The sequence below is a fragment of the Rhodamnia argentea genome, chromosome 5, assembly GCF_020921035.1.
Source record: "Rhodamnia argentea isolate NSW1041297 chromosome 5, ASM2092103v1, whole genome shotgun sequence".
In the NCBI taxonomy this organism is placed as follows: Eukaryota; Viridiplantae; Streptophyta; class Magnoliopsida; order Myrtales; family Myrtaceae; genus Rhodamnia; species Rhodamnia argentea.
Window position 1 is genome coordinate 2,512,361 of NC_063154.1, and position 118,903 is coordinate 2,631,263.

A 118,903-nucleotide genomic window follows, 5' to 3' on the forward strand; every position below is an offset into this window, starting at 1 on the left:
ACCCATAAAATTAAATCATGAATTCTAAACATATTCTGTCAATTCTTACGTTGCGCATTGCTTTGACACACGTTACCGTTCATAAAAAAAAACGTCCAATGACCACTGTTGAAGGTGATACCGAGCTTGGGACTCGTCCCGTTGGATTAGACAACCCGCTTCGTAGACGTTGGAGTTTAGGCAAGCATACGTACACAACACAACACAGCCGCGAATCGGATGAGAGCAATCCGTCGAGGCACGAACTCGACCAGGAATTAAAACAATAAAGCAAAGACAAAACCTTCGTTGGATGCTAAACGCAACTGGAAAAAGGGGTCCGAGAAACCTAAGGACCAATCTCCGCCGCGATTGGTGGGTGGGATAAAGTTGCCATGTCTGACTCGGTTTCCATCCATGTCTATCTTGTGATAAAGCCTTCCAAGTCATCGAACCTCGCGTGCCAGGTCATTCCCGCGAACCACATCATCCCCTTTCGCGCCGCCGGCAAGCCTCTCATGCTTCCAAAAGAACGAGACGAAAAATACTTGACACCACCGTCCATTAGCGACGATTAGGCTGTATATGGTAACGTTTCTGTTCCCAAAATAACTTTTGGAACGGAAATATTTTTTTCTATTTTCGTTACCAGCAACGATTTTTGGGAACGAAAGCGCGTTTGGTGATCGCAAAAAAATTACGTTCCCGAAACAAAAAGGAAACGTAAACGCATTCGGTAATCGCATAAAGTTTATGTTCCCGGACAAAAAATGCTTTTGGCAACTACAAAAAAATTATTCCTAATTTTTTCATTTAATTAAGGAGACTATATATATTAAAATTAAGGAGTCTTTATCTTTTTAACTTATTAAATCAAATTAAATCTCATTTGTTCAATTTACTAAATCAAATTAGACCAATATATGTATAAGTAATTTATGTACGATTTATCAAATTATAATACAAGATCAACTAAAAAAAACTAAAAGAGAAGACGAATTGGAATTAGACAACGAGAACATCAAATATGCTTTATATAGATAGGAAAAATTACAATTATGAGTTACGCGTAAATGTTCTCAAGTAGTTAAAAATATTATTACCTTTAGACAGGGACCCTTAGAAAAATATTAATTGCATTTTAAATGAAACCGGGGACTAAAATGAAAAATATTTGTGCATTTAGGTTCTTTTAGTCCAATTGTGCAATTTTTCCAAACATGAAGACTAAAATGAAATGCAGGGTATAAAAGTCTCGGTCATGACTCTAAAAGGAAAAAAATTTGGTTAAAATGATTTAAAATGAATTTTTAGTCAATTTAGGATTGTGATCAATGAAGAGACATGTTGTCCCAAACTGAATTTTTAAAACTTTAAGAGGCCAAGACGAAAAGGAAATTAAAATAAAATATGGACTATTTTTGCGTACTTTTTTACCATGAATACTATTTTTCCTATTTTTGGCTATTTTATAATTAAAATAAATCCGAAACATGTCAAAAATTACAAAAAATATTTTTGTTTAAAATTGGTTCTTAAGGCTAGGCCAAAGCTTCTAATATTGATTTTTGTAATTTTATGAATTATTTTTCTTTTTTAATTAATTTTCTAAAATAAAATGATCAAAAATCGGGTGTTAACATCTTGCAAGAACAAAAGAGAAGAGAGTGTATTCAAAATAAAATTATTCCTAATTTTTTCTAAAAAAATGTTTCAAATGTATTTCTAAAAAGTATTTCAGAAACACAGAAGCAATTTTTTTTTTGTTTCTTATTTCTGCTCCAAAAGTGTTTATATTTCTCAAAAGTGTTCTCGTAACACTTTGGGAATATTTTTTTACCATACGTGTTTATGTTCCCAAAGTGTTCTGTTTCTGGGGCATTATAATCTGTCCTCAAATTTTAGAAGGATCTTTCCTTTTTAAGGAAGAGTCAATTTTCCACGCCCAACTCCAAAAAGAAATTGATTGTCCGTATACGCCCCACGATTTCGAATTTGGGTACTCCAATACCATGGGTTTGATGAGACGAAATTTGTCCAGAGGAACGCCGAGTAAATTACTGGTGATCTGCGTGGAAGGGTCGGCCTCGAGCCGGTACAAACCCATGACTCCCAATTCTAGATTTTTTGATCCATTTTTAACCTTCGGTTCCCTGATAGAACCAAGAACCAACCCACATTTTTTTTTTAATAAGAAACCAAACTTTTTATGCACATATAGTCAAGTGGTTATGTTGCTGCTCGTTCATATTGAAGACCGACTTTTGTTTTTCTGAAAGAAACTTAAAATCGGTCCACTCCCAAGAACCAAACCAGGTCGATCAGTTTGGATCGGGTTTATGTCGGTTCCGGGGTAGAACAGACGTCCTACATCAGTCCTAGGTTCAGAGGAACCGAGAACCGGACAAATTTCCCCTGAAACTAGCCTTGAATCGACATTTTGTCCAAATGGGTTCCATCCGGTTCCCAAGCGGAGTCGAATCCGATGCTCGACCCTATCCCAAAAAAAGTTATGGAGGCGGACCATACGTAGAAACCCAAAAAAGGGGGGTTCCAACTTCAAAGATTCCAAATCCGAAACCCGAACTAAATTCCAAAGAAAAGGGCGCCTCCGGACACTTCCCCCAAACGTTAGGTGATTCGGATAAGCTTCCATGTGTCCACCCCCCCTGGCCTCATCCATAACACAGCACGACTCCCCCCCCCCCCCGCGTCCTCCACTAAGAATTCAATTCAAACCACCTCCCTCCTATTCAATTCTCGTCTTACAATTATTATGATTATTCAAACCAAATCACGACGCGACTTTGCGAAATCCTCCCCCCTCGTTTCCCATGCGCGCCCCCCGCGGCCAACCCTCGGTCAATGTTCCGTCTCCATTTCACACGCATCTCTTTCTCCATCATATCCTCCTTCCTCTTTATATACAAACGCCCCCGGCTCCTCTCTCGCCAACCCCATCTCAATCGAAACTTCGAATTCAGCCGGAACCCGACCCGACCCGGTTGTCTCGATTCTATTACCCATCGACGAGTTCCTTCCTTTGATCGATCCGGCGACCGCAAAGATGGTGGATTTCGACTGCAAGACGAATGTGGTCTCCCCCGACGCGCCCCTCAACTCCCCCAAGGTCCCCAGCGACAAGCTTCCTTTCTTGCTCCCCTCGACGCCGTTCCGATCCCCCGCGGCCTTGACGTCCGCCTCCGCTCCGGCCGTCGCCGCTTACGAGCAGTACCTGAGGCTGCCGGAGCTGAGGAGGCTCTGGGGCGCCCGGGAATTCCCGGGCTGGAAGGCCGAGTCGCTGCTCAGGCCCGCCCTGCAGGCCCTGGAGATCACCTTCCGGCTCGTCTCGACGGCGCTCTCCGACCCGAGGCCGTACGCCAACCGCCTCGAGTGGAGGCGGCGGCTGGAGTCCCTCGCCGCCAGCCAGATCCAGCTCATCGCCGACCTAGTGGAGGACGAGGGCGAGGAGGAGGGCGGCGCGGGCGGGGCTCCCCTCGTCGGCTTAAGCTCGGCCGGCTGCGAGCTGGCGCGGGGCGGCAGCTGGGCCGAGGTGTGGAGGATCCCCGGGGGTGTCGCCGCGGCGGTGAGCCGAGCGAGCGAGGCGAGCCTCCTGCCCCGGCTCGCTACGTGGCACACTTCGGAGGACGTGGCGCAGAGGATCCTGTACACCATCGAGTGCGAGATGAGGGGTTGCCCGTACTCTCTTGGGCTCGGCGAGCCGAACCTGACCGGGAAGCCGGCCTTGCGATACGACGACGTGTGCAGGCCTAGCGAGCTTCACTCTCTGAAGCGAAACGCTTCCAGCGATCAAATCGAGAGCAATCACGAGAACCAGTCGCTTCACACGACGCACCAGATTCTCGAATCGTGGATCTACGCCACGAACGAGCTCCTGAAACGGATCTCGGAGAGGATCGAAGAGAAGCAATTCAAGAAAGCCGCGAGTTATTGCTACTTGCTGGAGAGATTCTGGAAGCTTCTGGCGGAGATCGAAGACCTCCACCTCCTGCTGGACCCGGAGGACTTCCTGAGGTTGAAGAGGGACCTGGCGATCAGGGCCGAGACGGCGTCCTTCTGCTTCCGGTCGAAGGGCCTCGTCGAGATCACCGGCAAGTGCAAGGACTTGAAGCACAACGTGCCGCGCATCCTGGGCGTGGAGGCGGACCCCAACGGCGGGCCGAGGCTGCAGGAGGCGGCGATGAGGCTGTACTGCGAGAAGGGGGAGGCCGAGAGGATCCACCTGTTGCAGGCGCTGCAGGCGGTGGAGGGGGCGGTGAAGAGGTTCTTCTTCGCGTACAAGCAGGTGGTGGCGGCGGTGATGGGGAGCTTGGAGGCGAGGGGGGACAGGGCGGTGGCGAGCTCGGAGACGAGCGACTCGCTGAGTCAGGTGTTCCTGGAGAGCACCTACTTCCCGAGCTTGGACGCTGCTAAGACGTTTCTGGGGCGGATGTTGAGCGGCGGCGAGAACGCCAAAGGTGGTCGGAGTTCGGAGCGGGGCGACTCTGGAAGGACTCGGAGTTTGGGAAAAGGAGCATAACAAAGTTGGAATGTGACGACATTGATTCTTCGAACTTAATTTTGGCGATTAATCTTTTCTCTTGTAAATTTTCACGACATGAAGATTGAACCGTACAGAAATTGTGAATGTTCATTCTTGTTTTGTCACTAAATCAAGCTAACGACCTTTAGAAAGAAACACAAATTTAGTCCATATGATTGCCAAAGACAATAAGAAAACTCATTGAAATTCGTAATAATTGAGATGATATTGACCAAGTTAATCTCAAATAAGAGTCTAAACTCAGCAGTAGGATATTTCTGTAGACTATAATGGAGGCAATTCTTTCCAATTTTTTATGATTTTACTTAAAGTGAAGTTAGGGTTTGTGTTAACCAATTTAAGAATGGCCTAACCCTACAAAACAAAAAGCCTCAAACTTGAATTCTTTTATTTACGTTTTCTCTCTCCAACAACCGACAACGAATTGAATAGCCACAATCTCTTCAATTTCTTTAGATAGAATCGACGATATGCGATTAGGCGACTGATATGACCGATTTACTATTAGCAATTGCATGTGAATAGATAGAAAGAAAACTCCATTCGAACGACGATTCAATATCCGGCTACAGGATTTATAAAGTGCATGTTGCGAAGGGATATAATCGAATCTAAAGTGACTATTTAAGCAAATTGGTTATGTTCGTTCTTTCACATCAAGTCAGATGCATTCATGAGCATATCTAACTCTTGGAACATATTAATTCTTGTCCCCGATCTACTGCTCCAATGTGGGGAATTATTAAGAGAGTTGCCTCGCAAAATTCATATCATGAAATCGGAAGTCTATCTTATCGCAGATTTTATAATTGATTTCAGGATCTACCCGGATTCTACTTATATTATTAATTAAACGATTGTAGTGTATTATCAATTCTAATGATCATTATTTGCTGATATAATTTATTGACCGCAATTCATATTTAAACATATGAAAAATATAAAATATCAACAAAGTAAAAAAAATTCAGTCATGAATATTATTGAAAATGGAAATTCAGATCAATGGTTTTTCAAGATTTCAAGTTTCAAGTTTTATCTAGAATTCATATATCGAAATCAGTTCAAAATATTTTTGAAACCTAAAAATTACCCTCTATGATCAGAGCGGTTCAACCGATTCAATTCTCCAATTCTCGATTTTATTCTACAAAGAACGGCGGTAGCCGGTAGGTTGTCAACACCCACTTTACGAGCGCTCTGGCCACGGGATTACCGCCCGTAAAAGCCTTACGAATCGTGGCCAGTTTGAGGGACAAGTGTTGGCGTTTCCTAGCAGTTCCAGCACTGCGGGACGCCTAAACCACGCCCCCTCTTTCTTCTTCTGAAGAATCGCCACGTGTCGTAGCAGTCCCTGTCCGAACCCATGCGCGGTAATAACAAGATATTTTCTTGAGTCTGATATACGGCGGTGATTCGAGTCGAGTCGTCGGGCTCCGTGGGGTGGCAAATGCTGTGATTTTTCTTCCGCAGTGTATCGGAACAAAACCATCGTCCCGGTAGATTTACGCGGAGGGAAAGCAGAAGCGATTTTCTTGTTTGAACGTGGAGCGGGAGCGATTTTGACCTTTTCTACAGGGGCAATAATTATGGAAGAAGGGCCACTTTTGGCGGGTTAACGAGGTAGAAAAAGAAGGGTCTAGTCACGGCAAAAGGGGTTCTTGTTCCTCTTCATTAAGATCGGCGTTATCCCCTTCGACTGAACCGACTTCTGGTGAGTGTTCTTCATGTTTTCTTTCTTTTTTATGGATTATCATCGAGACCCACTTTCAAGAAACTTGATAAAGCTTTGAATTTTGCTCTTCATTTTGTGAATCCTTGACGAAAGCCTCGAGATTTCCTGTTGTTTGATCTTTGCTCCTTCTTCCCTTTCAAATGTAGGGTAGGATAGGAGCAAGAACTGTAAAGACGGTGACTTTTGACTCTGATTAATGGGGGTTTTTCCTCTCTGCCTTATCTAAATTCCAGGTTGATTGCAGACTTGCAGTTGAAAGCAAAGGCAACTTCTAGACCTTCTCTTTCTTTGATTGATATCGTGTGGATTATGCCAAAAAAGTAACCTTTATTTCTAAAAAGAATTGCAAAGTCATCCTATCCCGCTCGCCAGTGCACACGGGATTCCTGGGACTTTTGACTGTTAGTTCTTGGTTTGGTTTGTCATCCATCCTCTCTTCCTTTGATCATCCTTGAAGGGTTCTCTCAGACTGCATCAATTCCGAGCTCTTTTTGGCCACTTGGGGGCTTCATGGAGTTGAAGGTGGCTGCAAATGGCTTGAAATCCTCACACCCTATAACCCCCTACTCATTATTTCATACACAGAAAAGGGTCCCAGTTTCTTCCTTGTTAGGGCTTAACAGTGCCAGAAATCCTAATGTGCCCTGTAGATTAGTGCACAGAACAGCTCCTTTTGGCTTCCATAAATCAAGAAATGGCTGGCTCAAACGGTTTTGCTGCCGAAGTTCCGAGATGTTTTCGGGCGGAGAAGTGTCTAATCAGACTTCGGAATTAGCCCTAGGAACCAGTGTGTCCATGTGGGGAGATGGGGATTGCAGTGATACAATGGACGTTGCTTGTGCAGTGGCAGATGTTTCTGGGCATTTTCTGAACATGGAGGCGGAAGGTAGTGGAAATAGGGGTTTTTTGGATCGATCATCGTGCTTGAAGATGGATTTCCTGGAGCCATCGCTGCTCGGTATCTGGCCAACGCCACCGGAGTGGCCTGAGAGGAACAAAATCGTTGGAATCGGCATTGAGATGAAAGCGAAGAGCATCGAGATCCCCCTGTCTCTTAGGATGATAAAGAGAAAGAAGCAACAGGATATGAGGACCATTGCAGCAAGGGAATATGAATGCTCTTCAGTCGAGAAGGCTTTCGCTTCGATGGTGCTTATTATGAGAGAGATTCAGAGCTATGCCATGCACACGAGGGAGAATCTCTACAGTGAAGACTTGGGGGAGATAGTGAATAAGGTGCACAGAGAGATAAATGCATCTTCTGTGTGGATTTTCCAACAGGTGTTTTCACAAGCGCCAACTCTTATGGTGCACGTGATGATACTATCTGCTGATTTCAGCGCTTATTCTGTGACTCATAACATGTCGAATATGTCCTCTGAAGTATCTCTGGAAACTTGGATGCTGGTGGAGGATAAAGGTCAAGAAAACTCAAAATTTAGTTTGACAAATGGGACTATTCGAGCAAGTGGTCATCTCGATAAATCCGCCGCTCCAGAAGAAAAGCCTAGCATTGTTCCTGGCGAGAAACTGGGAGTTTCTCCATCATGGACTGAAACTTTGAACGTCGAGGAGACAAATCTGTGGAGCTCTATAGCGGATGAAGCAGCAAAGATGGAGGCATTGTTAAGGGGAGGCGAAATTTTCGATCTTGAAGGGATGAGGAAGTTCCTTTCACCAGTGTCTGTGGAAATTGAAACCGATGATTACGAGGAATATTGGAGAACAGATCTTCTGTACCAACTTAACTTGTCTCAGGATCCTTACAATCCCCTGCTGCTCTCTAACTATGCGCATTTTCTCTGCCTTGTATACCAAGACTACCGCAGGTGAGCTTTAAACGCAATTGGGTCTTGACCTCTCAATTTGTTACAGAATGTGTTCGATGCTTGCGGACTATCTTTTTGTTGTGGCTCAAGAATCTGCCTGAACTTATCGGATAATTGACATTTTATTTACTTGGCCATCTTGATAGTCGAATGGTTTTCCCGTGTCTCAATAATTGATAATGCATGATTGTCTTTTTCCTGGATAACCTGGAAAAACTTGTCGTATAACTTCTGAATTCTTTTCTCTTTATCAAATATACTAGGAATAAGATCATATAAAGAATGTATGAACTATGTGCACATCCGTGCTTTGGTAGAGCTTGTTCACATTTGCATTTCAAAATGCTTAAGGTTAAGATGATGTTCGAAGTAGTGCAGCGTACTTCAGTTCTCGAAACATTACGGCAGTCTTCCTCTTTAAATCATTATCCTGGGTGGAGAAATGAGAGAAGAGTTGGACTTTCATATCTTCAATAACTTGTGCATTTTTTATTTTGTCACATTGGTGCATCGATGATCGCAGCACTGAGATTTTTTGTGGGGGTTTGCGATTGGTTTTGCAGGGCGGAGGAGTGCTTTAAGCGCGCTGTGCAGGTTGAGCCCCTGGACGCCGAGTCGTTGAGTCGGTATGCGGATTTCTTGTGGATGGTGAAGAAAGATGCGTGGGGAGCGGAGGAGAGATATCAGCAAGCAATCGCAGCTGAACCAGAGAATCCTTATCATGCGTCCAGGTACGCCAGCTTCCTCTGGAGTTCCGGAGGCGAAGAGACGTGTTACCCTCTTAACTACTCCTCGGGCGACGAGACTAGACTGTCGGAAGCAGATGATGCATTATAAGGTAATCAACCTCCGATTTTGGCTGCAAAAATGTAGGCCTTGGCTCGTGTTTCTTTTCGATAGGTTATTTTGGCTCCAGGAAATGTGAGCAGGATGGACGTACCGTTCGGGTTATGGTTAGGATGTACAGATTAAGTGAAGAGGGTGGAAATGGCGGTCTTAAAAAGGAACAGAACAGGTCATTTCATCTTCATGTAATCTTAAGTTAATAATGAGAGATCTTTTACCTGCTTTGGGTTCTTTCCTTTGGTCATCCCTTCGGTTATATTCTGCTTCTACTCATGCTTCTACTAAGTGTCCATTCCAATCATGGGCTGCTCATGCTTACATAAAGAAATTTCCAGTTTTGACATATTTTATTCGATAGGTAGAAAAAAGAAGCTTCATGGATTACCAAAAAATATCTGGACAAATCATTATAATGAAACTTCTTCTCTATAACATCAGGTGCGCGATTAAGCTCGACTAATTCTTATTGATGCGTACAAAATCTGCCCGTTCATGTGCGATATGGTTTACGCTGAGTGTGACAAATTCCGGCTTGCAATTGTAGCAATGGGGCGTCTCTCCTACTTTCCAAATCAGAAACACATGAAGTACGATGGTAAATGCACATGAGAAGCAGCAAGTATCTTTGACACAGAACAACAAAATTGTCATTTTGAGCTACATGGCATGCTCCGATAAGAATTTAAAACGTCAAAATGCTCTGCAAACCGGTTTTTTTTAATGACAACTAGCATTATTCTATTTATAGCATCTAAAAGAGAGAATCCAGTGTTTGCAAGTTGCCAATATAACTTGCAAGAATTAAGATACCCCAAGAATTTCCCAAGATGGCTCTTTCACTTTCTTCCCCTGGCAAACGAATGCTGGGATATCTTTTTAGTAATTTCAGTCTATACCTGTCCGAGATGGCTCTGTTCCTTGAAAGATCATTTATTGTGCAAAAACAGAAGCACATAAGCAAGTGGCGAACTAATATGTACATATGTTTGGAGCTGGAAGCTACACACATTAAGGCAGATGCTTCTTCACAAAAAGAATCTTCAAATTATGGAGAACAGATCAATTTTCTCCCGAGCAAAAACATGTAAGTACACAAATGGATAAATCACCGGTCAGAGAGACAGAATGAAACAGCAATTCCACTACTAATGCTGGAGTGTCATTACAAAAATAAAAAGCCATTCCAGGCTTCATCCTTCTCTAACATGATCCCGTACAACAACCCATATCTGAAGAGCGTGATAGCTTCAATGACAAAAAAAATATCTAGCTAAGTAATGTCGAATTTCATATATTATACACCTAGTGAACAAATGGTTGAATCAGAACAACATGACTAAATCAGCAAAAACGTGGAAATACTGATCGGTGGTGTATGAGAAAATATAGCATCACCAGAACCAGATATCCCTGCTGTCAACAGCCTTCACAGTAGTCGATACTAAAGGCATTCGCCTGTATTCTGCTGCAAACCTGTTGACACACACAGTTCTCTTCTCACTGTGACCTCCCAAACTACTAATTCCTGTGGAACCAATCTCAAATATCTTTCCTGCAGGAAGCAATGGCAAAACGCAAAGGAAACATTAGCAGAGGGACGGGACATGTGGCAGACGAGCTACGTTCTGTCTGGAAAGAAATGCTGAAGAGAATTATAAGATAACGATAACAAAACACCCGATCAGAACATACTGACACTTGATACCAGCAAATTCCAAAGTTGCAAAACTGAGTATATGAATGGCATAAAAGAAAACACCATGTACTGGATCCAGCTTATTTTCCCAGAATACTTTTGCACCCTACCGCAGTGTTTCATTTATTGAGTGACATTTGGTCAACAGTTAACCCTTCTTCCACTAAGTAGGTAGGTTACAAGGATCTCTTTGAGCCAATTAAATATAAAAAAATATCACGTGTCATCCATAAAATTCCCAAATTCACCTTCTTTAAAAAGAAAAAAGAAAAAGAAAGCCACAAGCATTTCCTCACCTATTTCCATCCTTAAACCTCAATGTACTTATTACAGGAGCCCCGAGTAAATTAAGATATAGGGGTCCCCATTTAGGCGAAAAAATCATCAGCTGCTTATTTGATGCATCCCACAATTGCAACAAAGCACTAAAACTACTCAGTATGCCATCTATGTCCATGTCATGTGCAATAATCCAATATTGCATAAAATTGCAGAAAGATTCCATATGTAACCTAATTACCTTTAACCCAAATAGGAGGAGCACCAGTAACATTCGCTACAAGGAATGACATTGCAATGTCTTCACAGTTCCTGAAGCCCATTAATAGATAGAGTCAGAAAGAAGGGGATAGAAGAGAACAGAATGTCTGCCAAATCAGAGAAAAGCCACATACTCATGATGCATAATTACCTGTTTCTCGTAACATATTCTCTGATTGATGCCGGCATCTGGTTTGTATATATATCCAGATATTTCTTGTGAAAAAATGCAGCCTTTGAGAGCACCATACTGTACGTACCCGTCCACCATACGGACCACCATCCACCATAGACATAGCGATCGGCACTACCTTTCTGCAAAAACATTTATAACAGAGAAAACATGTAACTGGTGTAAATAATCTCCATGCAAGTCAATTCTGACTCAAAAAGCAAGCTCCTAGCAACCAGCGATGGTAGATGGAAAAAGCAAATCCAAAACCAAACTTCATTAGACAAGTTACACCTAATTAGGATCCCCAAGCTCTGGGTAACAGAGAACAGAGAACAGAAAAAGGAAGCATCCACAGTGATTCATCTACATAGCTAAAGAAAGGAAATTCCATGCAGCCTTAAGCATTACAGTATCTATGTCACATAACGAAATATCTTCAAGAATTAGGAAGCTTTGAGAACTCTAATGACAAATCAAATAGTTTTCAGATTCCCCATATCCTGAAAAATAATTAGTGTACCACCATAGTCCTGGACCCAGCAAAATAGGTGCGTTCCAGTAATCAATTAGTTCATTTGCATGACAGCTACAAGGAAAATGCTATTACCTGATCAATCCAATGAACTCGAGGCACAAATCCAACCATTGTATCCGGTGCACTTCTCCAAACATCAAAAGCAAACTCTACTGATGAACAAGGAAATATAATGTCATCATCGATTGAGAAAACAGCATCTGTTTTCAGATCACCAATGGGCTTAAATCTGTTGTTCAAACTATCTTCCTTATTGATATCAAACTTTAGTTCGACTCTCCGACCACTTTTAGAGTTCAACTGGATGACATGATTCAAAAATTTCTTAAGAGACTCTGATGGAGGATCTGGTTCACTCCAGACAATATGAATAGAATCCAAAGATGAACATCTGGCATAGTGGGAAATGGACTGCTTCAAAAGATCATTTCTCTTCCACGTGTTGATCAGGATGGCATATCCTTTCCTGTGAGAAGCAGAGAACACAATAAGATGAATGTCCTCCTTGACAAGGAATTACTACAAACTTGGCATAATTAAAAGATATATAATGTTGCTCCAATTGAACAATCACGATAGCACGAGCGCTCGTGATCTCTCTTACATTCTTATTTGTGCAGAATGGAAAGAAAGAACTAACACTAGAGAATCATCACATTGATGATTTGTATCTATATATTTCCTGACTACCCATTTGCCGATAACTATTATATCCATGGAATGAATCAGCAGACCGGTCCGTTAGTCCCACATAAATAAACATACACCAGCGGTAACAATCCCATCATTGCGATACCACTAGAATTTCCATTTTCTTCAAATGGATAAGACATGATGTTTCGCCTGCAAGAACTCTAACCAACCACTGTCCAGTATGTTTAATTTCCTCCCTAAAAGAGGTAATATAAGAGCTGCACCGCTAATTCAGGTAAAACTGTTTCCGCAGCCAGTAAAAGGCATTTCCAGACACTGATGTCATTCATTATCACCCACGCACACACTACAAAATCTAAGTCCAGATCATATAGTTAATTCTATGTTTGTGAGGGCAACTATTTCAGATTCATTAAAGTAAGAGGCAGCAGGAGGAACAATCCCTTCGAGTCTGTTAAAACCACAGATGCATATCATTACATGGCTTTCACAAGAATGACAAGCAAGAGATGCCATTCTTTTGTAAAGAGAAAGAGAATATGGATAGTCAAGTGTCCCAAGCAGCAAAGCAACAAAATCAGCAGATAATCTAACGTTCATGCGAAAAATGGCAAGCAAGGGACACGATTATAACGTTGAGAGACCCAGAAATGATGAAAGATACCGAATAGGCAAGATAAACAAATTCCTAGCGGAATAACTTTTCTGATTAATGAAATAGACTTTCCAGAAGATAATCAACTGAAATTAATGATCTGAATCTTATCAATAAGCAGTCCAACAATTCGGAAATTTGGTAACGTGATAATGAACCGTACTGTACGGGCCGAGAATCGGAGAACTGATTCGAGGAAGTGCCGATAGCGTCCTCTCCGTTGAAAACCGAAGCACGGCCGGCGAGCAGGAACAGAACGAAAGCGATGCAGCACAGGAGAAGAAGCTTGATCTTCACCGATCCCACGGACACCATCGCAAGTTGCTTGAATCTCTGCGCCGTCCTGCGGTTCAGGTTGAACAAGCTCCTTCTCATCGCAATCCGACCTCAGAGAAGCAAAGAAACGAGCTCAGCAACTCGCGCATCAAGAGAGATTCCCGTCGACGCGATCCGCCACCGAGTCGAAGAATCAGCCTATCGAATCATTGGTCTCGGAGTCAATCCCGACGGCGAACTCGCTAGTCTCCGGCGGCTGTCCCCCTCGCCGGCGCGACGCTCTTCTAGAGGAGGGAGAGAGAGGGGATTGAACTTACTTCGCAGTTCGTGGTGAGTCAGACGAATGTACGAATCGGAAACCAAAAGGAAGGCCACCGAGGGAGGATGATGGATAGACGGCCACGACGGAGCAAGTGTTGATGATTAAGCCACAGACATTATCGTAATAGTCAAATGGTCCCTTCTCGCACTCGTCGAAGCAAGAATGTCGAAACAAGCATCTTCAGCATCAGCAGAGAGAGAGAGAGGGGGGGAGGGAGGGGGGGAGTATTCGGGTTTTCGGGTTGCCTCCATTGATTTTTGTGGAGGAGGATTCTCTCAGGTGTATATCACTCACACCAATTACATGGGCTGGTTTGGTAATTTCAACCCTTTGATGAGTTTAAACCGGTCAAACCGGGAAGGCCAACAACCGGCGTAATTACAATCGAGCGGTCACATACAGTTTGTAAGTCACCTCCGCAAACGATGACCGTGCTCGGCGGTGGGCGCCACCCGCAAGGGTTGACTGCCCTCGCCGGTGCAGGTGGGAAGTGACGGTGTGGCCACCCTCGGCTCTCTTTCTCACCTCGCCATGTCATGTCACCTATGCCCTCTTTCTCTCTCTCTCTCTCTCTCTCTTTCTCTGGATACTTACTAACAAAACCAACCAAAAGGACCCAATTAAGTCCAAATCTGAGAGCATAAACCACCGATCTGATCAAAAACCAAAGTTCAAAGATCGATTCGAACATGGACTAAGAGTTCGAGGATGATGAGTTTAACCTCCACGCTGTCCCGTAAATATTAAGTCACCCGGTCCGGCCAAGGTCAATAGCCGCTTTCGTTGAAGGGTAAAACGAGCGCCCGGGTGTTATTTTTCCAATCATGCGGGACCCACCAAAGTGGACATATTTCTGATTTTGCATAGTTTCTGGATGCAGATTGATTTATTGTACCCCGGTTTTGGCGAAGCGGAGAATCCCAAAGATAAAATTGTTTAGTCCCCCCGCATGCGGATGGAATTCTATGATTGCGAGACAAACTGGGGCGGCGGTCTATTCAGAGCGCAGAATTTTTTTTTTGTTCCAAATTAGATTAGGGAAGCTAACTACGTAAGCGGGGACGTATTCCTTCCCATTATGGAACCCATTTGCGTGATCGCGGGGTCAATCGGGCTTGCCTCTCTGTCCGCAAAAGAACTGTTAAGGTTAGGTGAGGAATGCTAGCTTTAATTCTTCACATGGGGTCCACTTTTGGTTAATGCCAAAAGTTCCCTCTCAAAATAACGGGATTAGCGGGATTGTTATGTGTTTTTTTAACAGAAAAATAATGTTGTTTTCACCAAAACTTGACCAAATCCAGCTTATGCGGCCCTCAGTCACATCAGATGAAATTGATCGAATTTGGTGCCTAAGGAAATTGATTAGAACTTATGTGAACGTAAAATTACCAGATTATACAAATTAAGATTAGAAGGACTTGGTTTTTTTTTTTTTAAAAGCGTGACATTATGAGAACTAAAATTTAAAAAGAAAATTCTACTCTCAACCAAGCAGACTCACTTTGACAACCGTCGTGGTACGGAAGGCAAGATCCACATTTTCATGCAACTATGGCTTCCTGGGTTTTGCAGAGTCCATTTCCAATGGGCCTGGACTGGGCCATGACAGAAAGTGTTTTGCTTCGGCCCATCGCATTCATGGTCGAATATTTTGCAAAGACACGGACAAGATGACGTGGCCAGGTCCATAGCCTAGCCTAAATTCCCAAAAATAGGAACTTGCCATCTGGATTGGCTGTGGTGACAAAACGGAGGACTCTCTGGATTGGCTGCGGTGACAAAACGGAGGAGGCAATTGTTAACCCTCCATTTCTCCAAAAGAGACCCTTTTCGTTCTTACAACGGCATTGACAAAGGAAAAAACTCATTATTTTATCTCCGATGTAGACCGGTTCTGAATTGAGTAATAATCCGGATAACCGACTGAACGATAAGACTCGCATGAATCGCGTATTATTTTGACGACTCGCGTGTTATTCAATCCAAAAGTTTGGCTTCGTCATATTAATAACCTTCAACCACGTCCGTCAGTCATATCCCGAATCTATGAAATGTGCAAATCCCTTTATTCTCTCGTTTCACCCAAAGCACGTGGATTTGGAGTCCTGATTATTTTCCTCGGTGCCACATAAATTCATCCGTGCTCTAGCAAACCTCGTGAGCTCCCCCAAGACAAATCACATAGAAAAAGAGTTGTATATTTGGGAATGGCGATCGCACTGGTCCACAGTGGAAGCCGCTCAAATCCCCTGCACGGACCACAAAGTCTCATGATCACCGTCCGCACTGTTAATGCAACTGGGGCGGTGGGCTTTGACGCAGACCGACCTCGCAGGACCAGCCACGTGTGTGGCCACAGTTCCGCCACCCAAGAGCCGCCCAAACGTCGGCCAATCAAAAACGTGTTTTATTTCGCCTCAGTCCCTCGAAGTAGAAGACAAAAAAAAAAAAAATTCCAAGAAAATGATTGGTCGGTTGCAATTATACGACGCCTCTGTCCCCACTAGTCGGTCTCGCTGGTCACCTTCACTCTATAAAGTCCTAGGCAAGAATCATGCAATGTCCTCACCATACTCATTAAGCACTTGGGCCTGTGAAAAAGAAGAAGAAGATGGAGGGAAGAGAAGAGGACGTGAGGGTAGGAGCCAACAAGTTCGGGGAGAGGCAGCCGATCGGGACTGCGGCACAGACCCAGGATGGGAAGGACTACAGGGAGCCGCTGCCCGCGCCGCTGTTCGAGCCCAGTGAGCTCACTTCCTGGTCGTTCTACAGGGCTGGGATCGCGGAGTTCGTGGCCACATTCCTGTTTCTGTACATCACGCTGTTGACGGTGATGGGGGTGGTCAGGTCGCCCACCAAGTGCGCGTCCGTGGGGATTCAGGGGATCGCCTGGGCCTTCGGCGGCATGATCTTCGCGCTCGTCTACTGCACCGCCGGCATTTCGGGTAAGACGGTCTAGGATCCTAACATTATGTGCTTCGTTTTATTCACTTGACATGGTTTCAGGCATTCCCATTCGTCGAATTGTTCCCAACGATTTTCTTTATGGGGTTGGTACAGGAGGCCACATAAACCCCGCGGTGACCTTCGGGCTGCTGCTGGCGAGGAAGCTGTCGTTGACGAGAGCGGTCTTCTACATGGTGATGCAGTGTCTCGGAGCTATTTGCGGCGCCGGCGTGGTCAAGGCATTCCAAAAGACCCAGTACGAGTTGCACAACGGCGGCGCCAATATGGTCAGTGCCGGCTACTCCAAGGGCGATGGCCTCGGTGCCGAGATCGTCGGCACCTTCGTCCTCGTCTACACCGTCTTCTCCGCTACCGACGCCAAGCGAAGTGCCCGAGACTCCCACGTTCCTGTAAGTTTGACACACACACACACACACACATTCCCGTTACATATATCAGCAATTAGTTCGGCCTCAGTAATATCATACCAGACCGAACGAATATTTACTTCTCTTTTCTTTGCGTATAGGTATTGTCATTCTGTAGCGGAAGCAGTGACTCTACCTGAACTTTATAGTTTAAAGAAGTGATTTATCAGTCTTATAAAGTGAACTTACTGACCTTGAATAATTGAATTTACCGCGATGAAACTAGAATGACCGAGATCCACCTAGGGTTAATCAGTGTGGTTTAATGATTCTAGTCCTACTTACACCGACGCGACTGAGCTCGATTACAATTCGGTTGGATCTAACATTGATCCATGTCATCCAGATTTTGGCACCCCTGCCTATCGGGTTCGCGGTGTTCTTGGTGCACTTGGCCACCATCCCCATAACGGGAACCGGCATCAACCCTGCTCGGAGCCTCGGTGCTGCGATCATCTACAACAAAGACCTTGGCTGGGATGACCACGTAAATGCACCTCACTAAGTAGTTACGCAGATTTACATGCGATCAAGTGATCCAATTGTTGATTAAATGACAGTACTTTGCTTGGGTTGGATGCAGTGGATATTCTGGGTCGGACCATTCATCGGAGCGGCGCTGGCGGCTCTGTACCACCAGGTGGTGATAAGGGCCATCCCCTTCAAAGCCAGCTGAACAAAGAGAAACAAGACATGGTTTCCCCGACCGCGAGAGCAAAGAACAACGTGGGAAAAAAAGTTTGATGGTCCCGGATCGTGGGAGATGATGAAAGCATGCATGGTCCAAGTTTTTATGTTATCGCTTCAGTGTTTTTTTTAGCCCTAAAGTTCGAATCTCTCTCTCTGGTTTTTAGTCGGAGAGAAAATGGTGTGGTGCGGAGGGGCCATGGATGTGAAGATGATGATGGGCTTTCGTGCGTATGGTTATGTCTTGTCATGTTTGTCTATGCAAAAGTAGAAGATGATCTTTGCTTTTTGACGCATGTCTGTTCTCAATTATTAGACCCCCATGCCCAATCCCCCCAAGCAGTAAGGCATTGCTCGCCACCCTCAACGAATTAGCCCGCTACTCCACACGACAGCACGCCAAGAACTTCAAATTTGATAAGGAAAGGCCAAAACTTGGGAAAGCTATAAGGTGCTGTTGTTGCCTTTGAAATCGTTTGAGTTGAGGATGTTTGATAGAACAAGTTGTACGAGCAGACGATTTCCGGAGACATCCTGGGGATTTGTTTGGGACTATAGCAGTCTCGTGGAATCATTTCGGAGATGTCTTTTGAACTCGGGAAACTAGTTCATCCATGATTTCTTTTAGCACGAATATCACAACTTTTTCGAGAAATAGAGGATTTTCATCAAATTTCGCATTCTCTTTCTTTCAGTGGTGCTTGCCCATCACCCCAACAATACCATTCCGTGTCGGGCAAATTAAGCTATAGGATCGGCTCGATCATGACAACGTACGATTCATCGTTTGCTCTAATGGAAGAAGATGAGCGTAGAGCAAAGAACTTCGATTGAGAACGAGTTCTAAATTTAAAGATTCAGATAAGATTATTTTTCTTTTGGTCAAAAGATATGATTTCTTCCATTCGCTTAATTGATTCCATAATTAGAAACTAAATGGGTCTCCGGTCGTAAAAGGTCCCATGGTTCTTGAGAAGGGTCAATAATCCAATTACAAGAAAGAATCTTTTGTATATGGATTTTAGTAACCCAATCGGTCACTTGATTCGCTTTTCTATAACAATGGGCTATGTGGAGGCTTGTACATTGGCCCATTAAACACTTGCACTCGGAGATAAGCAGATCCGTTCCCAAGAGGGCGAACCTTAATCTGTGAGAGCCCATATCACACTTAAACTACCTAACTCCAAGAAAAGAGAGAGTTCAATTCCGTCGTGGAAGTGATAGACCGCCTTCAAGGGGTTCACATTGCTCTCTTGTGCTTAACGTAGACTATTTGGATGTACTCTAAATTACTCTCGACATTCCCTGTACTGTCGAAAATCATAAATAGTATGGTCGGTTCCTATACAAATCATTTGCATGGCATTGTAAGATCGAAAGTTCTTGCCCAACTTGCGAAAAAGCATTATTGACCCCCTAACCATTTTCTATTTCTTTTTTCTTGGCTACAGACCTCAAAAGAGATACACCAATAGAGACAATAGGGTTAGGGGTGTCAAAAAAGCCCGCGCAAGCCCGACTCGGCCAGGTTTGAAAATTTACCCAATTTTCGAGCCTTTTCGGGCCGGGCTTGGTACTCGGGCCAAGTGGGTTTGGGCCGGCCCCGGCCGAGCGACTCTAGCTTTTTTTAACACCCATGTTTTCTTTTTAATTTAATTTATTTTTCTTTTTTCTTTTTTATATTCTTTCATCCTGTAGGTTTGTGAAGTGATTTTGATTTTAAAAAAATTAAAAAAATAAAAGAAAAAAGAATCCCACTCAACCCGACCCGACCCAACCCAGCCCGAAGAGTTGGGGCACATGTAATTCGAGCACATGGTGGCTCGGGCCGGGCCGAGAGCCGACCCTTTGACACCCCCGAATAGGGTACATACGATGTCTCGTGACATAAAAACACCACAAATATCATAACTTTCATATGATGCTCGGTTGAGTGTCATAATTTATTTTCGATCACTTGAATGCCATTACTTCTAAAAAAATATTTACTTGAGTGCCATAATTTTCAATAGATCACTTGAGTGTCATAATGTTTAAAATAACGTTCATCCAAGTATCGAAAATTCGATGTGATTGGTAAACATTTTTAAAAAGTTACGACACTCAAATGATTGGTTGAAAAGTTTTATGGCACTTGAATGATCAAAAAAAGGTTGATCCAAGTGTCCTTTTCCCTTTGTCTCATTTGTCAAGTCTTGTCTTCATGAGATTGAACTAGTGCTCTATAACTAGCGTTGGTGGGATGATGTTACAATGTTATTCAACAGTTGCTACTGTCAAGTAGGGGTGATGGGTTTTAGGATGGGTGGTTCCCACCCCGGAATCAAGAACCACCCGTTAAGGACCCGTTTCGCAAAATTCAAACCCCCGAACCGCCCACTCATTCTATAGATCCACCTGAAAACTGAACCACTAGTCCGGTTTGATTCCCAATTGGATCCATGGAACGGATCTTATTGAGCACCAACATCAATTAAAAAATGCACCAACGAAGATCATGGTCTGGATAGGGATTAAATCCACAGCCCCAACAATAATTGAAGTCATGCGGGAACAATTTGCAAGTCTGGATTTAGAAAAATCAGCAAGTGTAAAACAATTTGCACCAAGTTGGTGGCACCAACGAAGATCATAGTACGCCATTTCATGGTGAGGCTGAGGACTGCAAGAGGGGCCAAAGGCAAGGCCATCGCGGATCAAGAGGAAAGAGAGAGCTCAGGCCCACAACAGATAGAGGAGACTGTGGACGTATTTGAGTATTCAGCCGATGCGAGAGGCACAGGTGTTCACAGACTAGCCTTAGAGAGCTCAGCTGGTGTGACTCCAACTCACATCATTACTGTGTGAGGAGCGATGAGCGCCGAGGTTGAGCAAATCTAGAGTCAAGAGGCCGAGCAAAATCGAGACTGAGAGTGAGAGGGAGTAGATCGAGATCAAGAGTGAGAGTGAGAGTGAGAGGTAGTAGAGTGAGGCTGCGGTTTTTTTCTTTTTGGCTCATCCGGCGTGCATGGGTCTGGGTCAGGTGATTGAAAATTTGAGGATTTTAGCTTCAATTGAATATACATATATATATATATATATATATATTATAAATATGTCCGGTCCGGTTGATCTAGTTGGGTGATTCCTACCTGAAATCATGAACTGAATTAGTACCCTCCATTTTCAAAAAATTGGAACTGGGAACCGAATCGGCACCAACCGGTTACCGTCCAAAATCAACCAACTGGGTACGGGCCGATTCAATTGGGTGGATCCCAGTTTTTTCGCTCACCCTTAGTGCTAACTGCCAAGTGCCAAACCTAGTCCCGGTCGCTTCTATTGCTTGTCGGTCCTTTCACATTCACCATTTTCAAGTCCATGTTCGTATGAAATTTATCTTTATATAAGCTACTCCGTAGGCTACTCTATAGAATGGGGTGCCCGTTTCAATTTGTATATTGGGACCGCAATTTCTTATCAAATCCACTTTTTGACCCTTGAACTCCTTCCTAAAACCTACTTTACCCACTTCTTAAAACACCTTTTTTGATTTCTAATCTCAGTTCCCTACTTCGTGCTTCGTCCATCACTCGTTTTTCGCCATTATCTTTTTCTCCCTCCCCTAGGCTCGAGTGGGTTTCGCCTGCACCAACGTGAGGATGGCTTTCCTATTCACATGTTCGATTGCAAGGTACTCCAAGTTCCAGTAAAGTCGATGCGAATGGGACAGGCGTTTAACAAGAGGAATTAATTAACTTATGAACCCTTTTGATGCAAAGATCTTAGTGGCGTGTAATTTTCTTTTTTCACTTGGGTCCGAATTTCGAACTCGAATACCCTACACTTTTTCATTGCCTCAAGAATATGGTCCAATTGTTCATAGGTTAGTCCTTCGAGCTCGGCCTACTTATTTGGATGATCTTTTGTTTTTCGATCACGCGTGGAAGAAAAAAATGAAGGCAAAGTCATGTACGCTCATCATAGCCTATGTGAGAGAATCGGTATATATATCACGAGAAAAGGGAAATTAAAGGGATACTGACTTGGTGTTTCGACTAGTTATTTTTAGGACCCTTAAATGAGCTCGGACACATCACTCTCTAATGCCATCTGTTTAAGGCACTCCATATGTTTTCAATTGACATTAGGATCGCACTGACCAATTCGATCTGTAGTTGGAGATTAGTGTACTCACCTATACAAATTGGGCAAACTCCACAACTCCTATCGAAGGATAAATTACCCAATTTTAAACAGTGACACGAGAAGAAATTATGCGCCACTATTGTTTTCTTTTAGATGTGGTATTAATTACTATTTAATTGGTGGGCCACTAAAAGTTAGGCGCCACAGAAAGATTTCACTAATTGAAAAAATTAATCCACTAATTGCCTTCATTTCAACTGACCATTAAGATTATGGAGTGATGGAGTTTGGGAAAATTCCTCTTTTTCTGGTGGCTGTGGGGTCAATTGGAAGACAGCCTTACCATATGATTGGGGGCATAAAGGTGCTTCGTGTGTCACTGATAATTAAGGTTTGGTCTGTCACTTTGCTCATTATTACTATCAAGTGCCACGCCCACTTCCACTTTCCTTTTGTGGTTGTCAAAAAATTATGTCGTTCGACACCTTTTCGCATTTAAAGAGACACCGACAAACGTGGTCCGGACAAGGAGGAAAAAGTCGAGTTCTAGGGGGAGACCTATTTGCTCACGCGTGCCATATTTTTCCGACTGCATTTCATGCACTTTTCTTTTCCCTTTTCCTCTTCGCATTCAAACCACCAAATTTCTAGGACATCTCCAACGGTTCTATTCACTCTACTATGACCTCCACATATCATGGGATTCATGTTTTATCACGATTTGCAAAAAAAAAAAAAAAATGAAATTTATGCGATTTTGCCGGTGTGATTAGTTGGTAGCAAGCATATCATACAAGAAGGTGCATGTCCCATTATTAGGTCTAGTATGAATATCAACACTAGGTCCCTGAAATTTAGCTCGATGTGTAATTTAATTCCTAGACTTTAAATTTGTTCAATGTGATCTTTGAACTTTAGCCTAACGTTCAATGTGGTCCTCGAACTTTTAATTTGTTCAATGTGGTTTCTGAACTTTTGGTACATGTTTCTGTAATCCTTGACAGATATGAAAGTATTCAATGTAGCACTTTCATTAATTTAAGATCGGGAACAATAATGAACATTTCATATGGTACATGGACTAAACCGAACATGTACAAAAAAATTCAGGACTACATTGAACAAGTTAGAAGTTCCGGGATTACATTGCACATAAGCTAAAGTTCAATGACTGCATGAAGTAAATTAAAAGTTCATGGATCACATTACTCGTTGGGCCAAAGTTCATGGACTATTTGTGTCATTTTTCCACCATAATATGATCTGTTGTATTCTCTAGATAAACAAACCCTGATCGATACATGGCTCATTAGGGTTTTGTTTGAGCGTTAATAAGCTGCATAATACGTGCATGCTCAGACGGCGAGACCCGGTTAACTTGGCTGCTTCTTCTAGGAGTTGAGCTGGTGATGGTTTGAATGCTACGGACAAACGATTCGCTCGCAACAATGAAATACTGATACATTATAATATGAAACATTCTTGGGAATTGTTGTCCCAATTGACCATTTCTTTCCCTCTCTTTTTTCCTCTCTTTTTGCTGAAATTTGAGCCAATTGGCCTCGATATCAATTCGTCTTGACTGGAGATAGAAGAATAAGCATTAAAACTCGGGCAAACTGCTCAGAGGATAATGCAGACAATGCATAGGACGAGCTGAACCAGATGCCTAGGTTAAATTTTGCTCATATATATAATTCTGGTCAAGTCCACAGCCATTTCTTTCTTTCTTGCGTCGTCGTTTACCCCTTTGGGACTCCCCAGATCTTCACCATCTAATTTGTAGTTTTCCCACGATTGTTTTCTGGTCACAGTCTCTTATCCCCTTTTGGTCTGAGTAAAAGTCTCGCAGAGCTGAAGCGTTGATTCCCAATATGCCCTGAAGCTTTCACCGGAAATTCCATGCTGTCCCAATGACTCCTCATCGATCTTAGGTTGAATCTTGTTTAGGGAGGAAAAAAAGAAGAAGAACTGAAATGTATCATAGGAAAATGTTATCATATGCACATCCTGCTAAATTAGGATTGCATTCTTGGAATGAACTTTGAGAGAAGAAACGTCATATTTAGACATAAGGAGTAATAATATTCACGATATTAATCGTTTCACAAAACTTAGCGAGTTTGCAAATCGAGTCGGGGCAAACTATAAGCTCATATTTGAATGGGAGGTTCATATTCGAATATCCATTAAGAGTTCGTCACGTCGCTTTGGAAACAATTTTATAGCAACTTATGTTTCTGTCCTCAATCTTGATATGCAAACGGAGAGGGTCACAAGATTACTTACTTCTCAAAATAATGGCACTATGGCTATGAGTGGGTATTGTTGGTTGTTTGTTCGTAAAAAACAAACTAAGAAGTGTCCTATCCTACGTAGAAAAGATGTGAGTCCGCATGTGAACTACATTTGGCACTACTAAAAAAAACATTATTAATTATAACTATAGAATAACCATTGTGTCCTATTGGAACATTGCACAAAGAGCTCTTACAACCTCTAAAAAAGTGTGTCCGAATTTATAGTTTTTCAGACATGAAAAGTTGTGTCTATTCGGACATAAATGCTTAACTTTTGGAAGGTTGTGTCTGTTCGGACATAACTTCTTAACCTTCGAAAGGTTGTGTCTATTCAAATATTTTCGCTATAAATTAACGGTCGTTTTTGTTCAATTCACAACTTTCATTTTCGTTTCTTTCACATATATATATAGACTTCTTTCCAATTGTTTGCTTTTAAGAGTTCTTGGAGAAATATCGGAATTGTGATATAATGTTCTCATTACGAGACTTTGTTGTATTAGGAGATTTTTTGCGAGTAACCATTAAAAATGTTGTGAAGAAATAATTCCTCAACAAAAAAAAAAAATGTACGCCTTAAAATTTGATTCTATTTCTTGTCTTTTGTCAATCATATTTCCCAACAGGTACCTAAAAGTCAAAATGACAAGCGACTTTTATTCTGATCATTCAAAATCGTGCATCAGAGATCAGCTGAAAGCCCTAGAAAGTTAAAGGAGGGCGTGCAGTTGGTTTGATCATCAAGAAATGCCAAGGGAAAAGCCAAGTTGCTGCTTCTCTTTTGGTTGGTCACGAGGCTCGTGGGTCGTCTCCTAAATCACGATGTAATTTCCGGTGGCTCTGCTGTCCTCTTGTCTGTGTATCCACACCCTTAAAAGATGGGTTTAGCACGACATCATTTGACTGGGACTGTACTGATGGTTAACTTAAACTGGGAGTATCTCTGTCGGATGTGGAGATCACAACCGTCCACGCAAGATCAGACAATGCGAACTTTGACTTTCGTTGCCCCATCGATCTCTCGTTCTAGACTATCAAGGCAATAAAAATTTTCGAGTGAAACCATAGCTTTTGGTCTTTAGCAGACAGCAACAGCTTTAAAAAAACTAGGTTTTGGCCTTTCTCTTATGTCACTACAGGTTTGGACTGACTCGATATGATTAATAAAAGGCATGAAACACACCACAAAACTAGGCAAATTAGCACATATACTATAGCGGCGTTTCAACTTTACTGAAAAGCACAAACCCTAGCTGTATATTCGCAGATCAGTTTCAAAGACATAAGCTTAATAGACTGAATTCTAGAGATAGAGTGATTTCGGTTTACAAAATCGACTTACAAAGTTTTGAGATGAAATTTTTTGAATGCTTGAACTGTTAGGTGTGGTTCATACTCTTTATCGATAGGAAAGCACGATGGTCTATGAATAACTATTGCTATATATTATCTCTTTCACTTGTAAATGGGCGTGTAACAAAGATGTGTGATGCGCTAATTGTAATTGAATTCTTTCCTAGATGTAACCCTAATTTAAAAGTGAATCAAGATAAATGTGTGTTTCGATTTCTTTTTCTCGCTTTTACGGTCTATTTCGTTGTGGTTATGGGTCAAATCCTAACATGAACATAACCCATTTCTCTAAAAACCCGAAGTCATATAATGTGTCACTTCTTTCAAAGATAAGTTTGGCGAAACAATGTTAGCATCACTCAGATTGTCCAATTTAATAATGTCCAGATTTACATAAGGAATGAGAATAATTTATTCGAGGGTTGGAGAACTTCCATCTTGTCTGCTCGCAGACCAAAACGTTGAATGGTGGCAGCTTTTGCGCATGTCTCTCTCTCTACCCAATGTACAAAAAATCAGGGAAAAAAAAAAGTTGAGCCCATGAAAATCCTCATACAGTTCAAGCTCTCACGTTCCCTAAATTCAAAGCACACTGGCATAAAATAAGGGCTTGATTCTGGTGTACTTCAATCCCCAATTCAATAAGGACAAAAGCTTAGGTACCAAAAAACCAAATACACATATAGTTTAATGTTCCCCTTTGCCTCTTTATATAGCGCACACAGTCTAAGAAACTTCATCACTAGAGAGCATTTGCTTGAGGCTGAAAACAATGGAAGAAGGAATGTCAGGGTTTTACATCAAAGCCGCCGGTGTCCGCGGCAATCATGGCGGTGGCAACGGTGGCGGTGGGGGTACAAAGTGCGGGCGGTGGAACCCGACCGCCGAGCAGGTTAAAGTTCTGACCGACCTGTTCAGGTCCGGGCTTCGGACTCCGAGCACTGACCAGATTCAGAAGATCTCCACTCAGCTGAGTTTTTATGGCAAGATCGAGAGCAAGAACGTCTTTTATTGGTTTCAGAACCACAAAGCCAGGGAAAGGCAAAAGCGTCGGAAAGTGTCGGTTGACGATCAAACAAAGGAGGCCATCCGCAGCGAGGAGAAGATTTCTTCAGCCAAACGTACCTAGTTTTACCCACCTTCGAGCATTATCGACCTTTTGTGTTTCTATTCAGCATCATAGTAGGGATATGATCAAGAACTTCCTAAGAACATCATCGTTAGTCATTCTTGCTGTCATTATATTATAATTATGTGAATATACCGTAAATCTGAAGCTTTCGTACATGGAAATTGAGGATCTTCTCTTGCAACCTTTACTTATCTTCTCCTCCTCTTCTTCTTCTTCTTGTGTTTTTTGGTATTCAGATTTCATTCCACATCATGTGGTGGAGTCGGAGAGGGTGATGGAAACTCTCCAGCTTTTCCCTCTCAAGTCCTTCGACGAGTTGGCGGAACCGGAGAAGCTCAGGTTGCATGCAACTGAGTGCCGAGACTTCGCACACGGTTTCGGGGTGACGATGGATCATCCGACACTAGATCTCAGATTAAGCTTCCTCTAGATACCATGAACTAGAACCCCAAAAAGAAAGGAAAAAAAAAAAGCGAAAAAACCAAAGATTGTAATCTTTAGGGAGGTCTAGCTAGGGTTTATCATGAACCAAGGGAAGGAAAAAGAAGGTGGATCCAGGAAATGCATGGTACCTAGCGCTCTTGTAAGGAAGACCAATTATGCGGTGATGATATTTCTAGGGTTTAATACAAACGATGGTTTTTCGACATTCTCCTCTGCATGCTCGTTTTCTAACGTTGTTCTTATCTCTCTGTGCTTACTCTGTTGGATTGATTGCTGTAATCTTCTATATTTTTCTTTTTTTTTTTTGGGCTCTTGGGGAGGCTTTGGAAATTGGGATTCACCTCCTCTCGTCGGGAAATTTGTGTCTTCTTGAAGCGCACGATGAAGATGCAACTTCGCTATTATAAAAATGACAGTCTTCCCAAGCTTTGAATTTCATGCACCGACACGTCCTTGAGCCCAAAACAGAAGACGACGTGGATTTGAACGTGGTCAGCCTTCTCTGGCAGTGTGTTCTGACCTCGATGTACCATTTGTCTTTGTTGATTTAGACCTCGGATTCGAATTTTTACTTGACAGAACCAGAAAAGAGAAGCACAGGCACAGGGTATGAGATATGATGAACCGGAACAACTTAAGACTGACGACGGCGACACTGCACTGCATCATGTGTTAGCATTGAGGCGGGAGGGGCTTCATGAAGTCCTTGTCACGTGTCTGGTGATCAAACGTACGTGTAGAGGCGTCAAACGTGAATATCAGGTCGGGTTAGACTGAGTCGAAAATATTCCGATTCAAATAGAATCACTGAGCCAGTTTTGATACAGGTGCCATATAATAATGACTCATATCCAACCCAATCTATATTCCTAAAACACTTTCATATTTAACACAATATAGGAAAACTCAAGCTAAAATTAAGGTGAGAGCGCGAGGTCAAATGAGAGCGAGAGAGAAAGAAAAAACATTCATCGAATAAAAGTGAGTTGGATCTAAATAAGTTATAAAAATATTTATGATCCATTTAATACTTATATTATATTTAAATCTATCTATGACATGTTTTGTTGAATTTAACTACCGCGTATAATAATTCAGCTCATCATTTATGTATTAAGAAATAAGTTTACACTTATCAACTTGGGCTAAGTATCATGAAACGAGGAAGTTGTCATGAGAATGTTTAGATCTCATTCTCATCGGTACCAATTCCATTATAATTATCGCAAGTTTGGTGCCTCGCGAGGTTGGGAAAGCAAAAGACAGATTGGGTCGATGTTGAGTAAAAGGTATGTGTGTAAGGAATCCGAATTGTCGGAAGAAAAAGTCGCCGCCCCGCCCTGTCCCATCGAACTCTTATGTGGAAAATGGGGTGCGGCACGTCATAAAATAATACCTAGGATCTAACTTTCCCTTGGATAGATTTTGCGTACGGAATAATTTGAGAATGCGCAGCTCAATTTTGAACAATTGTTCAGCCTGTTTCGTTTCCACCATGATTGCACCCCATAACTACGCCAATCCCTTGTGAAGACAAGTGTTTAATCAACTCAAGAAAAAGAGTGACTTAAAAGGCTTTATATGGTTACGTACGCGTGAGAGTTCTTGATAAATAGTTGGATTTTGTGCCTTAGAAAAAGCGTAGCATCTCAGGCTCGACTCCCACGCGACCTAATCATACAAGAGCCACGTATTCTTCTAAGGTACACATACCGAAAACAAAGAAGAAACGGTTAACTTCGGCTCGAGATATAAAATCCGCTTATCATACGGAAAATATTTTTCGAAAGAGCAAATTTTCTCTTCTCTTAATGTTTCAATCGCTTAGGAAAATGAGTCAATGAAAAATATTGTTTTAAACGATGAAAAACTTATGCTTAAATTCAAGAAAATAATTTTCTTTTTAAAAAGTCAGAAATGATTTTTCCAAAGTAAGACTAGATATCAACAACTGGACGTAAAGCTCTAGCTTAAGCGCGGGAACCCTAAAGCTCGTTCACGGATCCCCAATGTTCGGGTCCATTGAAGTCGAACCCACGACCCTACCGTCCATGCTTGTATCAATCGGGGTCCGGCCCGTAGCCCCGACACACAAGCTCATGTCCACAAAGGCAGAGCACAAGACCTTGGTAATCGTGCTCGAGCTCGATTCTCGGCACTTAGGCTTGAGTCCCTAATGCTTATGCCTAGATCCCTCGCTCCCAAGCCTTGGTACATAAAGACCAAGGCCCGAGATCCCATGCACGTGCACGGAGCATTTGAGGCCTACCTAGGATGCCGATGCCCGTGCCATGGTCCCAACACTTGCACCCAAGTCCATTGAGGTTGGCCTAGTTACTTAGTGCCCAAGCCTAGGTCCATCAAGGCTAGCCTCGGGACCCCGGGATCCAAGCACGCGCACTAGGGTCCCAAGCTCGACCTTTGTGGTCTTAGGCCGGGTGTTGGGGACTAAAAAATGAGCACTAGGGTAGAAGGACCGATCTTGATGGACCAAAGCATGAGCATCGGGGTCCAAACCTCGGCCTTGACGGACCCAAGCTCGGCTACGGGATATCCGGGCATAGGAACCCGGGCACCCGGGACTTGGGCACGAGCACCCGGGTCCTTGGCTAGGCTAATCTAGCCTTCTGAGGACCCGAGTCCGAGCACCGAGGACCCAAGTTTGGCTGTCAAAGTCTTGAACGCTTCATCTCTCTGTTCTTTAGTGTTCAAAATAGAGAGATAAAGCACTCACGTTGGTAAATTTCACCAACCACCTTCTCTCTCTAATAGCGACTCTGGCTTGCTTGAAGCCAACGATGTGAGATCCAAACTTAGCGACGTTGAATCTGAAGTCCCGAGCTCAACTCCGACCTCAACGGCGTTGAATTTGACATGAGCACCATCGCCTCGATCGTGATTGATGAAGACTCGGTCATCTTCCTTGACTTGACCGTTGGTTCATAAACTCAATCTTCTTCCAGCGGGGCTTTAGGGTTTAGAACAGAGAGATAATGGGAGAAGAAACGTGGAGAGGGAGAGGGGAGAGTGAAGAGAGATATCCATTTGGGTGTTGGATAGGAAAAGAAGGTTACCCAATACGATGTCGTTTTGCTAACGCATATAAGTTGGGCAAGTATTTTTGCCACGTAGGAAAGAGAAATGATTAAAATATGCCAACATTTTTTGTAAGCCACATTAGACGGACTTAACGGAAGGGCTCGATTGAACCTATTTGATAAGTGTTAGGATTTAGGTGACAAGTTTTAAAATTTTTTAGTGAACGTATCCCTTAAAAGAAAAATCAATGTCTGATCTGGCCTAAGTTGAAAGCCCAAATCGGCAAGATCTATTTCTGGCAATGTCAATGGGCCTTTGAGGCCCATTATAAGCCAATATCAACTACGATTTCGCAAATCACAGAATTCAAGCGAGCGAAGCCTTTCAAAACTTTGGCCTTCCTTGCTCCTCCAGTTCTCATACTCTTTATACCTTTTCTTCCTCGCAAGCAACTCCTACTCAGACGCCTGAACAAGGAGCAAGCGCCGGGAACAATCGCGAAGAAGTCAGGCTCCGGCGATCGCGTTTCGGAGCGAGCGATGGACGTGATAAAGACGCAGCAGATATCAGCAAGGCCGATAGAGAAGGTGATAGTCCATCCTCTGGTCCTTCTCAGCATCGTCGACAATTACAATAGAGTCGCCAAGGACACTCGCAGGCGCGTCGTCGGGGTCTTGCTCGGTAGCACCTTCAAAGGCACCGTCGATGTCACCAACAGCTATGCAGGTTTCGTGTCGGCTCTCTCTTTTTGATTTTCGGCTTCCCTGATTTGATTGGGGATTTTTGCTTTCTCCAGTCGGATTTAGATCTGGATGCATTGGGAATGCTAGTGAGAAACAGTTCATCTCTTGACGTGATTGGTATGGCGTAACTTGACTTGGTATTGGCGAGAGTGCAATAGGTTCTGTTGAAGAATGAGGTTTAGGATCTTGATTGAGCAAATTTTGGAGAGCTCGCAGCTCAATATTTTGCAACGTGGCTTTAGTTTGATCACTAAACGCTTAGGACTATAGTTTCTTTGAGGAAACAAGCTTCAAACTTGTCTACCTTGGCTTTTGGAGGATAAATTAGTTTGCCGAGTTTGAAGCAGAGCATTCAAGTGGACCATCTGTTATCTCTGACCCTTCAGCGGTGGTTTCTTAAGTGAGGATAAAATTAAAACGAAGATGCAAGGTGTTGAGTTATGGAAATCATTGAAGGGAAGGCCATAGGCAACTAGAGAGGCATTTGACTTAGTATTTTCTTCCTGAAATTTCTGCCATTTAATGAGGGGAGCCATCGCAGAAATGGTTTAGTCTGGTGTTTCTATAAAATTGATACCGCTGTTGCTTATTTGAATCTATTAGCTAGCATTTGTCTGGTATTATATGAGTATTGGGCTTAGTTTGGTGGCGATGTAGATATTATGTTGTTATCTACAGTCTGCTCGACATGTGATTCATACGAAGATCTCTGCTTATTGATTTTATCTTTTTTCTGACCTTCAGTACCTTTTGAGGAAGATGAGAAGGATCCGAGCATCTGGTTTCTTGATCACAACTACCATGAATCAATGTTCTCCATGTTCAAGAGAATAAATGGTACTTACTTATGGAGTCACCTTTTTATTTCAGTAACTATTTGAAGTGGTAATTGTCTAGTAACGTGCTCTGTGTATTATTTTACAGCGAAGGAGCATGTTGTTGGATGGTATAGCACTGGTCCCAAGTTGCGAGAAAATGACCTTAATATCCACACATTGTTTGATGAGTAAGACTTTCTGCTGGATTTGTGCATGAGATTGAATTATTGCAGTTTCGTGATCGCCCTCTCTATATGTCCCTAAATGTCTAATTTTGTTTTTATTTATGAGTTAGGTGGTCACTTTGTCATAAGGAAGATAGCGACACAAGTTCCTGTTGCCTTTCTTTTCTTTTAGCATCCTAATTAGGCACATCGTTGTTGAATTCTGTACTGTGCTACGGGTTTCAGATGGGTTCTGTTGTGGGAGAGGCCTTGTTAATCTTATTTATAAAATCTTCGCTGGGGAAGATCACTTACCTTTGGCGTAGAACATGGGCAAATGTTTGCATTTGATAGAATAATGAAATGAGTGTAACCGGTACTCTTAGGATGAAGTTGATCAAAAACTCCTTTTTCTTGCTACTTCTAGCATCTTTATATTCAGTCAAACTAATCTAGTTGTACTTCTATTTCACGGACTGGTCACTCAAACTGCATATGCTACTAATCAAGTTTTACCTCTTGTGTTCAGTTATGTCCTGAACCCTGTGCTGGTTATAATTGATGTTCAACCCAAGGAACTTGGAATACCAACAAAGGCATACTATGCTGTTGAAGAAGTCAAAGAGGTAAGAGTAGGTAGTTTCCCACCATAGCTGCCTCTTGTTGTCAAAATTTAAGCTCAGTGTGCTTTCCATATAACACATATGAGGTTCATTTAAATTTTCTAGGGTTAACCTCTCTTTTTTTTCCCCCAGAATGCAACTCAGAAGAGCCAGAAAGTATTCGTGCACGTTCCTTCAGAAATTGCTGCCCATGAGGTTGAGGAAATAGGTATGTTTTTGAGATGGGAAGATTCCTGTCTTGAAATGGTGATGTCATTATTAATCCCAGTCCTAGAGGTCACTGTGACTACATACTGTACCATGAAATGCGTCAATGATTCACTTATTGACAGGTGTGGAGCACTTGCTACGTGATGTAAAGGATACAACCATTAGCACCCTTGCCACAGAGGTAACATGTCCTGACACTTTTTTCCTCTTTTTCTTTTCTTTTTGATACAGTGTCCCGACACTTTTTTAGGCTAATATCTGTATGAGTTTCAATTGTAGAATGAAGATCCACAGATAAAATCTGATTGCTGGTTCTCCTTAACTCGAGAGTTCATTATTACGTACAGGTCACTGGAAAGCTCACAGCCTTGAAGGGATTGGATGCTCGACTTAAGGAGATAAGAAGTTATCTTGACCTCGTCATTGATGGAAAGCTCCCATTAAATCACGAGATCCTGTATCATCTTCAGGTTCATTATCGTCATCTATGAAGAGTGTGGGGATATTTTTCATCTGTGAGATGCATGCCGACTTCTATGAAATCGATTATTAAAGGACTCATATGGATGATACCTTAAGAATAACTGCATTTGTTGGCAATGAAGTTTATTCTGTTGGATGCAAAATAGAACCTGGCTCTCTGCTTCTGCTGTATCGGCAGTTAATGTTGCTGACCTGCAAAACTTCTATATTAAGAGCTTCAAGCTTTCTAGCCATGTCTTTCTTGTTCATTTAAAGCTTATAGTTTCAGATGGAAATGAAGGAGAGCAGTCTTATTTTTTATTAGCAATTAGGCTGATGGGCTAATGGCCTGTCTTAGAAAATTCTCAGTTCCGTGCTTATTCATTATCAGAGTTGATAGATAACTTCTCATGTATTTGGGATTATTTAATTAGTTGCAGTTATTTTGTTATTCAATCTGTATTGCTTTTGTTGGCCTGTCCTCTCCTTGCTTGCATAATAGTTTAATTAGAAATTACAGATTGCAAACTCATTATAGAATATCAATTATCATTTATTTTGGACCTTACACTTTTTTTCTTCTGTGGATCCTATAGGATGTCTTTAACCTCCTTCCGAACCTGAATGTCAATGAGTTGATAAAGGCTTTTGCAGGTAATGGAAGGATATCTTGGGATTTTAATTTTGCCTACTATGCTTACATATTTCCACTTTATCCTTACTGGATAATTTCCTCTTCACAGTTAAAACGAATGATATGATGCTAGTTATATATCTCTCTTCCCTCATCCGAAGTGTGATCGCTCTCCATAATTTGATCAACAATAAGGTTCGTCAGCTGCCTTCATTCTAGCTTATTCTGCTTCCGGTTATTATTCTCCTTCCGGTTGTTGCATGACCACGCAGTCTTCTAGTACTGATTCTACCAGTTCAACTCCTAAGAAAAATTATTTTTAGGCTTTTAAATGAAGAACCCATGATTACGCTTCCTTTTAGTACAAGATGAGTTACTGACCAGTTTCCTTATTATCAGTACTGAGAGCTTGCTTTTATTGTCCTACTGACCATCAGTTAATGTAATTGTGCGCGCGCCTTGTTCGTGGACCTGACTAAGCTCCTCTCGAAGTTGCATTTGGGTTTTACTTGTTTCATGCGATAATCATGCTTATTTATGCTCTATCATTCTTGGACACTTGGATGATATCACTGATTTCTTTTTACAGATTCTCAACAAAGAACACGAAAAGGCTGAAGACTCAAAACCTGTCGCCGTACCTGCTGCAGCTGGAAGCTAGATGGAAGGATAAAATAACCCTCAAACTCGCCGCAGGTTTTGTTTCAACGATGAATTGTGTCGTGGGTATTTTGTTATCCTAGTTTTGAGATCGACAAGAATGGGGATGAGCGGGACACGGGAATTGGATATTCTTTGGAAAAATTGTCATTTGATCGTTAGTTTGTTATATCCCGTGACTTTTAGTAGGTTAATGATGACAACTCTGCAAGTGCCAAAATTCAAAACAACTCAGGTTACCCTTTAGCGTTCTTGATCATTTTCTTCTTTTGCCCTCTTTTTTTTCTGAGACAATGTTTAATCGAACTTAACGAGAGGCTTGACTGAGCTAAACTCATCCACATCAAGAGCATACGAGTCTTGCTACTTATAACGCGTCCCTTTGATTTATACTGCAGTGTTTTTCTAAGTGTAGGTACCTAATCGAGCAAGGATTGATTTTTTTTTTTTTTTTTTTGAAAGCAAGGATTGAGTTTGGGACCAAGCATTAGAGTTGAATATAATGGACTGATCAAATCGGAAATCGGCTAGATCTGAAATTGGCCAGTTTGGTTCAATTTTCGGCTCCAATGAGAATTGGACCGATCAGACCGGATCAAATAATATTTTTTTTGTAAAAATAAAATTCATCTAAATTTAAGATGTTTAGGATGATTTTCAGATTTAGCGATAACGTGACGTAATTAACGAAAGATAATTTAATAAACATATTGTTAATGAGAAAAATTTAATGAAAAATCATAAAAAAAAATGCGATCGATTTAATTATTATAGCGCTCGAGAGTCGGTCCTTTCAATTCGATTCTTTTAGGGTACGATCGGATCGGGAGCTGCTCCCTTCCAAGCACCGTGCCAAACTATATTTCCATCTTCAATTCCCCTACCAAGACGCCGAAAAAGTTTCGCCAACTCTAAGTAATCCATCACTGTCAAGCTTCAAGAATTCTTAAATGCGCTTTTTTTCTCCTTTTTCGAGGGAAGGGCATATTCCCAACAAAGGCGTCCTCATCAAGGGGCAAATTGGTCATTTCAGCAACTCCATCCGCTTCCTTGAACGGAACGATCACCGAAACCCAAAAGCGAACGTGGGAGATGGATGGTGTGGCGTTTCTGTAACCAATCGCCATCACGCCTACAACACACGTCATTATTCCGCTACAGCCAAACTCACAGATACTCTCTCTCTCTCTCTCTCTCTCTAGAGGGAAAACCTTGACTCCATTTTCCCGAGAAAACCAGTCGGGAAAAGGAGGCGCGATCATTTTCCCGGAAAAAAAGAAAAAGAAAAGGAGGAGCAATGTCGGACGCTCTGATCAACGGCCTCGCGGGAGCTGGCGGGGGCATCATCGCTCAGCTCATCACCTACCCTCTTCAGACTGTAATCACATGCGATCCCTGTCGATTCGTTTCGACTGTTTTTTCTTTTTGGGCCTCCGGGTGCTTCGTGTTTGTTGTACGGTGTAAGTGATCCTGCTAAAAACGTTCGGATCGCCTCCAGGTGAACGCGCGTCAACAGACGGAGCGCGATCTGAAGAAAGAGAGGAGGAAACTTGGGACCGTCGAGCAAATGTATCAGGTGCGCGCTTTTGTTTCGCTTGTTTCCGAGGAAACTATGAACATGCGAGGTGTGAAATTGCATTTTGAGCTGATTTGGGGTGTTGATCTGGGTCAACGCGTGCTCGGTGGTTGAAGTCAATAGAGTCTTAGTCGTTTGGTTGGAACGATCTGTGAGTGGAGTTTTTTTTTTTGTCTCTGTTACGTGTCCATCTGCTAGTGAGCTGATTTTGTTGCTTTGCTTGCTGTTTAGGTGGTCAAGCAAGAGGGATGGGAACGGTTGTATGGAGGCTTAATGCCGTCGCTCGTAGGCACGGCTGCATCTCAGGTGAGCTATTGCAATATTGTTCCTCATTATCAAATACGAGCTGCTCACACCTCTCTTCAACTTACCTTCTCGTTATATCTTTACAAAATTCTCCGAAATTCTTTCGGAGGAGCATTGGAATGAGTGGTTACCGTTTCAACGGGTTTTCTGTTGTTTCATTTGCATAGAAGATAAGGGGGGAAATGCGGGATCTGAGACTTAACTCGAGTGGAATGAGAGCAGTAAGATTAAATGTGCTTTTGATGTCGTGGGACGAAAATGCTGGACAGGAATTATGCCTAGATGTTTGTAGCATGACCTTCATTGCTGCTTTCTTCACATAAATTTGGTTGGGCGTGTATCTAAAATGTGTGCTGGGCCTGCTGAAACAGAGCAGCCGCTATATGAGATTGTGATTTGCAATGCTCTTGCTATGTGGTCCCATGATGGTAAAGTTTGTGCCATTGCTTCACTCATTTTCTTTAGTCTCTTTGCTGACTTTCATTATACTTCATAATCAATGGCAGTCTTCCAAGTTCAAGCAATAAGCCTTTATGTTTGTCCCAAGGTCAAGTTCATTAGATATACCCAAATTGTGTAGGCCTGTCATAGGCAATTCCTCAAGCTTTTAGTTTCTCTGTATGAGATAGGATCAACCCTGTTTAAATGGGAAAAAGGAAAAGGGAAAATTTAACAAGAAGATGATGAATGTCCACCGAGGGATTTTTGTGTTAACCTTAAAAAAGGATAGATGTTGAGTCTTAATATGCGCAATATGCACTGCTCATCTTGTTGGATTGGGTTAGCAAGACGCCTCGAGCTGGGTTACTTGGGTTCTTTTTTTCCTGGAAAAAGAAAAGGGAAAGAATACAGTAGCGTAAATTCTGTAGCTGGGTTACTAGAGTTCATTTCTTTTAAGTACAAGGCAACTCCTTCAAAGAATGTGATCGATGAACTACCAGCGGTGTTGCTAAGTTTTTGCATGTGGCAACTTCATTTGTAAACTTAAAAGGTTCTCCCTCTTCGTTGCCATCAGTTTTCAGAAGTTTATGACAGTTAAATATAATTAAATAATTAGATGTGTCCTCATAGTTTGTCGGATAGTAATTATATCAACACTCACGACTATCATTTTTTCATATCATTGATGAGCTTAACTGTTAAGTTTGCTACTGTTTTGTTAAACTGAAGCCTAACTGGTTAATTTGTCCAACTACATCCCCCCCAACAAGGAAAAGTCAAAAAAATATAAAAGAAAAAGTACAGCTCCAAAGCTGTACTTGGAGATTATTTAAGGTGGGCAAAATCTTAGAAAGGTCATTTTGAGAATCTATTGCATGTGAAACATTTTAATTATAAAGTCTGTTGATTTCTTATGTACCTGCAACTTTCATGCTACAGGGTGTTTACTATTATTTCTATCAAATATTCAGGAAGAAAGCAGAAGTTGCTGCACTTGAACGAAGGAAGAATGGGATGGGTGATGGAACAGTTGGAATGTTCTCATCACTCGTGGTGGCAGCTTTATCTGGGTAATTTACCAAGTATTATATATTTCCTCTACAAAGCATGGGTGAATGCTGTATATTCACCACATCGTCATTTTAACATACCCCGTTGTTTTCTGGAAATTGTGATCCGGTTGTGAGAATACATGTGTGGTAGCGGGTGGTTGTTTGATACTTTGGCTGCTTTTATTGCTAAGACAGGTTTTTTCTGCCCCTATTTTAGTTCTCATTGTAGTATAATGTGCTAAGGAATTGGAGAGGTTATTTTTCCCATTCTTTTGGCCGCGACAGTGTGGACTTTGAACTGAAATTTGAATATTCGTCATTGTTGGGGTCCCAAGCTGGACCTAACTGGGTTTAGACCTGGCACTCCCCACTGATAGTAGTCTACTTCTCCCTTTTCCTTTTCAATTTATGCATTGAATTTTCTGTATAGAATATATTATAATTAACTGGTTGGTTCCCCTTTGCAGGTGCATAAATGTCCTGCTAACAAACCCAATATGGGTAGTTGTGACCCGAATGCAGGTGAGTGGTTTGTCCAGATTATCTGATGGTTCCTTCGTGCACAAAAGCAATGTGTTTTTGTCAAGTTTTCACAGTCATGATGCCTATCCAAGTTATCCTTTTCATCTTCTTTTTGAGAATTCATGTCTTGCACGCCTTGTAATTGGAAAATCCTTTTTTCCATTTGACGGGAAAATATATTTTCCTATGAAGCCATTTGGTTTGTCTCATTGTTGTAACGTAACGATTCAGGAGACATTGCAATAAATTCCTCCAAGATAGTGCTTTTTGTTTTTGGTTTTTTTTTTTTTTTTTTTTTGGGGGGGGGGGGGGAGGGATAGGGATTGTCTGACGTACTATCTTGTATGGTTCAGAACTTTGAATTAATAGAAGTAAATCTAGCTTGTTTTGTGCATGCGAGTACAGGCGTGTGCTATTTTGCAGTCCTTTTGTCATAAAACTTTGTGTGGACCTGCAGACTCACACAAAAATCTCAAAGAAGTCTGAATTGGATACGGTTGCTCCAGATGATGCAATTCTTGCTGCTGTAGAGCCTCCTCCTTATGGAACTGGCCATGTGGTAGGTTCTTCTCCTTTTGGGCCTGAGAGGAATCTGTCACTTAAAATGAGTTCCCTTCTCTGTGTCTCGCCTTCTAACTTCTCTCAGTACATACTATAGTAGCTCATATGCTTTCTCTATCTTTAGCGCATGTATTAAGTGCTAAAATCATTACAGGGGTAAACGTTTTATAGTTTCCTTGTGGGAATTTTGCAACTTTTGCTGTTGTTAAATCGTAGAATATGGCTATTGGCGTTAGTTGGAACAGGACTCTGTGAGAAAATTTTAGCTGCTGCAGGAGCACGATGATCCCATCTATCCAAGCCAATCCCCATGCACCATGGGTTATGAATTTCCTTATTTCAATGCTTGGCACGTAGTGATTCGGTTGGATGAAATGGAATGTCAACTCCAGAAGCAGCTAAATGTCTCTTCCTTTGTGAACGTGGTCTTTGTAGAGTGTGCTTGTGCCCTTAAATGCATTTTTGTTGTTTATATGTTTGGTAGTTTGACTGTATAGAGCAACCTGATGCACAGCGGCATTCTCATGGTTGACTCTCTCCTCCATTGGGTTGTATCTTGCCAAAAGATGACCCTTATGTATAATTTTGCAATGACAGTGCCCATTGACGAGCTCTTCTGTCTGGTGGTCTGGAAGAACTAGTTGAACTTAACCTTTAATGCCGATTATGGCAGACTGAGTGATGAAGCGATCACGAGCTTCTTTTTGGTCTAGTTTAATTATCCATTGGCTGGTTGAAAATCAGATTAACCTTCCTTGGCCCCACCTAATCCATGGACTTGATTTAGGCGGTATTCATATATTTTGGAGAGACATATGTTTCATACAAGACCTGATAACCAAGAAAATTACTATGTAATTTATAGATTTATTTATTTAGAAAGGGAATTGGTGGCATTTTCTTGCCTGTATTTCAATCCGACTTCCTTATCTGAAGATGCGAGGTTTATGCTATAGTTTCTCTTCTGCTTACTTGTCTTCTTTTTCTTATAACATTGAACAGATTCAAGAAGTGTACGATGAAGCTGGATTCTGGGGTTTCTGGAAAGGTGTATTCCCTACATTGATAATGGTATGTGAGAGATGACTTTTGTATTTGCAAAGGTGGTAATATTGATTTTTTCCCTCTGATATGTACAGGTAAGTAATCCTTCCCTTCAGTTCATGCTGTATGAAAATATGTTAAAGAAGTTAAACAAGAGACGCGCGCTGAAGGGCAAGAGTGTTCCAACTGCTCTGGAGGTGACTTTGGTCTCGACTTTCTAGCAATACTATGACTCATAGAAGAGCTTTGTTTCTTTGTATTGCCTTATTTCTTCAAGCACTCTCTCATCCCCAATCAATAAAAATTTCTTCTTGCCAGATCTTCCTCCTAGGAGCCTTGGCTAAACTTGGTGCCACTGTTGTGACATATCCTCTTCTAGTTGTCAAGGTGAGTTACCTGGGATTGTAAAAGAACTGAATGAATTGTGCATCTGCTTTTCTTTCCAACCACGAATAAGTATTGATGTTTCTATTCTGTCTTTAAGATTTGTGGAATGCGGGCCAAGGCTGAAAAAGAAAAGCCATATCGAAAACGACTGGCTGGCTTTTATACACTGGAAGAAGATTTTGATTTTGGGTAGGGGAAAATATGATTTACAAACAAACAAAAATTTAGTAATTATGAACGGAAAGCTGCAGAAGATCAAAGGAGAAGTGGAACTTAGGAAAGCTAGTCTTCTTTTCTGTATTCCTTTAGCTATAAGCATATTGATGAAGTTCAGATACTGCAAAGTAAATACTAACTACCCCATGTTAATGTCTCTAAAATATTATGGGATAAAGCTTGAAATCTCTTGACTGTTCCATTTCCTTAAAGATTTCCCTTGTCTTTGCAGGCGAGGCTTCAAGCTAAACAGGCTACTACTGGAGATAAAAGACATCATTATAGAGGTTATTATTGAGTTATGCTGACATTTCTTGTACTATCCCATTCTTTAATGGGATTGCGAGTTAGTGCATCTGCATGATCCAGATATTGTAATGCATTTTATGATCTATGTCAAGGACTATAATCATTCAATCTTATCATGCCTGTCACTCTTTTTAAACTCCCAGTCCGTGACATGCTATGTGTACTGATGTTGTGCTGTTTCATTTCTCCAATGCAGGCACATCAGATGCCATCTTGAAGATGATACGCTATGAAGGCCTCTATGGGTTTTACAAAGGAATGAGTACAAAAATTGTTCAGAGCGTGCTTGCTGCAGCTGTGTTGTTCATGGTCAAGGAAGAACTTGTGAGAGGTGCTCGGTTCCTGCTAGCTGGAGATGGTGTTGATGCCTTGAGGTCGAAACCTCCATGACAGGACACATGCGCGCGCTCGCGCACTCTCTCTCTCTCTCTCTCTCTCTCTCTCTTTGTTGCAGCATTGCTCATTCCGCAACGCATTTAGGTAAGTTATCAATTACACACGAGTAGGAGGGGGAATGCGGAAATAATTCGTGCCAAAGCAGTCTTATTATTTGTGTTTCACAAGATGCTAACAATTGATTCCGCTGCGGACAATCCGATTGTGGAATCCATGTGCGATTCCCCATTGTTTTCTTAGTATAGCTAGACAGACTTTCCATCCTCTTCTGTTCTCTCTTTTTTTATTTTTTTCCTCGGTTTTCATTCACAAACGAACATGTTGAAGTTCTGGGGTGGTCGACGTTCTCATCTTATCATGGGGTTTTATTGCGTCTTTCTTGTGATGTAACCCGGGGCGCACTGCATGTTTTATCATGCTCATAGGACGCTCCACCCCTCCTCGTTCGTGATTGGGACAGTGCCATATTAGAAATTTGAAGTGAGTGCCATAAACTCGAAAAAGGAAAGACAAGTGAAGGGAACAAGATTGGAACATTACGTGCCTGCTGAATTCACTCCACCATCAACTCCAATAAAAAAGAATAATTTCACTGCTAATCTCAGTTGATTGGTTGTCGTTAAGTTATCCAATTTAGGCTGGAGGGAAAGTATCGTCCTAGAGGAGTGAATGCCCTACACCTATCTGGCACATGCACTGCTGTAGCTATCGTGAAGTATGTCTCCTGGGAAGTATGTTCACAGAATGAAACTTAAAGAACTCACTAGGGGCCACAGGTGTGATGATGTATGTAGTTCTATTGAATGCAAAGCAAAGAATCTTACCCGGGTTTGACATGTAAATCCTCTTGAAAGAGAGGTATGCCTTAAGAACTGTGTACACAAGTGATGCATAGTTATCGTTACCTCATGCTGTAAGGTGTTGGATTGTCACACAACGAGCACAATCCTGCTGTAAGGTGTTGGATTGTCACACAACGAGCACAATCCTTGTGTTTGGTTGCCACAGAGCCTCAAACAACTTGTCGAGTAACTCAACCATTTTCTTTTGGATAAATAATTTCATGTCTCTCCACAAATTGCAGCCACCGTGGTCCAACTATACATCCACCTAATTCATCTTTGAAGAGTAATAATTACTTTAAAAACCCAGTCTATTGAAAAATGACTCAATTTCCTAAAGATTCTCAATTATATCCTGAAATTTTTGTCTTAAAAAAAATCCTAGTTTCTAGTCAAGTCTATTCTATCCCGAATTTTTTTATTGAAATAAACCCTGACTTTATATTAAGTCCAAATATCTAAATTTTGACCCTAATCTCAAATCTGTATCATTAACCTTTTGTTCAAAAAAACATTGTCAGTGGTCCTTAATGGTGATTTTGGCGACTTTTGGATGGAAGGTTAGCGGAGGTTTTTTTGAAATTAGATTGAAAGTTGATTATTCTTTTTAGACAAGAAAAAGTTCCAGCAAATAAGAGATTAGAGTTAAAGTTGGTCATTTAAAAAAAAAAAATGTCGAGGGCGAATTTTGGACTGAATTTATAGTTGGAGATTTTTTTTTTTAGATAATAGGAAGTTCATGGAAGAATTAGGATTGTTATTAAATTCGGGACAGAATTGAGACTTGACGTAAATTTTGGGATTTTTATAAGGGATTAAGCAAAAAAAGGAAATAGCGAAAAGAAGAAAACAAAAGGGTATATTTGCCATTTCGCATGCGTTATATCTTCATCGGACTGTAGAAAGTAGAAACCCCCGCTGACCAGAAAAGAAGAGGTCGCGAGTACGAGTAAGCAAAACCCCTCGGCCCCCCCTCTCCCTCTCTCTCTCTCTCTCTCTGCTCTCTGTTCGGACAAAGCAAACGCTAGGCTCGAAGATGCCGGAAACCAAAGCGGAAAGCCCGAGCAAGAACGCGAAGAAGGCGAATCTCTTGGATCAGCACTCCATCAAACACATTCTCGATGAGTCCGTCTCCGAGGTACAATTGAGACCCGGCCAATTTGCTTTCTCCGTTCGTCCTTTTCCCAGATCCGTCCTTTAGTCGCTCAATTCCTGGAGCAATCGGCTCATTGTTGTGGTTTAATTCTTAAGATCGTCAAGAGCCGGGGGTACGTGGAAGATGTGCGGATGAGCAACGTGAGGCTGTTGATCGGGACGGTCATCATCGTCATCGCTCTCTTCGCTCAGTTCTACAAGAAGAAGTTCCCCGAGAACAGGGACTTCTTGATCGCCTGCATCGTATTATATCCTTTTTTTTTTCTTCTCGCCTTTGTTCTTTCTCGCTCACTTGATGCCCTCTAGCTGTTTGATTTCCGAGAAAGTCGACTAAATATTGCAGATTTTGATGGAACTGCCGCTTTCTTTTACGTGGAGGTGGAGTGTTTACAATTGAGTGTTTTTTTTTTGGGGGGATTCTTCGAATGCACTGAAAATCGGATTTCAAATGTATGATCTTTCAGTTGCTCGTTCAGTAGAAAATTGCGAGGGCGGGGGGGGAGGGGGAGAGGGGGAAGACCGTCATGCTGATTTTCCTCATTCTCTGCCTTCGTTTTTGTGGGAAAAGTTTACTGTTCTGTTTTTATTTCTCTGAATTGGGCAAGGACTTATAGACTGAAATGCCCAAGGGGGGTGTTGCAGGGTACAAAAATATACTCTTCAAAGTCGGGAATCAAAAAAAGATTTTTGCGTGGAAATTGTCGCATTTCATTTGTTTTAGAGATCGTGATCCTTAATTCTGGCAAGTATATTGTTTTCAATGGTATGTTGCAGCTGCTCATATATACCAAGGAGAAGAATGCCATTATGTTTACCTATCCACCTGTGGTGAGTTCATTTGTTCCATAGAATGGACGACTTCTTATACACTGATGTTGCAGACAGTCTACCTTACTCTGCTTTTTTTTTCCCACCCTAGTGTGCTGTGATCTTATTTCTTGACCATGTTTTAAGTTATGAATTTTAAACTGTGGTTCTTGCATATACTTGTTTATTTTCATCTATATTAGCTATTGGCAAACGTGAAGCCTTGTGTGCATATTTTGGGTTGTGCCTTGCATGTCAGGTGCATTATCTTTACTTACGATTTTGAAAGATCTAATTCCAAAGAAATATGAAGATATTTACCCTTAGCGGCCAATTTAGTGCTCCTTTTTTCTTGTTGGTAATGATGGATGAGTAATGCTCGATGATGATGATGAGGAGGCTTTTTAAGTTCAAACTATTTGTTTTTTTTTTTTTATGTTTGGAATTCTTTGGCCCTAAATTATCTTTACTTCTTTCTTAACAGAAAATTTTTTTCAATTTTCCAATGAAGAATATGTAGGTCCATTTTGGTTTATTGGCTAGCATTGAAACCCATGGTATGCATGAGAGAGAAACTTAATTGACCAACATAACAAACCTATAATTCTGTGTGAGAGGATTGTCTTCAATCAACCTTACTACTCAAAAAGTGTTGATGAAATGTCTACCCTTTCATGCTTCTTAATATTTAATTTCTCGTTTTACTCAACGTTTGAGCAATAAATTTTATTGCTCAAATGTTTCTTCTTGTCATACAACTGTATTCCCATTACAACACTTCCTGAACATAAAGAAATTTAAGTTCAAAGATAAATAGTGACAAATTTTCTTTTACATTTCTCTAAACTTTTGAAATTGTTGTTATTGGAAAATTGATTTGGGAATTGTGTAAACTTCTATTCCCTCCTTGCCATTTCTGATTTTAGAGTACATATTATATGATTTACGACATTTCTGTATTTTCCGGAAACTTCTTATTGGTTTATACTTTGATTGTTTTGGATAATTTGTCTTTCCTCTTGTTTTGGACAATATTTTTGGGTTCATTGACCGACGACCCCAACTAGTTTGGGATAAAGGTGATGTTGATGTTGATGTTGAAAAATGTGGGGATGACAGACTCAGCATGTGTTAAATGTCATCTGGAAGGAATGTTGTAGGGGCATATTGCTTTGATATATGAGCTATATTGATGGACATATGGACCTTCATCATTTCAGCGTATGTATCCCTCCTTTTCTTTACATATGCAGAGTCGGGAAAACCCACAGACGTATCTTGGCCAATGGGAGTCTCATTTGATCTATTGATTATTTTAAGACTCTTGCTTTTGCTATGGCAGGCTTTTTTTCTGCACATATCCGATGGCATTCAAAATTCGACTTCCATTTCCTTAATTCCTGTAAATTTTTTGAATTTGGCTATCCACTCTCAGTATTAATATATTATGGATGTTGATCTTGATGGTCGTTACTTGCGTCTTTCTCTTTGGTGAATTGTAGAGATGAAACATGTCTGCTATGCCTATTGTGTTCCATGGTTATCTTTGAATGAGAGTTGTATCTTCTTTTGCATCTCAATTTGCTATTCCAATATTTACTGTCTTTTTTGGTAATCATATACCTGTTAGTTCATCAGCACATCATTCATTTGTTTTGAAATTGTTTGAGTAATGTATCAGATGGGCATTGCATTTAGATGGCGCTAGACTTTTAATGGGCGTCATAGAATTTGCTGTAAACTATGTCATGTATTTTCCAATCCACAGAGCGTTGGCTTGTCTGGTTTACTTGAACTTTTTGTTAGTTGTAGACATCATTATCAGAATTTTGGTGTTTCTGACTTATTTAAATTTAAGGTCCTCTTTTATTTGATGCATCGGCTGGAATATTCTTTGTTCTCCTTTTTTGCTAGGCCTTGGTTGTGAACTTAACCAGAAGAAACCAAAAACTATATATCCTGAGATTATCCATTCATTACTTGGCGACTGAGGGGATTATCTGAGGCAAAGTATTGTTTTCATTTACTCCATGTAGGGCTCCTTTAACAGCACTGGACTGATGGTGTCTTCAAAATTACCAAGATTCTCCGACTTGTACACACTTACCATAGCGAGTGCAGACACGAAGTCAATTTCAGCAAACAAGCCAGTGGAATTAACTAAGAGCGTCACTCAGTGGTCTCTCTCTCTCTCTCTGACATGCACGCTCCTGCACACCTGTATTCACAATGCCCCTCTCACGCACTTTCCCTCCATTATTGGAGCTTGGAGACAGTGCTTGCTCGTGTGTGTGCACTAACAATTCTGTGCATCTCCACACTAAATATTGCTTTTGCTTTCATGTTGTTCCTGCTTCAGATAGATTCCGTGGCTGATTTTCTAGTTCTCTTAATGCTTCAGGTTCACCAAGGACGGGATTCTGGTGGAGGGTCTCTTCTGGAAAGATGTTGAAGCACTAATAAACGAGTACAACAAAGAGCCAAAGAAGAGCAAATGATTGGTAGGCTTGTAGCTTATCACCTCCTTCAACAGGAGAGAGAACTTAGACAGGAATTTGATTACTTGATTATCCGCAAAGTGAACGCAAATGGTCACTTACAGAATGATTTCGACTTCTGATATTTTTTGGGAGCAAAGTGAAGTAGATTTCAAACTTTCCGACTAGTATTAACATGCCAATGCTTTCACCAGTTTGTGAGAACCTGTACATCATGTCTGTCCTGTGGACAGGCGCCGCGTCTTAGTCCGATGCATTCACTTCTGCTGTCTGCATCGATAGATGCCGTCACATGCTTAATATGATGATTGCAGTTCAAAAGGCGATTCTTCTCAGGATGCTGTCGAGACTGTGTCTCACACACGGTGCATTCGCCCAAAGGTCTCCATGATCTGTTGAAGTGGGCACGGATGGAGAGGTAGTGTTGACAGTCATTTTGACCTGGTGATGGGTTCACTGTCATTCTGGTTTCGCATTGTTCCCGATCTATGATGCTGTCGTTACCCCCACATTTGCGGAGTTTTGATAGAATGGTTGAACAGCTCTTTCCCCGCTTTCGTACTCTCCCGGTCGAAGCCGATGGCCATGGGCCATCGGGTACATGATCCTTCAGCACTTACGATTGGGCTACTGGTGAGATTGGTTTGATCCTTCAATTGTTTACCTTTTTTTTTTTTTTTTTTCTGTTTTCCTGGAGCAACTTCAGCGAAAATTACTCGATTCCGAATTTCGTTACTGATAACCGGGCCTGGGCGAGCTGAAGCGGGCCTGATGGAGAAAATTGTCCCTAACGGGCCAGGCCCACCCGAATCGTCCGTCGAGCCTTGTTGGGATCCGCTCCAGAGACCGCGCGGTTCACAAAATTTCTCCAAATCGATTTATACAGGTCTGGTTGGTGACGGGTCCTGACGTCAGCACCCGCGGGGGTAAACGTCACGATCGGGCGGGACCCCGCTCGGCAGATATTTTTTCGTTTTCTCCAACTGGGCCCGGCTTCTGTCGTCTCGTGACAGCGACGTCGGGCCCACGTAACCCCCCCGACCCACACCGATTTCGTCATCATGGTCCCCCCGTCTTAATGACTCGCCTCGCAATTTCTCCTTTGCTCGACCCAGAAAGAAAAAAAAATAAAAAATTCCCCATTTTTTCTGTACTTCTCTCTGTCCTGTTGTTGCCGCCCTATCCACCCAAACCACAAACTCCCTCTTATTTTTTTGCCTTTCTGAAATTGACGTCGCCTTTTCTCGTCACCCGTGGCAGAGAGAAAATGGAAAAATCTGCCTAGCACCTATTTAAATCCAACCTCAATTTTTATTTCGAACTTTTTTCCATCTCCATAAAATAAAATAAAAAAAACATAAACTTTTGAATGAACTGCAACTTCGATCCGAATTCCTTTTTCCATAGAAATTAACGGAACCACAACTTTGATCTGAAGTTTTTTTCCCGTAAAAAACATTGAACTTCGATTAAATCTCATCGCCCGCCTTTTTTTTATCTCATAAGAAAGCATTTTTTTTCTCTATCGATACCCAAATCTAGTCCCTATCTAGAGATGCCATTAGAGATGCATGTATATATCTCTCTCTCTCAACTTAAACGAGGGCCGACCTTGGGATCGATTGAGAGTCATTGCAATCCTACGAGGAAAAAAGAAGCTTGACCTGTGATTGGGAGCCAACTTAACTTGGGTGCTCTTATGAGGAAAATGTTCAAGCTACTATTAAAATCCAAATAAAAGTTGGTATATTTTTACGAGACAAAAAAAGAGCTTGGTTAGATATGTGATCTCATCTAAAGCCAATGCTTTTTAAGAGAATTGAGCCTGGGAAAATCATTTATACAATTCAATATGAAAAAGGAGTTTTGCAAATTTTCAAACGTGAATTGCAAAATGATTCAAGTTACCGGTTAAAATCATATTAAATTAGTAAGTCAAATTGGCATCATGATTCATGAGAGCATTCATTTCACGTGACTAAGATATGTTTCTATCTATCGATAACTTATTAAGAGTTTCCAAGCGACAAAAAAAAAAAAAAAGGAGATGGCTTGTAATGACGAACAAAACTACCAATTTATGATTTATAACGCGATTAACAAAGAGCCATTACCCTTAGGTTACGTTGGGTAGTCAACGACAAATTCAGGATATTTTATCATATTATATGTTTGATTCCCAACTAAGACAGGATAAAGTCGGATATAAGAGAGATATAGTATGGACAAAGTCATCCCATAGATATGGGATATAGGTGGATAAGATTTCTATTGCAAATGAAATAAAAATTTATTTTTCTCGAATAACAAACTTCTTCAACTAATAAAATTAAAAACATATATGAATATAGACAATACTCAAATTCTATTTTAAAAAGAAAAATTCAGGATAACAACAAATTAGTTTTTATTAATTTCTATTCATATTTGTTACGTATTTTAGTATTTTCTAGTATAGTTTACTATTGAATAAAATTTTATTAGAGAACTATGGAAGAGGAAAATAAGCAAATAAAAAAATGAAGCATATAAGAATGCCATTAGAGATTCTTATCATCTCCGTTTACGCAAATTTTATGTTCATTTATACTAATATGCCGTTCATAACGAACAATAGACTTAACGGGATATGAAAATATTCGATTTTACGTTTCACGAGATACTGAATTTGATATAACAAAATTTCTAAATTTCATTTCTTAACTCATCCAGTTTTATATTAACCAGAGATCCGGACCAGCAAGAGAAAGATAACCGTTTTCGGACAATAAATTTCGAGAAAACAGTATATAAAGGTTTGGAATGCCATCATTTTCTCAAATAAAGGCTTGGAGAGATCACGATTATTTCAAATAAGAGCTTGGTCTCGCCGGCTAGTCAAATATTTTTGCTAATTAAGGGCATTTTCATCCAAAAATAATTTTAGCCTAAAATTTAGTTAATTAGATTAAACCAAGCCCTCAACATGTGAATTTTTTCTTTTTTTTTCGTGTTTTCTTTTTAAGTTTTATGTTTTTTATTATCTTTTTTGAGTTTAAACAAAGAAAACAGAAAAAATAATTGCAAAAAAAAAAAAAGCCCTTGATCAGCGGATGATGTTAGACACTGACATGATCAATTCAAATTCTTATTTGAAATAAAATTCACTTAATATTTTTATTTGAGAAAATGATGGCTATTATTAAAAATAAAATTTATTTTTCACGAAAAAAATAAGATATTTGAAATTTTATGCGGTAGGAAATGAGGTGGGTGATAAACATTTTGAAAATGGAGTCGTGTTAACGGAGCGTTCGGGGATTTTTAATCATCCGACCAATTGTCCGCTAAACCTAATTAGTGGAAGACTCACCCGGTTTAGCACAGTGCTCGAATGACAGTTTCACGTGGGACCCAGCACGGACAGAAACAAGATTTGGGCCCCCACAAGCTGACGTGGAGGGCATGCAATCATGCCCTGGACCTCAAACCCAACTCAAAACTAACCCCATTTCATAAACCGCCTCTCGAGTCCGTCAGGTCTTACTTTATTGGTGATTTTTTTTTTTCTTCATTCATGTATATTTACGCCTCTGTTTTATGCGTATATATATCGTGCTCCTCTCTTTGTCTTACGACCTTCCATTTCTTTGCGCTATCGCCAGGGAAAACCGAAGCCCCGAATATTCCGTTGCCCAAGTTATTCTCATCTCTCGCTCTCTCGGGGTCTCTCTCGCCGGCGATATTCGCCGTCTCCCAGCTCGGAATCAGCGTTTTTCCGGTTCGTAATCGCGAGGATCTTCGAGCGGTGTACCTGAATTCGGCTGAGTATATCGAGATTCGCCATGGCCGGCTCTGGCGACAGAGAAAACGAGGAGAATCGCGGAACACGACCTGACGGCGGCGAGGTCAACGATTCGTCGTCGATCGGCGCGTCTTCGGTGGAGTCCGGACCGAGCTCGAGGGTTTCGAGGGGGGTCGGCGAGGAGATTGGCATGGCGGAGAGGTTGACGGACATTTTCGTCGGGGAAGGCGACGGAGATCTGTTGATGCAGCGGAGCGATCGGGAGGATAGGGTTTTGCAGTGGCTGCAGGCGCTCGATATGCAAGTGATCGGCGCTTGTCGCGCGGATGAGAGGTTGAAGCCGTTGTTGAAGTCGAGTGGGTCAGGCAGTGCGGCTGAGGATCGGTTGTTGGCTCACCTTAGTCAGGTACTTATATTTTCGATCCGGTTTAAGCGTCTATCTGGTTCGTAGCGTGTTAGGGTTTTCTCTTATATAGAGTGTATGGCTACATTTCGGTGGCCTGTAAGGTGTAAACGCTTTACCGTGCTACTGATAGCACTGGAGTCTGTTTTTAATATTAACTTTCGTACAGATGGTTCAGAGTTCCTTACGAGATAGTGGATGAGTGGATCGTAATTGAGACGGTGTGGATACTTTGTTCGTGTTATTGTTTTATTTTGGCTCATCGGATTTGCTTTTGTTTCTAATCATCAGCACTTTGAGCCTGCGGAAGTTGGAATTCTGGCCAGATGCTTTTGCATGCCACTTGTTTCAATTCGCGTTGGCAAGATAAACAAGCAAGGGACTCTTCTTTGCCCCACCCCGACAAGGTAAATGAAGTCCTGATCTGTATCTTGCTTTCGGATTCTTGCATGTGAATTGTCTGTCGGCTTGTGAGCAGCTTATTTGGGTTTCTGCTGATGAGTTGCCAATGTTTTCCAGTAGTATAGATAGTTCAGCTGTGGACTAATTTTATCAGTGGTGCTCATTGGTTTGCTATTAGAGTTTTGTATGTCATCTGGTGATTTTCCTTGAAGTTTCTCAGTTGCTTTATGGATTCTTACAAAAGCTTAGAATTGGTTTTATTAGGAGTTGTATTGTTTATGTTCTGATCTATTGCATACTGGTGCCGCATTTTCTGTCTTTTATCTTGTTCCCTTCATCTGGAATGTAGTTCTTGTAAGCTTTCATTTTGAAGTGTGAGTGTGTATTATGTGTTCTGATTGAGCATCTGTTAGTTTTGTGTTGTGATAATGGCTCTTCGTACGGTTTTTCTAGATTTGTTTGAGGAAGGAGTATGTTTGCTGTTTTTATGTTCCTATTGTTCCTTATCCCTGTTCTGTCAAATTTGCTAGTTTTTCTTGCCATTTCATGCGGTGGATTTGTGTCTCTCTTTTGGTTATTATTAAAGCTAGCTATGTAATGCTAATTGTGGGCACTTTATCGGGAGATCATGTTGTCAGTCTTCTTTGCAGGCAGCCGGTTTAAAATATTCTAGATGAAAGTATTTGACACACTTTGATATACCAGTAAGTTTGTGTAAAGTAAACCTCAGATGTTGGTCCATAACAGTTTTGTCGTTTTCTGATGTAGTTCTCTTCCCGTTGGAATTTTTTGGGATATGTATTGATAGAGTTATTGGTGGCAGTGATATTGGCTGATGGACAGTAGTTTATGTGCGCCCTATGCTTCCTTCGTAATGGGAAATTTATCCTCTTCGACAATTATGTCATAGCATCAGTCTTCGAATTGAGCAGTTCTTGAATGCTGTTTGTGAGATTATTTTTGAAGAAATGGTGGAGAGTACTTGAATAATGTCAACATTGCAAACAGTCCATGATACCGCTGGAAATAATCTTAAGTTGAGGATTTAATGTTGTAGCTTCTTGTTGGTAACCATGTTCATCCTTCCCAATAAATATGTCTTTTGACTTGTAGGTGAAGTGGGCCTATCTTATTATGATCTCTGAATTAAGGGGGAGTCAAGGTAGTTTCATGCTCCTATATTATCGCGTCGACTGTTGCTTTTTGAATGCGTATAGGATATGAATTTTAATTAGTAGAAAATGATAGTGACTGTTTCTGTTCTTATGCTTGCCATTTAGGTAGGTCTCATGATATTGTAACTCTGATCTCACCAAGTTTCTTCTGTTAATTGGTTGTTGTTGCGTGCGTTTGACAATTAATAGTTATTTGTACTGATGTTTTATATTACCCTCCTAAGTTGTCACATTTACCTCTCCATTTCCTTGAACATAGATGGTACTTGCTGTTTATATCTATGTCATCGAATGGTGCTCAATCCTGGAACTGCTTGGTCTTTCGACATGTTGTTAGAATATCTGGAGTTACTTCAGATGCTTGAAAAGTCATGCAAAGGAGATACCTTTTGTAAGATGTCCTGGAATCAAATCATAGGTGCAGCTGATAATGTACAGACATGGTTGCTGTTAGAAGTATACATGATGGATTCTTTTAGGTCTAAATTTACCTGACAAATTTAGCCAAAGTCTCTTGAGATATGCAGCAAAAAAGAAAAAGAAAAAGAAAAAGAAAAAGAAAAAAAGAACTTGAGATAAATCCATTATATATGCGACAGTTGATAAATAATCCCGCTTAGTGATTTGAAAGGAGATTTGCTTGATAGCCGTTGATGCCAAACTTGTACATTGCTATAGTAAACTTTCCTTCACCAGCTAGTAATTCTCACATTCCTCAGAGGAACTGACGGTTTTCTTTGTTTCTTGGTTATATGCCTGTTTAATTACTGGAGAATAGCAATTTTTTATTCTTTTCACCTGGGGAAAAAATGAATAGTTCGGCAAGTGCAATTAAGTTTACTAGCTCATGTGATCGCATGTTGCATTGCATAGTCAAATCAAATTGAAGAGTTATAATGTTGTACTTTTTATGAATAGGTGGATTCTTTTGTAATGAATATACCAATTTTTTTGCATCCATGCGTTTTTGCATTGATATTTTCCTTGGTAGATTTATCTAGCTGGACTATTTCTGAGAATCTGTTTGTTCTGTCTCACTTTTTTATGACACAGGGGGACCTTGAATCTTAGTCTTTTGCCAACATCTGATTTGCGCTTGTCATTTGTTGGGGACCATGGTCAGACAGAGAGGCTAGTTACTTTAAGCAGCTCGACCGAATCTTCTTCCCTTGTGATTGAGGAAATATCTGAAGATACTTCGGGAAGATCATTTGTTCTCAAAATGCTGGATGGGAATGCATTTTACTTTTGGTGCTCAGAGAAATCAAAGCTCCTGGGAATTGAATTGCTTAGAAAGGTAAGAGTTGCATTTAATTGTTGTGGGTACCCTCAACTAATGTGTTGACGACCAGCAGGATAGTGCAAGTGAAAGATGTTCACTTAGTCATGGTGAACTTAAGAGTGATTAGTTGTGGGGCATTTGTAAATGCTTTGTTGAGGAAAAGCTATTACCTTCAAGTTTTGCATACACCATAATAAGTTGAAATACCTATCCTGCTGTATTGCGGATATGGAGCACCTAATGAAAAGATTGAATCGTGTCAAGTTTCTGTGGGATGTCAATTTTCAATGGTCATTATTTCTTTGAAAACTTATATGCTAATCGTATATGTATTTCTTTATTTTGCTGTCACAGATGAGGGATTTACTCAATCAGAGACCTACTGTTGCTGAATTGACTGGAATTGATGGGTCACGTCTTGAGTGCTTTGCAATTCACCTTCGAGCATATCTAATGGGACCGGTTGTAAGTAAAAGCCAAGCTAGTTCTTCAGGCTTGCCAATCCTGTCAGATGGTATTGCGAATGATGTTCCCAGTGCAAGTGAGAATATGCAAACGTTTGCTTCATCTAATTCCCTTCGCCCCCATTATTCCAGCAGTCAAGTAGTAAAGTCTAATTCATGCCATCAAGGCCTCAGTCCCAGAGCGACTTCGTTTAAAGAAGGTCTTGCCAAAAACTTGACCGCAAGGAGCACGAGAGAGAAGTTGAGGAAGCTTGGGGAGAATCACTTTGCAGCAGTTGATAACTTGTCAGCTTCTTTACCAATCGTTGCTGATACTTTCAATTCAAGTTCTTGCAACATCCTACAAACGCAAGATTCACAGGGGAACAATTCATTTACTCCTTCCAATGTCCTGGAATCACTAGGGAAATTGACATTCCCACCCTGTTTGAGCACATCGTCTCAAGTTCCTTCTCTATGTCAACCGATTTTCTCCCCATACTACTGTCTGTGCCCTCCTGGGGCATCGACACTGGAACGCCCAGATCCACCTCCAGCACTCGCTTCTGCTTCAAATGGATATTCAGTTCCATCTTTATCTGCTTTACTACCTCCTGTGCCTTCCAGTTTATTAATGACGGCACCACCTTTAAACTTGGAAGATCTTCCTCCGCTAGACTTTCCAACTATTCTTCAAGATCCGTTGGCCTGTCTACCAATGCCCACTTCTCAACAAATCCCAACCTTTACGCCTCTGATGTGCGATCCGATTGTTCACATTCCAGTTATTGATGTCTGTTCTGCAGGACAAGGTTACCTGGTGAGCGCGGGGCCCACCATCACGACTGCTATTGGGCCCCTGAACCCTAAACTGGTGAGTCCGTTGATTCCCGAGACAAGCTTGGTGGTTGAAGAGGGTGCGAGAGAAACTCTGCGCCTTCTGATTAGCGGTTCAAGCCCCATGATCACGCAGTCGATTGGCATGTTCCCTGTTGTACTGAGTAGCGCAGACGAGAAGCAAAGTGCCATTGTTGCTGGAAGCAGGGGTCTGTACAGCGGGATCAGGGATGTTGATGCTTTTTCGAGCGCGGTTGTGGCTGGAAGCAGGGGTCTATACAGCGGAATTAGGGATGTTGATGCATTTTCGAGCAGAGGTCTCGCTGCCATGGGATTGTTCTCCCTATCCGGTAGATCTGCAGTGGAGAGTGCAGCGAAGAGTTGTGATATTACCAACGTTTTAGATGTTCCACTGAACGGATCTAACAGCCTTGGTGAATCAAACGCAGATGTTGATGATTCCCTTTCAGAGAATGCCAGAAAAACAGGTTGATGATGGTGGATGTTTTCAGTTGTCGATTCGTCTCCGTCTGTTCGTAGGAAGAGTAGATATATGCCGCAGGTTTTTCCGTATTTTGATCGAAATAAGTTCCCCACCCCCCAAATTGGGGTTTTTGATGCCTTCGATGCTCTCCGTTTCCACTTCTGTAGTTGGGCATCTTGAAAATGTAGACGTCAAAGGCTACTTTTGTTATTTCGGTAGTTGTTAAATGTGAATGAAGTTTGTATTTCTTTGTAGCCCACCTCTTTCCGTCAATTCCGGTGTGCGCTTTGTTTCTCCGCACAGTTACACTCGAACGACATACCTACGCAGTTCAGCAATGATCTTCTCTAAACTTGGACCAAGGTCATTTCGTCGACCGATTGGACCACGACGGTAACTGGTGAGAATTCGATTTCTTTTATCACGGTTAATTTCAAGAAAACCACCTTATTGTGCTCTGTTGCGCTTCGCTTACAATATTCATATCACCATTGGTACTCCCAGACCAAGACAACTACTTCAAGGCCCTCCCTGACTCTAGAACCCAAGAACGGCCGTGACTACTCTGCAGCACACGAGTGGTGATCTTGACGACAGCCACCCTCGCCTCCAATTCCGTTCCTTGTTTTAAAAGAAAGGCGAAGCAAGCATTACGGGAACGACATTCGGGAGACAAAGGGCATTATCGTCGTTCCACCGCTTATGGCATCGACGCCTTTAATGATGTGTTAGTGTACACAGCCTTAGCCTAGCCTAGCCAAGCCCTGCCGTTCGTTCCTAAGCTGATCTAAGAGCACCGCAAATCTTGATGCCGTTCTAATCTCCCTGTCTAGATTAGATCCTACTCAATTCGGATAGGGCTTTGCAAGATGGGCCCATACCCATCTCCTCAACCCCCCCAAAAAATAAAAATAAAAAAAGAAAAGAAGAAAAAGAAAAATTGACGTGCCCATTATTCTTTAATACAGTATTTTAGCTCATCCCACTTTGGTCTTTGGCAGACAGACCACATCAAGTAGCTACAGAAAAACTCAATCGAAGGTTGAAAAATGGGGGAAAAAACCAGCCTTGTTTTCGTGCGCATTATTGCATCCGGCCAACAGTAGGTGGATGTGTGGCGAGCGAGTGAGTGACCGCTCTTATTGTCAAAAGAGGGATGAGTACGCAGAAGCACCAGCGCAATCATGTACGCCCTACTCATATAACTTAATTCCTCCTCCCCCTCCTCCTCCCCACAACTTGGAATAGCATAATTGCCATTTGCTCTGGCTTGATCACCAGATAAGATATAACTTAGCTTTTGGATCCAACAGCGACTCATCAAGCTCCTCCCGGCCCGGGGGGGTGGGGTGGGTTTGGGATTTGCCAATGACCTTATCTCCACCCCGGAGACGTTAAGTCAATTCGTTTGCTCTTTCTGTCGGATTCGCAGCTGCCCGGCTTCAGACCGGTGTGGGGCTACGGTCGGAATCGCGAGCTGGGCGCGCAACTCGATTGCCGACGAGCTCTGTCCCATCGCAACTGCGACACGCGAGGTTAAATATTTGTTCCGGTGCAGATTTTCACCTTGATGTTTGTAGCTGTACTTTATGTACAAAAGCGCGACACACGAGCCGTGAAAAATTTTCAGATAAGATTTCCCTTTCAAGGAAGGCACGACTAGGAGGAGAAAGTCGATCGTGGTGTGAATAGAGTCAGGAAGACCAAACATATATAAAATACAATTTTTTTTTTTGTCTTACATATATGTTTGGCGTATATATATTGCATGCCATCACTTGACATTTGCGGTTGACCTTGCAATGCAACCCACCTGCCCCGGAAAATCACCATCGAATAACACGATTCCTATATTGATTGATTCCTTTCCATTTGACGATTCGAAATGATGTGCCACTTCCATGTCCCTGGAAATTCATGAGATATGACTCCACTCCTTTTTCGAAAAAAAACACGTAGATGCCCTCGAAATATTAAAGAGATGCTCTAATCAATAACCTAAATCGGACGGGTTTTTTTTTTTTTCCATTTTCTATAAGTGATATCACCATGATAATATATCGTAATCTAATTGTCGTGTTCATGCCGGTCGTTTTCGCGTGCCGGACAACGAGTGCTCGGTTTTCAAAAATCCGATGTGCGGTGGCGGTTCGTACGAATTCGAATTTTGCAAAAAAAAAAAATAGAATTAAATAAACTCTGTAGGGGGAAGGATCAGCACGAAGTTTTATCTCAAAATGGTCTTCTTCTGGTGATTAGTCCCGTCTACTCTCTGTAGAGTTTGCGCAAACAGGGGAGGTTTGAATTTCGAAGGACAGCGATTGGATTTACAGCTGTCCAACATGATTTTTCTTTCTTTTTTGCAGGTCACTTTGGTCCGTGGAAAGCTTTCCCCGGACGATGGCGTCGACATCCACGATCCATCCAAATCTCGAGTAATTTTCATGACGCGATCGAGAAATTGGACCTCGGCGGAATCTCATTCTCATCCGGACTTGTATATCTGGCCCGACCTAATTTGCTCCCCCACACTGAAAAAAAAAATCTTGTCCTTTTTATTATTATATTTTTTTATTTCTATTTTTGTGTGGATCAAGTTGTATTGAAAAAGCCGGCCGTATGTTATCTCGAATTCCAAAGGCCATGGGCGGGGCCGTCACCTCTCATTAACTCAAGAAGAAGGGAGAAAAAAAAAAAAAGAAACTCTTTGCAATTTTGGTTATTTGCGAGTCAAATGCATCCCGGTGCGTTCTCGGTGCACTCTAGAATGTCTCCAAAGTTTCAATCCCAGCAAGATGTCGTGAGTTTACCGTACGTTTTCCAAAGTAAGCAGCCAGATGGATTCGAACCCGTGACCTTGCGTTTGGAAAATGCTAAGAGCCATCCCATTATGGGATCCGGTGATGGTCCAAAATTCATTTATCATGCTGAGCATATAGCGTCGTCTAATTTAGGATTAATTTTCTTACCGATATCATGCCATTAATAAAGATGTGCTAGGATTGGAATAAAATGGGAACCACCCACCATAAAATTTAGCGGTTTACTAGCTCTTGCATCAATTACTATTCAAAACGTAAAAAAAAAAAAAAAAAAAAAAAAACCCACCTCAAAGTTCGAAGAGAAGCTTTCTCGTACGTACTTAGTATCGATCAAGCTCCTAATCTCGAAGAGAAAGAGCGGCCTCAATTTCAAATCTTAGTCTTGCATGATTACCCAAAAATCTCGAGAACAAGGCTCGCGAAAATGAACTAATATTAGAAATCATCATTTATTTCGAACCTTTGTTCGTGCGACAAAAAAAGAAAGTCAGAAGTGAGAGCGGCACTTCAGGACCGTTAAAAAGCTCGTGGGGCTCTGAGCGGTAAATCCCAGCTGGACGAGAAAGAGGAGAAAAGAAATCTAATCATGAGGCGACACCAACTACCATCCCAAAACATCATAATAACAGCTACCAAGCCTATCACCACCCCCCTATTTTTCCTATTTAAATAAATAAAAATTGATCATTTATAATTTAATGAAGGCCAACTAAATGTGACGTTGATTTCGATTTGGGTTGCCCCTTAAATCCGGTGCCCTTTTTGTCTTTTCCCCTTTACCTTTCTTAAATTAAAAAAAAAAGCAAAAGATAATTATATATCAATTAAAAAAACCGAAAAATTGAATTTTTTTTTTTGTTTTCTCAATAATTGTTTCTGACCACAACCCCTCTCTCTCTCTCTCTCGCTTTGGTCCTTTTTTGTGATTGGGAGCCGCATTCTCTCTCTTCTCGCAATAAAACTGTCCCCAACTGTCGCCGTCTGATGCAATTTATTCTCTCAATCCTAACCGTCCGTTCGACTCCCTCTCTTCTTTCTCTCTCTCTCTCTATCTATCTCTACTAGCTCGCGTACACAAGAAGGTCGATGCTCCGTCAGTCGTTATTGGTTTTCGATTGGTCTCCTCCTCCTTCTTCTTTACCTCCTCCTCCTCCTCCTTCTCCTTTCTGATACAGTACGTACGCTCTCGCTCAATCTTCGTCGCTCGTCCGGATTCCCTCTCTCTCTCGATTTGAGAGTATAAAGAGTCTTTTTCCGTGCTTCTGCTCGGCTGTGTTCGAGGCTTCGGTTCTTCAGTCTTCTTCTAGACGGGGCCGATCTTTTCGGTCCGTGAAGGTGGGTTCTTTCCTCCTCGGCCCTCCATGGATCCGAGCGCCGGCTTCTGTTTCCGGTTCTTCGTCTCCGGTCTGATCCGATTAGGGTTCTTGGCCAGCTCCGACCAGTGAGTTGGCGGGCGACGGGTTTAGGGTTTTGTTTTCCTCTTTGGATTTGAGTTGATGGACGATCGGAACGTGAGAGGGATGAGCAGCCCGGGCATGTCCGACGTTGTGTTGACGTGCGTCATGCCGTACATCGACGACCCCAAGGATCGGGACGCCATTTCCCTCGTCTGCCGTCGCTGGTACGAGATTGACGCCTTGACGAGGAAGCACGTTACCATCGCTCTCTGCTATACGACCAGTCCCGATCGCTTGCGGAGGAGGTTCGGCCACCTCGAGTCGCTCAAGCTGAAAGGGAAGCCCAGGGCCGCCATGTTCAATTTGATACCCGAGAATTGGGGCGGGTACGTGACTCCGTGGGTGACCGAGATTGCCAAGTCTTTTGATTGCTTGAAGTCGCTTCACTTTCGGCGCATGATAGTGGAAGATTCGGACTTGGCACTACTTGCGAGGTCGCGGGGACGCGTTCTGCAGGTGCTCAAACTTGACAAGTGTTCTGGTTTTTCGACGGATGGGCTTGTACAAGTGGGGCGTTACTGCAGGTAATTTAGTTTTCTATGCCCTTGGATAGTAATGAAAGACTTGCAATCCCGGTAACCCTGTTGATTTGCTTATTGTATTTTGCGTCCTTCTGTTATGATGAATGTATGTGTGGTGCATTTATGAAGTTCTTGTAATTTTGTGGCTTTGTTTGACTCCATGATGTCATTTTCTGAAGAAATTACTCAACTCAAGAGATGATTGCAACGTCTTGGTTTATGCACTTCACATGGTTCTAATGTAATGCTTCAATTAGTCTCGAGGGTACCTGAGATATGTCAAAGTGCAGATTCTTCATCTGTTCATATTCTAAATCTTAAGATTCTGGTCATTATATAAGATGGAATCTGATTGCTTCATGCTAGAGATGCAGGGATAATTTGTAAGATGGAATCCTAATTTCAGCAGGTAGTTTGTAGAAAAAATCATAAAGATTAACATGACAAAAGCTTTAACTGACAGAGAGAGAGAGAGAGAGAAGGACGATGAGACAACAACGATAGAAAAGCTTTGAATTGCTGGGAGATGCAATTCAATCAAGCTGTCGCTTGTGAAGATTCGGCCCATTGTGTCATTCTTAAGCTTATAATGGGATAAAGAGTTTCACCTTTGCATATTCAGTCAATTCCGTTTGCCCTTACTTTTTCAACTCTTTTTAAATTTCCCCTTTCGTGTCATGCATGATTACTGATTACCATTCTTATATTTTTAAAGTGGCTTCTAATTTTATGAGCAATCGGAGATGTAGACATGACAAGGGTGTGAATGAAGAACACGCTTATGTATAGAGAACAGGTGGACCTGTAGGACGATAACAGTTTCATTCGGAGGAGGTGGGTACTAGGGGAAAAAAAGATGATAAGGGTCTTATTTCTCGGAGGCTAACTCCCTGGTTATTAGTACAACGAGAGATCAACTAGTCAAAGAAGGTTCTTTCTACCAAAAGAAACCTTGATGCATGATGTCAAATCACCTAAAATAGCTGTGAGCGCATTTGTTAGAGGCACAATGAGAAATAGCAGTCTAAAACTGTTAGTTTAAGGACACTTCAAGGCCATGCTAATGCATAGCACACCTCTTTGGAAGCTATGAGGAGTTTAACAAGAGAGAATTAGATATGTAATAGTTTCACACTTTTCTATTCTGTCGATTCCCACAGTTTCTGGGTTCACTCAGATTTATCGTCTGTTTCTGTTTTTTCGAGTATGAAGTGACATTGTTGCTGTTATCCGTGATGCATTATTTGAGTCCTTATTGCCTGGAGCATGTTACTCAAAGAACATTTATGCTTCTGAGTTTGCACTTTACATATAGCAATATAAAAAAAAGGCTTTTAGCATAGTCATGTACACCCATGTCATTATTTTTTTTTTATGTGTGTCAATATAGATGCGGTACACATATTTTCTCACAAGCTATGCCATCTTTATTCCAGGAACTTAAGAACCTTGTTTTTGGAAGAAAGCATAATCATTGAGAAAGATGGTGCGTGGCTTCATGAGCTTGCTCTGAACAACACTTCTCTTGAGACTTTAAATTTTTACATGACAGAGCTCTCCAGATTTAATGTCCAGGACCTTCAAATTATTGCAAGAAATTGTCGATCATTAACATCTGTGAAAATTAGCGATTGCGAAATTCTGGATCTTCTGGGTTTCTTTCAACATGCAGCTGCTTTAGAAGAATTTGGTGGTGGTCTTTTTAATGATGAACCAGAAAGGTATGCTACTTTATCGTTCCCAGCGAGATTATGCCGTCTGGGTCTAACCTACATTTCAGAAAATGAGATGCCTATTGTGTTCCCTTTCGCATCTCGGCTAAGAATGTTAGATCTGCTCTATGCATTTCTTAGCACAGATGACCTCTGTTTGCTGATTCAGCAATGCCCCATCTTGGAAGTTCTTGAGGTAAGATTACGAACTTCTCTCTTTATCTATTACTGTTGTAACAATAAATCTTTGCATTGCCTCACTCTCCAGTTGCTGTGCACCTTTGCCTTTGGGAATCTTGGAGTTTGCGACATATATTAGAGGAGATTCTAAAGATCTTCCTCAAATACCTCCTTATCGACACTTTGCGCCCTTTAGTTCAAACTCCTACAATTTGCACACCTATGTTCTAAAGTACATACACTTTACATACCGGAATCTTCTAAAAAGTTAGAAAAGGTAAAAGCTGCAAATGGTAGGTTTTCTTTCAGGTTGTAATGTAGAGTCTCTATAATAGAGGATGAAGTGTGGGTTTTGAAATTGAAGGGTGGAAAATGTAGCTAAAAAAGATGGTCGAGGATAGTTGTGGTATTTTTCTCACTCTATTTAGGTTGTCATAATATTTCAATGAAAACCTTCTCTTTAGAACAAGTCACTGTTAAAATGGTTGGTCACTTTCTGCAATTGGTGTTTTAGTCACTGTTCACCAATTTGGTCTTACAAGTTCTAACTTATTGTCTAAGTTTCTACTGTTCTAAGGCAGAAGATTTGTCAGGAGAGTATACATATAGAATGGGATTAAGGGAGGATTGTCATACTTAATGTACTTTAGTGGAGTTTGAATGAGTTTCAAATTTGCATGAAATTCTGATATGTTCTAAAATTTTTATTTACGGGCAGACAAGGAACGTCATTGGAGACAGAGGATTAGAGGTTCTTGGTCAAAGTTGTAAAAGGTTGAAGAGGCTTAGGATTGAAAGAGGTGCTGATGAGCAGGGTATGGGGGATGAAGGAGGCCTTGTTTCGCAAAGAGGATTAATTGCCTTGGCTCAGGGCTGCCTAGAACTGGAATACCTGGCTGTTTATGTATCTGATATCACAAACTCATCTCTCGAATGTATAGGAACTTACTCGAAGAACCTTTGTGATTTCCGTCTTGTTCTACTTGATCGTGAGGAAAAGATAACTGATTTACCCCTGGACAATGGTGTCCGGGCTCTTTTAAGGGGATGTGAAAAGCTAAGAAGGTTTGCTCTTTATCTGCGGCCTGGAGGCTTGACGGATGTGGGTCTTGGTTACATTGGGCAGTACAGCCAAAACATAAGATGGATGCTTCTTGGATATGTGGGAGAGAGTGATGAGGGCATCAGGGAGTTCTCCAGAGGCTGCCCGAGTTTGCAAAAACTTGAAATGCGGGGTTGTTGCTTTAGTGAACAGGCACTGGCTGATGCTGTGATGCGGTTGACTTCTCTGAGGTATGTATGGGTGCAGGGGTATAGAGTATCTGATACTGGTCGAGATATTCTGGCAATGGTCCGTCCCTTTTGGAACATCGAGTTGATTCCTCCTAGAAGAACGGTTGTTGCCAACGTGCTAAATGAAGACCCAGCCCATATGCTTGCATATTACTCTCTAGCAGGACCAAGAACTGATTGTCCTGACAGCGTGATCCCTTTGGATCCAGCTAGGCTGGTTAACCTGTAGAGCTGTATATACAACCTTTTGCGGAAGATGCCTTTTATCTTCTTAATTGCTCTAGACCCTCTGTCATACGGTTCTGTATTTTATCACTCCTTCCTGAGATGTTTCTCCTATTGCTTTCCTTTTCATCTTCTGTTTGTTGGAATTCCTTCTTTTCTCTTTTCTTCTGTCGCAATAAGATTGTGTCCTCTGTAACATTGTAAGAGTTTTGCATCTAATTCCATCCCTTGTACAGGGCAACTAGTTGTATGGTTTTTCTGCAATACTTTTGTGACTTAGTTTTGAACGGTTCTGCTAGTTGAATTCTTACTATTGTGGGGTGATTCCATTGGGTAATATTTGACGGCAAATGGGCAAACAAAATGGTTGGCGACAACAATTCGATTGCCGAGTTACGAGTTGCTGCTGGAACATTTCTGTCTGATCTGTTGTTGATGGTCCTCACAGACAAGCAATTATCATCGATAGGTGGGCGATTGGGAATGGCAAGTTTGCTCATGAGCAAGCTTTACTCTTTCTTGGAAAGTTTGGGGTGTACAGCAAGTGTTACTTATGAGGCTTCGTAAAAGTATATGCTATTTATAGAAATAATCCACAAGGTCTTTCTACAACTGCTGTCGGTAGCAGGTTGGTCCCCATCACATGAGAAATGTATATGCTCGTACGGTCCAATAGGTCCCCAAGGATGATTATATCACTACTTGGCAGCGGGAAGAAGCTGATTTCAGCCATGACTGACTGTATAAACGATCTTCATCAAGAATTAAGAAGCCTCCACACCTTCCCAGGTAATATTGTGGTGCCACTGCAGCTCAGTTGATATGAAGCTCTCTCAATCTCAACTCTCAATATGTAACCTTGCAAATTGTGAGAACATGTTTTGCCTGAGCATACGGTTTCTCCAAGCAAAGGCACGACTTTTCATGCTATCGGATGGAACTTTTGAGAACCATAAACTAGAAATTTGTCCTACACGCAAGAATAGGGACATGAGACGGTATGAATCGCCAGCATACTCGTACCATAGAGAGATCAGTATCATAGTCCAAGAGTTACCTGATTATGTGTGTGTCTATGACTAGCAAAAGCAATATGGCTGTTGCAACACAACAGTAGTACATGCTGGTGGGGATTCTGTCTTTTGTATGTTGTGCAAAATGAGGGCAAGGAAGTGAAAGCTAACTTTCTATTTTTCGTTTGCAATGCTCAGGAGTAAGATCAGATCAGCATAGTTTCCGTGGGAACTCTTCCAGAGTGAACATTCCCGTTGCACTGAGAAGGTCATCACATCTTATGACATTTGAATGCAAACCCACAAGAGGAGAGGTTGATGCAAGTTCAGATTGACTGATAATTCCCTCTGATTCCATCTTGTCCTATCTGTGATCCTTGAGTCGGGAGTTGGCAGTCCCATTGAAGGCCTTCCAAATTTCTTAGATGCGCAACATTAAACGAAGTCTTTTTGCAAATTCGACTATTTTCAGTAATCAAACTCATTGTCGTGGTTTCACCTTCCTGATGAGTGATGACAGCTATGCATCTGATCTTTGCAATTATCAGTACTTGCTAAACTGCCTAGCGTAAGGAGAAGGCACCTGCTATAAAGGCTTTAAGAAGATCTAATCTGGATAAGAAATGTCTACGCTTTCTCAATCTTTACGGTCGAAATCTGACAGCAGCTCCCCGTATGTAATATGACCTTGATGTGGCAATAACATAATCTTGTCTGATGCAAAAAAGTTTTCTCATCCCCCTGATTGGTCCGGTGTTAGTCGATTGCAGAGGAGCCTTGCATGGGAGGGGAGAGGAACTCATCTCCTATTGGTCCTATTCCAATGGAACCTTTGCTTGTCACTACAACAGCTAATGGATAAGCAATTTGTGGATAAGTTACTATCTTGGCAAAGTTTTGTTACATTAAAGACCCGATAATCGCCAGCTTTTAAGGATGACCATCCCTTTACAGATCGGTGAAGGACAACTTTATTGTCTTGATGAGCGAGTCCGCTAATGAAGACCCATAAATATGCTTGAACATGTCCATCACCAAGATTTTGAGAATCTACAATTAGAATAAGATGGATAGCTTTCCTTTCCGATATGTTCTAACTGTAAACCAAGGGAAAATGACCTTTGTAGGCTTAAACAAAGAAACGATAATGTGGTGGCAGAACCTTTGATATACACAACTTGCGAAAAGGCATTCCATTTTGAATTTAATAAGCTGAGGGACTCTGTTATCTCTTGGAGGGAAAGGAAAAAGAGGGTGTAGATAAGTTTGGACTTGTGGGCTGATGCTTGAATTGCTCGAAAACTTTAATGCATTCTTTGCGATTTCTACAGCGTCACGATGATGGACACTGGCAACAATTTTCTGCTTAAAATTCCAAGTTTCATTCTCTTTTGTAGATTATAGCTAGATTTTCCCATTCTTTAATCCTTCGGAATTAAAGGACCGCGCCTTGGAATGGTAAGTTCCTCCTTTGCCTAATTTTTTGAGCTATTACACTTGGTGTACCCTCCAGAAAATCCATTGCTTAATGGTGGGATGTTTAAGAAGGATCGCTTTCGTCGGCAGCATAGTTCAACTATTGCAATATCTTTGCATCACCTTAATGTGCTTTTCCAGAAAGGCCTGTCATCAGTGCTCCAACTTTAAAGATGCAACCCTGAAGTCACCCCTTTCAGAAAGAGGAACCATAATGATGGTTTTAGATAAAAGCAGAAGTCAAAATAAATTTGTCCACCTCTATGAGTAGCATTTGCAATGCCAAACATTGTGGAAATACCAAAGAGATTATTCTAAACCACAGCTGGAGGTTAAAAAGCAGAGAACCAGGAATCACAGAAGAAAGCGTATGATGGATCCAGAGACTGACGTAGAAGTCAGCAAACAGAGGGCACTCACTACTCTTGCTGATGCAACAGTCTTTCCACCATTGATGACTTAATTGGCACAAGGAGGAATATACCTGAAAGAACCATCTTGGTGGAGTGTTTGTTTTTTTTCTTACGTGGACCGTACTATATTCCGAGATGGATTGGAGCATGCGATGCCCGAGCAAAGTGGTATGCAGACTCAGATCCGACTGAGCGACGGCATGACACAGTCAAGTTGGGCCATGTTGGGTGCCTATTAGATTTGATGGCCAAAAGAGTATGAAAGGAAAAGGTGGGCAGTGAGATGCTGAGGAATCAAAAGGGAGTGACCTGTGAATCAGCAAGTTTGGCCAAATATGATCATCTGATGTGGCTTTGCTTTTGCACTGGTCCAACATCAACAAAGGCATTCACACTTAGCAAAACAGTTCCAATCCAGTTCTCCATGACAATTTTAACCACTCAAGACTCTAACTTCTTTCAGTACTACAAATCCCTTATAGGTGGGTTCTGTGTGATCTGGAAATATTGAAGGGACGATCTTCGGACTTTCAGATGGTAGATCAAACATCGTCGAGACGACACAAAGCCTCCTTATGAAGAAAGGAAAACTTAATCTTGTACACCGAAGATGGAAATTAAGTTGGAAGCTAATAGAGCATAAACATGAGAGATGATCCAAGCCAACACCTCATAAATCTCGACGCATTCCCTGCTCCTGCAATGATCACATACGTTAATACGTGCACTTATTTAAAGATATGTGTCTATAAACGAGAAAATGGCAGAGCATCCATTCAACATTCCCAACGACCGGTCATAGGACCCTTAAAAATGGCAGAGATCAATCCCAAAATAGGACTTCAAATCATTAATAGAGGGCCAAAATTAAGTCAAATCTCTCTTTTATTCCACAGTTACAAACCCAGAGAGACATACTTCACCAACATTTTTTGTTCTTTTAAATCATGAGTGCATAATATCACAGGAGCATCAAGCTACTGAATGTACACAAGGTCACTAGTCATCACATTCGACCCTGTCATCCCTGAATTTGGTGTCTTGAAGAGTGAATTCCAATCAATGAACTGCGGAATCCTGTACTTGGGTAAACACCGTCCGGATTATGCTTTTCCTGCAATCTCATTCCATTCAGACCAAACCCATACGCATCTGGCATCAATAGATGCCCATGGCTCGAGTCAAAAAACATAAATCCTCCATAGTTAGAGAGACTATGGTCAAGGGCCAGCTCTGGTGTGCTGATGAGCTTCTGTTGCGAGGAAAGCACATTGGGCTGATCCAAAGAGGGAGCCCTATTATTTTCGGAAGATGAAGCCGGGTCGGTGAGATTAACTGTAGTTATGTCATGTATACTTGGTCGCCTCTTGTCTTTCACACCAGAAAGCTGTCTCATGAAGTACTTCTGAGCATGGCTTGCGACTTGAGTGGGCGTCTTTGACACCACAAACTTGCGCGAGATGTTTCTCCAATCCCCTTTGCCGTACTTAAGGAGCCCCATCAGAAACCGCCTGTTATTTCAGCATCAAGCTTACATGTCAAATTCTAAAGACAGGCATTAGCGGCTGAAAAGCATAGTGAATGTCTTCATAAAGTGATTGCAACCTCCCATGAGGATCCCCAAACACACAAGCTGAGAATACCCTACATCTCTACGGGGAACTGTTTTTTTTTTGCTTGGTTTAAATGCCGATTAACATCCAAGTTGCTATCAACTATAAAGTAGAGATTTGGTGAAGAAGGTAACACAACCATAATGAAAACCCGTAATAATCTATATCGAAAACCATTTGTTCCTTCATCATCCTCCTTACTATCTCTACGCCTGAAAGAAAAAAGGCAACTTTGGGAGGTTCATATCAGTCATGATGTTCAAAATGCAGCTAATTGATAGCACAGCAGCCGTATACTTCCCATAAACTTCAGAACCTACCAACGTGTCTTCAAAATAGAAATCATCACCACTAGTTTAGTAGTTATCAAGCAGAACTCAAAAAGAGAATGCTTTCATGAGATCATAAAGATGAAACCACCTGCAGTATGCAAACTTCCAGTTTACGACATGTATCAACCAAAAAAAGAAAAAAGGGTCGGCCAGTTCTATAAAATCACAGTATAAGAGGCAAAATTCCCAAGAGAATTAGATACGATGACAACAACAACTACACATAGTTGAGGCCAGCGAGATGAATTCCTTCTCCAACTAATTAGATGTTCTTCGGAAAAAAAAGACGAACCTGTGCTCCTCCTGGGTCCAAGGCACTCCCTTCTTTCTTTCGTGATCGGCTCCGCGGCCAGCCGAGGATTTCTTCCTACACGCAACGAAATCTGTTCCATCGATGGACTCCAGCGCGAAAGTCGAGCACAAGTACCCGTGAATCGGGTCCCGACCCGCTTCGATTTCGCACACATCCTCCTCTAACTCCCTGTACTTGGTCTCCACATCCAGAACCGACTTCCCGACAATCGCAGCGATCTTAAACCACCGGTCCGGCGTGTCCTTATCGTGTATCGCGAGCGCGCTCTCGAACCTCTTGTTCTCTTCTTTAGTCCAGCGGGTGCTGAACCAAGTGGAATTGGAAATACAGGATGGTGGGTATAGAGTCTCCATTGCCACCAGTCGTGATACCAGTCGAAACTCCTCTCCCCCCCAAAGATAAGATTTTGGGGGATTCAGCCGAGAGAATGCAGAGATTTTGAGGGTTCCCACAGCTTATAAAGAAGTCACCACAAAGGTCGCTTACTGGAAACAAGAATCTCCCTTTATTCTTGATCTTCAGAATTCAAAAATTCAAATTCCAGTTCAAAAGATTATCACTAAGATCAAATTTTTCTGAATCCAACAGAATCTAGAGAGAGAGAGAGAGAGAGGGAGAGATATGATCAAGAGGAGTCTGAGCAAGAAAGTTAAATAGTAAGGATTACAGTAAAGCAACACTCAAATTGCAAATCAAAGCATAATAAAAAAAAAAGAACCAAAGAAAAATCTCTGGGGGGCACAGAATAAAACAAAAACAAAACGACCCAAAAGGAAAAACAGAACCAGAAGATTAAAGATGGTGGACGAGGAGAGACCTCAGTTGAAAAAGAAAGGAAGGCGGAGAGAGAGAGAGAGAGAGATTCCTGAGAATCAGACACAAGAAAAGAAAAAGACGCGGGAAAAGTGAGGATTTTTTTTTGGTTCCCCTCTCTTTCTTCGTTGCTTTGGAGAGAAGAAAAGAAGCTAAAGCGGAGCTCGGCGGATCGATATACGAAGATGGGTCACTGGCCTTTCTCACTGTAATTCGACGATGAGTCGAGTCCGCGAACGAGTTCAGCGCGTTGCGAGTGAGCAAGGGGATGAGCGAGTGGGAAAAAAGGCGATGAACAGTGGAGGCCAAGTGGCTGCTTCGTGATTGATTGAGCGTGCGAGCGGAGATCCGTACGCGATGCGATCTTCCATTTTTGGTTAAAATAGGGAGATTTTTTAGACCCACAAAAAAAAAAAACAAAATAGGTTGATTTTACTCCTTCAATCATCAACAGCAGATTGGAGATGCTTTTATGAGGTCCGCCAAAAATGATTGCATTTTGAATTTTCTCAAATCTTATTATACACAATAAATCCTTGATTTATCGCCTCTAATTTTAGGAAGATATCGGCCTAATAATCGAACACTACTGTCGGTTATTTCTGACTACACGATCTCTCAATCGATGAATGCTTTATACAAAATACACGATGATGAAGTGTGGATTTACAATTAAGATTTTACATTCCCGACAGTATTGTTAGGAAATCATTTCTCCCGATTTTATGTGAATTTTTCGCGATAAGTATCTACTCCATGCCCAAGAAATAAATAATTGTGCAATCAATCACGACTCTTATCATTCGATACAAAAGTATGGATGGATGGCCCGAATGAAATTAAAAATAACACGTCAACTAAGTGTTTAAGATATCTCATAGTAAAGTACAGTTTAATTGGAGCCAAATTGTAGAAATGACTTTTATTTAACAGATAGATCTTAACAAATATGTTTTCAATACATTACGCAATTTCCCACATATCTACAATGCGTAATTAATTATGACTTTTTATCGTCGGATGCATAATCATAGAATAACTCTAGCGAGATAGTTTTCACAAGTTATGATTGAGAGTTACAGTGTAACGGCCTAGACCTGCCACCTTGGCGGCACAGCGTCCTATTGTCCGCTTTGGACACACAACTTTCGCGATTTTGTTTCTCCAAAAGTCGCTCATACAACCCCCAAAAAACGCGTTTTGCAAGTCTAAGGAGGACCTAGCCATATAAATCATCCCAAGGTCCACTCCTAAGCGATGTGGGACAAGAGTGTCACATACAGTACATAAACAAAGATAAAAAGGTATTTTATTCTAAATCTAAAATTACACATACACAATTAAATGTATTATCAAGAACACCCATCAATTTATAATTTAGGAAGAGAGTTTTTATCTCTTTATAATTATGAGAATAGTATTTGAATTCATATAACAGCAAAAAAAAAAAAGTCTCATTATAATGTTTTTTGTTGTTTCATCAAGAGAAAAGTGTAGGAAAGTTGAAATACCATTTCTCTTTTTTTTTTTTGGGCTAAACTTTCTCATAGTCCACCTTTTTTTTTTTGGTCCAAATATTCCACTTCACTCGTCCGAATAAGATCCCGCGCCCTTTTTTTTTGGGGGGTCAAGAATTAGATCCTTTACTAGCTGAATTTTATGATTGAAATTGGGAATGAGTATCCACTTGGTATAATTCTAAGATAAAAAAGGAATCACTTGGCCTAATTGGACCGACAATTGTGCACAATCATCCCAAATGGAATAATTCTCATTTGGACTAACTTGTCATTCTTGTCAACTGCTCATTCATTCCCCATTTGACTCCCTTTGACTTCTCTTGGTTGGTGTGATTGTGAGATCTTCTTGCAGAGAGCAATCTCTTCTCAATCAACCGATCTCCCCTCGGTTTACAGGTGGAGACATGGGTTCAACAGCTTTAAAAGAGCTTCTTGTCCGCTCGAATTTCTTTATCTGGGTATCGCAAAATTTTTACAAAATCGAGCGACTTTAATCCTCTGATAAAATGAAAAGATGTTACGTGAAATTTCTCTGAGAGACAAGGACGAATATGCTCGAGTAGGTTCTATTAAATAGAGATGGACACTTGAATTAGTTCAAAGACAACACAGTCTCCATCAACCCACCCCACTAAATTAAATTGAAGAAGAATTCTTTAACTCTGTGTTTTTTTTTTTTTTTTTTTAATCGTGAGATCTCATTCTCTTCTTCAGACATTCCCAAATCTCCTGGTCTAAATAGTGCAACTCCTGATTGGTCAACTGTCCATTCTCAAACCAACAATTGAAAAGCCCCCCACAACAATGTTTTCCTAACATTTTGGAAGGTCACTAGGAGGAGGCAAAAGGGATTCGCTTGGGCCATCACCATCTTCCACTATGAACACCATCTTCAGTCCCCATGTTGTGTGCACTTCCAAATGGCAGTGCAGAAACCAAACACCTGCAATTTCATAGCATCGCCAAAAGGGGGGGAAAAAGGTGGAAATAGATTCATCAGACTCAAAAAGGAAATGGGTTTCTGTGAAGTTGTCTATAACTTGACACAAGTTCAATCAAAACTCAAGTTAGGCAGCTAAATTGACAGATATATGCTCTTGTCTGGAAAGGATGATACCAGTGCTAAACCAATTAAGATGACCGAATTGTCCGATATCTGAAACAGAATGCTTTCTTTACCTGGATTATCTGCTCTGAATCTGATCGCGGTCCATCCGCCGGTAGGCACTCCGATCGTGTTCCTCTCGACCGGGTCGACCAGATTGAAGTTCTTGGGGTCCTTGTTCGGGTCGTAATTCCCCAAGCCTTTCCCGACGGCGAAAAAGTTGAAGCCATGCAAATGAGTAGGGTGGTTCTCTGGTGCAATTATAGAAGTGCCCTGAAGAACGATCTGAACTGTGGAGTTGTATGCGAGCTTGTAAACTCGCGTCCCGTTCATCGTTTGCATGTTACTTGGCGGCGTCCCTGTGTAATTGAACGTCATCGGGGGGTTTCCGGGGAAATTGTCGGTGTAAACCCCTCTTATCTTGTGGTAATGTGCTTCGAGGATGTCGGTGCTTGGCATCACGAAACTCACATTGTTCAATGCTGCAACTAGCTTGCTCCCGTTGACACATGTGGAACACGGGTTCACTCCGACACTCATTGTGAAGAGAAGGGAATGATCGATGGCCAATGGGACGTTCGCGGGGTATCGCTTCGAATTGAGGCTCTGAAGCGAGTTGATGAAGCTGAATTCGACCGAGGTGGCATTGATGGCAGGAATGCTGGCTCGAACCGTAGCAGTAGAGACGTGGGTGCCAGAGTATTGCATAATGCCAGTCGCAGTCAAATTGTCGACTCCAACAATGGTGTCCATGAAGGGAGAGATGGCCATAAGGTAGGTTCCGCCGCTCTGGTGGGCAGCTAGGAGGACGTTGGTGGTCTGTCCCGGGGCGATAAATATCGTGTCGATGCTGAAGGGTTTGGTGTAGGAAGCATCGACTTCAACCACGGTCAAGTTGTGCCCCGCGATCTTGAAGAAAAGCTCGTCGTTCACAGCGGCGTTTACGATCCGCAGGAGATAGGTCTTGCCACTTTCCACATGGAGTGTATAGCCTGACAAGTTCAGAAAGCCAAAAATAAGATGGCAGCGCTGTATTCTGTTGGTTGATAGCAGCATAAGCTAATGAGCATCTTTGGTTGTATTCCAATCCGTATTTCGGTACGACACAGGCAATTCTGCATGGTAAGTCTGATTTCGAGTTTGATACAATTCAGTTCAAACTGGATGTATGAGATAATGTATACCCCATTTTCAGTACCCTGAGAAGAGCAACTGGGGAAAGGCCCCGGATGTCCATTGATGGTGTGCGCATCTGATATATTTGGTGGCAGGCCTGATTGTACAGACTGGCTGATCACGAGCTCGGTATCGGCTTTCCACCATTCACCTGTCAATTTTCGCAAGACACAACACGTATTTTCAGCCGAACTAGCAAGGCTATCTCAGAGAAATTCCTGGCTGAGAGCGGCCTAAATCAAGGTTTTTAGGACAGACCTAAAATGATGATCTTTTCCTTGGAAGGCTTTGGGAAAGGGTACGGGACTCCTCGCTTGGGCAAGATGACGATGGCGCCGTGAAGGGTCGACCTGAGCCAAGTGATGTGCGCATGCCAGAGCAATGTGCCTCTCTGGCCTGTAAGTGTGAAGTTGTAGACATAGCTTTGTCCCGGCCGAATTGGGCACTGTGTGATGTATGCCGGTCCGTCGGACCAGCACGTCCTTAACTGCCTCACCCCATGCCTGAACAAATTACACCCATTTAATCATCTTGAAATGCGACTTTTATCGGTTAGTTTCACGGGTACGATAATGTTTTAGTTATTAACGACAGCTCCTTGAATAAGTAAGCACATTTACGTTGAATGCAATCCAATTAGAAGGTTCGAAGGTTCAACAGAACACGAGCCAAGAATCTACAAATGAAGCTTACTGTCGTTATGCAGGTTTCAATACATTCAAAAGACCGGAACAAAAGTTTTAGATCGAAAATATCACGGGACTGGAGTCAAGATCTGAACTTTAATCAGCCGAAGAGCTGTATGCAATGATCATGGACATTACAGCAACTTAAAACTAACGATTCGTTGTTAAAAAAAATGTGAGTTAGTATATCACCGTATCATTTCGAATGCATAAAAATGCAACCAGATTACCAAATGAGCATAATCTAGCAAGTACCAGTGAATGGTGACGTTGTAGGAAACGTGGTTGACGACCTGGACGAGGACGGTGTCGTCCTCTCTGGCGTAAAGAGTCGGCCCGGGGAACTTGCCGTTGACTGTCACGATGGGCTTGCTCGCACACAGCTTCGTCGTGTTCTTCATCACCACCTGCACTCATCACCCACCACCTCACAATATCAGCCTTCTTTGTTCTTCTCATTTGCACTTACGTCCGCTCATGGATCGATTTTATCTTCTTCTTTCCTTCAATTAACAGTTCCAGAAAATTCATCTTATACCTATGGAAGGGACAGTATAATTTATTCACTGCAAATCGTTAATCCAACTTATCGGTCATGCTGATTTGTACGTTGCTCATTGTTTAACCAAATGATCTTGGAAGATCGACCATAACTATTAGAGAAAAAAAGCTTCTCCTTCATCATGCTATGAAGTCTCGAATATATTTCATGATACTCGTTCATCCTACAGTTCGGACATGAATTATACGGTATTTATACCGATGATTCCATATAAAGTTATTCTATGAGCAAGAAACGTATGGTTTCGGACATTGTTCGATTCCAATCTTTTATGTCCTACTAAATCGAAAACTTCATCCGCTTCAGCATTCTTCTCTCCTGTTGCCGGAATGTTATAAGCATGTTCTTTGCATTCGTTCTGAACGAAAGAACACACTGAAACGAAAATGTGAGAGGAGAAACGGGCATGGCCAACGAAGGCCTCGACTGCCCATGCATGGCCTGACACGTACACGGTCTGCCTTTTGACGGCTCATGCACGCGTTACTTACACTGAACTTGTAGTGGCGGGCCAACCCCTTGGCAGCCGCCGGAAGCATCAGAGCCACCACAAGCATTGCCGGGAACCACCACCGCTCCATCTCCTCTCCACCCTGATCTGGGCGCGCGCGGCAGAGCAAACTTGAAGACAAAACGCAGGCAGAGACAGAACAATAGACGGCTGATTCACCTGCAGGAGCTCTTTATTAAAGGTGGCCCTGAATGGAAAAGAAAAGCCAGATAAGGGAGCGATGGGATGTCGTTGTTGGGGAGGTGGTTAGATGACAAGGGCACAATTTCGAGAAGGCGAAAAGCGTTGAGATTTTATATCCTCGCGTTTCCTGCAGATGGAACGAGATGAAGAGGACGGATCAACGTCAGCCATCGACTTGCCAGAGCTTCCTTCCATGTTACTTAAAGCTCTCCCATGTCTTCTCTCCGTTCACGTCTGTATTTGCAAGTAAACCATAAATGCTTACCACCTCTCAAAACACAAGTTGAACGTGCCGTTTTTCATCTTCGATGTGAACTCGCATGTCAATTTCTCTCCCATTCTTGACACATACTTGCCATCTCTCTGTCTGTCTGTGTGTGTGTTTTTTTTTATTGAAAGGTCTCCGCATGCCGAAAATACACGCAAAATCAGGGGAGTTGCCACCATGATGGAGGACTATGAGACTCTTGTCCAGAACATGGAACATGTATGTTGGGACTGATAGCGGGCGAAACAGAAGGAAAAATTGTTACTAGACCCGTATTTCTTATCAAAATAAAAGAAGGAAAAACGGGATCAATCTGTAAACTAAGTCTGCTCAATGTTTATCCATTAGTAAAATTTGAGCCAGGACAGAGAATTTAGACTTTAGACAGTGAAGAGTGAAGAAAAAGTAGGGGGAAAAGGAAGAGAGTTGTATCAATGGCATGGAGGTTTGGAGCAGGACTCCTAGAAGCAAGTGAAACGCAAGATGTGAAATTGGGAAAAAAACTAAGTATAGGGAGAAAGATGGCGGGTCAAAATATTTGCTGTCTCCAGAGCAAGATAATTCATGGTCGGGACGAGGTTTTCATGGACTGAACAGCGGATGATGTTAGTCCTAGACTTATGCTAACAGCGCAACTCGCCCATCCCTCTCCAGGATTCAACTTTCTTTCCTTTTTCTTATTGTTTGCCGTGATTGTCGGTCCGTGCGTTCATGTCGAATCTTGTTTCTATGATTACTATACTCTGCCTATCTGATTTTCACCTCATTTAGTTTGATGTTAGCCCATGTTTTTGCCCTGTCATCTGGGTTTATTTTCTTTTTCTGTTTTTTCGGTTTTTTACCTTGTCAAAGAGGCTTTCCTTGACTAAAACTCTGTTGCAGAAAATTAACACTCGTTAAAAATCATCAGTTTTCGCGCTTCCTCTGTTTCTTTTTGTTTGAACTCTGCCAAATGTGGGTTCTGTGGCATGATATAGCTCCATCTTCAAATAAATGAGACTGGAGATTTATCGAGACCGAACTTTGTTCTTGTTAAGAGCAAGAGGAAAATTTCTCTGCTCAGTTGAAATTCATCTTTATAAGACGGATAATCGGATTCTCGTCATGGTTCGATCATGGGATATTATTGCATATTCAACAAAATATGTCCTGACATGAAACAAAAAGGGTCATACACTGCATAGTTGACATGGAGTTGCTTTTAACTGATCTTTTAGATGCAGCTTCTATTGCCCCCTCAATCTTATTTATGCAAGATTTATACAGGAATCCTAGGTAATCTATGATGTTTTCCTCGCATGTTCCTTCCACCGGGTTTATTTCAAAGGACCACTGAACTAGGGTCGAATCGTCGCCATAGTCGATGAGCATTAGTTTGTTCACAGATCCATCTAATCCCACATTGCTTGCTTCCATTCTGTACACATAAGTGTGTGAGAGGGGGTCCATAGAAACCAGCATTTCCATGATCCATGACCTCTCTCCATCCGGTTGCGGAAACATGAAGCCTGAGACCAGCCGAACGTACCCCGGAGTGCCCTCTTCTCCGGCCAGGTTGGTGCACCGTTCGACCATTGGCATCCACTCCGATAACCTCTCTGTTTGGGATGCCACAGGCCACACTTTGTCTAGGGGTGCGTTGACGATGCCACTCACCGATCCACGCCATTTTCGGTTCGTTGCCTCAAGTGCCTGAAGCATGTAATCTAAGGATTAACTAGTGAAAATGAAATGATATGCCATGATTAAAGGTATCACAGTATGATTATGATACGATATGCAGTGAATTGATAGCTTTTCAAGAATCTACAGGGGATACATATTCAAAAATCATGTGCAAAAGCTGTGTTCATCCACCAAAAGTTGATAGAAGGATCTGTATTTCTACATTTAACCTAGTCAATACTTGGGACAATCGAATGTTGAACTGGTCTAGAACCCAGAAAGAGGACAATAAATTGAAATCTCGATCTAACCATGAATATCTGCTTCTTCTCTTGCGGATAGCTGTATCTGTACTACGCTGATGTATTGCAACTTCCAGCAGATGTGAGTTTTGAGAACGACCTTCCGATTCAGATCATCTGCAACATGCTATTATGCTGTTGATGAGATTTTTCACATCTTTGTGAGATGTGGAAGCCAACAAGGTTGCTTATAAGGCAAATGCAATTGGGATGGAATCCCAAGAAGCGTAAGGATGCTTGTCCTTGCTTCTCAAAATGACAAAGGCTGGGGGATAAGTCCAAGGCTCGCCTTCCTCGTGATTTACAAATTCTGGATCTTCTTGTTGCTGCTCTAATAATATCAATCAGTGGCATTTTCTGTATTAGGGTTAGAATTGTTGCCACCAATATAAGCATGAAAAACGCATCATGGTTAGTATTGAGGCATGTTTAAAGCATGAAAGTACTCGTATGAGTATGCAAGCTTCAGAAGCCGAAGTGGCAAATAGACCAAAATAAAAATTTCGCTTTGTGTCCGATCTTTTCTCTGTTTCTAGGAACAGAATGTCTGTCTGTCTGTCCGTCAATGTAGATTACCTCTCACTTTTGTTCTCGCAGACGGGTGTTCCTTCACTTCTGCACCTATCTCAATAAGAGAAGCTGCTTCAGAAGGTAGTTCGCCTCCATTCTTGCTGCGTCTTTCCTCTCTTATCGAAAGGAACAATCTGATGGGTGCTTATGCCAATGTTCATAGCCAACCCACTAATTGATTGACAGAAAAGAAACATCGCAGTCATTGAGAGCGAAAGAGTGGTACATAAGGTAACCGTTTGCTTCAACATCATGGTCAGGCTCATCGTTCGTGGCTCGAGTTTCCTGGACAGAACAATCTTGCCTTAACCAGTTCCACATGTCAGCCCTTTCCCGAGCGAGCAACCACCGACAAATGATCAGAAAAACGACATGCACATGCTCGATCCATTCTGAAAACAGATTCCTATTAAAGCAGGCGTTTGTCGTTTCCTGACAGCGTCCATAGACAATGAAGGTTTGTGAAATCTCAAGTATGGTTGCTTCGACTTAGACATGCACACGGGCAAACCGTTTGCAGGAGCCTCATCTTACAACCTGCACACACTTGATCTCTTCTGTTGCACCGGTTGACTTAATTTGCAACAATGTAACCTGCGTCCATGATAGCGGAGCCTGATGAAAAGCGACTCTGACTTGACTTCATTGTTCAACGGGCTCCAAACTGCTGTTCTTTCTAATTCCTATGTACAATACATAAGACTTTGAGTGAAAAATTATCATGTGAAGACCTTTTCACTGGTCTTGTCCATGTCTTGGAGCTCTAGGACTATGTCCAACCCTTTGCTAACTTCCTAATAAGCAACCTTGGAGTCATTTGGTATTCATTGAAAATCATATTTGCGCGTAATTGTAATTTTATTATACGAGAGCATTCGGCCGCCATGTTTTTTGGGCGCCACATGACGCATGCTTTCATCCAGCATTTGAACTTTGTGATGCACGACCAGATGTGTGATTCGAGGTTCATTCACATAAACCATTGTTGTAGGTTTTAAAAGTCAAAAAATAGTTTTTTCCACATGAAAATGCTGTTTTTATGGCAAAGGAAAAAACCAATTATTTCAAAACTAAAAATAAATATAATTCAATATTTTGAAAGAGCACAATTATTATTTATTACAATTGTTAAATGATCACGGTTATCCCTAATTTTGGGGCCCAATACCCAAAAAAACTCTAACTTTAGCATTTATGACAATTCTATCCAATTTTTTTTTTATCTCATAAAAAACCTCAAACTTTTATATTTGTTCGAATTCTACCCCAAACTTTTGCTTTTGTCCAAATTTTACCTACTTAGTACAAAAAAAACCCTCAACTTTAGCATATGTCCCAATCATATCTAAAATTCTTTTTTTTGACTCATAAAAAACCTCCAACTGTTACTTTTATCCCAATTCTATCATCATTAGCCTTCCGTCTATAATCACCATTAGTTAATCCTATTTGAAATTTTTATGTTGTTAATGAATTACACCTCAGTAAAGTTGACATGAAAAAACTTCCGAACTTCTTTTCTGTAGTTTACTTCCCCTACATATTGTCGAGAGATATAGAGTCACCCAAGACGGTACGTTTCGTATTCCCTTCAGCACTCAGCATTCCAAAAAAGGCTAGACATGGAGATATTTGGACTAATGATCTTAAACCTCATTTTTCTTGAAACCTATTATTTCTGAATTTCGAAGATTCATTAATAAGTTCGGTGAGAAAACTCAAGCCATGTAGGATTAACTATTAGTGATTATGGAAGGAAGACTGACGGTGGTAGGATTAGAATAAAATTACAAGTTGAGGGTTTTTTATGAGACAAGTTTTTTTTTTTTTTTTTGGGATATAATTGGATAGATGCTAAAGTTAAGGGTTTTTTTTTTGGGTATTAGACCGTAGAATTAGGATAAAAGTAAAATTTGGGGCTTTTTATGAGACAAAAAAAAGTTTTGGATGTAATTATAACAAATGCTAAAGTTGGAGGTTTTTTTTGGGTGTTAAGCCTTAAGTTTTGGTGGAATTCAAATTCTACTGAAGCACATTTTCCAAACGTACTTTACCATGGGCCGGCCGAGCCCGTTCGACCCATTAATCTCGGCCCAAAATGACCGGTCTTGGACCAAACGAGACAGCCAATCAGATACCCGGTCGTATCAGGTCGCGCTGTGGTGCGACCCACTCAACCGCACACCACTTATCAAATTGGATTAGGGTTTGTCTTTCTTACCATAACGCACGAAAAGTCGAAAAAGACCGCGAACGAGCTTCTTCGGTCCCGAGCTTAACTGGTACTCCCGCTGCTTGAAGTTCCACACTTTGAGGTCGAGTCTCGCTTCAACAGTGTGCCGATGGAGTTTGGAGCTCCTTGCTCTAGGGCTTTGAATGGTTGCAGCCCTTGCGGGCTCGAAGTTGGAACGCCAATTCAGAGAGAGATCGTCAAATCGCGGTTCCCCTTCGGTGCCTCGTTCCTAGTTTGGCCAACCTCGACCCCGCGAAAAAGTTGCGCCGGCCGAGCTATGCTGAAGGACTATACTGTTTCGTTTGACAAGGTATTTGATCCATTCGTTGTTTTGATCATCCGAGGTACAAAGTTTCGGTTCAGACGAGTTTGGTTTGGTTAGCGAGACGATGGACGCAAAGGAAAACCTAATAATGTAGAAGAAAAATCTGTTCTTGTCTTGGGATTGCGTTTATTTTGGTATTATGGACACTAGGAGTAGAATGTGGTGGATGCGGTATAGAACTTGGACCTTTAATATGGTGATTTATCTGCGTCTTCTAGAGAAAAGAGAATCTTGGCTAGGATTTATCTCTCGGCTTGTCTCCCATTGAGACTATTGACTTGAGAATTCAAGGTATATAATATGTGTGTTTATTTATTTATTTTCAGGCAGGCAAGATGTCTACCCAGATTTCGTGCGATTTTGAGCTTTCAAGTTTGACAGCCTTGTCACCTTTGGATGGTCGTTACTGGAGTAAAGTGAAGGACCTTGCTCCTTACATGAGTGAATATGGCCTAATCTATTTTCGTGTTCTTGTCGAGGTACTGTCCCATTCTACTTGTAACTCTGCCGACATGAATTTGCACCGCATTTTTATGTTGTATCTGCTTGATTATTTAATTGGTTTATTGCATTCGATGATGATGCTCCAATATATGTGCAATAATTCTACCAAACGGTACCATTGAGCTTAATATGCCTTTGCGAACATATACTGAAATTTCAGAACCTGATTCTGTGTGCAATAATTGCATACTCTGATCTGTCTGATATTCCTACTGAGTGGTACATGTTTCAAAATGATTTTTAGATATCAGGTTGGAAAAGTGTAGGATGGACAACTGGTGAATTCGAGTTCATTTGGTTTAGAGCAAATCTACTATTTGGTATAAAGTATATACCGTGAAAAAAAAAAGAGTCTGTACTTGTTATTTTTTAGTAGTATTTATATTCTAAAAAATTTGGCGATGGTTGCCTTCTGGTTTCCCTAGTTATTTTCTTTATTCTTTCATGATTAATAGCATTTTGAGGAAAATATTATTAGTGCTCTCTTTCAGATTAAATGGTTGCTGAAGCTCTCCCAAATCCCTGAAATAACAGAGGTTCCAAGCTTCAGTGAAGAAGCTGAGTCTTTTTTGCAAGGGCTAATCGATGGTTTTAACTTGGATGATGCATTGGAAATCAAAAACATAGAGAGAGTGACAAACCATGATGTTAAAGCGGTGGAATATTTCTTAAAACAGAAGTGTCAATCACATCCAGAGATAGCGCAGGTTTGGAGCCAGTCTTTACTTCTGTGATATTCAGATAATCTGCTACGTCTTTTTCCTTCTTCAGTTGTCTGGGTTTATCCTTGTGCAAAGTGGAAAGATGATTCAATTGTTCTCTCCCTCTGTACAGGTGCTTGAGTTTTTCCATTTTGCTTGCACATCTGAGGACATCAATAATCTCGCTCATGCATTGATGCTGAAAGAATCGATGAAGAATGTCATGTTTCCTGTCATGGACAAATTGATCATGGCTATTTGCACCATGGCTAAGGATAATGCTCACATTTCTATGCTTTCTCGTACACATGGTCAGGTAATTTATCAGCTTTGGCTGGGTAAATATAACAAGAATCTTCTTGGTACTGTTGTTTTTTGAGTGCTGTGGCAGAGTTACATGATCTACAAGTATGAAGATAAAGGTGCACTGCTTGGACCCTTAAAAGACTTAATGTCATGATTAGCATGGTGGAATATTCCTATGGTTCTCTGACCCAGAAATTGTCCAAGTCACATGTCTGTTGTTTCTTTCTTTCTCGATAACGGTGCATTATTTGATTGTTGTATGAGTTCCACTTTAACCATCACGACAGATCGCTAAATCTGTACTTGTTATCTTGTAGCCAGCTTCACCAACAACATTGGGGAAGGAAATGGCAGTTTTTGCTATCAGGTTGAGTAGAGAAAGGAAGGAAATGCATCAGGTCGAGATCATGGGGAAGTTTGCTGGTGCAGTGGGAAACTATAATGCTCATCTAGCTGCATATCCTCATATTAACTGGCCCCATATAGCTGAAGAATTTGTGAAGTCTCTTGGATTGAGTTTTAATCCATATGTTACCCAGGTGTGTTTGTGAAGGTTTTATTCTCCAGTTCTTTGGATTAGTAATATTATTGCCTGAGTACCTGAAAATATGGTACACTTGTTGCTATAATACGTATGAAACAAAAGAATAATCAGCACTAAAAAAGAATCCATGAGTTGCTGTTACTGTAAGCATTTTATTCCTTATAAACAAGTTCATACAGAACTGTAGCGATCAGTTAAATGATAAAGTCAAGGCAAAGGTTCAACGTGGAGTTTCAGTACTCATAGTTGCAGAGGAGTCATGACGTGCTTGGTCAACTCTGAATGTTCTCCTACCCAAAAAAAAAAAAAAAAAACTCTGAATGTTCTCGTATACATAATGTTTTTCAAATGTACAGATAGATAGATTTTTAAGTAATAGTTGTCTGTTTGATGCTGCTAAAAGTTTTGGCTTGACATTATCTTTTACCTAGGGTCTTCTGATTACAGTTAAAAAACTCAGTAGTTGACTTGTTAATCCTTGAACTTATAGATGTTGCTTCTACTTATTGCGGATAGAAACTCGTGATCATATGGCAAATCTTGTTCATGTTGGTAAATGCTTGAACTTATCGATGTTGCCTCTACTTATTGCAGATAGAAACTCACGATTACATGGCGAAACTTTTTCATACACTTATCCAATTCAATAATATACTGATTGATTTTGATAGAGATATCTGGGGCTACATTTCATTAGGCTATTTCAAGCAGGTGAGAACTCTGATGCATCTGCTTCTCTCCTAATTATTTTAATGGAGAAGACATTTAAATTCTTAATTATACTTTTTAACAGATGACTAGGGCCGGTGAGATTGGGTCTTCAACCATGCCCCATAAAGTAAATCCCATTGATTTTGAAAATAGCGAAGGCAATCTTGGTAAAGCCAATGGAGGTCTATCTCATTTAAGCATGAAGCTGCCAATATCACGCTGGCAGGTGAGACCAATTTTCTATTCTCTTTCAGGCAATAGATGCTATTATAAGAAAGTATCCTCTACTTGCTTGTCACCAACAATTTTTTTTCTCTACTTACCCAAGAAACGACATTTTCACTGATAAACTTTCTGGCTCGTCTTTCATTGCAGCGCGACTTAACTGACTCGACTGTATTGAGGAACATGGGTGAAGGCTTGGGTCATTCTCTTCTTGCCTATAAAAGTGCACTGCAGGGCATAGGGAAACTTCAGGTATCCCACGAGTATGATGTTAGACTGCTGCTTTCCCTTTCCCTTCTTCCTTTTTTTTTTTTTCCCTAAGGTGAATGTAGATGAGCAGCTGTCGACCGAAGCAATATAGGCGTGTCTATAAGCATTCTCATGATTACTCTCTAAGTTGAATCTCGACTATCTTAGTCTTTTCCACAGACTTTATAGGCAACCTTCTTTTATGTGCAAAGGATGGCTTCTTTAGTTTTAGTCACAAAAAATATGCTCTTCAGAAGAATACATTAATGCTGTAGTTGCTTGTACAAGGATGATTTCTTCTGTTTAATATCTCTTGTTTCTAGGTTAATGAGGCACGCTTGAGCGAGGACTTGAATCATTCATGGGAGGTTCTTGCTGAACCAATACAAACTGTATGCATCTTACTTCTATTTTTCATCTTAGTCGATGAAAGCTATTTACTTTTTATGATACATGCTTTATCTTCTTGCCTGAGATGGTGGTGTCATGGGATTGTCATGATTTTATTCTTGAAGAGAATGACATGGCTTATCATAAATATTTTCTTACCTGAACAATGGAAAAAAAGGGCATCAAGAAAGGAGAAGGCTCTTAATTGGGTTTTTTTTTTTTTTTTTTCCGGAGTAAAATACTGCCTTTTTCGATAATGTAGGAGTTCCCATATTTCTCTTTCAATGGGGTATGCATGATATTTGATATCAGTCTGCACTGCTCCATTCTTGCATAATTCTGTCAGATCTTTCTATTTTTATCCAATTTTGTTCCAAACTACAGTCTTTTCTGGTTTTTCAATATGATTTTCCTTTTCTTTCCATGTCAATTAGTAAATTCGTGCCTTGCTCATCTTTATTCTTAATATGCACAGGTCATGAGACGATTTGGGGTCCCAGAGCCTTATGAGAAGTTAAAGGAATTGACCAGGGGAAGAGCAGTTTCACAAGAAAGTATCACAGAATTCATTGAAGGTCTAGAATTACCCGAGGAAGCAAAAGTTAATCTCTTGAAGTTGACTCCACATACCTACATTGGCGCTGCCGCTGAATTGGCCATGAATGTAGACACAGCTGTAAATCTGGTAAACGGTCTGGAATTTTTTTAAAGAGGGATACTCGGGATTTTGGCTTACTAGTCAGTTCAACAGCATTAATGCCATGCCTTTAGATGTCGTATGTATATTGTCGGCAACTTATTCAACTCGACCTGTATGAGGTACTTCTTCACTGGGCGAGGATTTTGTTTCCTGCATTATAGAATAAGAGTTGTATTTGGTGCTAAAATTGGTCATGTTACGCATCAAATGAGATTTGGAGGGTGATGCAGTCGAGGTGTGTTCGACTCGGATGAGATTGTCTTCTCCTGGCAAAGAGGATCCCGGCTTGGATGTTTATTGGCACCATTACATGTCACATAAACATGTTGGTAGGTTAATATTTTGTTTCAGACATGTGGAATCTGTTATACTGCTGAACATAGGAATGGAACTACATAAAGAGAATTTCGAGTGTCAATAACTAGAATGAGAAAAAAGGAACTGTCAACCCATCCGGAAATAGACGATTGATCTCTATCAAAAGACTTGCCCCCAAACATTTATTGCGTGTGAAAGATTAAGTGTTAACTTGAAGGAAGTCTCTTTTGCAATGTGTGTTCTACTGTACTGTCTTGAGATTGTCTTACAGGGAGCTTGGACATAAGCTTATTGGAGAAATTTCGGCTTGTGCTAATTCTTTCTATATTTGGCAGTCGATGAGGTAATGTATTATGCCGTGACTGTGGCCGATTGCTAGTGTGGGCGACTCTTGCCTAGTCCTCTTGGATCATCGCTTGAGATTAGCCACCGGCATGAAGAAAAGAGAAAAACAAAAAAAGGAAAAAGATTCAGAAAAAAAGAAACAAATTCAAAAAGTTAGCAAAAAATGAAAAAATTTAGGATTTTAATTGATACAATTGAAAGGTTCGGGATTGAATTAACATAAATATAATGGGTTTAGAGATTTTTTTTTGTTAGTTCTTCCATCTGTGTTACAAGATGAAAATAAAAAAGAAACTTTCAAATTCAAATTTTTATAACTACTAATAAAAGAGCATACCTTTATGTGGCTAGTTCTCATGCACATGTTAAATTTGTTTGATGATATCACTTTTAGGATAAAATAAGAAAAATATATATTCTAGACAGATTTAAAGTGAGATAAATGGCATTTTTGGCTCAATGATATCATTTTTTAATTCACGTTTCATATATAAGTTAAGATGACAGAAAGGGTGATTCCTTAACTTTATCAAAATTACTCAGATTTAAATTTATTATCTTCTATTTATATTTTCGTTTAATGTATGTTTCACACGCAACGCGGGATGGTCGTTTGTCTCGTCCCCGTTAAGCAGAAAAGTACAATAATTGACTGGTCCAGTTGTCAGCATCATCGTCGTCGTCGTCATGCAAAAGAAAGCAAAAGACGAACCTTCTCGCGAGAAAGAATGGAGATGGAGTCGAGTCATTCACGACGGGATCGATAACGGCAAATATCTATCGCCTTCTGCGAGAAGGTGATTCATCACCACCTCTCCTCCGGCTATCTCCCTCTCAGGTTCCCCGCAAATAACGATCCGTTTCTTTTTGGTCCTTCCCATCATTTTTGAAAAATTGTTACACTAGTTTCGTGATCCTTGTATCGACCCATTTGAGATTTTGCTGCTCCCGTTTCGTATTATTGCTGCTGCATCGTATTTGAACCTTTTTCACGGTGATAAGGATAATTCATACTTAAAATTACCATAATTTTCTTAGTATGTAACGCAGGGGGTAACTGGCATGTCTTCAGTGTGATCACTGAGCAATAGTTGATAGGACCCTTCTGTTATTTGGCGATTTGGGCTTCTTCTGCTGTAATTCCTCTGGTACAATTTGCCAGTGGTTAGACGACTATGTTGAGATTTGGCGCCTTTGTACCGCCGATTGTAGTGGAGCTGTATGAAGATTTTATCAAAGATTGTTTTTACTCGATTCTTTTCTTAGGAGTGGTCCTATCAAGTGACCTAGAAGGCTCTGCAAGCATGTCTTGATCTTGAATTTAATACATCCTCTAGTGGAATAAGCAAAGCAAGATAATCGCATTCCTGATAGCAAAAAACTGAGTAGCTGTCTGCTCTAAGAATAAACGTGACCAATTCATCAAAGAGTAATGAGTCTTTATTCTGATGGTTGTGTATCTAGCAGTTACGTAACTCAGGGTGTCGTTAAAAGTAGGATTTGCGCTGGAGAACTGGGCTTAGTGAAGGGTTGGTTTCCCACTGCTGAAAATTTGCCAGGAAAACTGAATCTGTTGTGATATTCCTTCCTGCTTCTTTGCAGATATCGAAGGTAATGTTGTGACATTCCTTACTGCTTCTTTGCAGATATTGTGTATGAAAGACGTCCAAGCTAATTTATGTAGTATAGAGGAAGAGGATGTCTCCATTCATTCCCTCAACTGCCAATTTCACAAGGTATCACCTGCTCGTCCAAATCCCTGGTGACCCTTATTTGCTCTTATTCTTGGGAGGGATTGAAACGTTCCTGGGAGGGAGTAGTTGAGGTGGGAACTACTAAGGAGTACAAATCATGTCTGATAATACCCATCGAATGGAAAGAACCTACTCAATCCGGAGCCTTTCAAGCAGAGGAGGTTCTGGTATGCAGCAACTTCATCTACTGCAATTCCGTATGTGCGAGTCCCCATCTGTAAAATCTTCTGCATATGTCAATGTGCGAACGGCCAATGGTGTGTTAGCTCCTGTAATGTGATTTTTTATGGATTCAAAAGTTGCATCACTAGTGCAAATGATAGACTAATCCTTTGTTTCCGTATTTACCTGTTAAAGTTTTTTGGTCTTCCAATCTTTTTTCCTTGCATTCTTACAGAATTTTTGGAACATGGTAGAAATCACCAATATGCTACTCGAGATATCATAATCATATTGGAAGAATTGGGGTGGGATGGGAGTCCTCTTATTGTTCAGCAATTAGTGTATTGTTCTTTATACATTGCACTGGAACATTATCTCTCTAGCAAAATTGTGGCAAACTGTTTAATTAGCGATTTTCCTGCATGGTTTCTTTGATGCAGAGATGAATAGCAGTTATTTGGTGGAATCAGGATTCTTCGTGTCATCTTTCGCTGCTACTATGTTCATAGGTGCACTGGTAACGGTTGGGATCTTGTTAATCAGCTTGCTGATTGGGTTAGCAGTGATGTTGCAATCTTGCGAAAGTAAAAATTCGGGGGTTGTTCAAAGTCATAAGTTGATTGATAATCATAGAATTTGTGACATACATGCTCAGCATGCAGAGCTCAATGGCCTGAAAGCACATAACTGTCCTCCCTTTTGCGGGGATCTTGCAAAGCAATACATCAAAGGAGGTCTCTATGCTAGAGAATTAAATATCACGAATGCAGTGATTCAGAGTTATCTCGGTGCTGTTACAGCAGTAGATGGTGGTCTAGATGTGGTTTTAATGGATGCAGATGACATTTTATCGCTGCATCCACTTAATGTTGATCTCTTCACAAACAGGTAAGTTATCGTCAGTCCTGTGCTGTTTCTTACTATTGATCCATGCGAAGTGCCAACAAATTAATTCTGATCGCACGTCCAAGGGGCAAGGGATTGATGATAAGACTCTGATTGTCCATTTTTTTTCCTCTTTTGCTTCTTTGTTTTAGTCTCCTTAGGAAGTTCATTTTTGTAGTTATTGCCATATAGTGGCTCCTCACATCCCACCAGCAGCAGTTGCATCCTTCTTCTTTACCTAAGTTTCAGATTACCAACTTTTGAAGGTCAATCTAGGGAAGGGAAGTTAATGAGGCATCAATGTTTACACTCCTCCATCGAGTTCCTTGATTCTCACATTCTTTTTCATGGAACAGATTTGCCAATTTTGATAGTGAGAGCTTTGAAGAGTCAAATCATTTAAAGCAAAATTATCTCCTTCAATTGTATACGAAGTTGCAAGCAGGTGGGTGGACTTTGGTTTTCTTCTCTCGAAAATCACAAAGAGAACAGAATGTTGCCATGGAGATCATATATTCTGCAGGATTCAGAAGTTGGTATTCTTTGATTATGAGGTACTTCGGTTAATTCAGAGACAACTCTTTTGAAAATGAACGTCTTTTAGTGAAATGTTGGCCCATTATCTCTTAATATATTGTTGGAGTGTTGTGAATTTCTCCTTCATCATCCCTTCAAGAAAATGGAATATATTAGAAGTCTCATGTGGCTAATTTAGATCCTTGTTCATACTTGCACTAGTGATTACATTAGGCTCAATATATCTGCTTTGGGCCATGTTTATTCTTATGTTGCTGTTGTCTCATGGAAAAACGTTTCCACTCTCGAAAATTCTTGCTTCCAAGGTTGCATCCAAGCCCTTCCACATGTAGAAATGCTTCTGGGTGAGAAGGTCTTATAGACAGAAAGAATGTACATAATGGATCTATTAAGTGATCGGATTCAGCAGATCTGCCAAGCTCTTGAGCTGTGGGGTTGTGACATGACCATTTTCTCTCTCAGTTCTATGAAAGGCTAATTCTCCATAGCCTTGAGCCTTTATTTACTATTAGGTTGAATTGGATATGAATTTTTTCTTATCTGAATTAGTTTACTCTCTGACAGATCCGACGATGAACTGCAAATTGATAGCAGAACATACTTTTCCAGGCGAAGGGAAGCATTGGAAAAGGATGGTTTCCGAATCGCAGGCATAATTAGTAGCCACATGGATGCTTTAACCGGTCCTTTCTTTGGAAAGTTGATATTCAAGATTCCAAACCCAATTTGTTACCAGTATTCTTCGGCACACTGACATCCAAAAGAAGCAGATTTGGTTTTGCTCCATGGTGGATGATTGTTTCAAGTCGGTGATGCGTTGAGCGTCAATCCCGCTCAACTTAACCATGCCCAAACTTTTAATCAGCTCCAGAGTCTTTATATGGTGGGTGATTGCTGAAGTGATCAAATTTAGTCTTCGCCACATATAAGGAGAGTGGAGCACCTATCTTCTTCCATTGTTCATTTGTTGTAGTAGGGTTTTACGTCAGGGAACTCATACACGAATTCAAAACGGGTTGTGTGCTTGCTTTCGAAACTACGGATGAAGTCGAAGCTCTACGTCAACTGTCTGCTTCCTACAGGATTCCAGCAACTTAAATTGGACCAAGTGTGAATAATGTCACAGTCCCTAAAACTAGGATTTCGACCCCCCAAAAAAAAAAACTAGGATAAAGTGAAGTATGCACGACAGCCATTCCTCGAACATGTAAGATTCATCCTTTCTCCAAGAAGAAGAAAATTAAGTTGGATTCCAAGGGCCACGTCTTGAAAATAAGGGTCTCTGCGGCAATTCCTTTATAATATGCTATATTTGGAAAGTATGTAGACCTATTTCCCTTAACTGGATGTCCAGTGAATCCCAACAAAATGCAATTTGAATGCTAGATCATTCATTGGGTTCCTTTGAACTGGGGCTGGGAGGACTCAGGAGTACTAATTTCACTACCGGCGTGTAAGTAAATAGTCAAAACTCGGAACTAAACACGATAAGCACCATAAATCAAGAGGAACGCACTAGAGCTGCGAAATGACTTGAGCGATCAGGAAATACAGCAATTTATTTAAGGCAATATCAATGCAAGGGTAGGATTCTGACCGCCATCAGCTCATACAGTACATGACTTGCCTCATAACCGCAGGATTTACCTGCCAAATATACGAGATCCGCACCTGAATGGACAGGCTTACGACACCATTAGAAACTACGGTTTAGTATAAAAGCTCTGTCTAAGCCCTACCAGTCTTATATACTTACAAAGCCATAGTTCAGTAATACTTCTGGAAGCTAGAGAGCAACTCAATCGCTATCTCCTTACACAATCCTATTCCCTCAACGAGTTCTAAACCCAATCGACCTTTATCCTTCGGTCTACATTGGACCAATATGAACAATTTACATGAAGAGGCTCACTACAATTGCTACAGATTGAACTTCTAACAGCTGATCCTGTCGTTGCTCACAAAACAAAAAGCACGAAAGAGTTTGGTTGCACTTAGCCAATAGATGGATCAACTGACTGCAGGCGCTGCAACCATGCAATCCGCACGCCAGGCTTCTTCAGCTGTAGGAAGATTTCCCTATATTCCCTCTTCAGGAAGACCTCCAATGCAAACAAATATAGGTCACTTCCCTGCTCCACATCCTCCATCTCATCAAGACACTCGATGCATTCACCAATACTATAATTTAGTTTGTTTCTGCATGACGCAAGACTGGCAGCGTTCCTCCGCATGGTCGCAGTGCTCCTCGATTCAATGGCATCACTCAAGTGCTCCTTCCTCAGTTCCGATTTGGCAATTTCTGGCTCTGTGGTATGCACGGTTGAGGTGATTGAATTATTGGTTAGCCTCCTATGTTTCCTTGGAGGTTCTGGCTCTCCGGAGTCTCTTCTTCCACCGAAAAGGACTTCCAGCTGGTCAGTGAGATAAAGTTCTTTATACCGAAATTGTGCAGATTCCGGGTTTTGCTGCATTGGATACATAGCACTATCAGAAACTCTCTCCACTTCCACATAAGTAGAACACCTAAAATGAGCTCATTAGAATACCTGTATATAGTCATTCCAATCATCTTCAGTCGCACCAAATCTCTTGGTATTTGGATCCCATTTCATCCTACTATCACCAACCAGCTGACACCAGATTCTCCATTGCTGCTTAGTTACGTCCCAATGATTCTTCAATTGCTTCTTATCAAGCAAAAGACCAGTCTTGGGGTTAAATGATCTGATGACGTGTCTCCAGCCTTCCTTGGTAAGATACATCCTATGTTTATTACCCTTCAATGTCTGTTCTATGCAGAGATCAACAAATATCTTGTGACAATCAGGTGTCCACTTAACTTTTGGGTTGAGAGCCGGCAAGCACGAGTTTTGTCTACCAGTTGTTTCGCTGAATTTATCTAGGTCACCATCTGAACCACTGCTTATACAAAGCTCATGTACAGCCTCAATTTTGGGCACCTTCATTGTTCTGGCTTGACCTTCTGTTTGCAAGGGTGAGGTCACTGAACCACCTTTTTGCCTACGTTGAGTGAGAAGTCCTGCATCTTTCTTACTTATTGTTCCATCGAATATGATTTCCAATTTGTCTACAAACTGGAGTTCCTTAAACTGAAATTGTGCAGCTGCTGGGTTTGCCTGGGACAAATCAAGTAATGTATGACTTTATCTCTCCATTTTCCGAACTGAATGGAAAGGATAAAAGAGTTAATTAATTTTTGTACCTTGACATACAGAGCCCACTCTTTTTCACTAGCTCCAAACTTGTTGGAACTCCGGTCCCATTTCATAAAACCAGTACCAGTTAGCTTGCACCATACCTTCCACTGTTCCCTCATCACATCCCAGTGGCTCTTCATCTGCCTCCTATCATAACTAATTCCTGTTCTTTCATGAAATAGTTCAATGATATTCATCCATCCCTCTCTTGTAAAATGTGTCCCTGGCCTGTTCCCCCCATTAACCTGCTCCAGACAGAGGTTGACAAATACTTTATGGAGGTCTGGTGTCCAGTATGCCTTTGACTTTGGCACTGTATGTGATGAGCTCATCCACATATCTTCACCGCAGTTGTGATTATTAGCATGAAGTCTAGACTTCTTACTTCCAGCTGCGGCAACAGCAGGGAGTAAATTTCTCACTTCAGACTCATCATTGATGCTACGGACAACTCCATGGCCCCTTCATGGCCCCACTCATTCAAAAGAAGTAGGAAAGAAGATTCTGAAAACAGAAGAAACATATAAGAAAATAAGACTTTGTCAAGACATGTATAAGCAGCATAATCAATGCAAACAATGACCGACTTATAAAGGAACGAGAAGCGCCGACTGATAAAGACCAAAACTTCAGAGCACAGAATAAACACAGTTTCTACTAAATGATAAAAAAAAAAGGAAAAGGTACATTCCCATTCCCATGTGTGTGGGAATCTTGGCATGGACATGCCAAATGCAAGTGCATGGAAGGAGGAACTGTGGTTCAATTTGAGCCCAAGGAAAAAAGGGAAGGTTAAATTTGAAAATAATAATCGTTCCACGCAACTTATAAGTGTCCACATTGTTAAGCAGCATGTTCAACTAGAGATTCTAGTGTCGCCATGAATAAGGCACGTATAGTTTGCTAAGTATACTCTGCAGATATAATTTGTGAACAATGCTCTTCCGGAGCGCAGCTCAGTTATTGGAATCCAACACAGCAAACTGAATGCACTTCAGATCCTAACTTGGCACGGAACCTCTAGCAAATTCATTTAACGAGCAGAACTTATAAAACCCCAGATCACAGAGTAAAACCAATTCTCCGAAAGGATTGCATCGTTTTTGTGTCTTAAAAGACATTCTGGACACGTAGTTCCCAAAGTAATTTGAAAAATGGACACCCTCTCATTGTATTGGCCACGGCTTTAGTCAGAAATCTGAAAATCACCAGAAAGCACCCAAAAAACAACTATAACGAAAGACATATAGATTTAAACACGACACATTTGTCCAGGTTGCTCCAATTGAACACAATCTCTGATCAAGCAACTATATCGCCCGCGCTCGCTCTCTCTCGAAATTGGAATTTTACAAAATACACACAGACACATACACATTAGCAATCAAAACACAGAAAAGCTAAGATATTTTCCTTTCAATCATCGCATGCAAAGCAACCACAAACTGTCACGAGGGGAAGTGGTCTCCATTGAACTAGGCACAGATACGAAAAGCTGCACATCGCGAGCGACCTCATTGAGCATCGTCACGCTCTGAAGCTCCCAAGCAACGTCGTCAAAGACCAGAAACACGAGAAGGAAGAAGAGAATAACATACCCAAGTGAGTGATTCGAAAGAGCTCAATTTGGTTTGCTCGTCATGTCCTCTTCACATTTGAGACGCCAGAAAGAGAGGAGGGGCACCCAAAAGGGGAACTGAATCCGGGTTGTGAATGGGCTGAGTCGGATCTTCACCGGGATGTGGAGGCCCGTTACAAACTCGCCCGAATTCTTCGGCCGATCCCGTTCCGAAGAGTGATCCTATCTGCTAGATGGCCCAAGACATTGCTCCGATGATCAGTGTCCTTAAAATGTCCACGGGTTCTTCAGCGCTTTCCTGAACGGTACTCGACTTTTGGTGGGTGTGTTAAAGTTGGTGGACTGCATGCACTTATGTTTCTTCGTTAATGCAGCGAATTCACGCACAACAGCCGAGAGTTAACAACTGAACTTTACAGCTCACGTAGGCTCCATCAGAGCGGTAGAGAGTAGCGTGAAAGGATAACTAAGTTGCTGTGGCCCGATTGCAAATTCGATCAAAGCTCACCAGTCACAAATGAAATTTTCTCCAAAAGAAGTTGTTGAGGTAAAAGATAATCTGGTCGTCGATAAGCACACGCCTAGCACGTGAATGAAAACAAACGCGTGAATGACACGTGATAATGGACAATCACGCGCATGGCACGTTAGTTTCACTGCACGTGTGCCAGCTTATCGACAAAACATAGAGATTAACATATGTTAATCGGCATAGGTGTTCACCAATCCTACGTAATCAGCTGTCGAAATACAACAACGAACAGCCATTGATACGAGCATCAGCTGAGGGACATTGAAACGCCATTTTTGAAACATAAAATTGAAAAGACAGTTGAGGAGAGAGGCACATGTTTTTTGAGGGAACATTTACCTCTCAAAAGAAAAATCGTGGGACAGCCACTGTTACGAGAAACAAGTTCATAGGGCACTTCACTTATGGCAAGGGTAACCGTTTGAAAACATGTGTGTGAGACTTGTGGAAATATATAGGTACATGGAGGCAATCGATGGAAGTTAGTCGAGGAAATGCAATCGCCAGAAATCATTATAAGGAAGTCATTTTTTTTTTTTTTGGTTGAAACATTACCATAAGAAAAACTGCAATCGTTCATGCACAAATCAAACAAATTTGCTTTATCTTTACTTTCGTGTATCGCACTTTATCTTTCATGCTTTAGCTTTCAGATTCACGTCGTCGATTAAATTCCGACGTATCTCTGGATATAGTATCGTCGACTAAATTTCATTGTATTACTTTAAATTTCTGTACGATTTGTATCTATATGTTTCTGTTCAACTTGAATTGATTCTTGTTCATTTGTCTATTATCCTTCTCGTCCAGAGTTGGTCAAGAGACTGTGCCTTTCTTAACGAAAAGCCGATAAACGACTTTTCGCGAGCTATATTTCACCGCGGGAGAAATTTCGGGGACATAAAAGGACAAGAAGGCAATCAAATGGGCGACATGTTCCGAGGCAGGGAAGGAGAAGCGATGATGGACGGGAGGCATCATCGTGCATGGGAAGGCGCGTGGAGGAGAATGGTGGACTCAACTCCTCGAAATGGGTTGTCCGTTGTTTTGGGGGAATGTCATGCTCGCATGTTCCTTTTCGTCAAAGGACCCTGGCTCGGCTTTGCTGGAGAGCTTGGAGCCGAGCCACGAGGTGCTTAATGGAGCCGTGGTTTTAGAAAAGTCTTGGGTATATTTTCCGTTATTATTATTATTTTTTAATTCGTCTCCAACTCCAATCCATTTCTTCTCCGTTGCAAAGAGCACGGTCAGCCGGGTAGCTTCTTCTGAATTGGGATCGGCTGTCTAAGGGTAGGAGTGATAATCATTATATTTTCGGAAATTATTTTTGATCGATCCCGAATGAATTTCTGATAAAGAAATGCGTCTAATAACGATATAATATTTTTAATTTCGAAATAAAAATTTCGTCTGATAATAGCATAAAATTTATTAAAATTACTAGATAGAGATCGATAATCAGCGGCCGACGATATGGACGAGAGAGAGATCACACGCGAGGAGAAATTTTTTTATTCTATTTCTGTTTCAAAAATAGAAAAATAAAAAATTTACACTTCTCATTTATATTCTAGATCTATTTATGAAATAAAAATTTTATCGCAAAAAATAAAGAAAAATGAATTTGTTTTACCAAACGAATTTCTGTTCTAAATCCATTCTCTGGAATAGAAAAATAAAAAAAATCAAAATGGTTATCATTCGCGGCCCAAAACATACGTAGATGGGCGGAGCATAATTCATAAGTTAGGGTCAACCTTATGATATCCTATTTAGTTGATAAGTGAAATTAGGGACAAAACTACATTTCAATAGTGTTTTTACATAAGGTGGTTTAATGCACATCTGGGAGTGGGGACCCCCGCGGACAGAAGAAGAAGAAGAAGACAGAGATCCAAATGGAAAGCAGGAAAGCCGCGTCAGGGAGAGTTGGTTGAAGCAGATCGAGTGCGGAGCCATTTTTGCTTCCCACGCGACTTCACAAACGTTTTCCTCCTCCCCTTTTCTTTTCATTTCTCTCTCTCCTCTCTCTCTCTCTCTCTCTCTCAAAAGAGGAGCACGCCAAAAAGGAAAAAAAAAAGGAAAAGAAAATTATTACCACCATCATCAGCATCATCATCCACTTCGCTGCATCCGCTCTCCGCAAAAAAGAGCGACCCTTCTCTATTTCTCTCTCTCTCTCTCTGAAGATCCTCTTTGGCGATAAATCACTGTCGCCCAATTCTTCCTTTGTGTCCGTTCTGGTGCCTCCTCCTCTCTGTCTTCGACATTTCAGCTCGTTCGGGCTGAAAAAATCAATCCTTTACTGCTTCTTTTTGCCTCTGTTCCAGGTACCCATCTTTATTTCTTTTAATTTGTTGATGTTCATCTTACCTTTTCGAGCCAGATCTTGGTGCTTATGCTTCTGGTTCAAACCCATTTCACATGCATTCCTATGCCCCGCACATTGTTACTCGTTAGTCACATGATTTGGTCCTTCGGTCAAAGAACCTTTTCCCCTTTGTGTTTTTGGACGCTTCAGATCTTTTGTAGAGAACTCAATAGCATTTTTAGCTCTCTTTTAACAAAATCCAGCGACTTTACTTTAATTGTGCCAAGTGGGTTCTTGCAGCTGATTCGGATGTTCACATGTCAAGGTTCTTCATTTCTTTGTTCATGACTCTAGAGTGGTCATTTCTTTCGTCAAGGTTGATTAGAGGGACATTTTCCGTTAGAGGGCGGTGTTATATGATTCTCATTGTTCGCGCATTCTGATTTTAAGCTTGTTTTATCTGGAAGTACGGCTGTAGTTGAGGAAGCAGGAGTCAATTGATATTTGGTCGATCTGGTCTGCGGCTTTTGTTGGCAGTTGGGGGAAGTTGATTGACAGAAGAGGTAGATCTAAAGGATCAAAAGGATGTCATTTACCGGCACCCAAGTTAAATGCAAGGCTTGCAATAAGACAGTTTATCCTGTCGAACAGTTATCTGCAGATGGGGTTGCATACCACAAGTCTTGCTTCAAGTGCAGCCACTGCAAAGGCACATTGAAGGTGTGCCATTTTTTCATTGGCTTACAATCTCCGGTTTATGTTCGATGATACATTTACATGTGGATGTAATGTCTTTGTCATGTATATTCGGTAGACTTGAGTATAGAAGAAGAAACTTGGATAGTGCATTTATTTCAAGTAATTACTTAATGTTCTGTGCGCATTGAGCGAGTATTTGAGCATCGTGTCCTGATGGATGGAAGTTGAGTTTAAAGTATATGCCTTTGCTCTGTGCTATCCCTCTATTTATGACTAAGCTCACTCAATAATCCTTTTGGGAAAACGAAGTCAACGTTATATAGTCATTGTCTGCCACAGATTAGAGGTGCATTTTAAGGATAATGCAGCAAATGCATTTGCCTTATAAGGATCCGTGTCATGATTTCAGCTGAGCAGTTACTCCTCAATGGAAGGAGTTCTTTACTGCAAGCCTCACTTTGAGCAGCTGTTCAAGGAGACTGGTAATTTCAACAAGAACTTTCAGTCACGTAAGTCTTGTGCTTTATTAATGTCATGTTCTTGATGTGATTGGCCGGCAGTTGTTTAACACCACTTAATTTGCAATGATTCATGTTCAACAGCTGCAAAGTCAGCTGAGAAGTCAACTCCAGAACTGGTAAACTTCCATTAGATCACTTGAGCCAATTATGAGCGCATAAAACATAGCACATTATTATGGAGTATCATTGCTAGTCCATTTAATTTTGCAGACAAGATCACCCAGCAAGGCTGCTGGCATGTTTTCTGGTACACAAGATAAATGTGCAACCTGTGGCAAAACTGCCTATCCACTGGAGAAGGTACATTTTGCTTATCTCAAAGAGTCTTGATATGGGATGTCAATTATGAGGCTACCAGTTTGATAGTGATGCTTTCTATAAGAGTAATTTCACACAGAGTCCTAGTTTTCGCATTGTTGGTAATTGCATGTATTGTTGCACAGTTTTTATCTATCTTGTTCTTGAATGGACAGGCCTCTACCTTTGTCTGGAGGTTGTAATATTTATGGGTTTCATGGCTTCTTTTGCTTTATGCTGTGTCAGAAAAAATGTAGCAGTCCTTTCCTTACTGTGTTGCATTCTTGATATATTTGTATGGGAACATATTTGCTAGTCAAGCACTCGACAAGTAAAGGCATGATGTATATGGGGAGTAATATTTGAATGTGGAAACTGTGGTGGCACGAGTTCTCTCTATGATAATCTGTCCGTTTGATGAGGGAATACAGAAAGCATTGTTGTTACTCTATAGAGCTATGTCTCCCCTGAAATTCCCATTTTCTGTTTTCCCTTCTTGTAGAGCTCTGAAGCACCCATGTTAATTGCTTCCAAGGAAAAAGTTGTCGGACAGCCCGAGCAGAAACTGCTCATTTACAAATGTTAAACTTCTGCTTAGCACGTGCCTTTCTTGCAATCGATTTCACATCAGTGTAACATTGCTTCTTGTAGAATGATTGTAGGTGCTCGAAGTTGCATTTCAACAGCTTTCTAGTTGATTTCTTTATTCCTCTGCTTCAATAATTTTTTTTTCTTTTTGGGTTTTAATGGCTCAACTTATATTCCCTAAAGGAACTGCGTGGCTAACTCTATATTTATTGAAAAAAAAAATGCAGGTAACAGTGGAGAGCCAGACCTATCACAAATCATGTTTCAAGTGCTCTCATGGAGGTTGCCCCATAACCCCATCAAACTATGCAGCTCTAGAGGGCATCTTGTACTGCAAACACCACTTTTCCCAGCTTTTTAAGGAGAAAGGAAGCTATAACCATCTCATCAAGTCTGCATCCATGAAACGGGCGGCAGCGTCAATTCCAGAAGCTTAAAATGACCTTGATTATGATGATTCTTGTGCGGTTATTTGGTCGTATTGATGTGTGCCTTTTGTTTGTCTAGCTTGATCATCTTGTGGAGGAGCTAGTGAACTTGGTTCCTCCGTTTCTGCTTTCCACAAATCCAGTGACAAGCCCTTTATTACATTGTGATGGATAATATGCAATTCCGAGTCTGAGTTTGTGAATTTTGACATTTTTATTTAACTGCAGATATGAATTTTGGACATTTTCTTGCAGTTTGCTTCTCGTTTGCAAACTTGTGCTACTGAAATTACATGTCTTATTTCCCTTGTTTTTCCTGACATACTGTAGTTTCCCAGACGAGCAGCAAAGTCAGTTGAGCTGCCTTTTCCATGGCTACTTGGTAGTAAAGGATGACTCTCTAATGTTATGAAAGTGATAACCCGACTAGTTGGAGCCTTGGGTTATAACTGATTGTTATGAAAAACTGATGGCAAATTCAATAATATGGACATCTGAGTTACATTGTAGATAGAAATGGCTTGAATCATCGAGGCTGTCATCACTCTGAATCATGCGTCAAAAGTTCGGGGACAAGACAGAATTGGCCACTCCCAACCAGTGTATCACGTGCATTCGGTGAAATTCTCAAAACTCTATCTGGGGAGCATTTTAAGTCCTTTCAACATTTCCACTTAGTCTTCAAAGGCTCGCATGAAAACTATTCTCATTCTCTTATTCTGAATTCTGGAAACAAAAAAGGATGAGAATCGTGTTTGGTAACGTAAATAAATTTGATTCTGATTTTGTTCCCAGAATCGGTTTTAGAAAAAAAATCCAGAAAAAAAAAAGTTGGTTCTCGAAAAAAGAATCACTTTATGAATCACCAAACAAAATGAAGTCTCATATTTGTTACTTTTCCCTCTCAATTCTCTCGTCAATTTTCTTTCAATCTAATAAAAATAAAATAAAATAAAAATAAAAAAAAATTGGAAAATTTATAAAAAAATCTCAAAAAATTTAGAAAATCCCTAAAGATAGAATAAGCTTATATTAGGCTAGTTTGACCTCATTTTCATAAATTTAGGCCTAAATTTCCTAAATTTTATAGATTTCACTCTTCCGCAAAAAATGTCACAAAAGATGATGGCATCCAACATGTGGATGATAACATATATACTCGTAGCTGTGCGTCACAAAATGTAAATATTTGCACGTAGAGCTGAAGCTAAACACACACTTGGATTTAGGACGGAAGCTGTAAAATGATAGTGAATAACTTGTACTTCGTATCAAGGAGGATAATTTATTTTTATTTTTTTGGTCAGTGGATAATTTGATTATTAGTTTGCTACGTTTGTATGTATTTTGGACAACGCAACATTTAAAGAAAAAAAATAAGTTTTTAATATGGGAACTGTCTCATGCTTCAATCGAACTTCAAACATAATGTATTAAAATTTGTGTTTCAATTATGACATTCTAAAAAAATAATATATTTTAAATTATTTTAGTGTGCATTGGAAATTAGTCTTCAATTTAGAATGAAATTTTATACAATAACTACATAGTTATTTGACTAAAATGAAAAAAATTAAGAAGAGACAGTTTTTTGAAATAGAAATTTGTGCAGTTGTCAAATGCATTTCTATTCCAGAAACAGAAATTTTGGGCAGTTATCAAACGCATTCTGATTCTCTAAAACTCATCTAAGAACGAGAATAAAAAAGGTCATTTTAATCGGAATCAATTTTTTAGAACAAAATGGTTACCATACGCAGCCCAAACATAATTAACTATGCTGCAACGTTTCCACTGGACCACATTGTCCGAAAGAAATGAGCAATTCAAACATAAATGAGCAGACATAATTAAAATCACGATCTCCTTTCATTAGTTAATCACTGTAAGAAACGTCAATAACAGATTGGTTGTGTTGATACTCAATTCTACAGCCTCTATAAAAGAATATAAAAGAAAATGATGTATCTCCACAACCCCAAAAACTGGAAACATAAGAGACAAATCATTCACTTATTGAATTTTCTACTTTGGACTAATCTTGTCTAATTGTTGCTAACACAGTGGAAACCACCTCCAGGCTTCCAGGGGGGAAAAATAGAATGATAGGCGAGACCTTCACCAGCCGCTAGCACAAGCCCAACTTGCCTCCACTAAATCGCCCAATGCTGGAAAACAAATATAAGGCTCTTAATTCTTCAGCGAATAATTATGATTTGCTCCTCTTTTTGGCTTCACTGTAGAGTATAACTCCTAAGACCGTTAAGGAGTAGCCAAGCATTCCTGTGACAGACACAGGATTTCTGAAAATCAAGATTGACACCACCACTGCTACAGCGCCCTTTGCATTTCCCAGCACCTGAAAGAACAACCAATTCTTAGAAACTCTTCCGTTCAATCCTTTTGGCCATTCCAAGTCCAATCAACATCACTTAAAGAATAAATAAACATCACGAAGGATGGTTATCCCAAAACCTGACAACATCATTAAAGGATGTTCGTTATACAAGGAAACAACTTGTTCAAAGTAAAAAATACCAATAAGTCGACACAACTCCCCTGCCCTTCCTCCGCTAATAAAAATAGAGGAGAAAAGGAACATGTACACAAAATTACTGAGTGCGAATAGAGAAGGCAAATCCCCTCCACCGAATATGATTGAACATGCGACACATATGAGTAGATATCTATATACTCTCAAAAGAAAGGGATAAAACCAGAAACACCATTTGGCCCAACATAACTTACTTCACTGACCAACAATACCTATATATAGCCCAAGAAGTATTTAAAAAGCAATACCTTAGATTGACCATAGCACTGAGAAAATGCTGCTCTTGGAACTATCATTTAAAGGTTAAAGATTCCGCAACATTTGAGACATCATTTTTATCAGAACCAGTAAAATTCAGAGTGAACTATAAGATGCCAAACTGCCAAATTCATCGATATCCTAGAAGCATGTCAGGCCATTGGGAACAGAATTAGCTACACAACCATAGGACCCTTACACAACAACTCCTCCCTAGTTATATAACATGTAGCCCCCAATAGGACAAGTTCCTCCATGTCAAGCTTATGGTCAGCCAACAACTCCATTTCCTATCAATACATAATTGTCAAGGACCTCCACGAATTAAAATTCTCCTAGGTTCAGTGGATAAACAGTCTCCATAAAGTAATCGGCCGATAATTATGGGTAAATCACTTCTTTATTCCCCTCAGATAGGGTAGTCAAGTCCACTTAATCGATTGCATAAAAAACCAATACTCTTTCTCATGCCTCTGCATAGTGTTTATCTAGGATCAATCTATACCAACAAAGGTACAAGTGCGATAATCTGATGATGCACAAAGATATGAATGCCTCCTAGACTTTTTATCTGGACTTCAATAGATCCTTTACAATCCAACACAACGTTTTTGCACTAACGACCTCTTTCTCCTTTTCAATTAGAACAACATTGAACAAGAGCAGAGGTAGCCAATATCTAAACTTAAAACTAAAAAATCCATATCAAGAAGAAATTTGTACCTGGAGAGTCAGAGCACTGGTATGTTTTGTGACCAAAAAGTTGGTCAAGTTGACAAAATACGCAAGTGATGAATTGAAAAGCAGATACCAAATGATCCTAAAATCTTCTCTTGCCAAAGCTAGGGTAATGCCAACCACATTTTCCTCCATGATAAGTGTTGCTGGGAGGAGAAACACCACAGCTATGGGAGCCATGTATAATAGCAGATTCATAGAATTCAGCTTCTCCCTGTAAAAAAATTTCTCTCGCCTTCAATTATTTTTCAACTACTCTAACACAGTGCAAAATGCAACACTAGGAAACGGAGGGACCCGCACAAACAGGACAGAAAGAGAAGAAAAGCAGCAGGGTCGGGGGTTTTTTTTGGGGGTGGGAGGAGGAGTTTAGAGAGAGAGCCTACCCTTCAGAAGAAAGGAGGATCCCTTGCAGAACAGATTTCAATGCCCGTGCTGCAGTAGCTGCCACACACATGATAAAGCCAAAGAGATGGAAACTTGGTTCACCCTGAAGCCATATGGGACTAAGATTTATGAGTATTAAGATGATTCCACTTAAACAACAATGTTCATGACAGAAAAGAGAAGATCTACAAATTTATAGCTTTCAAATTGAAGATTGCAAGAGTAATAAAGGCCATGAGCATTTTAATGTTAGTTTTTATTGGAGCAATTTGTTCCCACTAAATAGGTAAAGCCAATCTGAGAATCTCATCAGGAAATGGAACACAAATCTTTCACATTAGCAAAAAGCTCCTCATAAGTCATAAGCATATCCCATTGCTTGTGGAAAAGAGGCCTCTGTCAATAGTATCGGACAACATCACGAGACTTTATGCAAGTGGGGACCATATGTTGTTGCTATTGCTGTTTATTGAAAGGAATGAAAATTTTACTGGCTGGGACACAAGACAAGAGATAAACATTGAGCACATTCTGCATCCATCAAATCTCCCTCTCAAATAGCAACTTAGCACTATAATGGTAGCATAAACTTAGACCGTGCTTCCACATATGACAATTTGCATTTTGGCATACAAGCAATGTATAAACACGAATCACCCCTAAATCTATTTACCTATTCCCTTCTCTTCTATTTGCCAAGTAAACCGAAAGAAGGAACAATAGAGAGACATCTCTATAAATAAGTGAATGTCTTCACATCTAGGACTATAAGTTAAGAGAAAAACTGTGCATGTAATTTTGATTAAAAACCATAATCTATCTGTTTTTCCTGCCTAAGCAAGATTTACAGTGAAAAATCAATCCAGTGACTGATCCCTCCCTAACAAACTACCGAAGTCAAAAGAATGACAACAGTAAAGTACCTCTAACAGCCAACAAGAAAAACCATAAATCTATAGCAGAAGCAAGAATAGCTCTTGATCCGACACAGCCTTCCTTATACCAGAAACTTCCATTGTGCTATTTATCCCACCTCTCATAATCAGAAATTCAAAATCCTCACCATCTGAAGAATTGCTGCATAGGCTACCTGACCCCACACTAATTGTTTTGGTATCTACTAACTACTAACATTTTCCCACAACATAGCAGATATCCAGATGATGCACTCCATCCTTTTGCCAAAAAAAGAAAATGCAGCTCGGGAACTTCAGCTATATAATCACAATACCCACGTAATTTATCACAATTTGCCATATGCAATGAATTAGATAGCGCAAAAATTGGGTAAACATACCCCACTGGCGATGACAACCCCGGTAACCACAGGAACCAGAGTTATATACGTAAGCCAAGCCTCCCTCTTGAGCGTCATCAGATAGGCGAAGACCGCGGTGAAAAAGGGCGTCGTGGCCCCGATCGCCTGGTTAAAGGACACGGGCAGGAACCGGAGGGAGATGTTGCCGAAGACGACCGACACGCAGAACACGAGGCTGAGGGCCGTGATCTTGAAGAACTGGACCCTGGATCGAATGGTCTGCATAGGGACCATCTTCATCCACGCGATGGCGATGTAGCTGAGCAAGGAGCAAGCGGTCATGTGGCACATGGTGAGGAAGATCGGGTACTTGAACCCATAATTGCTGAGCAGGTACTTGTTGAGCAGGAGGACGCCGATGTTGGACGAGTACCACGAGGTGACGAGCCCGATCGTGAAGAATCTGCTGGTGGGCTTCATCGTGGAGGAGGAGGAGAAAATCGACTAATCGTCGGCGGTCCGGGGGTTTGGATGAGGTCGGGGCTCGCTAGATCGGCACCGGCAGGAGGATACGGCCTTGTCGATCGGAGCGAAGAGATCTGAGTAATGTGGGATTGGAGAACACGAGGACGAACGAGCTACGAGACCCCATGAATCTCTGAACAGAGTTTCATGAGAGAGAGGAAGAGACAGAGAGAGATTGAGCGAGCTCCAGAGAGATAAAACCAGGTGATGGATGGCGAGATTGGTGTCAGAAAATCGAAGGATTGACGACGAAATGCGCGTTCCTCTGCAGACAGATTAGAGGGAGGGAGGTGAAGCAGAGGAAGAGGGACGCGTTTAGGAAATGGATTGTCGTCGTTGATGAGTTTAATTAATTGGTCATTTATTCATTTAATTTTATGATTTATTTTGGAGATTTAACGGGGTTCTCTTTGTTTATGTTTTCGAGGGTTTTTTTCTTTTTTCTTTTCTTTTCCAATCATTTACATTAATTAACTTGCATATATTCGGGATCCAGCAAAAATTAAATGCTGCTGACATTGTGGAGGTATTGGATGGAGGTGGCGTGTGCAACTCAAGAAAAGTAGGAATTGAATCGGATCGATTACGACTAGTATTCAAGAAAGTTTGGCGTGCGACGTGCGCTTAGAGGGGGGCCTTCATGCTTCGAATCGCCAAAAATCAAGATTCTGATTGAATTAAGAAAAATTACCTCCCCGAAAACTTCAAAGTGATCAGATAATATAGATTCACGTCATTCCGATTTCATATTCGGGATTGAGATGTATCGAAGTTCAACGCACGAAACTGAACCGCTATTTTGTCATGCGAAAAGGACAATGCCGACTCGTTCGTTTCACCTCCCGAAATACTCATAGACCGAGTCCACGAGCCAGGCGATTAGTGGCGTTGATTATGCGGCAAGAGAACAAGTCGTCACATGGCAATGGTAGGTACAGCCTAAGAGAGGGGAGGATGCGTCGCGTCTAGTGTTGTAGAGGAGAGAATCGTTGACCTTTCGATGTGCGAAGGTGCCGAATAACTGAGAGCGGAGGTGCTTCCGCACTTCAACAGTTTGACCAATCGCGCCTTTAGTCCGCCCGGGGCCATCTAGTATAAAGAAGCTTCGTCCTTCCATAATTGATATCGGATTTCCAATTTATGAGTTCACATCTGTTTGGTGTCCTCCTCCAAGACATGCTAATCAAGTCGACATATGGACTTCACATGGTGCCCACCATGTGTTTGTACTAATTGCCGCCGGGTCCGTTGTTTTTCGAAATTAACATTTGCATTCTCCAGTCAGTTCGATTTCTTACTAATTCGAAATTTAAAGAACTGTCCTAATTAATGAAACAAAAGAATTTCCGTCAAGACTTTGTTTTACAGATTCGTGTTCATTGCCATCTACGGTGGACATGTCTTTTTAGCAGTAGATCTACGTCAAGCCTTGTTGGCTCTGTGAATCGCAGTTGACCTCGCTCGTCGTAGATCCCCAGTGTCTCTACTTTATCAGCTTGCTTGCGTAGCTAAATTCCTTTCCTTTTACACTCAGGAACTCAGCTTTAAAAGCATCAATCTATTGACTTCTTCACATGCTTTGTGTGATGAAAATCTTAAGCACAGATCTCAATTACCTTTTGGCCAAGTTTCTAGTTGATCAAGCAAACGACTAGATTTCCCCGCTTTCCTAGCTTTGCCACCCAAAGAGCACCTAATGAATCGCGACTTGCCAAATTTACTAACATTATCGTGCCGAAGTAGTAAAAGGGGTTCACCAAATCTAAAAATGCCGAAGATTGCCCACAAGGGAAAGGCCACACGGTGATTGGGATTCTTTCAACTATGCCGTGGACGGCTTTGAGGATCATCCACAGTAGCCCTTCATCTTTTTGGTGATCTATATACCGAGAAAGCTTTTCCTTTCGGAATGGGATGAATAGAAGGTTATATGGTGATAAGATCTGTAGTCTTTTAACTATACCAGTCGAGGAAGAGGATCGAGAAAGTGAGTACAAAAAGGAAAAGCACAAGAAAGGTTCTGCTGCTGCTATTTCGCTGAATAGCCTGGGCCAGTTCTTTGTTCCCAAGCTGCACATTTGTGGTAGCTTCCACTGCCTATTAAAGAACCAAGGAAGTAGAAAAAAGAGTAAGTGACAACCAGTTGCATGCATAAACTATGGGTGACATCTGACATGGGATTATACGATAATGTGATTGGAGATGAGTTCCGATGTCTTCTGTAATATTCACTTAATGCTGTTTATAGAGAACTTATCCCGAGATCGTTCTCTGAACAACTACAGAGAAGATATGCAAATTGCAACTCCAAAGGTTGAGGAAAGGAGACGTTTTTCATATAGAACTCGTCCTCCGCCACATTAACCACCAATCTAAATGAATTGCTGACAGCTAATTGAGACGCAGGACAGGATAAAGCTACAAATGACATCAAGTGAAAGCTGAAATGGAAATTTTCAGTGTTTGGACATTAAGAAATGTTTCCATATATGTGTTTTGAGGATGAAGACGAAATTAAGAAGTTGATGGCCATTCTGTGAAGTGTAACTGAGAGGCACGCTAATGCAGGACATCTAGACTATTAACTTGATATAACAAGTCTCTTTTGTAAAAAGTACAATAAGATCCTCTTCACAAAAAGAAGAAGAAGAATGATCATTTGGTTGGTCTAGGAAAGTACTGTCATAGAATAACTCCAGAAGCACTCCTCAGATTGAATAACAAATTTGAAAAATTATTTATCAAGAAGCTTTATCAATAGGCTCTTAGCTTTCGTGAATTTCTTTATGAATGGAATAGCCCATAGAAAGTCATAATGTGGTCAATGAGACAAGAAGTGCCATTCAACAAATGTGTTGTCTCTGCTAATGCTATAAATCAGCAGGGAGATTGAGAATAGACACATAGCTTTCTAATTTAGATTGCAGTCTAGTATTCAGGAAACTATTCTCCCCCCTCCCCACAAAACATAGGAGACATTATTGCACACATCTAAATACATCTAGATCGTTCAATCTAGTGGGTCACCAGCTTTCCACATTGAAATACCTAATTCAATATTCAGATGGATACATCCAACTATTAATTTTTCCCTCAAAGAGAGAAAGGGAGGAAATCTACTAGAGGGAAGAGAAGTTCGAACAACCTATTTGGTTTAGACGTCAACTTCTCCAATTTGAACATGAGTTTTACAACTTTTGACTGTCACCTAATCGACATTCATGATTAATAGTGATATAGTTGCAATCAAATCTAAAGATAGCACATAAGCAGACCAAAATTTTGTTAATTACAAATTTAAATGAATCCTTGTTGTATACGCCATCAATAGAGATATTATTAAAACCAATACCTAGTAGCTGCTCAGGTTAAGCTGAAAAACTCAAATCAAATGGCAAATATATGTGCGGGCACAACACACTCTAGACACTAGGGGGAGTAAACCATATGAAGAACAAATGTGCGAACCAGGATAACAGATAAGACGGGGCAGAAAATGATACGTACTTCAATCCAACTAAAGCACACAAGAAACAAGGAATGAAAGAAAAGTTCTCACCTGCTCATATAGATGCTCTATCTGCTGAGCTTGTTGCAGCACATGTGTAGAAATGAGGTGATTCAATGCAGACATTTCCACCATCTTTGTTTCCGTTTGTTGGGCTGCGTCTAGAAGGCTCGTCAACTCAACCTGAACAATACATATACCAGAACAGAAGTCTGAGTGCCTTGAACGCTAGAATAAAATAACCAATCAGCATTATTAATAATCAGTTATTCCCAGGAAAAAAGTGGATTGTGTGATTACCTGAAGGGCACGGGTCTCATCATCCAACTGTTGTTGCTGGACTCTCAGATGCTCACCTGGAACTTCGTAAGACTCTTTGAGTTCGACATTACCATTTAAGTTATCTACTGGAATGGAACTGGCAGACTGATTAAGTTTTCTTCTAGGTGTCACCCTATTAATAGCATCCTGGAAGCGTATGGCTCTTAGCCGATCAAACTGTGTAGTGACAGAATGAAGCTTCTCACTTAATATCAATACCTACAGTACAAGAGAGTAATTAACCGCAAAATTAATCTGCCAGCCAATGTATGTCCCACACCACAGAAACCAGTGTAAACTTGAATATCCTAATCAAATCCGACAAGAAAACCAGAAGTCGTCTCTTTCTCTCTCTCATAGAAACCAGAAAAAGCAATTCCTCTGACCAAGGATAGGAAATTCATACCAAAACAGTGAAAAGTAATTTCACTAAATGTTTTTTCTATGGAATCTAAAGACCTAAAGCATCTCCAGCCCCACTAAATTACTATTATAGGTTTTGATCTAAATAATGTTAGAGTAACTGAACAATTATTTTCCTTAGAAAACCATGCATAGTGATAACATTACCAAAAGATGCATAAAAGATAGAATTGCCTCACCACTCCCTGTTTGTGTGCTATAGTATCAGCATTAGAGCCATCAGCACTAAGGCCAAGCCATCCCCTCAACTTTTTTTCCTCCTCTGTTATGCTAACTTGCAGGATATCAATCTGTTCTTTGCAAGTTTTGATGAAAGCAGTAACCTGCAACATGTCATTCAATTTTTTTTCCTTTTTAGAAAAAGGTTAATAATTAACTCGCTGGTCGATGAACTCTGAGGATACGTTGCATGTGAAAATGAAGGAATAGGCAATCAAAGCAAGGAGATGGTAGATTTATTAGAGAGTTTGAGCGCACTGATCATACAAAGATCATCAGAGTCACGAGATTGCTACATTTCCAGAATTAGTCAGAAAGATAATACATCGACAATAGAAGTCTGGAGAATCTTGAAGCATTTCAATGACTTACTTCATGTTCAATGCTATCTCTCTCCTGTTCTGTGGTGCGGAGTGGGTCCACGTAGTCCTTCCTATGCTTCCCCAGAAATTGTTCCAAAGCTTCGATGCTTTCAAGCTGCATAGAGAATAAGTCGAGACAAAAATATACTTAGCAAGGCATTTGTTCCCACCTCCTCTCAAAGGAGAAGAACAAAACAGTCAATCACTAGACCAAATTGCCTCAGAGTTACATTATGTAAAACGAATCAGCAATAGTGATTAATATTTATTTCAGTGATGAGAGTACCGTTTTTAGTGCTGCCTTGGTGAAAGCTGATCTTTCCCGCTGCTTGTGGATTATGAAAGATGCCATGGTAGCAGCCAGCTTGGACTGTTGAAGGCATTCAAACACCAAGTCAGTAATAAGAATCACAGCAAGTAAATAGAGGATTGACATATGCATGTCCTGCCAAATACTTCTTTTCTGCACACAACAGAGGTGTAGACATAAAAAAATAAAATCCAAATGGTAACCAGACCTCATTATATCCCAAAGACAAAGCACTCTTTCGCACTGCATCTTTGAAGTCCTCGGTGCGATCCCTGATCTTGGCCATTGTGCTCACTAACTGGTGGCCAATTCTGCTGACCCGGACTCACCCAAGAGCTCTCAGAAAGTCATTCACAAAACAGAAAACCTCGGCACCCTTGAGCAAGAGAGATTTATCAGAATTTTGCACCACTCGACTGGGTAACAAAACGTAAGGTTCTTATATTCAACAGTGTGCAAGAAAAGCAACCAGCAGAGCTTCCAATCCAGCAACTCCACAATTAACTGGTTTCAAGTCCACCACATAATACAGAAGTAGTGACAGAAAATCAAAATGTCTGCTATTTTTTGGCTGAAATTGGGTCCAAAAATATATATCAAAAGCTTCAAAATTATTTCCAAATGTTTGCAGAGGCTCTCCTCTACTAAATTGAAGCATTGAGGTAACAAAAGCATGGAAAAATCAGTATTGCCCTTACGACCAATAAACCCTCTGTCTGCAAAACCGTCTCAGGGACTTTCTATGTGCTCAATTACACTGCATTTCTATAGAACCTGCAGATCCTAGAGCCTATACAAACCAAAGATATCAGCCCCAGTAAGTTTCTCATTCGAACGATATAAAGAATCTCCGTGAACTCCAGAATTGATACTAATCTAAGAATCATGCATATCATGCTCCGAGGGAGAGTCTGCCGGTTCGTGGGTTTCGATTACTAGTCGAAGAAGAAATTCAGATCAAGGTTTCGTTTGGTAGCGTTTAGCCATCAACACCCAACATGACCGGAAAAATTTCTGTCAGACCTAACGAGCAGAGGTCCATTGGGGTCCCGCAAATTCGGATTGGATCGATCAGGTTTGGTGAGCGATCGACGGTAGAAAATCACGAGCTCTCGCTCACATATCAGAAAACAGAAGCATTACACGACAGGAACTAACAGCGTGATGGTGGTGACAAAGCTCCCATCGATCGGAGATGGAATTTTGAGTCGACGGCCGCCAGCGCCGAATGGAGCGGCGAACGGTGGCGGAGCAGGAGCCGAGGGAAGAGGAGTGTTGCCAGAATCGGCGTGGTCGATCTTTGACTGGTGGTAGACCCCGTTGAGCTAATATATTTACCCTTCAAAATTTTAATTTAACTTAACCAAAGTACATATTATTTTTCTTCTAAAATACTAAAAAAAAGCGTAAAAAGATATTTGAAAAATTAGTAACGGCGTGAGAAATTAGAGAAACCTTCACGACGTGTATGATAGCACTTCTAGAGCAAAAATTCATTTAGTAATGTAACTTCATTTTTCTACTTTTTAAATCAAAAATTTGTTTAATTACGCAGCTTCTTTTTCCTATTTCTGAAGTAATTTTTTACTTCAGAAGTTATTTTCAACCCACTTTCAAATTACTTCTCTTTCAAAAGTAAAAATCTTTGGATATCAATATTTCTTTCACTTCGTCCTAACTCTCTCTTGCTTCGGCCTCTTATCATTCTCAGCGTCTCTCTCTTTATTTGATGTGAATCGATCTCTATACTCACTTGAGTCACTTCCACCACGCCTCTACCATTGTCGCTCACCGCCACTATCGATCATTGCCTGTCGCCCTGCTGGGTCACTATCTTCGATTGCCAGAGTAAAAAGTAAATAATAATTTTTTATTTTCAAAAAGTAAATAATATATTTTTAATAAAAAAATATTATTCATCATTTTTCGTATAAATTATGAGAAACAAATATTTTATGATTTAGTTAAATATAGAAGTATTTAAATAATACGAGTCGAGTTGGGTGCGGGTCATTAAATTTGTACTCCATGAAAATGGGTCAAAACTGGTTAAATGGATAAATACGGTCGGATCATATTCAACTCAACCCAAACCCGACTCTACCCACCCGTTTGACACCTCTAGGTGAGGAAGCACCTAAACTACCTGTACTTTTAGCATGGATATATGAGCTCGACCATCGTATTCATTGATGCCTCATAAAATTGGTCCCATACGTAAATCCATCAGTATTTACATTTCACTTTTCTCCAATAACATGCATTATAGGTTATGATCAATAATTTCTGTAAAAAATATTGTGTTAATAATGTTTTAAAAGTAGAAATTTTCAACTGTTACCAACGAATTTCTATTTCAAAAGCGAAAATGTTGTCCTATTATTAAACGCATTTCTCTATTCAGAAATCAACTTTTGGAGCAAAAATAAATACTCAACTTTTGGTCATAAATTGATTTTTGAAACAGAAGTTTTGTCATGCATGCCTTTAATGTTCGAATGGTTTCGAAAATGTTAAGCGTTCAACATTAAATACAAGCCAAATGTCTCGTAAAATTTTTAGGCTAAATTTGTTTTTCGGAGAATGTTTTTCCGGAAAATATTTTTCTCAATTTTCAATGTTTGGAGGGGCAAAAAATGAGTAATCAACAAAAAATACTTTCCAGTCAATGAAAAAACTCTTCTAAAATTGAGGAAAATATTTAGTTCTGAAAAAAAAAGAAATCATTTTTCTCTCCGGCGTGGGATTTTCATATCTTCATTTACCCCGATTTCAGAAATATTGAAAAAAATTCCTCCCCCCCCCCCCCCGCGCTCCTCTTCCTCCATCCTCTTTCTCTCTCCTCATTGTTGTTGCCTCTTGCTAGTTCTCTCTTGCTAGTTCTCTCTCTCTTCCAAAATTGCCACTGCGATTCAATCGACGATGTTGGGCCTTTTAGCCAGTCCAGCCCGTTTATTTTGTTGGAGAGGGGCTGTCATACCTAGGGATGTATAGCAGCATCAAGAACGTGAGAAGAGAGAAGCCAAAAAAAAAAAAAAAACCCGTGGAAACGGCAGTAGCGCACAGGTTTTTTGGGGAAAACGCCAATCTGTCTAGCAGCGATCAACTTGATGATCGGAAGTCCATCCGTGGTCGGATCGGGCTGAAATTTTGTCAGCAGCTTCAAGACTTATTGGTCTTGATTCTGAACGGTTGGATTATGTTTTGAAGGTGTCTACTATGGCTTTTCGTGGGTGGTTTCAGACTGCATTTTTAGGGTGTTTTTCATCTGTTTCTCTCGTTAAAGGTGATGTTGATGATTGATCTTCACTTATAGTTTTGGGATTTCATTATTGTTGAAATCAGTGAGGTTTTGTACCTAAATTATTAATAGTGGAGATTTGGGTGGACTCCATGAACAGTCTCGTGGTTTTTATCCTTCACATTGGAGGAGTTTTTCACATAAAAAATTTCTTGTGTCATTTTTCTTCTTGTTCGTATATTTCGATTGATTGTGCTTGATTCGTTTTCTCATAGGTTCAATCAAATAGGGAAATTTATTCGCTATTTTTCCCAACAGAGTGGTATCAGAGTTATTTTTGACCGAACGATGAAAATGGATATGAGCAGAATGGTTAGTTTGAATGGAAAGAATGATCATGTATGAAGAGGAAAAATGGAAGATCTACTATACGTGAAGCGCTAGCATTTACCAGTGTTTGGTAATGCTAAACCCGATAATATGACTGATGCCGATTGGAATCTTGAGCACAAAATTGTGTGTGGGTTTATTCGATAATTTGTTGATGATAATGTTTTGAATCACATCAGCAAAGAATCACATGCTAGAACTTTGTGGACTAAGTTGGAGTCATTATATGCACGGAAGATCGGCAACAACAAAATATGTTTGATTAAACAATTTATAGAGTTGCATTACAAAGATGGCTAATCTATATCAAACCATTTGAATGAGTTTCGGGGAGTGATAGATCAACTTTCCGCCATGAATATTAAATTTGATGAAGAAGTGCGGGGACTTTGGCTGCTGTGTACCTTACCAGAATCTTGAGAGACATTTTGTATGTCATTGATTAATGCTGCACCTGATGGTATTGTTACTATGTATTTTGCAAAAAGTGGCATTCTAAATGAAGAGATGAGAAGAAAAATGCATGGTTCTTCCTCTCATTCTAAAGCTTTAATTGTTGAAAACAGAGTCATAAGTCAGAGTAGAGGTCCAAAAGGTAGATACAAGAGCCGAAGCAAGTCAAGATCGCGGAAAAAGATTGTTGAGTGTCATCACTATAGTAAGATGGGTCATATTAGAAAAAATTATTTTCAGCTGAAAAATGAGAAGAAAAATGGCAATGACAACAATGAGAAAAAAGATAACGATAATGATGATCGGATGGCCACTGCTACCAAGGAACTTGTTATTGTTTGCTATGATGACAATGTTAATTTTGCCTGCGATGATTCGAACCGGGTTATTGATAGTGGAGCTTCCTTTCATATTACATCTAGAAATGAGTTCTTTACATCCTACATGTCGGGAAATTTTAGCTCCGTAAGGATGGGTAATGACGGTTTAGCTACAGTTGTGGATATAGGAGATGTGTGCTTGGGGACTAATAATGGAGCAAAACTAATTCTGAAAGATATTAAACATGTTCCAAATATTCGTTTGAATCTAATTTTGACTAGTAAGCTCAATGATGCAGGATTTTGCAGTACTTTTGATAATGGACAGTGGAAACTCACTAGAAGCTCATTAGTTGCGACTAGAGGCATGAAATAATCCTCTCTGTATTTGTTTTAGGCCGAGATTTCTAAGGACACATGTAATGTTGTGGAAGATGAGAATGCAACTGCGTTATGGCACAAGAGGCTTAGTCACGTAAGTGAGAAAGGAATTGATTTGTTGGCTAAAAAGGGTTTACTCTTTAGAGTGAAGAGTGCAAAACTTGAGAAGTGTGCACATTGTTTAGCAGGAAAACAACAAAAAGTTTCATTTAAGAGTCATCCACCTTCGAGAAAATCAGAGTTGCTAGAACTGGTGCATTCGGATGTTTGTGGTCCAATAAAACCACTATTACTTGGTGGTGTAGCCTACTTTGTAACCTTCATTGATAACCATTCGAGAAAATTATGGGCTTATATTTTTAAGACAAAAGATCAAGTGTTAGGTGCATTCAAGCAATTTCAAGTTTCAATTGAAAGACAAACTAAAAAAAATTTGAAATGTATTCGTTTAGATAACGGTGGTGAATACATTGGACTATTTAATGAATATTACAAGCAACATGGGATTCGACATCAGAAGACACCTCCTAAAACACCTCGGTTAAACGGCATAGTAGAAAAAATGAACAAAGCATTGGTTGATATAGTTAGATGTTTGATTTCAGATTCAAAATTGCCAAAATCTTTTTGGGGTGAGGCTTTGAGTATAGTGGTACATGTTATCAACATATCTCCCACTCTTGCTTTGGATGGTGATGTTCCGGATAGAGTTTGGTTTAGAAAGAATATTTCATATGACCATCTAAAGGTGTTTGGCTGCAAAGTTTTTGTTCATGTTCCCAAGGATGAGAGGTCCAAGTTAGATATCAAGACATGAGAGTGCATCTTTCTTGGTTATGGGTATGATGAATTTGGTTACGGACTTTATGATCCATTTGTGAAGAAAATAATCAGAAGTCAAGATGTGGTATTCGTTGAGAATGAGACCATTTGGGATATTGAGAAGATGAAGAAGACATGTTCCTGTGATTCTGATATGTTAGTTGATACTAGTTTAGTCCCGCCTTTTGAGTTGCAAGAACAATTGCATGATCGGGTTGAAGATGGTGTTCAAGATCGGACTCCAGATTACCGGGTTTAGGGTCAAACTCGGAATGATCGGCAAGTTCATGATCGGACTCGGGGTGATCAGCAACATTCGGATGGCATTGATACTCAAGAGAGTGCACCATTAGCTCTACCAACCATTGCTTTGAGGAGGTCTACCGGAGACCGCACCCCATCTACTAGATATTCCTCTAGTGAGTATGTTTTATTGATAGATGCAGGTGAACTTGAAAATTTTTAAGAAGCAGTAGAAGATAAGAATAAGAAAGAATGGTTTGATGCTATGCATGATGAGATGAAGTCATTGCATGACAATCATACTTTTAAGTTGGTGGCACTACCTAAGGGCAAAAGAGCTTTGAAGAACCGATGGGTTTACTGATTGAAGCAAGATGAGACTGCTTCGCATCCTCGATATAAAGCCGACCCGGTTGTTAACGGCTTCAATCAGAAAAAGAGAGTTGACTATAATGAGATTTTCTCACCGGTTGTGAAAAGGTCTTCAATTCAAGTTGTTTTGAGTCTACTAGCTAGTCTCGATCTTGAGGTTGAGAAGATGGACGTGAAGACTGCTTTTCTTCACTGTGATTTGGAGGAAGATATATATGTGGAGCAGACTGAGGGTTTCTAGGTGAAAGGTAAAGAAAATTATGTTTGCAAACTAAAGAAAAGCTTATACGGCTTAAATCAAGCGTCGAGGCAATGGTATAGAAAATTCGAATCTTTTATGGGGGAGCAAGCCTATAAGAAGACTACTTCTGATCATTGTGTATTTGTGCATAAATTTTATGAATATGACTTTGTTATCTTATTGCTTTATGTGAATGATATGCTTATAGTTGGTCAGAATGCTTCAAGGATTGACAAGTTAAAGCGATATTTGAGCAAGTCTTTTTCGATGAAAGACTTGGGGCCGGCTAAGCAAATTCTTGGTATGAGGATCACTCGTGACAGACAGGCGAAGAGGCTATGTTTATCTCAAGAGAAGTACATAGAAAAAGTACTTCAAAGGTTCAAAATAGATAAAGCTAAAGTGGTGAGTACACCTCTTGCTACAAGCTTTAAGCTTAGTCATAAACAATGTCCATCTAGTGAGAAAGATCCGAAAGACATGGAAAAAGTTCCGTATACTTATGCGGTGGGTAGTTTAGTATAGGCAATGACCTGGACAAGGCCGGATATAGCTCACGCAGTTAGAGTGGTTAGCCGTTTTATGTCAAATCCAGGTAGAGAGCATTGGAATGCATTGAAGTGAATCCTAAGATATCTTCGAGGCACTTCTAGTTTGAAACTTTCATTTGGGAGTGAGAAGCCGATTCTTGTAGGTTATACTGATTCGGACATGGTAGGGGATATTGACACAACGAAATCTACTTCAAGTTATTTGATTACTTTTTTAGGGGGAGCTGTGGCTTGGTAGTCAAGGTTGCAAAAATGTATTGCCTTGTCGACGACAGAGGCGTAATTCATTGCAACAACCGAAGCATGCAATGAATTGCTTTGGATGAAAGAATTCACACATGAACTTGGTTTCACTCAAGATAGGTATGTTTTACTTTGTGATAATCAAAGTGCTATACATCTTGCAAAGAATTCCACTTTTCATACCAGGTCAAAGTATATTGATGTGAGGTATCACTGGATACGAGAAACTTTGGAATCCAAAGGATTGGAACTTGAGAAAGTACACACAAAGGATAATGCTTCAGATATGATGACAAAGGCTCTCACTAGAGAGAAGTATGAGTTTTGTCGGCGCTAGACCGGCATGAATTTCTGTTGAGTTCTTTTGTTTCGAAATCTCCCTTAATGGGCTGGAGGGGGAGATTTTTTGGGCCTTTTAGCCGGTCCAGCCCATTCATTTTGTTGGAGAGGGGCTACCATACCTAGGGATATATAGCAGCATCAAGAACATGAGAAGTGAGAAGCCAAAAAAAAAACGTGAAAACGGCAGTAGCGCACAATTTTTCTGGGGAAAATGCTAATCTGTCCATAAACGATCAACTCGACGATCGGAAGTCCATCCGCGGTCCAATCGGACTGAAATTTTGTCAGCGGCTTCAAGACTTATTGGTCTTGATTCTGAATGGTTGGATCGTGTTTTGAAGGTGTCTACTGCAACTTTTCGTGGGTCGTTTCAGATTATATTTCCATTAGTTGTGCTCGATTCGTATTCTTATACGTTCAGTTAAAGAGGGAAATTCATCCGCTGTTTTTCCTAACAGACGAAGCTGCGATCTGGGGCATCTTCGCTGCATTGCACTCCCTTTCAGCCAATCTCGCTCTCCATCTGTCGAGTCGCACCCGCATGTTCGAGCCTTCGATCTGTAAGTCCACCCAATTTTGTGCCTTTCCTTTTCTTTCGCTCCTCGTTTGAGGTTCATTGCACGAAATTTGATCTCTCGCCGCCGTTAGAATTTGTCGACTGCCCGGTGAGTGAGGATGGCTGGCGACGTTGACGTGCAGCGCGAGGCATCCGTGGAGATCTCGTTGTTAAATGGCAAAATCGATGAGAAGTGTGGGATGGACGTCAGAGACAGCAGGATCTGGTAAAGAGCATGGGCGATTATGATGGCGGGTCACACCGCGAAGAGGAGGAGGCTATTGATAATGGAATCGAGAATGGCAATGGAAACAACAAGTCGTCAAAGGGGGTGAGCCTGTTGTCGTCGAGCAGTTGGCAATGGTTTTGTTGGCACCGACACACGAGGAAAGAGAACAAAATATTTTCTTTGTCAAACGCGGGAAACTATTTTTCTTTTGATTTTCGAGTTTTAGCCAAATACCGAAAACACTTGTTGGAAAATATTTTCTAAAGATGTCATATTTTTCATGAAATAAACGGAACCTTACATACATTTTCCTGACATTACTCAACTTAAGTTTTAGTTATTTACATTTGGTAAGGAC

At 40.9% G+C, this 118,903-nt stretch overlaps 18 protein-coding genes across 35 annotated transcripts; 12 read left to right on the forward strand and 6 right to left on the reverse strand.

Annotated features, from left to right (window-relative positions):
• Window positions 1-2,954: 2,954 nt before the first annotated feature.
• On the forward strand, window positions 2,955-4,652 carry LOC115743662 (nematode resistance protein-like HSPRO2). The gene has a single exon (XM_048279534.1). The coding sequence runs from the start codon at window positions 3,047-3,049 to the stop codon at window positions 4,517-4,519; it is 1,473 nt and encodes a 490-aa protein (XP_048135491.1). The 5' UTR covers window positions 2,955-3,046; the 3' UTR covers window positions 4,520-4,652.
• Window positions 4,653-6,020: 1,368 nt separating this feature from the next.
• On the forward strand, window positions 6,021-9,183 carry LOC115743661. Of its 2 annotated transcripts, none has more exons than XM_030678545.2 (3): window positions 6,021-6,257; window positions 6,430-8,107; window positions 8,671-9,183. In XM_030678545.2, the coding sequence occupies exons 2-3, from the start codon at window positions 6,789-6,791 to the stop codon at window positions 8,942-8,944; spliced, it is 1,593 nt and encodes a 530-aa protein (XP_030534405.1). In that variant the 5' UTR covers window positions 6,021-6,257; window positions 6,430-6,788; the 3' UTR covers window positions 8,945-9,183. The 2 variants fall into 2 exon arrangements, with proteins under 2 accessions (XP_030534405.1, XP_030534403.1); XM_030678543.2 differs by having other exon boundaries at window positions 6,512-8,107.
• An 893-nt stretch (window positions 9,184-10,076) lies between these two features.
• Window positions 10,077-14,017, reverse strand: LOC115743666 (glycosylinositol phosphorylceramide mannosyl transferase 1). The gene is made up of 5 exons (XM_030678552.2): window positions 13,381-14,017; window positions 11,972-12,365; window positions 11,341-11,504; window positions 11,170-11,240; window positions 10,077-10,505 (listed from the first exon to the last, which is right to left on the reverse strand). Exons 1-5 carry the CDS (start codon window positions 13,581-13,583, stop codon window positions 10,345-10,347), a joined length of 993 nt encoding a protein of 330 aa, XP_030534412.1. The 5' UTR covers window positions 13,584-14,017; the 3' UTR covers window positions 10,077-10,344.
• On the forward strand, window positions 13,998-18,157 carry LOC115743669 (probable aquaporin PIP1-4). Of its 3 annotated transcripts, none has more exons than XM_048279545.1 (5): window positions 13,998-14,020; window positions 16,408-16,751; window positions 16,867-17,162; window positions 17,527-17,667; window positions 17,764-18,157. In XM_048279545.1, the coding sequence occupies exons 2-5, from the start codon at window positions 16,418-16,420 to the stop codon at window positions 17,854-17,856; spliced, it is 864 nt and encodes a 287-aa protein (XP_048135502.1). In that variant the 5' UTR covers window positions 13,998-14,020; window positions 16,408-16,417; the 3' UTR covers window positions 17,857-18,157. The 3 variants fall into 3 exon arrangements, with proteins under 3 accessions (XP_048135502.1, XP_048135501.1, XP_048135503.1); XM_048279544.1 differs by having other exon boundaries at window positions 14,004-14,025; window positions 16,409-16,751; XM_048279546.1 differs by having other exon boundaries at window positions 14,004-14,016.
• An 8,220-nt stretch (window positions 18,158-26,377) lies between these two features.
• On the forward strand, window positions 26,378-27,435 carry LOC115743673 (WUSCHEL-related homeobox 5-like). Its single transcript, XM_030678565.2, has 2 exons — window positions 26,378-26,772; window positions 27,020-27,435. The coding sequence occupies exons 1-2, from the start codon at window positions 26,424-26,426 to the stop codon at window positions 27,211-27,213; spliced, it is 543 nt and encodes a 180-aa protein (XP_030534425.1). The 5' UTR covers window positions 26,378-26,423; the 3' UTR covers window positions 27,214-27,435.
• Window positions 27,436-30,664: 3,229 nt separating this feature from the next.
• LOC115743668 (26S proteasome non-ATPase regulatory subunit 7 homolog A) lies at window positions 30,665-34,747 on the forward strand. The gene is made up of 10 exons (XM_030678557.2): window positions 30,665-30,992; window positions 31,754-31,846; window positions 31,934-32,015; window positions 32,521-32,617; window positions 32,747-32,822; window positions 32,947-33,005; window positions 33,172-33,294; window positions 33,883-33,940; window positions 34,030-34,115; window positions 34,510-34,747. The coding sequence occupies exons 1-10, from the start codon at window positions 30,806-30,808 to the stop codon at window positions 34,579-34,581; spliced, it is 933 nt and encodes a 310-aa protein (XP_030534417.1). The 5' UTR covers window positions 30,665-30,805; the 3' UTR covers window positions 34,582-34,747.
• Window positions 34,748-35,757: 1,010 nt separating this feature from the next.
• On the forward strand, window positions 35,758-41,659 carry LOC115743665 (peroxisomal nicotinamide adenine dinucleotide carrier). Of its 2 annotated transcripts, XM_048279537.1 has the most exons (12): window positions 35,758-35,958; window positions 36,079-36,156; window positions 36,388-36,462; window positions 37,843-37,973; window positions 38,423-38,477; window positions 38,935-39,036; window positions 40,041-40,109; window positions 40,178-40,279; window positions 40,401-40,469; window positions 40,918-40,972; window positions 41,191-41,389; window positions 41,422-41,659. In XM_048279537.1, exons 1-11 carry the CDS (start codon window positions 35,878-35,880, stop codon window positions 41,382-41,384), a joined length of 1,011 nt encoding a protein of 336 aa, XP_048135494.1. In that variant the 5' UTR covers window positions 35,758-35,877; the 3' UTR covers window positions 41,385-41,389; window positions 41,422-41,659. The 2 variants fall into 2 exon arrangements, with proteins under 2 accessions (XP_048135494.1, XP_030534411.1); XM_030678551.2 differs by having other exon boundaries at window positions 41,191-41,659.
• A 1,483-nt stretch (window positions 41,660-43,142) lies between these two features.
• LOC115743672 (signal peptidase complex subunit 2) lies at window positions 43,143-46,854 on the forward strand. Its single transcript, XM_030678561.2, has 5 exons — window positions 43,143-43,370; window positions 43,484-43,635; window positions 44,134-44,215; window positions 46,231-46,373; window positions 46,596-46,854. Exons 1-5 carry the CDS (start codon window positions 43,269-43,271, stop codon window positions 46,690-46,692), a joined length of 576 nt encoding a protein of 191 aa, XP_030534421.1. The 5' UTR covers window positions 43,143-43,268; the 3' UTR covers window positions 46,693-46,854.
• A 3,440-nt stretch (window positions 46,855-50,294) lies between these two features.
• Window positions 50,295-55,753, forward strand: LOC115743657. Its single transcript, XM_030678535.2, has 4 exons — window positions 50,295-50,882; window positions 51,171-51,286; window positions 53,510-53,753; window positions 54,093-55,753. The coding sequence occupies exons 1-4, from the start codon at window positions 50,517-50,519 to the stop codon at window positions 55,509-55,511; spliced, it is 2,145 nt and encodes a 714-aa protein (XP_030534395.1). The 5' UTR covers window positions 50,295-50,516; the 3' UTR covers window positions 55,512-55,753.
• A 3,532-nt stretch (window positions 55,754-59,285) lies between these two features.
• LOC115743658 (coronatine-insensitive protein 1) lies at window positions 59,286-64,049 on the forward strand. Its single transcript, XM_030678538.2, has 3 exons — window positions 59,286-60,305; window positions 61,739-62,210; window positions 62,913-64,049. The coding sequence occupies exons 1-3, from the start codon at window positions 59,821-59,823 to the stop codon at window positions 63,714-63,716; spliced, it is 1,761 nt and encodes a 586-aa protein (XP_030534398.1). The 5' UTR covers window positions 59,286-59,820; the 3' UTR covers window positions 63,717-64,049.
• A 3,432-nt stretch (window positions 64,050-67,481) lies between these two features.
• On the reverse strand, window positions 67,482-69,952 carry LOC115743671 (transcription factor DIVARICATA-like). Its single transcript, XM_030678560.2, has 2 exons — window positions 68,852-69,952; window positions 67,482-68,125 (listed from the first exon to the last, which is right to left on the reverse strand). Exons 1-2 carry the CDS (start codon window positions 69,223-69,225, stop codon window positions 67,636-67,638), a joined length of 864 nt encoding a protein of 287 aa, XP_030534420.1. The 5' UTR covers window positions 69,226-69,952; the 3' UTR covers window positions 67,482-67,635.
• Window positions 69,953-72,015: 2,063 nt separating this feature from the next.
• Window positions 72,016-75,415, reverse strand: LOC115743659 (laccase-4-like). The gene is made up of 6 exons (XM_030678539.2): window positions 75,226-75,415; window positions 74,428-74,579; window positions 73,745-73,989; window positions 73,509-73,637; window positions 72,385-73,302; window positions 72,016-72,148 (listed from the first exon to the last, which is right to left on the reverse strand). Exons 1-6 carry the CDS (start codon window positions 75,313-75,315, stop codon window positions 72,018-72,020), a joined length of 1,665 nt encoding a protein of 554 aa, XP_030534399.1. The 5' UTR covers window positions 75,316-75,415; the 3' UTR covers window positions 72,016-72,017.
• A 5,033-nt stretch (window positions 75,416-80,448) lies between these two features.
• LOC115743660 (adenylosuccinate lyase-like) lies at window positions 80,449-85,526 on the forward strand. 5 transcript variants are annotated; one of them, XM_048279530.1, is made up of 10 exons: window positions 80,450-80,776; window positions 81,118-81,270; window positions 81,787-82,002; window positions 82,130-82,334; window positions 82,624-82,841; window positions 83,441-83,557; window positions 83,640-83,783; window positions 83,933-84,034; window positions 84,355-84,423; window positions 84,897-85,526. In XM_048279530.1, exons 1-10 carry the CDS (start codon window positions 80,576-80,578, stop codon window positions 85,128-85,130), a joined length of 1,659 nt encoding a protein of 552 aa, XP_048135487.1. In that variant the 5' UTR covers window positions 80,450-80,575; the 3' UTR covers window positions 85,131-85,526. The 5 variants fall into 5 exon arrangements, with proteins under 5 accessions (XP_048135489.1, XP_048135490.1, XP_048135487.1 ...); XM_030678540.2 differs by having other exon boundaries at window positions 80,451-80,776; window positions 82,130-82,312; window positions 82,620-82,841; XM_048279532.1 differs by lacking the exon at window positions 83,441-83,557 and having other exon boundaries at window positions 80,449-80,776.
• Window positions 85,527-86,434: 908 nt separating this feature from the next.
• Window positions 86,435-90,077, forward strand: LOC115743667 (uncharacterized protein At2g39920). 2 transcript variants are annotated; one of them, XM_030678555.2, is made up of 5 exons: window positions 86,435-86,581; window positions 87,431-87,705; window positions 88,141-88,588; window positions 88,942-89,139; window positions 89,687-90,077. In XM_030678555.2, the coding sequence occupies exons 2-5, from the start codon at window positions 87,636-87,638 to the stop codon at window positions 89,874-89,876; spliced, it is 906 nt and encodes a 301-aa protein (XP_030534415.1). In that variant the 5' UTR covers window positions 86,435-86,581; window positions 87,431-87,635; the 3' UTR covers window positions 89,877-90,077. The 2 variants fall into 2 exon arrangements, with proteins under 2 accessions (XP_030534415.1, XP_048135499.1); XM_048279542.1 differs by lacking the exon at window positions 86,435-86,581 and adding an exon at window positions 86,604-86,622.
• Window positions 90,078-90,817: 740 nt separating this feature from the next.
• LOC115743664 (L10-interacting MYB domain-containing protein-like) lies at window positions 90,818-94,252 on the reverse strand. Of its 2 annotated transcripts, XM_048279536.1 has the most exons (5): window positions 93,942-94,252; window positions 92,815-92,847; window positions 92,349-92,784; window positions 91,672-92,262; window positions 90,818-91,590 (listed from the first exon to the last, which is right to left on the reverse strand). In XM_048279536.1, exons 3-5 carry the CDS (start codon window positions 92,679-92,681, stop codon window positions 91,117-91,119), a joined length of 1,398 nt encoding a protein of 465 aa, XP_048135493.1. In that variant the 5' UTR covers window positions 92,682-92,784; window positions 92,815-92,847; window positions 93,942-94,252; the 3' UTR covers window positions 90,818-91,116. The 2 variants fall into 2 exon arrangements, with proteins under 2 accessions (XP_048135493.1, XP_030534407.1); XM_030678547.2 differs by having other exon boundaries at window positions 92,349-92,847.
• A 2,107-nt stretch (window positions 94,253-96,359) lies between these two features.
• On the forward strand, window positions 96,360-99,542 carry LOC115743740 (LIM domain-containing protein WLIM2b). Of its 3 annotated transcripts, none has more exons than XM_030678668.2 (6): window positions 96,360-96,784; window positions 97,233-97,485; window positions 97,874-97,973; window positions 98,064-98,101; window positions 98,196-98,285; window positions 99,098-99,542. In XM_030678668.2, exons 2-6 carry the CDS (start codon window positions 97,351-97,353, stop codon window positions 99,305-99,307), a joined length of 573 nt encoding a protein of 190 aa, XP_030534528.1. In that variant the 5' UTR covers window positions 96,360-96,784; window positions 97,233-97,350; the 3' UTR covers window positions 99,308-99,542. The 3 variants fall into 3 exon arrangements, with proteins under 3 accessions (XP_030534528.1, XP_030534527.1, XP_030534532.1); XM_030678667.2 differs by having other exon boundaries at window positions 97,238-97,485; XM_030678672.2 differs by having other exon boundaries at window positions 96,361-96,784; window positions 97,238-97,485; window positions 98,067-98,101.
• Window positions 99,543-101,148: 1,606 nt separating this feature from the next.
• LOC115743729 (probable sugar phosphate/phosphate translocator At3g11320) lies at window positions 101,149-105,359 on the reverse strand. Its single transcript, XM_030678654.2, has 4 exons — window positions 104,533-105,359; window positions 103,235-103,338; window positions 102,834-103,062; window positions 101,149-101,657 (listed from the first exon to the last, which is right to left on the reverse strand). Exons 1-4 carry the CDS (start codon window positions 104,971-104,973, stop codon window positions 101,508-101,510), a joined length of 924 nt encoding a protein of 307 aa, XP_030534514.1. The 5' UTR covers window positions 104,974-105,359; the 3' UTR covers window positions 101,149-101,507.
• Window positions 105,360-106,906: 1,547 nt separating this feature from the next.
• Window positions 106,907-111,465, reverse strand: LOC115743766 (syntaxin-81). 6 transcript variants are annotated; one of them, XM_048279539.1, is made up of 9 exons: window positions 111,381-111,451; window positions 111,160-111,214; window positions 110,370-110,499; window positions 110,138-110,221; window positions 109,862-109,966; window positions 109,450-109,593; window positions 108,827-109,066; window positions 108,578-108,709; window positions 106,907-107,115 (listed from the first exon to the last, which is right to left on the reverse strand). In XM_048279539.1, exons 3-9 carry the CDS (start codon window positions 110,445-110,447, stop codon window positions 106,972-106,974), a joined length of 927 nt encoding a protein of 308 aa, XP_048135496.1. In that variant the 5' UTR covers window positions 110,448-110,499; window positions 111,160-111,214; window positions 111,381-111,451; the 3' UTR covers window positions 106,907-106,971. The 6 variants fall into 6 exon arrangements, with proteins under 6 accessions (XP_048135496.1, XP_048135495.1, XP_048135498.1 ...); XM_048279538.1 differs by having other exon boundaries at window positions 110,370-110,482; window positions 111,161-111,214; window positions 111,381-111,445; XM_048279541.1 differs by having other exon boundaries at window positions 110,370-110,482; window positions 111,186-111,214; window positions 111,381-111,439.
• Between the last annotated feature and the right edge of the window lie 7,438 nt (window positions 111,466-118,903).

Coding starts and splice junctions, on each gene's coding strand:
- LOC115743657 (XM_030678535.2), top strand. CDS start 50,517: ATGGCCGGCTCTGGCGACAGAGAAAACGAGGAGAATCGCGGAACACGA. Junction 51,287..53,509: donor CTTTGCCCCACCCCGACAAG/GTAAATGAAGTC, acceptor TTTATGACACAG/GGGGACCTTGAATCTTAGTC. Junction 53,754..54,092: donor GAATTGAATTGCTTAGAAAG/GTAAGAGTTGCA, acceptor TTGCTGTCACAG/ATGAGGGATTTACTCAATCA.
- LOC115743740 (XM_030678668.2), top strand. CDS start 97,351: ATGTCATTTACCGGCACCCAAGTTAAATGCAAGGCTTGCAATAAGACA. Junction 98,102..98,195: donor AGAAGTCAACTCCAGAACTG/GTAAACTTCCAT, acceptor TTAATTTTGCAG/ACAAGATCACCCAGCAAGGC. Junction 98,286..99,097: donor CTGCCTATCCACTGGAGAAG/GTACATTTTGCT, acceptor AAAAAAATGCAG/GTAACAGTGGAGAGCCAGAC.
- LOC115743662 (XM_048279534.1), top strand. CDS start 3,047: ATGGTGGATTTCGACTGCAAGACGAATGTGGTCTCCCCCGACGCGCCC.
- LOC115743667 (XM_030678555.2), top strand. CDS start 87,636: ATGTCTGATAATACCCATCGAATGGAAAGAACCTACTCAATCCGGAGC. Junction 87,706..88,140: donor TTCAAGCAGAGGAGGTTCTG/GTATGCAGCAAC, acceptor TCTTTGATGCAG/AGATGAATAGCAGTTATTTG. Junction 88,589..88,941: donor GTTGATCTCTTCACAAACAG/GTAAGTTATCGT, acceptor TTCATGGAACAG/ATTTGCCAATTTTGATAGTG.
- LOC115743659 (XM_030678539.2), bottom strand. CDS start 75,315: ATGGAGCGGTGGTGGTTCCCGGCAATGCTTGTGGTGGCTCTGATGCTT. Junction 73,990..74,427: donor TACAACGTCACCATTCACTG/GTACTTGCTAGA, acceptor TAATTTGTTCAG/GCATGGGGTGAGGCAGTTAA. Junction 73,638..73,744: donor GGAAAAGATCATCATTTTAG/GTCTGTCCTAAA, acceptor GAAAATTGACAG/GTGAATGGTGGAAAGCCGAT.
- LOC115743729 (XM_030678654.2), bottom strand. CDS start 104,973: ATGAAGCCCACCAGCAGATTCTTCACGATCGGGCTCGTCACCTCGTGG. Junction 103,063..103,234: donor ATCCTCCTTTCTTCTGAAGG/GTAGGCTCTCTC, acceptor ATTTTTTTACAG/GGAGAAGCTGAATTCTATGA. Junction 101,658..102,833: donor CCAGTGCTCTGACTCTCCAG/GTACAAATTTCT, acceptor TTGTTCTTTCAG/GTGCTGGGAAATGCAAAGGG.
- LOC115743671 (XM_030678560.2), bottom strand. CDS start 69,225: ATGGAGACTCTATACCCACCATCCTGTATTTCCAATTCCACTTGGTTC. Junction 68,126..68,851: donor TGGACCCAGGAGGAGCACAG/GTTCGTCTTTTT, acceptor CTGAAATAACAG/GCGGTTTCTGATGGGGCTCC.
- LOC115743673 (XM_030678565.2), top strand. CDS start 26,424: ATGGAAGAAGGAATGTCAGGGTTTTACATCAAAGCCGCCGGTGTCCGC. Junction 26,773..27,019: donor GAAGATTTCTTCAGCCAAAC/GTACCTAGTTTT, acceptor TTTGGTATTCAG/ATTTCATTCCACATCATGTG.
- LOC115743666 (XM_030678552.2), bottom strand. CDS start 13,583: ATGAGAAGGAGCTTGTTCAACCTGAACCGCAGGACGGCGCAGAGATTC. Junction 11,505..11,971: donor GAGTTCATTGGATTGATCAG/GTAATAGCATTT, acceptor ATGTTTTTGCAG/AAAGGTAGTGCCGATCGCTA. Junction 11,241..11,340: donor GAATATGTTACGAGAAACAG/GTAATTATGCAT, acceptor AATGGGCTTCAG/GAACTGTGAAGACATTGCAA.
- LOC115743766 (XM_048279538.1), bottom strand. CDS start 111,203: ATGGACCTCTGCTCGTTAGGTCTGACAGAAATTTTTCCGGTCA. Junction 110,483..111,160: donor GACAGAAATTTTTCCGGTCA/TGTTGGGTGTTG, acceptor TTGGGTGAGTCC/GGGTCAGCAGAATTGGCCAC. Junction 109,067..109,449: donor TAGCACACAAACAGGGAGTG/GTGAGGCAATTC, acceptor CTTGTACTGTAG/GTATTGATATTAAGTGAGAA.
- LOC115743664 (XM_048279536.1), bottom strand. CDS start 92,681: ATGTGGATGAGCTCATCACATACAGTGCCAAAGTCAAAGGCATACTGG. Junction 92,263..92,348: donor AGTGGGCTCTGTATGTCAAG/GTACAAAAATTA, acceptor GATTTGTCCCAG/GCAAACCCAGCAGCTGCACA. Junction 91,591..91,671: donor ATTGGAATGACTATATACAG/GTATTCTAATGA, acceptor TATCCAATGCAG/CAAAACCCGGAATCTGCACA.
- LOC115743658 (XM_030678538.2), top strand. CDS start 59,821: ATGGACGATCGGAACGTGAGAGGGATGAGCAGCCCGGGCATGTCCGAC. Junction 60,306..61,738: donor CAAGTGGGGCGTTACTGCAG/GTAATTTAGTTT, acceptor TCTTTATTCCAG/GAACTTAAGAACCTTGTTTT. Junction 62,211..62,912: donor CCATCTTGGAAGTTCTTGAG/GTAAGATTACGA, acceptor ATTTACGGGCAG/ACAAGGAACGTCATTGGAGA.
- LOC115743665 (XM_030678551.2), top strand. CDS start 35,878: ATGTCGGACGCTCTGATCAACGGCCTCGCGGGAGCTGGCGGGGGCATC. Junction 36,463..37,842: donor TAGGCACGGCTGCATCTCAG/GTGAGCTATTGC, acceptor TTCATGCTACAG/GGTGTTTACTATTATTTCTA. Junction 40,110..40,177: donor TATTCCCTACATTGATAATG/GTATGTGAGAGA, acceptor TGATATGTACAG/GTAAGTAATCCTTCCCTTCA.
- LOC115743672 (XM_030678561.2), top strand. CDS start 43,269: ATGCCGGAAACCAAAGCGGAAAGCCCGAGCAAGAACGCGAAGAAGGCG. Junction 43,636..44,133: donor TTGATCGCCTGCATCGTATT/ATATCCTTTTTT, acceptor TAATTCTGGCAA/GTATATTGTTTTCAATGGTA. Junction 44,216..46,230: donor TGTTTACCTATCCACCTGTG/GTGAGTTCATTT, acceptor TACTCCATGTAG/GGCTCCTTTAACAGCACTGG.
- LOC115743660 (XM_048279530.1), top strand. CDS start 80,576: ATGGAGTTTGGAGCTCCTTGCTCTAGGGCTTTGAATGGTTGCAGCCCT. Junction 82,842..83,440: donor TTAATCCATATGTTACCCAG/GTGTGTTTGTGA, acceptor TACTTATTGCAG/ATAGAAACTCACGATTACAT. Junction 84,035..84,354: donor AGGGCATAGGGAAACTTCAG/GTATCCCACGAG, acceptor TCTTGTTTCTAG/GTTAATGAGGCACGCTTGAG.
- LOC115743661 (XM_030678545.2), top strand. CDS start 6,789: ATGGAGTTGAAGGTGGCTGCAAATGGCTTGAAATCCTCACACCCTATA. Junction 8,108..8,670: donor GTATACCAAGACTACCGCAG/GTGAGCTTTAAA, acceptor TTGGTTTTGCAG/GGCGGAGGAGTGCTTTAAGC.
- LOC115743669 (XM_048279545.1), top strand. CDS start 16,418: ATGGAGGGAAGAGAAGAGGACGTGAGGGTAGGAGCCAACAAGTTCGGG. Junction 16,752..16,866: donor CTGCACCGCCGGCATTTCGG/GTAAGACGGTCT, acceptor GGGTTGGTACAG/GAGGCCACATAAACCCCGCG. Junction 17,163..17,526: donor CCCGAGACTCCCACGTTCCT/GTAAGTTTGACA, acceptor CATGTCATCCAG/ATTTTGGCACCCCTGCCTAT.
- LOC115743668 (XM_030678557.2), top strand. CDS start 30,806: ATGGACGTGATAAAGACGCAGCAGATATCAGCAAGGCCGATAGAGAAG. Junction 31,847..31,933: donor CATGTTCAAGAGAATAAATG/GTACTTACTTAT, acceptor ATTATTTTACAG/CGAAGGAGCATGTTGTTGGA. Junction 33,941..34,029: donor GTTGATAAAGGCTTTTGCAG/GTAATGGAAGGA, acceptor TCCTCTTCACAG/TTAAAACGAATGATATGATG.